General features: G+C 40.9%; 1 protein-coding gene and 1 non-coding gene across 4 annotated transcripts; one reads left to right on the top strand and one right to left on the bottom strand.

Annotated features, from left to right (window-relative positions):
* Window positions 1-27,087: 27,087 nt before the first annotated feature.
* trnak-cuu (transfer RNA lysine (anticodon CUU)) lies at window positions 27,088-27,160 on the bottom strand. Its single transcript has one exon. It is a non-coding gene; the product is annotated as a tRNA-Lys (tRNA).
* A 9,734-nt stretch (window positions 27,161-36,894) lies between these two features.
* On the top strand, window positions 36,895-111,033 carry LOC122551766 (RAS like proto-oncogene Ba). 3 transcript variants are annotated; one of them, XM_043694221.2, is made up of 5 exons: window positions 36,895-36,993; window positions 87,907-88,073; window positions 95,960-96,168; window positions 108,602-108,779; window positions 109,117-111,033. In XM_043694221.2, exons 2-5 carry the CDS (start codon window positions 87,960-87,962, stop codon window positions 109,234-109,236), a joined length of 621 nt encoding a protein of 206 aa, XP_043550156.1. In that variant the 5' UTR covers window positions 36,895-36,993; window positions 87,907-87,959; the 3' UTR covers window positions 109,237-111,033. The 3 variants fall into 3 exon arrangements, with proteins under 3 accessions (XP_043550156.1, XP_043550158.1, XP_043550157.1); XM_043694223.2 differs by having other exon boundaries at window positions 36,916-36,993; window positions 87,912-88,073; XM_043694222.2 differs by lacking the exon at window positions 36,895-36,993 and adding an exon at window positions 37,960-38,224.
* Window positions 111,034-144,179: the final 33,146 nt, after the last annotated feature.

Raw genomic sequence — 144,179 nt, 5'->3', positions numbered from 1 at the left:
CTATTACTAGTATCCTTACCTACAGAAGAGGAAGGATACCCCTTTGATTGGGATAACACATCCATCCTAGGACAAGCCAAATAGAGACATACACGAGAATTCCTAGAAACATGGCATTCCAACCGGCACTCTATCAACAAACACATCTACTTATACCCCATTTACCACCCTCTGATAAAAAGACATCACCAACACAGGAAATGACATTATTATCCCAAAGAAACCTGAGCACATAAATAGAAAGTGGGACATAACACCAGCGCTTCACCGAGGCTCAATGATGATGTTAGGAGATAGTGAGGACTGCAGATACTAGAGACCAGAGTCGAGAGTGTGGTGCTGGAAAAGCACAGCAGGTCAGGTTGCATCCGAGGAGCAGGAGAATCAATGTTTCGGACAAAAGCCCTGATGAAGGGCTTTTTCCCAAAATGTCAATTCTCCTGTTCCTTGGATGCTGCTTGACTTGCTGTGCTTTTCCAGCACCACACTCTTGTCACTGATGATGTTACCTAGTATGGTGAGGAAAGGTCTGAAAATGAACCTTCCAGCTCAGCAAGCAAATATACATCCAGAACCTCAACCTGAGCTACAAAACTTCTCAAAACTCACTACATATTTGTAATAATTTCTCTACTTTTTACTTCTCACTTTCTGGAAAAAGGGCCAAAAATGCCTTGTGCTTGGTTTTCCTTTTATGATGGAGTGTTGTCATCTTTTAGTTTAGTGTACATTTGTACTTTTCAGTCCTGGAGCTCAATTATATTCTTCTTTTCCAAGTAATATATGACCTCCCTGTTTATCTTACCAAAATATAATACCTCACATTTATCAATACTGAAATGCAATTGCCAATTATTGACCTATTCTGAAAATTTATTAATGTCTTTTCACAATTCTTTACAGCATCCTTCAGTATTGACCATCAGCCATCAGTTCCCCTGACACAAATGTGGCATCCATAAATTTAGAAAGTAAGGGCTATATTTTCCTGGATCCTTTGGTGTCGTGCTGGGAGAAGGTGCCGTGAGTAGTGTCAGCTAATCTCTCACCACCGTGCCATGTTGCCATCTGTGACGAAGTTGGCTATTTGGCTCCCTGCTACAAGGTCAATCGAGACACTTAAATAGTTACTTAATAGTGGCTTCCCATCTTTGCTGGCATTTTGCCCATGTCTGGAGGATTGCTGTCATGCAGCGAGATAGCCCAGAGAAACCTGGTGTGGCGCTCCAAATAGGGACCCTGTATGACAATAGCTTCACCCCACATCTAAGTCCAAATCATTAGCCCAGGACATCCTCCTCCTAACCACCAGCCTGTGGGAAATCTCTTCCTCTCTGTTGGTTCCTGCCCATTCAGGCATGCTACCCCTGGAGTTGCAGCCTCACCACTGCTGACCTGTTGGCCACTCTCAAGGTTCTTTGGTTCTTTCAAAATCTGATTTTGTTTCAAAGACTCATTCATTTTCATTAAAATGTGTTGGCACAATTTCAAGGAAAGCCATAGTATTAAGAAACATCTAGTCATTGTAACTGACATACAGTGGAAGGTAATGTATCTTCAGTTCACAATAACACCATGGCTAACTAAAATGTACTTGCAATCTAATAAACTCAGTGAAACTAATGTGAGTGTTTGAACAGCAGTACATAATTTAATATATTGGCCAGCTGATACAATAAATGGTTATGTCTATAATGGCCACTTATTGTCTTTATCTTTCTGTGACCTCAGACTGCCTTTCTCTTACAGTTTCTTCAATGATATATTTGTTAATTCAGAATTAAAAGGAATCAATCTTTTTTTCCCAGTAATATTCTTTGCAGACAATGAAGTACCACTCCTTTTTAAACTTTAACATTTTTTACTCAACATATACTATTGCAAGTATTTCTTTTCAGAAAATTATTACACATTCACCATTTCTTCATTAATGTCTCTTTCCAAAAAACTCAGACAGAGACTAACTGGTTGATTTTTCCTCACTGAACTCAAATCAAATTTCATGGTATTTTCCAGCTACTTGACTACTTTTAGATTGCTTATTTGATGCTCTGGATCAGTCTTTTTGATCTAGACCTGCTTTTGATTTCTAACATTTCTTTTTTGGAGACTTAAAAGCTGAAAGACAGTCAGCAGTTATCTTATCTCGTCATTTAGCTTTGGTCACATGGTTTCCTGGAAATACTCTTCTGACCCACTGCTAAATAAAATCAGTTTCTCATCCTTAAAAAAGACACCTTTACAGGATTAATATCAAAAAACAATTTACCTCTCCCTTAGAATGAATTAATTAACTTTATTGTCACATATACTCAACGAGTATAGTGAAAAGTTTATACATCGCCACTTACAGTCCATCTGAGGTACAAAGGTATCTAAGTACAGCTTCTTTAGTAATAAGACCTTGGGAAATAGAGAAAACACAAGTTCCCAAATAATATTATAAACTTTCATCTAAAAAAGGCCATTTGGATTAGTTTTAATGGAGAAAAGACAATTTAAGTTTCGGGATTTATGAATGCAAAAGTAGTAAGATCAAGCGAGGCTTTACCTTTGATGAACAGTGAAGATGTGGAACATATTCCAAACAAGTAGAATTAAGGTGGTATTCAGTATTATATTTTGAAAGCTACAAGAAAAAAGATTAGCATAAGATACTCAAATATTCAATGGAACACAATAGTTCATTTAATTAATACTGGATGTGAGATGAGAAGTCTGATAATTTAGCAACACTGGACAAATCAAGAGAGGTGGTGGTGAGGTAATATAACCATTAAGTTGTCACCATGTGAAAAGCAAGTAGTCAAGAATGAATGATGCACGTATTCTGGAGTTTCATTTTATGACCTCAGGGATAGGGAGACATATTGTGGAATCAGTCCTCAAGAGATTAAATAACATGGTGTGAAACCCATGAGAAGATAATTTGCTTCTGGTGAGAAAAAGGACCAGAATGATTGGGCTCTTCCAATATCCTTTGGTCCTTACAGAATCTGCTTCTCAATCAGAAGCAGATTCTTTTATCAGAAGTGCTGCCGCAATTACAAATTAAGTCATAGGATTAAGAAACATCTTGTTATTGTAATTGGCATGAAAAAGGAGGTAATCTATCTTCAGTTCACAATAACACCATGGCCAAGTGAGATGTACCTGGAATTTTCAACACAGTAAAACTGATATGAATGAATGAACAGCAGTAACATAACCTGCTACATTGGCCAGCTGAGACAATGAACTTCAATGCTGAGAATTGTCACTTATTGTTTTTACCTTTCTGTAATCTCAGGCTACCTTCATCTCACAGACCCTTTGACAGCGTATTTATTAAATCAGAATCCAGATCACACTACACTGGAGAATTTCCGAAGCCATAATTCTGACCTTGAATGGAATCATTTGGGGCAGCCATGTTTCCTGTTGTTTTAAGTGGATGCCTTCAACTGAAAGAAATCAAAGTGGAACAGGAAACCTCAGTAGCATTTGAAAGAAGGATTACATGGATGATGAATGACCCATTAACCTGTGACCCTGCCATATGCAAGAACTATTAATCTTGTCAGTAAATACTTAGGGTACTTTTGCTAGGCAATGATTTACAGACCCTAAACATATCCTCTGATTTATTTCTTCTCCACCCCTATCCTCTCTTTTTCTTTGTCCCTGCTGTTGCAAAAGTGTCAAATAAATAAGGATTCAGGTCAGACACTGGCTGTACTTCTTCACAGCAACACTGAAAAACATGGCCTTAAAAGCATAGCTACAGGTGAGAAACAGATATGCATCAATCTATCATTTCTGTACTCTACTTGGCATCTATTTCCTAATCTCTCAGTTTTCTCTTAAAGCTGCAGTTGTGATAATTCATCACAATGGAAACAAAATACACAAACTGCAAATCTGAACTTAAAACTGAAAATTCTAGGAATGCACCAGGAGGCAGATCACCATCTGAAAATGGAACAGAAACGTAACTGTTTTATGGGTAGATTCAATTTGGAGATGAAGATCCAAAAGGGAGTGCAAAGATTAGCGGGTGTGAGCACACTGACACATGGTTCTAAAATCTGCTGTGTTTTCATCAGAGTTTACAACACACAAATGGACCACTTAGCTGCCTGTAACACAGAAAATAGAGAGGAGTAAAGGTAGGGTGGCAGAAGTAGGATCTTAGAAAGGTAAGTGATATTGTCATTCACAATTTATATCAGTCACTTAAACAATAGACTCATGAATGTAAGGCTGATTCTGTGGAAATGGTCATTGTCCAATGCCATTGCCAAAAGCAGATGGCGACACTGCTTTGAAAGGTAGAGGTAGCCAGGACAGCACCCTGCCAACAGCAAACAGCCAATTAAATGTCTGCTTCTGGAGCTGTTGACAAATTAAAGATGATGTCCTGCCTGCTATTCATTTTGCTGTTTATCACTGCTTTCGGTAAAGACTATCTTTGACCTTTTTTGACTGTGAACTAAAGAATGCCAAAGCATATTGCTTTCGACCAAAGAAACTGTGGAAGATGTTTGCAGTTTTAAAACCAGGTTGCTGAAATATATTGTGAGCTGTATATACAACGTTGCCTTATTTGAGCACTGGGAGACAATGCTAGATATATTGTGTGTTCAGAACAATTCAGCACAGAGACTGTCACTTGATTAATTTGTCAATTGGCCAGTTGTGGGATTCACAACAGTTCAGCATAAAAAAATTCTTGATTGGCTCCTGGCCAAGAAGCTACAGCCTTGTATCACGTAGAATTTTACAGTACAGAAGGAGGCCATTCAACCCATCGCATCTGTGTCAACTTCTGAAAGAGCTCCCCAGATAGTCCCATTTCCCAGCCCTATCTGTGTAGCCATTTAAGTTAATCACTTTCAAATATATAGTCAGCTCTCTTTTGAAACCACCTATGGAATCCAGTCTACCACTATCCCAGGCTATGCACTGCAAATCATAACAACTCTCTGTCTGAAGAGGTTTCTCCTCATCTCACTCCCAGCTCTCTTGCTGACAATCTTGAAATTTTGAACCCTAGTTCCTGACATACCAACTAGAGGAAACAGAATATCCTTCTTTACCCTGTCAAAACTGTTCATAATTTTGAACACCTCAGTAAGGTCACCTCTTAATCTTCTCTGCGCCAAGGAGAATACATCCAATTTCTCTAATCTTTCCTTCAGTACAAAGTCACTCATTCCTGGTATCACTCTGGTAAATCTCATTTGAACTCTCACTAGGGCTTTCAGATCCTTCCTTAAATAAGGTGTCCAGATTTGAACACAATACTCCAAATTTGGTTAATCAGGAAGTTTCTAGCCTGCAAAGAAAAAACACCAAATTTTTTGCTCTGCCTCCTGTGCAGAGGAAGTAACAGAATAATTCCTGGTAGCTGTTGTCACTGTTTGTCTCCCTGTAAATTTCTCTCTGTGAAATGCCCTTGTTGAAATGAAAAGGAGAAAACCACCCACAGAGGCACTGAAAGGGTGAATCCTCAATCGGTGAATTAAAAGCTAAGATGTGATGTATTCACAACATTGTATCATTAGTAAGGAATCAGAAGGAGTTGAATGAAAGCCAAAATGAATCAACTAAATGACATCTATGATCTGGACTGGTGCCAAAATAGTGTTTCCCTGTCTTTATTCCCTTCCCCATTCATAATACTTGCATTTTGTCTTGTCTCTTTGTAGGTATATGGAAGCTTTTGATTACAAAGAGTTATTTTCTCGTTAATGAAAAAAAGACATGAAGAGATCCTTTTAGCATAAATAAGACAGGTAAAATTAGACCATTTAATGGTTAATCACTTTTAACTTTTGTGATGACTTTCAGAGTGGTGCAGCATGACTTCCAATGCATTACCCCAGTGAACTGTAACATCTCCAAATTATTTAATGCATAGCTTTTTTTTCCTATTCTTTTGTACAATAAATTACATACCTTTCTTAAAAGTACATTGGCAGACTCTGGTGAATGTCTTCAATATCTGTTCACCATGTAACCAAATTGCAAAATTGTGAAATTGAGCAAGCAAGGAGTAATTCTGGGATTTGACTTGTCAGATTACCACCAGTTGGCAAATATTTTCCAAGCTAGAGTCCATACCTAGAATTATTCAAATTCAATTATGATCTTTGTCAGATTAGAATTGCTTGTTTATTGAATAATTCAAAGCTTTACATGATTTCATGGTCACTAGTGAACGATCATTCATCATACCATATCCATGCATATATTTGTTTATGGACATCCTTTCATTGAGCACGTACAGGTTTAAAGTCCCAAGATACATTTACTTTTCAATTATATTCAGATTAACAAGCGATGCTATGCCTGAGTTCATATATTTAATTAGTCTGGACCAATTGCAGTCAAGAAAAACAAAAATCATAAATAATGTAAGCGGACTTGATCATTTTATACTGTTGTACAAAACCATCTTGTGCAAAACTACAGGAGACTGACTACAAACAATACCTAATTTCATGCATATTTCATATAAATTGTTCCAATTCTAAATTTATATAGTCACATTTGCAATGGTCAACTCGACATCAACACAAATTTCTAAATATTACATGATCTTAAATTTAATGCATGCAGTAAAGGCTCAAGATAAAGTTTGACTTGTAAATTTAATAAAGTATATAAATTAAGGAGATACTGATTCCTGCTGCATCTTATTCTAATTATCATGATTATTTGCTGTATTAATCAAATCCATAGAGTGCAAAGACAATATTGTATTCTTCCTACTAATTAATTCAATTTAGACTGCATTTTTGAGAATTTGTAAAGTAAGCAAAAAATACTGAGAGCCAAATGTGAAAAAAGTCATATTTTCTTGAAAAGAGCTTGTTGACGATGAGGCCTAACAACTTTCATTAAAGAAGATTCTGAAATCAATGGTTTTTGACTCTCTGCCAAATAACTGATAAGTTGTGTGAAAGACTTGATTTGTAGCTTTGAATATTCATGAGTTTCAGTTTTAATTAGTATATGAATCACCAAATAAAATCTTTGTGGTAACATCTAAGAAAACAGTAAATGAATGAATGGAAATACATGCATATTTACAAATTAAACCACTAAAAACTCACTTTCTGGATCAGTGGTGCTGGAAGAGCACAGCAATTCAGGCAGCATCCGAGGAGCTTCGAAATCGACGTTTCGGGCAAAAGCCCTTCATCAGGAATAAAGGCAGAGAGCCTGAAGCTTGGAGAGATAAGCTAGAGGAGGGTGGGGGTGGGGATAGATAGCATAGAGTACAATAGGTCAGTGGGGGAGGAGATGAAGGTGATAGGTCAGGGAGGAGAGGGTGGAGTGGATAGGAGGAAAAGGAGCTGGGCAGGTAGGACAAGTCCGGACAAGTCAAGGGGACAGTTTTGCTGGAGGTTAGAAACTAGGATGAGGTGGGGGAAGGGGAAATGAGGAAGCTGTTGAAGTCCATATTGATGCCCTGGGGTTGAAGTGTTCCGAGGCGGAAGATGAGGCGTTCTTCTTCCATGCGTCTGGTGGTGAGGGAGCGGCGGTGGAGGAGGCCCAGCACCTCCATATCCTCGGCAGAGTGGGAGGGGGAGTTGAAATGTTGAGCCATGGGGCGGTTTGGTTGATTGGTGCGGGTGTCTCGGAGATGTTCCCTAAAGCGCTCTGCTAGGAGGCGCCCAGTCTCCCCAATGTAGAGGAGGCCGCATCGGGAGCAACGGATACAATAAATGATATTAGTGGATGTGCAGGTAAAACTTTGATGGATGTGGAAGGTTCCTTTATGGCCTTGGATGGAGGTGAGGGAGGAGGTGTGGGCACAGGTTTTACAGTTCCTGCGGTGGCAGGGGAAAGTGCCAGGATGGGAGGGTGGGTCATAGGGGGGCATGGACCTGACCAGGTAGTCACAGAGGGAACGGTCTTTGCGGAAGGCGGAGAGGGGTGGGGAGGGAAATATATCCCTGGTGGTGGGGTCTGTTTGGAGGTGGCGGAAATGTCGGCGGATGATTTGGTTTATGGGAAGGTTGGTAGGGTGGAAGGTGAACACCAGGGGCGTTCTGCCCTTGTTGTGGTTGGAGGGGTTGGGTCTGAGGGCGGAGGTGCGGGATGTGGACGAGATGCGTTGGAGGGCATCTTTAACCACGTGGGAAGGGAAATTGCGGTCTCTAAAGAAGGAGGCCATCTGGTGTGTTCTATGGTGGAACTGCTCCTTCTGGGAGCAGATACGGCAGAGGCGGAGGAATTGGGAATACGGGATGGCATTTTTGCAAGAGGTAGGGTGGGAAGAGGTGTAATCCAGGTAGCTGTGGGAGTCGGTGGGTTTGTAAAAAATATCAGTGTCAAGTCGGTCGTCACTGATGGAGATGGAGAGGTCCAGGAAGGGGAGGGAGGTGTCAGAGGTGGTCCAGGTAAATTTAAGGTCAGGGTGGAATGTGTTGGTGAAGTTGATGAATTGCTCAACCTCCTCGCGGGAGGTGGCGCCAATGCAGTCATCAATGTAGCGGAGGAAGAGGTGGGGAGTAGTGCCGGTGTAATTACGGAAGATCAACTGTTCTACGTAGCCAACAAAGAGACAGGCATAGCTGCAGCCCATACGTGTGCCCATGGCTACCCCTTTGGTCTGGAGGAAGTGGGAGGATTCAAAGGAGAAATTGTTAAGGGTGAGGACCAGTTCGGCCAAACGAATGAGAGTGTCGGTGGAGGGATACTGTTGGGAACGTCTCTCCCACTAAAAACTCACAGTCATTTCCATTGATTTTAATTAATTCATGTATACAATATTAAATGAAAAAAGGCAGTACTGTACAACAAATGAGTTTGAATCGTGAAAAGACAAGTAATACCACTTTAAACATTAATCAATATGCCTGAATCAATATGCCTGAAAGATTATGACCCAAAAGGTCAATAGTCTTTTTTCCTTTCTATAGAAGTACAAGAAGCTGCTGTGCAATTTCAGATCTTATATTTTGTTTCAGTTGATTAAAATGTTTTTAGACCCTTTCCTACATGCACATCAGGCAACATTTTGATTCCAACCCTGAAGTTTAGTTGGCGCTTAGAACAGCAGGATACAATCCTAAATTGAACTACAATTTTAGTTTTCAGGAATGATGTTTGGTGTTATCCAGTACTCCATATCTTTACTGCCAATCAGGTCTAAAACTCTAGTGAAGTACGGAGTGCAGCATTGTTGGAAAAGTGGGTCCTTCAGATGAGAATTACAGTAAATTGTTTCTCTGTTTGAAGGGATCTAAGAGATTCTGTGTCTTGTGTGAAGAAGAGCAGCATAAGGGTAATTATTTCTGGTGTCTCTGTCAATGTTTATCCTTGTATCAAAATCACAAAAACAGATTATATGATAGTTCTCACTCTGCTAATTGTGGGTGTTTGCTATGCACAAATTAACTGTTGCTTTCATACAATAATGAGCATTCTTTAACATTACTTCTTTGGCTGTAAAACTTTTTTAACATGGCTGCTGCCTGTCCAAAATGTGCCGTATAAATATGTCTGTTGTTTTAAAGACAGTTTTTTTGGCAATCTTCTTCTTGAGTTTCAGAATTATGGCACCAGAAAAAAAGAACATAAGCAATTAACTCCATAGTTTGGGATGTAAAAGCTAAGAGAAACACTTACCCTGGACTAATTAGCTGGGAAATAAACTGGGAGATTGACCTTTTGCTGACTCCATGAGCTTCCTTCTGCTGTGAATTTTATCTTTTACGCACTTCACTTCTTTCCTTTACAATCTGAAGAAAATAACAGACCCCCACTCCAAAATAAATTCTGCAAATGTACTTTCTGTATATTTTACTGCATTCCAAAACCTGTTGCCATCCAATGATATCTAAACGATAATTGAAAAAAGGAAGTTTGTTAACAGTTGATATAGCAGCACAAGGGGAAACAGGAATGGAGCTGCTTCATGGCCATCAACAGTTAGCTTCCTGCACAGGACATAATATTAACAACTGTATATTACCCAATTAACTTGCATAAGTTAATGTTTAATGAATGTGCTCTTGGGGATACACTGTTTTAAAATTATAAAGAATTGTTTTATGAAAATGTCCCACATGGTTTCCCACTTCAGGCAAATTTATGTTGCATTAAACAATATACAATATTAATGCAACCGAGTATTGTTAGAATCAGCCCTTGGACAAGGTTCCCCAATTTATTATTTGGATACCCCAAATTGACAAGCTCTCAGATGAGGTGGGGTGAATCGATTCCTCTTATTTATTTACCCACCTCACTCATTTGGTGGCAAGATTATACATATGTACAATTGCATCCACACAGATTAGAAATAAGTGGCTAGTTCAAAAAAATTAAGTTAAAACTTAACTAATAAGTCAGTCTCTGAGTTCCATGAAAAGTTGATAATGGGACATTATGTTTGTTACCTTGTGTGACACAATAGCTTTGGTATTGATAGGCAACTGTTGATTTTGAGATTTGGCTTTGCAGGTCAGTTGAAAGGTCTTTTGTCATATTTCCTTTTGACTGTGTTTTCATTTCCTTCCTGGCTTCAAACAAAGACACAGAGAGAGAGAGAGAGAGAGCTTGTAGTCATAGGAGATCACAGTCCAGTTTGTTTTAACTTGCCTCTGCCTTTGAATGGTTGGAATGTTCAGGTGTGACATTCCAGCGTTCCTCTCCCCATAGCCACTTGATTACATCTGAGTCAACCTTTGAGAATATGCCCATTTTTTACAAAAAGGTAAGTTGTAATTAAAAGTTCAATATATATGTAAGTACAATGAGGTTAAAGCCTGTCATAATGACAGTATTTCATTGTTGTTACAAATGCAAGGTTTTTAAGATTTCAGTTTGATCCTGCTGTACATTAATATATGGTACAAGAATGAGTGAAAGGGGTCATATGCTTTGTTTTGAATTCTCCTGACAAGAAACCTGCATGGTATGCAAATATACAAAGGTGAAACATGAGTAGGCTGTTTGGCCCCTTAGGACTGCTCCATTTTTGATAAGATCATGGCTGATTGTGATCACTCCTTTTCTGTTTGTCCCTTTGCGACCATTGTCAGTCATAAATCTATCTAAATCAGCCTTAAAAATATTCAATAATTTTATTGAATATTGAATATGCAATATTCAATATTCAATAAATTGAATGGGCAAGGGGGTTCCGCAGACTAACAATCTGCAGAGAAAGAAAAAAAGTTCTCCTCATCTCCATCTTAAATAGGAGATCTCTTATCTTTCAACTAATTCTGGTCTCTCCCATAAGAGGAAATGCCCTTTTGATATCCTCCCTATCAAATCTTCTTAGGATAAGATCAGTTCTACTTATTCTAGAGCTGAAAATGTGTTGCTGGAGAAGTGCAGCAGGTCAGGCAGCATCCAGGGAACAGAAGAATCGATGTTTCGGGCATAAGCCCTTCTTCAGGAAAGAAGAAGGTTCCTGAAGAAGGGCTTATGCCCGAAACGTCGATTCTCCTGTGCCTGACCTGCTGCGCTTCTCCAGCAACACATTTTCAGCTCTGATCTCCAGCATCTGCAAACCTCACTTTCTCCTCTACTTATTCTAGACTCCAATGAATACAGGTTGAACCTGCCAAACATGTTCATATAGCACAACACTTTCATCCCAAAGAATTAGCCAAGATTACCCTCTTTGACTATAAGACATAGGAGTAGGAATAGGTCATTCAGCCATGGAGTCTACTCCATCATTCAGTGAGATCAAGGCTGATCCGCTAATTCTCAACTCTACTTTCCTGGATTTTCCCATAACCGTTGATTCTCTTACTGATTAAAAATCTGTCTGTGTTAGCGTTGAATATACTTAATGATCAAATCTTATCAGCAAAGAATTCCACAGATTCATTATCATAGAACCCCTACAGCGTGAAAACATACTACCCACTCCAAAGAGCAACCCATCCCCCTACCCTATCCCTGTAACCCTGCATTTCCCATGGCCAATCCACCTATTTGCACATCCCTGGCCACTATGGGCAATTTAGCATGGCCAATACACCATTTTACGATCTAACTTGCACATCTTTGCACTATGGGAGGAAACCAGAGCACCCAGAGAAACCCTCGCAAACATGGGGAGAATGTGCAAACTCCAAACACAGTCATGTGAGGGTGGAATCAAACCCGGATCCCTGGTGTTTTGAGGCCACAATGCTAACCACTAGTCACCATACCACCCTATTCTCTAAGAGCAAAAAAATCCTTCTTATCTCTATAATATTTGACCCCTTATTCTGAGATTATGCCCTTTGCTCCTAGACTGTCCCACAAGGACAAGCTTCCAATGCAATTATGTCCTTTCTTAAATAAGGAGACCAAAACATAGGGTCCAAATATGGTCTCACCAATATCCTATACAACTGTAGCAAAACTTTCCTAATTTTGTATTTCATTGGTTAGGCCACTATACTATTCCATTCTTGTCCATATGCCTATCTAATTACCATTTAAATGCCCGTAAAGTTGGCAAGTCTACAACTGTTACAGGCAGTGCGTTCCACACTCCTACTATTCTCTGATATCTGTCCTATATCTATCACCCCTCAATTTGAAGCTATGCCCCTTGTGCAAGCCACCACCAAGCTCGGAAAATGGCTCTCACTGTCCACTGTCTGAATATCTTATATCTCTCAATTAAGTCACCTCTCAACCTTCTTCTCTCTAACGAAAACAGCCTTAAGTCCCTCAACCTTTCCTTGTAAGACCTTCCCTCCATACCAGGCAACACCCTAGTAAATCTCCTCCGAAGCATTTCCAAACCTTCCTCATCCTTCCTATAATGCGGTGACCAGAACTGCACGCAATACTCAAGTGAGGCTGCACCAGAGTTTTGTACAGCTGCAGCATGACCTCTTGGTTCTGAAACTTGCTCCCTCTATTACAAACGCTAACACACCGTATTCTTTCTTAACAGCCCTATCAACCTGGGTGGCAACTTTGAGGGATCTGTGTACATGGATACCAAGATCCCTCTGCTCACCTACATTATCAAGAATCTTACCATTTGCCCAGTACTCTGCATTCCTGTTACTCCTTCCAAAGTGAATCACCTCACACTTTTCTACATTAAATTCCATTTGCCACCTCTCAGCCCAGCTCTGCAGCATATCTATGTCCCTCTGTAACCTGCAACATTCTTCAGCACTATCCTCAAATGTACCGACCTTTGTGTCGTCCACATATTTACTAACCCATCCTTCTACGCCCTCATCCAGATCCAGCAGTGAACCTAAAAATAGACCTTTGCAGTACACCCTTAGTAACTGAACTCCAGGATGAACATTTCCCATCAACCACCACCTTCTTTCAGCTAGCTAATTTCTGATCCAAACTATTAAATCACCCTCAATCCTATGCCTCTGTACTTTGTACAGTGGACTACCACGGGGGACCTTATCAAACACCTTACTGAAATCCATAAACACAACAACGGCTTTACCCTCATCCACCTGTTTGGTCACCTTCTCAAAGAACTGGACAACCAGCTGATGAAGGAGCAGTGCTCCGAAAGCTAGTGCTTTAACATAAACCTGCTGGAATATAACCTTGTGTTGTATGATTTTTAACTTTTTAACCCCAGTCTAACACTAGCACCTCCAAATCATAAATTGGCCTAGAATGAGCCAGAAGTAGGATCTCTCAGAAATCCCTCATCATGAAAGAATGTTCTGAGTTTGAAAGTATCATAGCTTGGGGAAACAAAACAATGGATATACAGTAAACTAAAACAAAACAAAGAACTGTGAAAGCTGGAAATCTGAAGCAAAAACAGAGATTGCTGGAAAAACTCAGCAGATCTGGCAGCATCTGTGGAGAGAGAGTAGAGTTAGCTTTTTGAATCCAGTGACCCTTCTTCAGATGGATATAAACTATTGGGAACTAAGAATCACTTTGGACTCATTCAAGGAAAATTGAATATCAAAGTGACTGAGTGAAGTATAACTGTGATTGAGATTTTTAGTCATATTAAAAATTAGAAGACAGTTCTATTCTGTAGTTGAAAGTATAAGTTGCCTAAAAAAAAGTGTCCAGGCTATGTTGCTTTTAGTTTGTTTATTGCAGAAGAAATTGATAAATCTTATCAGAATCATATAGCATGGAAACAGGCCCTTGGGCCCAACTCGTCCATGCTGACCTCGTTTCCTCAACTGAACTAGTCCCATTTGTCTGCATTTGACTCATATCCCTCTGAACCTTTCCTGGACATGTACTTGTCCAAATGTCTTTTAAATGTTGTAATTGGACCCACCTCCAGCACTTCCTCTTTAACTTGTTCCACAGACACACCCATCCTCTGTGTGAAAAAGTTGCCCTTCAGGTGCCTTTTAAATCTTTCCCCTCTTACTCTAAACTTATGCCCTCTAGTTTTGAACTCCCTAACCTAGGGAAAAGATTTTGGCTGGATAGACTGGGAATGTTTTCCTTGGAATATAGATGGCTGAGGGGTGACCTTATGGAGGTTTATAAAACCATGAGGGGCATAGATAAGGTAAACAGCCAAGGTCTTTTCCCTCGGGTAGGGGAACCCAAAACTAGAGGGTATATTTTTTAAAGAAGGTCACAGTATTATACAGTTCCATTTGTATCATAAAGTACAGTATATATCCTTATGCCAATTTTTCTTATTGAAAATATTTTAGCTAATATCAATTGTTAAACTGCCTCGCCTTCATCATTTCACAGATAAGTTATTGGTTTTGCTGTTGAATAAATGCAATTTCGCTACATGATTTTCTCAATAGGATAAAGATATCTAGCTGTAATTAGATGATTTTGCACTTTTTATGTTCAATGTATTTTTGGACTCTGTCTTCCAGAGTGCCCTTTTTGCATGTCCTTGCAGGCATTCACATTTATCTTTGAAGCCTGAGATCAATGGACTTTTGTTAGGTCAGGGCTTTAAGAGCTATGGAGCAAAGGCAGATAAATGGAGTTGAGATACAGATCATTCATAATCGAATTGAATAGTAGAATTAAACAGTCTTAGAAGGTTGAATTGCTTATTTCCACTCTGATGTTGATATCTAAGAGAATTATTAACATGCCCAAGACTATGAACAGAAAACTCCTTTTTTAATTGCAACTTTCTGCTGGTTATAACCCATGCATTCATAAGATCTTCATTGCCTTTGAAAAGTGGCAGATAGTAGACGAAATTTTTAATTTTAAACTCCTAATCAAATGCAATAGAAATGAACAGACAAATAAATACCAGAAACTTAATATATATTTTCATAGTAATAGACAAAAAGAATTAATCAATTAGTCCATTATCTATCTATTACATTTTTCTGCATGCCAGAGCTGAATTTGAAAAATTGAACATGTCATACAGTGATTCAAAGGGTGAAAGGGATAAAGTTGACAACTGCAGGCCAATCAGTTTTGCATTAGCAATAGGAACGTATTAGAGACATTTGTGAAGAACAAAATTATTTCTGTCTTAGAGTAACATGGTTATATATTGCATTAAACTAATTTGATTGAGTTGTATGATAAATAGTGAGAGTTGAAAAAGAAATGTAGTCGATGTGATCTACATGGAAATTCAAAAGGTATTTCATAAAGCACCACAGCACATGGTTTAGTTGGAAATAGAGGATCATGAAATTAAAGGGATGGTTGTAACTTGTGTACTTCATCAGACAATGAATAGACCATAGACAATAGGTGCTGGAGTAGGCCATTCGACCCTTCGAGCCAGCACCACCATTCATTATGATTATGGCTGATCATCCTCAATCAGTATCTTGTTCCTGCCTTATCCCCATAACCCTTGATTCCACTATCTTTAAGAGCTCTCTCCATCTCTTTCTTGAAAGTATCCAGAGACTTGGCCTCTGCTGTCTTCTAGGGCAGAGCATTCCACACACCCACCACTCTCTGGGTGAAGAAGTTTCTCCTCAACTCTGTTCTAAATGGCCTACCCCTTATTTTTAAACTGTGTCCTCTGGTTCTGGACTCACCCATCAGCGGAAACATGCTTCCTGCCTCCAGAGTGTGCAATCCTTTAATAATCTTATACGTCTCAATCAGATCCCCTTTCATCCTTCTAAACTCAAGTGTGTACAAGCCCAGTCGCTCCAATCTTTCAACATATGATAGTCCCGCCATTCTGGGAACTGACCTCGTGAACCTACAGTGCACTCTCTCAATAACCAGAATGTCCTTCCTCAAATTTAGAGACCAAAACTGCACACAATACTCCAGGTGTGGTCTCACCAGGGCCCTGTACAGCTGCAGAAGGACCTCTTTGCTCCTAAACTCAATTCCTCTTGTTATGAATGCCAGAATGCCATTAGCTTTCTTCACTGCCTGCTGTACCTAATGCTTGCTTTCATTGACTGATGCACAAGAACACCTAGAACTCGTTGTACTTCCCCTTTATCTAACTTGACTTCATTTACATAGTAATCTGCCTTCCTGTTCTTGCCACCAAAGTGGATAACCACGCATTTATCCACATTAAACTGCATCTGCCATGCATCTGTCCACTCACCTAGCCTGTCCAAGTCACCCTGTATTCTCATAACATTCTCCTCACATTTCACCCTGCCACCCAGCTTTGTATCATCAGTAAATTTGCTGATATTGTTTTTAATGCCTTCACCTATATCAAAAATGCAGTTTGTAAACAGCTGCGGTCCCAGCACCGAACCTTGTAGTACCTCACTGGTCACCGCCTGCCATTCCAAAAGGACCTGTTTATCACTACTGTTTGCTTCCTGTCAGTCAGCCAATTTTCAATCCAAGTCAGTATTTTGCCCTCAATACCATATGCCCTAATTTTGCTCACTAATCTTCTATGTGAGACTTTATCAAAGGCTTTCTGAAAGTCCAGATACACTACATCCACTGGCTCTCCCTTTTCCATCTTCATAGCTACATCCTCAAAAAATTCCAGAAGATTAGTCAAGCACAATTTCCCCTTTGTAGATCCATGCTGACTCTGACCTATCCTGTTACTGCTATCCAAATGAGTCATAATTTCATCTTTTATAATTGACTCCAGCATCTTTCCCACCACTGACATCAGACTAACTGGTCTATAATTCCCTGCTTTCTCTCTCCCTCCTTTCTTGAAAAGTGGGACAACATTAGCTACCCTCCAATCCACAGGTACTGATCCTGAATCTATAGAACGTTGGAAAATAATCACCAATGCATCCATGATTTCTAGAGCCACCTCCTTAAATACCCTGGGATGCAGACCATCAGGCCCCGGGGACTTATCAGCCTTCAGACCTAACAGTCGATCCAACACCATTTCCTGCCTAATGTAAATTCCCTTCAGTTCATCCATTACCCTAGGTCCTTCAGCCCTATTACATCTGGGAGATTTCTTGTATCTTCCCCAGTGAAGACAGATCCAGAATACCTATTCAGCTCTTCTGCTTTTTCCCTGTTCCCCATAAAATTCCCCAATTTTAGTCTTCACCATTTTTTTTCCTGCTCACATACCTAAAAAATCCTCCTTTATATTTTTGGCTAGTTTGCCTCCGTGTATTGCCTTTTTGGATATTCTCTGTTGCTCTCTAAAGGTTTCCCAGTCCTCCGGCTGCCCGCTCATCTTTGCTATGTTATACGTCTTCTCTTTTATCTTTCTACAGTCCCTAACTATCCTTGTCAGCCATGGCCGCCCCTGCCTCCCCTTAGGATCTTTCTTCCTCTTTGGAATAAACCGATCCTGCACCTTCTACATTATATCCAGAAATACCGCCATTGTTGTTCCACTGCCATCCCTGCTAGGGTATTGAACTATTGAACGTTGGCCAGCCCCTCCCTCATAGCTCCATAGTTCCCTTTGTTCAACTGTAATACTGACACTTCTGATTCTCCCTCTCAAATTGTAGATTGAAACTAATCATATTATGGTCACTACCTCCTAATGGCTCCTTGACTTCGAGGTCTCTGATCAAATCCGGTTCATTGCACAACACCAGATCCAGAATTGCCTTCTCCCTGGTAGGCTCCAGTACAAGCTGTTCTAAGAATCCATCTCGGAGGCACTCCACAAACTCCCTTTCTTGGTGTCCAGTACCATCCTGATTCTCCCAGTCTACCTGCATGTTAAAATCCCCCATAACAACTGTAGTAATACCTTTGCAAATAGGAGACAAAGGAAAGTGAACTGAAGTTTTTCTAATAGGACAGCATGTGCAATATTGTGTGGGTAGTAGCATCAGATGGACACCAGTTGTTAAAGAGGTGTCTCAGCACCTCCTCTGCCATAATAGTTTTGGATTACTGAGTCATAGTCTCTGTTGCTTGGCTAATACTCTGTACTGGTTTGACATTTTGTCTTTAGGGCTTTTATAACTTAAGAACTGAATGGATTCCATTGATCTTCTGTAATAAGATTGATCCTTTCCTCCTTGGGTTTCCCCTACTTCCACATCTCAGTTTCACTCACCATCTGAATGGCTTTCTCCAACATAAAAGCAACTTTGACTGTAATAATTCTGACAAAGACTCATGAATTAGTCTGTGAGAAAGTGAGGACTGCAGATGCTGGAGATCAGAGTCGAGAGTGTGGTGCTGGAAAATCACAGCAGGTCAGGCAGCATCCGAGAAGCAGGAGAATCGACGTTTCAGGCATAGGCCCTTCATCAGGAATGAGGTTTGTGGACCGGGGTGCATGAGAGATAAATGGGAGGGGGTGTCTGACGGGGGGGGGAATGGTAGCTGAGAATGCAATAGATAGTTGAAGGTCCATCTTCTGCAGCTACACCGGCACCATCCCCCACCTTTTCCAATGCTACATCGATGACTGTATCAGCGCTACCTTGTGCTCCAACAAGGATATTGAACAGTTCATCAACTTCACTAACACCTTTCACCCAGACCTCAAATTCACCTGGACCATCTTGGGCACTTCCCTCCCCCTTCCTGGATCTCTGCATCTCATCTCCAGTAACCAACTAACCATGAACAAACACTACAAACCCACAGACTCCCAAAGCTACATGGACTACACCTCCTCTCACCCTGCCTCTTGTAAAATCACCATTCCTTACTCCCAATTCCTCCACGACTGCCATATCTGTTCCCAGGATGACTAATTCCACCATAGAAAATCCCAGATGGCCTCCTTTTTCAAAGACTGCAATTTCCCCTCCCACGTTATCGACGATGCCCTCCAGCGCATCTCATCCACTTCCCACACCTCTGCCCTTGAACCCCCCCCTCCCACCGCAACAAGGACAGAACTCCCCTGGTCCTCACCTTCCACCCAACCAACCTCTGTAGACATCACATCATCCTCCACCACATGCAAACTGACCCCACCACTGGGGATATATTTCCCTCACCACCCCTATCAGTGTTCTGGAAAGACCATTCCCTCTACGACTTCCTTGTCGGATCCACACCCCTTCCACCCACCCCCCCCCCCCCCACCCCCCCCCCCCCCCCCCAACACGGCACCTCCCTCTTGACCTGTCCATTGTCTTTCCCATCTATCCATTCCACCTTCCTCTCCCTATCACCTTCTCCCCCACCTTCATCTACCTATTGCATTCTCAACTACCTTCCCCCCAGCCCCACACCCCCTCCCATTTATCTCTCAGACCCTGCCCACCCCAGCCCTCAAGCCTCATTCCCGATGAAGGGCACATGCCTGAAACATTGATCCTCCTGCTCCTCGAATGCTCCCTGACCTGCTGTGCTTTTTCAGCACCACCCTCTTGACTCATAAATTATTCCAACAATAATGCTGTCTCTTATGAAATATGATTTCAAAGGCTCCATTGTCATAATTTTCCACAAGTCTGTCGAGATGATTAATGAAATTATCTGTGGGTTCCTCTGGATGCTGAACTTTTCCATTAAATCTTACACGTGCAATTATTTTATTTATTCTAAAATTAAGTTAATTGTTAAAGGTTTGTAGAACTTCAACAAAAACATTCATTGCTTTTTCTATGGGTACATGAACATTAAGTCATTAGCTATAGTTCAGAATACAAAAATGTATTTGAATTGTTCAGCTTCTAACATCTATGTTGAAAGCACTGCTATATTTTAAGAAATGTTTTCTCTAAGGTGTCCAATTATGTGTTCAATGTGGACCATCTCTGAAAACATCCTAATGTGATTTTTTTCATCTTTCTTTAAAGGCTTTCAATTCTGCATATGATATAAACTGTTGAGAGATTTATATGTACAGGGGATCACCAGCTTACAAACATCTGACAAATGAACAGTTGTACTAATGAACGTGATCCCATACAGAGGTGTAAGTGTAAACATACAACCTTTTCCTGCATTTGTGAACAGCTGTTTTACAGCTGTTTAGACATAAATCGGCTTGCCAACAACTCCAGAACGGAATCCTTCACGATCTGGGGACTGCCTGTACAACTTTCAAACATGTTTGGGATAAGTTTTGTTCTAATCTTTGCGTTAGTAACTGGTACATTTTTCTGTGTTTAAAATTAATAGTTAGCTTGTCAGGATTTCTGTAACCATGGCAATTTATTTTGAAAACAGTTTTTGAAATCTGGCTGAAGACTGTATCTGAAAATGTGGACATATGTTTATTTTAGATTTCTTGTAACTCAGCTTGGTAAATATTGGAGCCTGAAAAGGTTTGTTAGAATGTTTTAAAATCTCTCTTCTTAAGCTTAAGGGAGATATCCATAAGTGAGAAACTCTTAATTTCATTTTTAACTTTGAGTACTATAAAAAGATGCTTTACTTCTTTTCAATTCATTAGGAGTGTTCGGGAATTGATAAGGTTATACTTTTACCGTGTATTTAAAATATTGAAATTTGAAATTTAAATAGATAGTTTGCATTATTCTATTTGGTTGTTGTTTCTTTTGTAACAATTCTTTTTACAGTCATAGAGTCATAGAGATGTACAGCACGGAAACAGACCCTTTGGTCCAACTCGTTCATGCCGATCAGATTGTCTAACCTAATCTAGTCCCATTTGCCAGCACTTGGCCCATATCTCTCTAAACCTTTCAAATTCATACACCTATCCAGATGCCTTTTAAATGTTGTAATTGTACCAGCCTCCACCTCTTCTCTGGCAGGTAATTCCATGCATGCACCACCCTCTGTGTGAAAAAGTTGCCACTTGGGTCCCTTTCAAATCTTTCCCCACTTGCCTTAAACCAATGCCCTCTACTGGGCATAGTTCTGGGCTCCCTCACCCCAGGGAAAATACTTTGTATATTTACCCTATCCATGCCCCTCACAATTTTATAAACCTCTATAAGGTCATCACTCAGCCTCCGACGCTCCAGGGAAAACAGGCCCAGCCTAGTCAGCCTCTCCCTATAGCTCAACCTCTCCAACTCTGGCAACATCCTTGTAAATCTTTTTTAAACCCTTTCAAGTTTCATAACATCATTCCTATTGGAAGGAGACCAGAATTGCACACAATATTCCGAATTGGCCTAACCAATGTCCTGTACAACTACAACGTGACCTTTCAACTCCTATACTCAATAAAGAAATTACTAGAAATTTCAGAACTATTTTGTAATTTATGAAGACAATGGCAAGACATCAACCCCAGAGCATCAATGTAGACTTCACCAGTTTCCTCATTTTCACTCCCCCCCACCTTACCCCAGTTACGATCTTCCAGCTCAACACCCCCCTCATGACCTGTCCCACCTGTCAATCTTCCTTCCCACCGATCTGCTCCACCCTCCTCTCTGACCTATCACCTTTATCCCAACCTCCATCCAGCTACCTTCTCCAAGCCCCACCCCCCTCCCATTTATCTCTCCACCCGGAGGCTCCCAGCCTCATTCCTGGTGAAGGGTACTGGCCCGGAAAGTCAATTTTCCTGGTTCTCAGATGCTGCCTGACCTGCTGTGCGTTTCCAGCAACATACTTCAACACAAATAAGAACATAAGAACCAGGAGCAGGAGTAGGCCATCTGGCCCTTCAAACCTGCTCCACCATTCAATAAGATCATGGCTGATATTTTTGTGGCCTCAGCTCCACTTACCCACACTCTCATCATAACCCTTAATTCCTTTACTATTCAAAATGTTACCCATCTTAGCTTTAAAAACATTCAATGAGGAAGCCTCAACTACTTCACTGAGCAGGGAATTCCACAGATTCACAAACCTTAAAGGAGTTTCTTCTCAATTCAGTCCTAAATTACTCCCCTTAATTTTGAGGCTGTGGCCTCTTGTTCTACTTTCACCCACCAGTGGAAACATGCTCTCTATTTCTATCTTATCTATTCCCTTCATAATTTTATATGTTTCTATAAGATCCCCCCTCAATATTCTAAATTCCAATTAATATTATCCTTGTCTACTCAGTCTCTCCTCATAAGCCAACCCCTTCAATCTCAGAATCAACCTAGTGAACCTTCTCAGCACTCCCTCCAATGCCAGTACATCTTTTCTCAAGTAAAAGAGACTAAAACAGCATGCAGTATTCCAGGTGTAGCCTCACCAACGCTCTACACAGCTGCAACATAAACTCCCTGCTTTTCAACTCAATCCCTTTCACAATGGAGGACAAATTTCCATTTGTCTTCCTAATTACCTGCTGCGCCTGCAAACCAACCACAGGTCCCTGTGTACAGCAGAATGCTGCAGCTTTTTTTAATCATTCAAATAATAGTCTCTTTTACTGTTATTCCAATCAAAATGGATGACTTAATATTTATTAACATTGTCCTCCATCTGCCAGACCTTTGCACATGCTGCCTGACCTGCTGTGCTTTCCCAGGACCACTCTAATCTTGACAATACACGTGATCCCCAACTTCAAATCATCCACGTAAATTGCGAATAATTGCAGTCCCAACACTGATTCCTGAGGGACAACAGTGGTCACTGTTTGCGAAACAGAAAAGCACTCATTTGCCCCTACTCTTTGCTTGCCATTGGTTAACCAACCCTCCATCCATGCTAATACATTGCTCATAATACCATGCATCTTTATCTTAAGAATTAGCCTTTTGTGCAGCAGCTTGTCGAATGCATTTTGGAAATCTACATACAGACATCTGCTTGGTTCCCGTTGTACACTGTGCTCGTAATGTCTTAATAGATTTCCAGTAAATTAGTTAAGGATGACCTGCCTTTTATGAACCCTTGCTGCATCTGTACAATGGGACAATTTCTATCTAGATGTCTTGCTATTTCTCCCTTGATAGATTCAAACATTTTCCCCACTACAGAAGTTAAGCTAACCAGCCTATAATTCCCCATCTTTTGTCGACCTTTTTTAAACAGTGGCATCACATTTGCTGTTTTCCAATCTGCTGGAACTGCCCCGGAAACCAGCAAATTTTGGAAAATTACCACAAGTACATTTGCTATTTCTCCTGCTAACTCTTTTAATACCCTGGAATGCATTTCATTGGGGCCAGAAGACTTGTCTATCTTTAGCTCCAGTACCTTGCCCAATACAATTTCTTTCATGACAGTTGTTGACAGTGAGGAAGGATGTGGCAGGTTACAGCAGGATATAGAGAAGCTGCAGAGCTGGGCAGAAAGGTGGCAAATGGAATTCAATGTAGCTAAGTGTGAGGTGATTCACTTTGGGAAGAATAACAAAAAGATGGGGTACTGGTCGGATACTTGGTAGTGTGGATGAGCAGAGGGATCTTGGTGTCCATGTACACAGATCTCTGAAAGTTGCCACCCAGGTAAATAGTGCGGTGAGGAAGGCATATGGCGTACTGGCTTTTATTGGTAGAGGAATTGAGTTCCGGAGTCCTGAGGTCATGATGCAGTTGTATAAGACTCTGGTGCGGCCGCATCTGGAATATTGTGTGCAGTTTTGGTCGCCATACTATAGGAAGGATGTGGAGGCACTGGAACGGGTGCAGAGGAGGTTTACCAGGATGTTGCCTGGTATGGAAGGAAGATCGTATGAGGAAAGACTGAGACACTTGGGGCTGTTTTCATTAGAGAAAAGAAGGTTTAGGGGTGACTTGATTGAGGTGTACAAGATGATTAGGGGGTTAGATAGGGTTGACAGTGTGAACCTTTTCCCGCGTATGGAGTCGGGAATTACAAGGGGGCATAGCTTTAAATTAAGGGGGGGTAGATATAGGACTGAAGTTAGGGGTAGGTTCTTCACTCAGCGAGTCGTAAGTTCATGGAATGCCCTGCCAGTAGCAGTGGTGGACTCTCCCTCTTTATGGGCATTTAAGCGGGCATTGGATAGGTATATGGAGGATAGTGGGTTAGTATAGGTTAGGTGGGCTTGGATCGGCGCAACATCGAGGGCCAAAGGGCCTGTACTGCGCTGTATTCTTCTATGTTCTATGTTCTATGATAATGATCATTTCTAGGTCCTCACCTATCTTAATCTCCTTGTCAATTACTAGTTTGTTATTGCTGTCCTTCACTGTGAAATCTAACACAAAATGCCTGTGCAATGTCTTGGCCATTTCCTCATATCCCATTACTAGAGACTAGAATTTGATACATTGTTGATCACTGAAGTACAAAAATTACAAATAATATTCAAATTTATAAAAACTAAAATTCAAAACGTAACTTCAAGTGGAATAAAAACTAAAATTACTTTCCATAAATTTATTTTCAATTTGGATAACAGAGTAAATACCTAAAGTTGGGACAGCTCCTGATTTTCAAATAAAGTGACCTAATTTTTCCTCTAGTTCTTTTGCCAATTATTTCTCATCTGTCATCCTAGATGCTGACCCATTTGCCAGAGGAGTCGTGTTTTGCCTACTTAGTCTATTGCAATCCCTCACAATTTACCTCTATTCAGTCTTCCCTTGATCTCCTCTGCTTCAAGGAGAACAAATCCAGCAAATCTCATTGTTTTCAAATCATTGAATTGTCTCATCCCTGGCAGTACTACTGCTCCTCGGATGCTGCCTGAACTGCTGTGCTTTTCCAGCACCACTCTAATCTAGACTCTGATTTCCAGCATCTGCAGTCATTGTTTTTACCTAGTACCTTAATAAAGCTCCTTAGTAAACCTCTCCAGGTTTTTGACATTTTTCCTGAAGTGCGATGCAAAGTTGAACACAAACTTCCAGCTAAGCCTTAAGCAAGGATTTTAGTTTAACATTGCTTCCCTGTTTTTGTATTTCATGCCCCAATTTAAAAAGCCAAGTATCCCAAACACTTTCTCACCTGCTTTGTAATGTGCCCTGCCATGTTCAAGGATTAAGAATATGTAGCAGAGTATTTTTGTACCCCAATAAAATGCAACCATTTAAGTTATACTGCCTATACTTGTCATTTCTCCCAAAGCTTATCAATTCATACTCATCCACATCATATTGCATCTGCCATGCATCTACTCATTGTCCCCACCTTTTTTACAACATAACTTTGTGTTCCTTGCTCTGTTCAAACACTCTATGATTTTTATGTGTTGTGAACCTGCAGTCCATTGTCTCTTTATTCAGCAACACTCCTTAGGACATTATCCTTATGTGTATAAGTCCTGCCCTGATTTACCTTTCCAAAATGCAGCACCTCACATTTATCTAAATTAAACTCCACCTGCCACTCCTCAACCCATTGGCCCATCTGATCAAGATCCCATTGCATTCTGTGGAAAGCTTTCTCGCAGTCCACTACAGCTCCAATTTTAGTGTTTTCTGCAAACTTATTAACTATACCTCCTATGTTCACATCCAAGTTATTTATATAAATGACAAAAAGCAGTGGATCCAGCACCGATCCCTGTGATCATTGGTCACAGGTCTCCTGTCTGAGAAACAACCACCACCATCATCTTCTGTCTTCTACCTTTGAGCCAGTTCTGTATTGAAATGGCTCGTTCTCCCTGTATTGTATGTAATCTAACCTTGCTTACCAGTCTACCATGAAGAACCTTCTCGAAGATCTTACTGAAGTCCATATAGATCATGGAAAAACACAGCAGGTCAGGCAGCATCCGATGAGCAGGAGAATCGAAGTTTCAGGCCAGAGCCCTTCATCAGGAATGAATGTTGTGCTTTTCCAGCAACACACTCTCGACTCTGATCTCCAGCATCTGCAGACCTCACTTTCTCCAGATAGATCATGTCCACCGCTCTTCCCTCATCAATCCTCTTTGTTACTACTTCAAAAAATTCAATCAAGTTAATGAGACATGATTTCCATTGCACAAAGCATTAAAGGAAAATCTGCAGAATTGTGTGCTTATGCTTCAGCAAAAGCCCACTTTGTTAAAACCAAAAGAAATAAAATTTTGATCTATCAAGTCAGGTTCTTGTTTGGAAACCGACTAGTCTTGAATCTGAACATGCAGTACAAAAATACTGGCTGATTCTCTTTGCTTTCAATGTTCTTAATTCTATGATATAAGAATACCGGTTTATTCTCATTGCTTTAAATTCTACAGCAAATTAATGCTGCTTTATTTTCCTCACTTCAATCACTTTTAATTCTGCACTTTAGCAATGCTGCTGCTTTCTGCTACTGAACTGGAAGTTTTCCTAAGTTAAAGCAGAGAAAATGAAGGGTTCTCAATTTTTGAATGCAAACAGAGAATTTCTATCTTTTGTAAGTGAAATGCATGGTTCCCTCCTTCTGCAAGCAAGGAGGACGATTCATGTCTGTTGTGACCTAAAAGATTAGTCATCTTTAACAATTTTATAGAAAATAATCTTGCTCTCTGTGGATAAAGCTGAACAGCTTTACTGAATGTCTTCCTCTTTTTGTGGCTGTGTAAGACGAAGCCTCATTCCTGCATTCTCCAGATAATTTGCTCTATCTGTGGTGCTGTTCATGCCCATGTGTTTACCACCTATTCTCTAGTATAGCCCCTGCTGTTTAGATTAGATTAGATTACTTACAGTGTGGAAACAGGCCCTTCGGCCCAACAAGTATACACCGACCCGCTGAAGCGCAACCCACCCAGACCCATTCCTCTACATTTACCCCTTGACCTAACACTACGGGCAATTTAGCATGGCCAATTCACCTAACCTGCACATTTTGGGACTGTGGGAGAAAACCGGAGTACCCGGAGGAAACCCATGCAGACACGAGGAAATGTGCAAACTCCACACAGTCACCTGAGCTGGGAATTGAACCCAGGTCTCTGGCACTGTGAGGCAGCAGTGCTAACCACTGTGCCACCGTGCCGCTCACTAAAGCCGACGCCCGAGCAGGGACTCGAACCCAGGACCCTGAGATTAAGAGTCTGATGCTCTACTGACAGAGCTACCCGGGCTTACTGTCTTAATTTAATTCTTCCTGCTTTTACTATGGTTTAAATACCTTCTCAAGGGCAAATAGGGAAGGGCAATTTATGCTGGCCAACCAGCGATGCCCACACCGGGCTGAATTAAAAAATGTCATTCATTGCACAATAGCAAGCAGGTACAATTTAGATTGGTATGATAGATAATGTTATAAAAACAATGGGGAAACTTGGTTTGTCAATCTGCTTTAAAATCCAGAGCTCTTCTCCCATCCAACTCCAAATGACATGATCATATTAGACAGTGCTTAATGGACTACTCTTTCGGTTTAATTTGTTGTTGTCACATGTACCTAAGAATAGTGAAAAGTTTTGTTTTGCGTGCAGTACAGGCAAATCAGAACATATCAAGATCAGAGGGTGTTTGAACAGAGCAAGGAATACAAAGTTATGGTTGTAAAAAAAATGCACAAAAAGCAATATCAACAGTAGATTTGAAATTTAAGAGGTCCCTTCAGAAGTTTAATAATAATAGAAAAGAAGCTGTACTTGAACCTGTTGGTATATGCGTTTAAGCTTTTGTATCTTTTGCCTGACAGAAGAGATTGGAAAAGATTATAACTGGGGTGGAAGGAATCTTTGATAATGTTGGCTGCCTTTCCGAAGTATTGAGAAGTGTAGATGGAGTCAATGGATGGAGCTTTGGCTTGCGTGATGGTCTGGGCTGTGTTTACAACTTTCTGTAGTTTCTTATGGTTTTGAGCAGAGCAGTTCTATCAGGATGTATCCAGATAGAATGCTTTCTGTAGCGCACTATGAAAGTTGGACACCGCATTTTCTTAGATTACCAAGGAAGAAGAGGTTGTGCCTTCTTGACAATAGACAATAGACAAAAGGTGCAGGAGTAGGCCATTCAGCCCTTCGAGCCTGCACTGCCATTCAACATGATCATGGCTGATCATTCCTAATCAGTATCCTCTTCCTGCCTTATCTCCATAACCCTTGATTCCACTATCTTTAGAGCTCTATCCAACTCTTTCTTAAATGAATCCACAGACTGGGCCTCCACTGCCCTCTGGGGCAGAGCATTCCACACACTCTCTGGGTGAAGATGTTTCTCCTCATCTCTGTCCTAAATGGTCTACCCCGTATTTTTAAGCTATGTCCTCTGGTTCAGCACTCACCCATCAGTGGAAACATGTTTCCTGCTGCCAGAGTGTCCAATCCTTTCATCATCTTATACGTCTCAATCAGATCCCCTCTCAGTCTTCTAAACTCAAGGGTATACAAGCCCAGTCGCTTCAGTCTTTCAGTGTAAGGTAATCCCGCCATTCCAGGAATTGACCTCGTGAACCTACGCTGCACTCCTTCAATAGCCAGGATGTCTTTCCTCAAATTTGGAGACCAGAACTGCATGCAGTACTCCAGATGTGGTCTCACCAGGGCCCTGTCCAGCTGCAGAAGAACCTCTTTGCTTCTATACTCAATCCCTATTGTTATGAAGGCCAGCCTTCTTCACAACCTGCTGTACCTGCATGCTTGCCTTCATTGACTGGTGTACAAGAACACCCAGATCTCTCTGTACTGCCCCTTTACCTAAATTGATTCCATTGAGGTAGTAATCTGCCTTCCTGTTCTTGCCACCAAAGTGGATAACCATACATTTATCCACATTAAACTGCATCTGCCATGCATCTGCCCACTCACCTAACTTGTCCAGGTCATCCTGTAATCTCCTAACATCCTCCTCACATTTCACCCTGCCACCCAGCTTTGTATCATCAGCAAATTTGCTAATGTTATTGCTGATACCATCTTCTATATCATTAACATATATTGTAAAAAGCTGCGGTCCCAGCACGGATCCCTGCGGTACCCCACTGGTCACTGCCTGCCATTCCAAAATGGAGCCGTTTATCACTACCTATCAGCCTTTCCTATCAGCCAACCAATTTTCAATCCAATCTAGTACTTTGCCCCCAATACCATGCGCCCTAATTTTACTCACTAACCTCCTGTGTGGGACTTTATCAAAAGCTTTCTGAAAGTCCAGGTACACTACATATACTGGATCTCCCTCGTCCATCTTCAGAGTTACATCCTCAAAAAATTCAAGAAGATTACTTAAGCATGATTTCCCCTTCATAAATCCATGCTGACTCTGTCCTATCCTGTTACTACTATCCAGATGTGCCGTAATTTCATCCTTTATAATAGACTCCAGCATCTTTCCCACCACTGAGGTCAGACTAACTGGTCTATAATTCCCTGCTTTCTCTCTCCCACCTTTCTTAAAAAGTGGTATAACATTAGCCACCCTCCAATCCTCAGGAACCGACCCCGAATCTATCGAACTCTGGAAAATAATCACCAGTGCATCCACGATTTCCCGAGCCTCCTTCAGTACCCTGGGATGCAGACCATCAGGTCCCGGAGACTTATCAACCTTCAGACCTAACATTGCATCAACACGGATGGTCTCAGACAAATTGTTGCTGTACATTACTCTGAGGAACTTTACGCTCTTGAACATCTCCACCTCAGCTCCATTGATGTAGATAGGGGCATGTCTTCCTCTTTGCTTCCTGAAGTTGATGATCAGCTGTTTAGTTTTGCTGAAGTTGAGGGAGAGATTGTTATCACCAAGCACTCTGGTATATCTTTCAGAGATTAATACCTTTTACAACAACTATTAGGGCAATTGCTTTTTGTTTGTTGTATATAAATGAGGGTTTGGAGGGATATGGGCCAGGTGCTGGCAGGTGGGACTAGATTGGGTTGGGATATCTGGTCGGTATGGACAGATTGGACGGAAGGGTCTGTTTCCATGCTGTACATCTCTATGAGTCTATCTAGAATTGGTTTAAGGAAGTACAATGACAAAGTATGCACCTCAAATAAAATTCAGCAACACTGGGAATAGTGAGCACAATAGTAGCAGTCGTCAAGAGGACATAGATTGGGGACAATGAGTAGATGCATGGCAGATGCAATATGATGAGTATGAATTGATAGGCTTTGGGAGAAACTACAAGTATAGGCAGTATAACTTAAATGGTTGCATTTTATTGGGGTACAAAAATACTCTGCTACATATTCTTAATCCTTGAACGTGGCAGGGTACATTATAAAGCAGGTGAGAAAGTGTTTGGGATACTTGGCTTTTTAAATTGGGGCATGGTATACAAAAACAACGAGGCAATGTTAAACTAAAATCCTTGCTTAAGGCTCAGCTGGAATTTTCTCATGATTTGGAGACACCGGTGTTGGACTGGGGTCTACAAAGTTAAAAATCACACAACACCAGGTTATAGTCCAACAGGTTTAATTGGAAGCATTAGCTTTTGGACTGCTGCTCCTTCATGAGGTGATTGTGGAGAATAAGACTGTAAGATACAGAATTTATAGCAAAAGTTTACAGTGTGTTGTAACTGAAATTTTGTGTACAGCTTTGCATCGCACTTTAGGAAAAATGTCAAAAACCTGGAGAGGTTTACCAAGGAGCTTTATTAAGGTACTGCCAGGGATGAGACAATTCATTGATTTGAAAACAATGAGATTTGCTGGATTTGTTCTCCTTGGAGCAGAGGGGATCAAGGGAAGAATGAATAGAGGTAAATCGTGAGGGATTGCAATAGACTAAGTAGGCAAAACACAACTCCTCTGGCAAAGCTGTAAGTATCTAGGGATGACTGATGAGAATTAATTGGCAAAATAACGAGAGAAAAAATTAGGTCTTTTTTTCACACAGAAGTTATTAAGTAATGGAAGCAATAAGCTTAACGATTGATGATAAATCAGCTTCATATGAATTTTGAAAAGATAATTGGATATGCATTTGAAGAGATAATTTACAGGATAAAACATTGGTAACTTACTCAGCTTTTTCAAAGAGTCATTAAAGGTTGAATGACTCCCTTCTGTGCTATATTATCTTAAACCATATTCAGGAGATAGTTTTTACTTTCAGTGACAGTGTAAAGCACACAACATTGGCCTGCTCAACCATTAAACACTTCTCCTGGTTGATTATCCAAGATTATTTGAAAATCAGGAGGCTGTCCCAACTCTAGGTATTTACTCTGTTATCCAAATTTAAAATAAATTTATTGAAAGTAATTTTAATTTTTATTCCATTTGAAGTTTTGAATTTTAGTTTTTATAAATTTGAATATTATTTGTAATCTTTGTTTTCAGTGATCAGTAATGTATCAAATTCTCGTCTTTAGTAATGGGATATGAGGATATGGCCAAGGCATTGAACAGATATTTTGTGTTAGATTTCACAGTGGAGGACACTAATTACAAGTCAGTAATTGACAAGGAGACTAAGATAGGTGAGGACCTAGAAACGATCATTATCATGAAAGAAGTAGTATTGGGCAAGGTACTGGAGCTAAAGTTAGACAAGTCTCCTGGCTCCGATGGAATGCATTCCAGGGTATTAAAAGAGACAACAGGAGAAATAGCAAATGTACTTGTGGTAATTTTCCAAAATTCACTCGTCTCTGGGGCAGTTCCAGCAGATTGGAAAACAGCAAATGTGACGACACTGTTTAAAAATGGAGGTAGACAAAAGATGGGGAATTATAGGCTGGTTAGCTTAACTTCTGTTGTTGGGAAAAATGCTTGAATTTATCAAGGGAGAAATAGCAAGACATCTAGATAGAAATTGTCCCATTGTACAGATACAGCAAGGGTTCATAAAAGGCAGGTCATCGTTAACTAATTTACTGGAATTCTATGACGACATTACGAGCACAATGTACAACGGGAACCAAGCAGATGTCTGTATGTAGATTTCCAAAATGCATTCGACAAGGCGCTGCACAAAAGGCTAATTCTTAAGATAAAGATGCATGGCATTATGGGCAATGTATTAGCATGGATGGAGGGTTGGTTAACCAATGGCAAGCAAAAAGTAAGGGTAAATGAGAGCTTTTTTGGTTGGCAAACAATGACCAGTGGTGTCCCTCAGGGATCAGTTTTGGGACTACAATTATTCACAATTTACATAGATGATTTGAAGTTGGCGATCACATGTATTGTGTCAAAGTTTGCAGATGACACTAAGGTGAGTGCTGGAGCAAAGTCTGCAGAAGACTGTGAAAGTTTGCAGAGGAACACAGATACTTTAAGTGAGTGGTCAAAGGGCTGGCAAATGGAGTACAATGTTAATAAATGTGAAGTCATCCATTTTGGTAGGAATAACAGTAAAAAGAGGACCATTATTTGAAAGGTTGAAAAAACTGCAGCATTCAGCTGTACACCTGTTCGTCCTTGTGCATGATTCACAGAATGTTGGTTTGCAGGTGCAGGAGGTAATTAGGAAGGCAAATGGAAATTTGTTCTTCAATGCTAAAGGGATTGAGTTGAAAAGCAGGGAGGTTATGTTGCAGCTGTGTCGGGTGTTAGTGAGGCCACATCTGGAGTACTGTGTGCAGCTTTAGTCTCCTTACTTGAGAAAGGATGTACTGGCATTGGAGGATGTGCAGAGGAGGTTCACTAGGTTGATTCTGGAATTGAGGGGGTTGGCTTACGAGGAGACACTGAGTAGACTGGGATTATATTCAAGATTAGAGTGGTGCTGGAAAAAGCACAGCAGGTGAGGCAGCATCCGAGGAGCAGGAAAATTGAAAGCACAATTTTCCTGCTCCTCAGATGCTGCCTGACCTGCTGTGTTTTTCCACCACCACTCAAATCTTGACTCTAATCACCAGCATCTTCAGTACCCACTTCCACCTGGGATTATATTCATTGGAATTTAGAAGGTTGAGGGGGCATCTTATAGAAACATAAAAAATTATGTAGAGAATAGATACGATAGAAGAAGAGAAGATGTTTCCATTGGCAGGTGAAAGTAGAACAAGAGGGCCCAGCCTTAAAATTAGGGGGAGCAAATTTAGGACTGAATTGAGAATGAACTTCTTCACCCAGAGGAATCTGTGGAATTCCCTGCTCAATGAAGTAGTTGAGGCTTCCTCATTGAATGTTTTTAAAGCTAAGATGGATAACGTTTTGAACAGTAAAGGAATTAAGGGTTATGATAAGAGGGTGGGTAAGTGGAGGTGAGGCCATGAAAATATCAGCCAAGATCTTATTGAATGGCAGAGCAGGCTCGAAGAGCCAGATGGCCTACTCCTGGTTCTTATATTCTTATGTCTTGCCATTGTCTTCACAAATTAAAAAAGTATTTCTGAAATTTCTAGTGATGCTCAACACAATACCAGTTGTTAATGTGAATAAGTCACAGGTAAGTAGTCTGAATGTAAATAAGTTTGACCCCGAAGTTGAATATCATCCAACAAATCAGAAAACTGGCAATATAGCCTAATTTTCAGGTTTGATGAAAGATTTCTACTTTTTTCCTCATTTTCTGACTAGACATTTTACAGTCATGAGGACTCAACATTGAGTTCAACAATTTTGGACCATGAAATCTGTCCTCCATTTAGATTAACCACCTTAGTCCTCTTTGTATAGGCTATTTGTTTCTGCTATTAACATCCATACATCATTTATACCACATTAGAACTCTTTTTTTACCTTTTCCTCTGGGTTGAAAATATTTTCTACTCAATTAATCTGTTGAGAGATGTTTGAATACACCTTGAAAGCAGGTGGGACTTGAACCCATGCCTTCTCGTCTAGATCTAGGGACATTACTACTACACCTTATACTGGGGTTCTATTACCATTTGTTCCACTTGCATCTTTCACCTTTCCCCCTCTCCAGTATTAAAATCCATCATCTTTTCCAGCTCCTTCAGATTTCACAAAGGAATTAAGATTAGATTACTTACAGTGTGGAAACAAGCCCTTCGGCCCAACAAGTCCACACCGACCCTCCGAAGAGCAATCCACCCAGACCCATTCCCCTACATCTACAACTACGGGCAATTTAGCATGGCCAATTCACCTAACCTGCACGTTTTTGGACTGTGGGAGGAAACCGGAGCACCTGGAGGAAACCCACGCAGACACGGGGAGAATGTGCAAACTCCACACAGACAGTTGTCCGAAGCGGGAATTGAACCCGAGTCTCTGATGCTGTGCAGCAGTGCTAACCACTGTGCCACCGTGCCGCCCTAGAGTGAATCTAAAGAGGTTCTTCCAAGTATATTAAAGGAAAAAGAATAACACAGGCATAAAGTTCACCAAGGAGGAAGAAACCGACAACAAATTCGCATTCCTGGACGTCACAGTCGAAAGAACAGACAAAGGAGAACTACAAACCTGCGTATACAGAAAACCGCCAAACACTGACCAAATACTTAACTACACCAGCAACCATCCCAACACACACAAACGGAGCTGTATCAGAACACTATTCCAATGAGCCACCTCACACTGCAGCACAGATGAACTTCAGAAAACAGAGGAGAACCACCTATACAACTTATTCAAGAAGAACGGATACTCAAAAAATACAGTCCGCAGATTCCTCAAGAACAAACTACGACAAGCAGACCAAACACAGCCAGAAACCCTAACCACCTTACCATACATCAAAGAAGTTTCAGAAATGACAGCCAGACTACTAAGACCCCTCGGACTCCTAGTAGCACACAAACCCACCAACACTCTCAAACAAAAAACTAACAAACCTAAAAGACCCAGTACAACCCATGGACAAAACCAACGTTGTCTACAAAATTCCATGCAAGGACTGCCACAAACACTACGTAGGACTAACAGAAAGAAAGTTAGCCACCAGGATACACAAACACCAGCAGCCACAAAAAGATACGACCCTCTCTCCCTCGTAGCCCTACACACAGAGGAAAAAAACCAACATTTCGACTGGGACAACATATCTATCCTGGGACAGGCTAAGCAACGACATGCCAGAGAATTTCTAGAGGCCTGGCCCTCCAACCACAACGCCATAAACAAACACATAGATCTAGATACCATCTATCAACCCCCCAGAAAACGACCAGGAAATTACATCACCACAAACCCCAGGAACCCCATCCAGGACAAACATATAAATAGAAAGCAGGAGACAACAGCTTCATTTCACTTGGAGGTCGACACTGATGATGTTACCTAGCCAGGTAATGAAACGTCTAGATATCAAATCTACAGCTCAGCGAGCAAACCTCCACCCTAAACCTCAACCTGAGCTACAAACTTTCACAAACCTTGCAAACAAAAATAACTAGAGAGAGAATAGGGCCTCTCAAGGACCAAGGTGAGGGCATGAATGTGTAGAACCCAGAGATGGTTGAGGTCTGCAATGAATTTCTTTTGTTAACCATGGAGAAAGACATGAAGACATAGGAACTTGGGGGAGGTTTGTCGTCAATTCTCGGGGACAGTCCATATCACAGAGGTGATGTTGGATGTATTAGTATGTATGAAGGTGGCTAAATCTCCTGGTCCTGACAAGATGTTAAGTCAATTTCAGATGCCTCCAGACTAGCCAAGTTCCTTCAGCACTTTTTAAAAAAAAGTCTATTTCCAGATTCTCAGGACTTCTCACAGTTAGTTGGATGACTGGTTTGCGATGCAGATTGTTGCCAAAAGCACAGGTTCAATTCCCATACTGGCTGACATTCCATCGAAACAGGAGTAGGTTATTCAGCTTCTTAAGCTTGTTCTGTCACTTAATGAGATTGTGGTCGATCTGTGTCCTAACTTCATATAGCAGCCCTTGGACTACATCCCCTTAATACATTTGCTGACTAGGAAAGACGCTTCTTCTCACCCTCTCCTCTTGCCTGTTGCATGGTGATACTCTCTCTAACGAGACAATGGGACTATGGAGGCTTTACCTTTCTAAAACCATTGAGACCTACAGCAGCGAAAAGGCCCTTTGTCCCATCTAAACAGCCAGAAGTGTGAACTGCAGATGCTGGAGATTGGAGTGGTGCTGGTAAAGCACAGCAAGTCAGGCAGCATCTGAGGAGCAGGAAAATCAATGTTAATGGGCAATCAAAAGCAATCACCTACTATTTTAAATAAAAACTAAAGGATGCATCTGTGGAGAGAAATCAGAGTTAACGTTTTTAGTCCAGTGACGTTCTGAAGGTGTGGAGGTGCTGGTGTAGGTCTGGGCTGGACAAGGTTAAAAATCACACAACACCAGGTTATAGTCCAACGGGGATAAAGGAGCAGCGTTCCGAAAACTTGTACCTCCAAATAAACCTGTTGGACCAAAATCTGGTGTTGTGTGATTTTTAACATTCTGAAGGAGGATCACTGGGCCCCAAATGTTAACTCTGATTTCTCTCCACAGAAGCTACCAGATCTGCTGAGCTTTTTCAGCAATTTCTGTTTCTGTACCTACTAATCCAATCCCATTTTCCAGTGCTTAATCCATAGCCATTGGCTAGACTTTGCTTTTATTAAACTTGACCTTCCCCGGTTATTAAAGAAGTGACTGTCTGACCTATAACCTGTCATTCTAAAAGATGAGACTTAAACAATCCAGGTCTTTTTCACTATATAATTTCAGTTACATCACACTGTAAACTTTTGCTATAAGTTCTGTGTCTTGCAATCTTATTCTCCACAACCACCTGATGAAGGAGCAGCGCTCAGAAAGCTAGCGCTTCCAAATAAACCTGTTGGACGATAAGCTGGTGTTGTGTGATTTTTATCTTTGTGACCTATTACAGTATTTGCAAGCTCTGCCTTCCCCCTGAGGAGCTGCCGGAACATTCATGGGAGCAGTGGGGTGGAGGGGGAACACCTTGGTTAGGCCCCGCCCACAGGCGGGAGGACACTTTTCGGAGGCGGGGCACGCTCCGTCACTTCCTGTCTACTCCGGTGGCGGAGAATAGCAGCCCATGGAGTGAGTGAGCGAGCGAGCGAACTGGCGCCTTGCTGTATTCATGTCCGTCCGTTTATAGCTTGTAAGTAGCCGCACCTTTTCTTGTTTTGTCCGGCGTTGCTGCTGTTCCTCTCCCCTCCACGAGTTCATTCAGAAAACAATTACTTTAGAGAGAGAGAGAGAGAGAGAGTAGAGAAAACCGTGACCGCTCAACCAAACACAGGTGGAGGGGAAGATTGATTGACGAACAGGTGGGCCAATAGGATCTGCGTTCGCTCACCGATTAACCAATGGACGTGATGGCGGGGCGGAGCAGGGCCGACTGAGCAAGTTTGGTTGCTGGTCTTGTCAGGGTTTCTCCTGCTCCAGACTCCAATCCCTGGCAGCAATGAACCGCCTGTCCATTAGGAGCTGCTGGGCTGGTAACTCAGCACCGTGTCCCACTTCTCCTCCCCCGCCCCGTTTAGTTCTGCGTTTGTGTGTGTGTGTGTGTTTGCTGTACGCAAATCTTCAGCACACGAAAGGGACCGAAGAAATCGGGAAGTTTTTATTCTTGTAGCTCCACCACACCCCACTCTGATCGTTTTTATTTCCAAACAGGCGTCTCCACTTTTTTTTTGGAAAAAGAAACAAGGTTCTTAATTTTTCTTCCCCCCCCCAACCCCACCCACTTCCCTTGAATCAATTAGAACTCAACCAACGTTTTACTCTTAAATGAGTAAACAGTTGTTTAAGATCTGGTACCAAACAGCGATGATTGGCTGACTGTTTTGCAAAATGTGAAATGTCACTAGGAGATCAGTGAAAACCTGCCATCGTGCTAAAAGCTGTTGGTATTTAAGCTTTTTTCAGTAGTCTTTTAAAAGATAGAACTAATGACATTGCTGCTGTTTGGAGGACTGATAATTATTGACCATCCCTGGTTTCCTTTGAGAAGGTGGTGGTGATCTGCCTGCTACCTTGAACTGCTGCAGTCTGTTATGTAGTGGATTTCAGAAATTTTATCTGTTAATTGTACAGAAATGACAAATATCTCCAGGTAGGAAGGTGTGACCTGGATAAGATGATGATCCTATTTATCTGTTAATGTTGTCATATATATTGTTGGTTAGGTAGGTGCTGTCGAAGAAACATTACATTTGCTGCAGTGCATCCTGTAGGTAAAACATACTGCAGCAGCAGGGAGATAGTGGTAGAGTGAATGGATATTTGATGTGATGCATGGGCTCCTGATTCACTTAAACAGGAACTTGACCAGAACTTTATTTTGGATTTTCTGGTGTAGATCACACCACACGCTCTCTTATAGAAAGGTGAGTTTCAACTTTTAAGTATTTTGAATGTATGTTTTAACTTCATTCTGGCATTTTACATTTTTGTTTCACTCCTGTCATTGCTTCTAAAACTTTGAATTTGTAGAAATTCAAATAAAACTTCTCAAACATCCTAGAGGACAGTAATATTGATTGAATTCATCTGGTATTTTATTTTCTTGGGCTACTTCACTTTGAGAAGCACGAGAGAGGAGTAATTCTTTGCTAATCATTTAATTTGTTCAAGAGGACTGCACCACTGGTTAGGCTGGAATTTATTGCTCTTGTTATTGTGCTTGAGAAATTAGCAGTGAACTGTTGTCTTGAACAGTTGTCCATGTGGTTTAAATATACCAACAATGTCATTAGGGAGAGTGTTCCAAGATTTAACTGTGACAATACAGGATTGGTAATGCCATTCCAAGTTAAAATGGTGTGTGGCTTGAAGGGGGTTTTCAGCTGATGGTGTCCTCATGCATCTGTTATGTTTGTGTTTCTAAGTGGGAAAAGTCATTGTTTTCAATGATTTTAAATGAACTTTGAGTTTCTGTACTGCCTCGGTGCACTATACTGAAGGGAGTGAATGTTCAAGCTATTGGCTGGATAGTTGGCTGCCTTGAATGGGATGGTTTAAGCTGCTTGTGCTGGAGCTGCTTTCAGGCACAGGAGTAAGCCATTCGAGTTTGATGCACCATTCAGTGAGATTATGGCTGATCTATGGCCTAACTCCATATATTTGCCTTTGGCCTGTATCCCTTTAAGTTTTTATTAAGCAAAGGTATTAATCTCAAAACTAATGACCGATCCACCATTCACTGCATGTCAGCTATATTCCTTCACTTCTGACTTATGCATTTAAAAGGTAGATTGGCTTTAATGAGATCGGGAGGTCAGGGTGTGCTGCTTAATTTCCAGACTCTAATAGTTTCTTGTAGAAATTATGATATCTAGTTTAAATTCTGGGAAATGGATGTTGCCAGTCGATTGTAATAGTAATGCCATTAGTGTCAAAGGTTGATGGTTAGATTCTGAGATGGTCATTGCCCAATATTTCTCCCTCGCTATTTATTAGTCCAAGCCTCAATTTGTCGAGGTCTTACTGCAGATTGACATGCACTCTTTCCAGATTTAAGGAATCCAATTTGGTGCTGAGTATTGTAAAATCATCAGTGAACATTCCCATGTTTCACCATTTATAATGGTGAGAGAGGCCATTGAAACAGCTGGAGATCATTGGGCATATAAGGACACTACCCTGAAGAACACCTGCAGTGATATCATGGGATTGAGTTGATTGACTTCCAACCACAGCTATCTATCCTTTGTGCTAAGTAGAGCTCCAACTAGAAGCGTTTTTCTGATTCCTATTGACATTAGTTTTGGTTAGGTTCTTTGCTACACTCAGTTAAATGCTGCACTAATTTTAGTTAGTGAATGCAAATCCTTGGAGCCAAATATTGGGTTTGTTTGGGTTGATGGTCTACTTTGTAGAGGTGACACCACTCTATTGTGCTGTGTTGTTTTTTTTTGTGACTGCACGTGCATTTGAACTGAGGCCCTAGTGATGGAATTTGTCTGCACCAGGCTTATCCTGAACCTGTTTAGCAAGGATCATTCTTGGTCTTGATAGCTTTTCCCATGGGCGGCACGGTGGCACAGCGCCAGAGACCCGGGTTCAATTCCCACCTCAGGCGACTGACTGAGTTTGCACATTCTCCCCGTGTCTGCGTGGGTTTCCTCCGGGTGCTCCGGTTTCCTCCCACAGTCCAAAGATGTGCAGGTTAGGTGAATTGGCCATGCTAAATTGTCCGTAGTGTGAGGTAAGGGGTAAATGTAGGGGTATGGCTGGGTTGCGCTTTGGCGGGTCGGTGTGGACTTGTTGGGCCGAAGGGCCAGTTTCCACACTGTAAAGTAATCTAATCTAAAAAATTTCTTGATCCAAACAATGGTTAGATGGTGAATCTTGATTGGAAAGATTGCTCCACTTGAGGCACCTAGATTGACGGTGGGTAGTAGGGTTATTAAATGATTATCGTGAAGAGGTAATTGAGGTGTAATAGATGGTTTCAACCACCTTTTGAGTTTTCATCAGTTGGGTGTGTGGAGGAGGTTTTGCAAGGACAGCAGCCAAAGGTGTGTGGAGCATTTTGTTATGTAATCTTCAGTTCATTTGCATGTGTGTGTAGTGCTAATAATAGTCATTCTTCTCTCCATGTTGAGCTTTTTTAATCCAATCTAAACCAAGCAAGCTAAATTTGTTTTTAAATTTTAAATTTATTCACAGGATTCACAGGGTGTTGCTGGCTAGACCAGTATTTATTGCTTATTCTGGATTAGTGGTGCTGGAAGAGCACAGCAGTTCAGGCAGCATCCAACGAGCAGCGAAATCGACGTTTCGGGCAAAAGCCCTTCATCAGGAATAAAGGCAGTGAGCCTGAAACGTGGAGAGATAAGCTAGAGGAGGGTGGGGGTGGGGAGAAAGTAGCATAGAGTACAATGGGTGAGTGGTCTCTCTACAAGAAGCACAGAGTCCCTCTCCCACTGCAACTCCGAGGTCACTTCCTCCACCTATCCACTCCACCCTCTCCTCCCTGACCTATCACCTTCATCCCCCTACCCCACTCACCCATTGTAATTTATTGCTTATCCCTAGTTGCCTAGAGGGCATTCAGTCAATGGAGTCTCTGGAATAATAGCTGAGTGACATACCATTAGGCCATTGCTTCCCACAGTATAGGTATCTATTTAATATCTTTAACACTAACGTGACAATTACTGACCTTGGTGTAATTCCTGTGACTGCAGTATCCCTTACTGCTCCTTGATTATTTTTGTCCTTCTGTCATAGTTTTATTTGAAATGTTTGCTAGTTGTGTTGAACTTATTGCTCCTGAGTAATAGAGCTACACTTGGTGAATCTACTTGTGTGTGACGAAGAAAAACACAGCTCTTACTCTTGATTTCTTTTCATTAACTTGGCATTGAATGCATGCAGATAAGGGGGGAAACTTTGCTTGGATGTGATACTCTCTAATTCATTAGCTTGCGAGTGTCCATTCAATTCTTCATCTTCCAAAGATCATAGAATTGCTACAGTGTAGATTTTGGCCCATCGAGTCCACACCAACCCTCCAAAGAGCCTCCTGCCTAGACCCAGACTCCCCACCTTATCCCTGTAACTCCATTTTTACCATGGACTGTCCACCTGACCTGTGCATCTTTGATTGATTTGTGGCAAGAAACCAGAGCACCCAGAGGAAACTCCTGCAGATACAGGGCAAATATGCAAACTCCACACAGTCACTGAAGGTTGGGTTTGAACCTGACTCCCTGGTGCTGAGAGGCAGCAGTGCTAACCACTGAATCACAAAGATGCTTGATAAAACTGAAACCGTACTTTAGCAAACAGTCAACATTGGAGGGAAGTAAATTTCATGTAGTAACTTTTTTGGTGAAGGTGAAATGGAAAGAGAATTGGGAATGATGGTCATTCATGTCCTGCCTGTAAAACAAACAGGATGCAGGTTTACAAAAAAATCCAGAGACTGGTCGCACTCAGGTCAAATAACATCTGCAGAGAAAAGGAAGTTAAAACTCCATTTCGGGTCTGTCAGCTAGATACTGGGTTAATCACTAAATCATCTGACATGAAATCTTTGGCTTTTTAAAGTGTTTGAGTCTGTACAATTTTTCCTGTAGAAAGGGCAGGAGGAAGCAATGTCGGGTAATTATGGATAATACGTTTAGTCTGAAAGGATCTTGTCAATTAATCCTGTATGTATTGAGGTAATGACGATGATCCCAAAAAGATCAATTCATGTATGCCAAAGCAGCAAGATGAGTTTGCAAGATCAGGTTTGAGGATAATGTTCAGAAATATTTTATTAGTCATATATTATGGGCTGTAAGTAGACATTTTGGTGCAAAAAAACTTGGTCATTGTGATCTACAATATAGAATTCCCATTTGACTTTGCGTCAGTCAAAAACATCCTTCTAACTATTCTAATTCTGTTTTTCAGCACTTGGCCCATGGTCTTGAATGGGAGAAAGTGAGGACTGCAGAAGCTGGACAGTCAGTTGAAAAGTGTGGTGCTGGAAAAGCTCAGCAGATTAAGCAGCGTCTTCATGAAGGGCTTATGCCTGAAACATCGACTCTCCTGCTCCTCGGATGCTGCTTGACCGCTGTGCTTTTCCAGTGTCACACTTTTCAACCCATAGTCTTGCATGCCTTGGCATTTCAAGTGCGCTTAAATGTTGAGGGTTTCTACCTCAACCACACTTAAGTTAGATTCTTACCTTGTGGGTGAAATTAAATTTCATTCCCTCTGCATTTTCCCCTCCTTGTCTGAAATCTAGTACTCTGGTCATAGTTCCCTCTGCCAAGCGGGAAAAATTTAATGTCCATCCTGGTTATGTCCTTTATTTTATATATCCCAATCATGTCGTTCTCCACCTCCTCTGCTCTAAGGAAAACAACTCCAGTATTCCAATCTCTCTTCATAACTGAAACTCTCCAGCAAAAGCAACGTCCTAGTAAATGTACTCTGCGCCTTTCATTGCAATTACTCTGCTCCAGTAATAAGGATTCCAGAACTGGGCACAATATTCTAGCCTAACCAACTCTTTAAATATAGTTCCAATGTAACTTCTGTACTCTTAAAGTCTGTGCCTCATCTGATGGAGCCAAGCATCCCATATGCCACCTTGGTCACTTTATCTACCTGTCTTGCTATCTTAAGGGACTGCTGGGTATGCATTCCAGCATCCTTCTGATTCTTGGAGCCTCCCAGAATCCTAACACTTGTATTCCCTTTCCTTATTTGTCTTGCCCAAATCATCTTAGACTTATATGGTTTGAAGTCCATTTGCCACTGATCAGCCCATCTGACTAGCCAACTCCATCCTGTAATCTAAAAGGGTCCTCTTTACTATATGCATCCACTAATTTCTGTATAGTGTGCAAATTTTCTGATCAAGTTTGTCTAAATTGTTTGTTAATCACAATTGGCAGGGTCCCCCAACCCTGATTCCTGTGGAACCCCACTGGACACAAGCTTTCAGTCACAAGCATCCTCAATCAAGGCTTCCTGCCACTCGGCCAATTCTGGATCGAATTAGCCAAATTTCCTTGTATCCGATAGCAAAGATAACAGCCTATCAGTTTCCCATGCGGAACCTTCTGAAAAGGGTTGCTGAAATCCAAGTAGATCACATTGAATGTATTGTTCGATGTTTCAGGCATTAAGCCCTTCTGATGAAAGGATTATGCCTGAAAAAACTATTCTCCTGCTCCTCGGATGCTGCCTGACCTGCTGTGCCTTTCCAGCACCACACTCTTGACTCTGATCTTCAGCATCTACAGTCCTCCCTTTCTCCTCTGTTCACCCATATCGTGCCTCTCTAAGTCCCATAGCAACACTAAGTATTCATTTAGAACCCCATCTGCATCCTATAGCTCTAAGCAGAAAATACTGCTGTGGTTCTGTTGGGTGCTAATCTTCCTGAAGAAGGGCTTATGCCCGAAACGTCGATTCTCCTGTTCCCTGGATGCTGCCTGACCTGCTGCGCTTTTCCAGCAACACATTTTCAGCTCTGGGTGCTAATCTTTCCTAGTTGTTTTATTCTTAGTGCACTTGTGAAATAAGTTGGGATTTTTCATTATTTTAACTACCATTATTGTTTTATGGTGCCACCTTCATGCCCACAGTTGGTTTCCTAATATCCTTTTCAAGTTTCCCCTGAACATTCTGTAGGGCTTTTGTTTTGAACCTTGCTTTCTGCCTACTTTTTCTTCATCCAGTCTTGGATATCCCTTCCTATCCTGTCTTTGCAGATTTTGTTGGTCCCATCATTTGTCTTTGGTACACACTTGCCCTTTTACTTTCTGTATTTCCTTCTTGAATGTATCCTACTACTCTGACACAGATTCACCTAAAAGTACCTTGCTCCCAGTGCACTCTGGCCAAGTCATATCTGATCTTATTAAAATCAGCCATCACCCCTACCTCTGTTGGAACTGTGATTTCAGGCCTATCCATGTTTGCAAAATGGTCCCTTACTGATACTTCAAATACTTGGCTACATTCCCTAAAATTAAGTCCAGAGCTGCCCCCTCTCCCTCTGAGTCTTTCACATTATGATTTCACTAGCTCTTATTGAGGAGCTTGAAATCCTTTTACTATCGTTATTCATAACATTTACATTTTTGCCTACGTATCTGCTCTTTGATTTCTGTTGGACGGTTAGGGTAGGGGACTTGTGCTGAATGTGCACTACCAGCGACATTTGCTCATCCTTGATATTTTAAGTTTTCCTCAGTGACTTCATTTGCGGAGCTTTCTAAGATGTGAACCCCCTTTACTATGGGTCATTCTGCTACAATGCTTGTTTTGTTAATTCACTAACACGATTGAATTGGGGGCATTGTTTCTAAAGCATGAACTTATAAAATGTGTTGGCTTTAACGTGATTTTTCTTTAACATCGGGTTGCACAAGAATGCAACCATCACATTATAGAAGAGCTACCTATATTGTAATTAATTCCCTCTTTTACCACCATCTTTGTCTTGCGTGAAAACCTATATCCTGGAATATTCAGCTGCCAAATGTCTTGGCAATGTCTCAATGATTCGAAATAACAGCATACACCCCATATTTTTAAATTTAAACCCTCAATTTATCTATTTCTCAAACTCCTTGTGTTAAAGATTTAGATTGCCTATTGTGTGGAATCAGGCCCTCTAGCCCAGCCAGTCCACACCGACCTCCAAAGAGTAATCCAACCAGACCCATTTCCCTCTGACTAATGCACCTAAATCTATGGGTAATTTAGCATGGCCAATTCAATGACCCGCACATCTTTGGACTGTGGGAGGAAACCCACACAGACATGGGGAGAACTCCTGACAGACAGTCACCTGAGGCTGGAATCGAACCTGGGACCCTGATGTTGTGAGGCAGCAGTGCTAACCACTGAGCCACCATGCCACCCTAGCCATGTTAGCCATTTTCTATTAAGTCAGTCACTGCAATGTTGGCAATATCTTTGAAATATGCGGCTCTTTTATTTCAATACATTAGTGATAGATGCGTGGCAATTTTGCAATGGCAATATCTTTCACTTTTTTTTTCTATAACTGCATTGTTATTAAGGCAGTGAAATCTTTCTAGGAAATTGGTAGATTGCTTTTGAGTGGCTGCTAGTTAACCAATTGAGTAGATTTATGTCAGAAACATTGCATTTGGATTTGGGCTTCTAAGTATGTAGGGACATACTGAAGCTGTTTAGTTTGATAATGAAATAAAATTCTGCTGTTACCAAAATCTGGAATAACATAATGAAAATACTTAAGTCTGACATCATTTTAGAGAAAGTTTTGTTGTTTTTAGATCAATGACTTTGCATCAGACTTCCTCTTCTGATGCAAGTACTGTTGATTGGAAGCAACCCCCCTTCTTCCCACACCCCTCTTTTTCCCTCCCAGGTGTTGCCAATGTTGCTGCATATTACCAACCTTTTCCATTCATTTTTCTTATGCTAGCTTAACTTCTAGCATAGTAGGTTTCATGGGCTTGAATTCAAGGTTTTGCAATGTTTGTGTATCTGTGTATCATGTCATTACTATAAATTTTTATTCCATATGAAGGTCTGATTACTGAAGCCCAATATTATACCTATTTGCAAATTAGGTCTACTTGCAACTGTGCTGAATCTTCTGTTTTAAATATCTGACTTTGAATTTGCTCCATCAAATAATTTATAATTCAGTTTTGAATTATCTGACTGCCTCTTTAGAACAGATTGGCCTCTTGCTGCACATTTTATATAACTTCTTTGCTTGTAAAAGATAAAAAAATTGTCCTGTTTTCCACTCCTGCCATCTTCCCATTCTTAAGATATGACCAAATGACATGATTAGATTTGATTTGCTACAGTATGGAAACCACCCCTTTGGTCTAACAAGTCCATGCTGACCCATTTCTCTACATTTACCCCTGACTAATGCAGTAGACCTTTTGTAGATGCAGCATAGTAACTAACTTCTAGGAATTGTGTGGGAGCAGTGTAGCTGTGACCAGGTTCTGTGTGACAGCTGCACAGCTCTGATGCTAGCTTCTAGTCTGGTTTAGCTAAATTATTCTTAGCTTTAACTGCTTCTACTTGAGGCCACTTTTTAAAATAAAACTTAATCACATTATGAAAGCTACTATGAGCCCTAGCAAACGTGGAATCAATGGATATCAGGAGGCAGACTCTTTGGTTGGAGTCAAACTTGGCAAATGGGGAGATAGGTTTTGTTTAGTCAGTTATTTCATTCATGAAATCTCTGCAGGAGTTCCTCAGCCGAGTGACCTCGACCCAATTATCTTCAACGGTTTCATCAATAACCTTTGCTCCATTGTGCAATCACCTCCCCTTCCGACATTACAAAGTTCAGCACCATTCGCAGCTTGTCAGATACCAAAGTAGGAGAAAGTGAGGACTGCAGATGCTGGAGATTAGAACTGAAAATATTGCTGGAAAAGCGCAGCAGGTCAGGCAGCATCCAAGGAACAGGAGAATCGACGTTTCGGGCATAAGTGATTCCTGAAGAAGGGCTTATGCCCGAAACGTCGATTCTCCTGTTCCTTGGATGCTGCCTGACCTGCGCTTTTCCAGCAACACATTTTCAGCGCAGATACCAAAGTAGTCCATGTTCAAATGCAGCAAGAGTCTTTGTGTATAATTGAAGGCTGAGAGATTCTTGGGTCAGTCGGGATCAAGGGTTATGGGGGGGAAAGGGAGGAAAGTGGATGAGGAAGCAGTCTGAAGTGGCCTTACAACCTATTCCCTGTTGTGTTTTTCTTCCAGGTTTCTGTAGGCATGTAAAAGATGCTGGCTTGGGATATACCTAATAGCTTAAGAAAATGGAGGGTAGCCTTTATTTTCAGATCTGGCACTCATGGAATTTCATAGAATAACTAGTTTTTTTTGTGAAAGCTACCCCTCTTATTGGTGTAGTTTACAAAATAGCTTTTCATGCTTTGCAATTTCCTGTTTTGTTTTCTATTGACAAGTGTTAGGCAATCACATTTTTTATCAATTTTCTTTCTATCACTTGTTTTCTGAATTTTACTTTGTTATTCAAGTGATTACTGTTTGTATTATTTGTCTGACAAAAGAAATGTAGTTCCTTAACAATAGTTCCTTAAATAGTGGTATTGCATTTCCAGCAACTTAGTGCTTCAGAGGTTGTATTGAAGATTGGCTTATTTACCACATTGTGGAATTCGTTGGTAGACTACTTTTACTAACCACTGAAAAATATATAATTAGGCATGTTGCTATTGTGGTCATACTGCTGGTATAGTGATCCAAAGGAGTGCACAAATGATCAAAACTAGAGTTCAAATCCTATCTAGAAGAAAGTGAGGTCTGCAGATGCTGGAGATCAGAGTGGAGAGTGTGATGCTCTAAGAGGAACAGGAGAGTCAATGTTTCAGGCTAAAGCCCTTCATCAGGAATGAGGCTTGTGGGCCAAAATGGGCTGAGATAAATGGGAGAGGGTTGGGGCTGGGGGCGGAAGGTAGATGAAGGTGGGGTGGAGGTGATAGGTCAGAGAGGAAGGAAAGAAGATGGGTAGTTTGAGAGATTGGTGCTGAGTTGGAAGATTTGGATCTGGGATGGGGGGAGGGGTGGTGGTGATAGTGGAAGATGAGGAAACTGGTGAAATCTGCATTGACCCCATATGGTTGGAGGTCTCAAAGCAAAAAATGAGATGTTCTTCCTCCAGGCAGCAGGTGGTTAGGGTTTGGCGATGGAGGTGGCCCAAGACCTGCATGTCCTTAGGGAGTGGTAGGGGAAGTTGTTTGGGGGGGGGCAGCAGGGTTGCGTTGTGGAAGTCCCCTGGAGTTCTCTGAAACGTTCACAAGTAGGCATCCTGTCTCCCCACCGTAGAGGAGATTCCATCAGAAGCAACGGATTCAGTAGATGACGCGTGGAAGTGCAGGTAAATCTGACAGATGTGGAAGGCTCCTTTTTGGGGCCCCACCTTCATCCAGGCTTCCAAAGGAGGCATCTGCTGTATCTGTTGCTCCTGATGCGGTGGTCTCTACGTTGGGGAGAGACAGGATGCCTACTTGTAGAATGAGTTTCAGAACAACTGCAAGGGACGCTCATGAAACAACCCTACTGCCTGGTGGTCAAGCACTAACTCTCCCTCCCACTTCCTCCAAAGACATGGAGGTCCTGTGCTGCCTCCATCACCAAACCCTAACCACCTGCTGCCTGGAGGAAGAACGCCTCATTTTCTGCCTTTGATCCCATGTGTTTGTAGGGTTCCATGCATATTCCACCAGTTTCCTCCTCTTACTTTTTCCCTGCCCCCCCCCCCCCAACCTTGTACCAGATCCAACCTTCCAACTCAGCACTGTCCATCTTCCTTCCCATCTTTACACTCCACCCTCCTCTCCAACCCATCATCTCCTCCCCCACCTTCATCTACCTATCCCCCTCAACTATCTTGCTCCCTCACCCCACCCCTCTCATTTATATCTCAGCCCCTTTTGGCCCACAGGCCCCATTCCCGATGAAGGGCTTTTGTCCAAAACATCGATTCTCCTCCTCTGATGCTGCCTGACCGGCTGTACTTTCCTAGCACTGCACTCTTCAAATCCTACCATGTCAGTTGAGGAATTTGAAGTAATGATGACCAAGAAATTCTCTATAGCTCACTGTCCTTGAGGAAAGGAAGTCTTTGCCAATACTATACGTTACTATGTGATTGACTCTAAACGGCACTCCAAAGTAGCCTGACCAATCGATGCATTAGAAAATGTCTCGCCACGTTTATCAAAGATGATAAAATCTGCCCCATTTCATGAATTTCAAACGTAAATTACTGTGAACAGCTTCTTATTTTTAAATGTTACTCGTGTAAAGTAGGAGTAGGCCATTCAACTCATTGAGCCTGCTGCATCTTTGAATTGGATTATGGCTGATCCATCTTTCAATGCTATTTTGCCAATCTCCATCTTCCACAATGTTGTTGATATCCAAAACTCTATTGATTTCCATTTTGAAAATGTCCAATGATTTGAACTTTCACAATCCTCCAGGTTAGAGAATTCTAAAGAATCCACCACCACCTAAATGAAGACCTTTTCGTCTCCATCTTTAAATGGTTTCCCCTTTACCTGACATTGCCCTTTAGTTTTTAGAGTCATCAGCTGGGGAAGCATCTTGACTCCCTCTGCTGTGACACCCTGGAAGGATTTTAAGTTTCAGTGAGGTCACCTCTAATTTTTCCAAACTTGAGAATAAAGCCCAGATTCCTTGATGTCTCAGTGCAAATCAATCTGGCCATTCTAGGATTAATGTAATAAGCCTCTGCTGCACGCTGCCTATGATAAGTGTTTGGCTGAAGACTGCAAATGTACACAACTCGATATGGCCTCACTAAGGCTCTATTGCCATTGCAGCAAGATATCTTTACTCCTTGACTTTCGCAATAAGGCCAACATTCCAATTGCCTTCCTAATTGCTTGCTGTAGCTTAGATTTCATTGATTCATTAACTAGGGCACCCACGTGTCTCAGATGTCTTCCCAACCTCTTGTTGTTTAAGAAATGTTTTGCCATTTTTTTAACTGCCAAAGTGGAAACATTTTGATGTGCAAAGTTGTTTTCTCCATGTTCTTGCTCGCTTGGCCTAAGGGCACCTGGACAGGTTTTTTGCAAGCTCCTGAACAATATGTGCTCAGCAGATGTAGAAAAAATAAATATTGTCCATATCCAATTATTTTCTAATCAGCCTGCAAAGCTTATTGTGACACTGCTGTGAAGCAGGTAAGACTTGAAACTGGGTCACCTGGCTCAGGTGTGGGCACGACCTTTGCACTGAGAACCTTTCTTTCGCCCATATCCAAATTTATATTGATTTGTAAACAGCTGTGTACCGCACCAAATGTTGGGTATCCCACTAGTAACAGTCATCCTGAGAATGGCCTGTTTATTCCGATTCTCAAATTTGTCTTAACGTTCTCAATCTCAAGTTCACTTGATTTGGAAGCAGAAGTAGGCCATTCAGCCCATCGAGTTTGCTATACCAATGTGATCATGGCTGATCTGAGTATCCTTGATTCCAATTTCTTCCCTTTTCCCCAAAACACTTTTTTCCTTATTGACTAACAATCTGTTTCTTCAGCCCTCTGTGCTGAAGATTTTTCCCATTTCTGTATTAAATGTAAGACTCCTTATTCTGAGATTCTGCCAACTGTTCCTTGACTCTCCCACAAAGGGATGTAATCTTTTCTCATCTACCATGTCAAGTCTCCTAAGAATCTAGTATGTTTCAATAATGTCACCTCTTGCTCTTCTAAATTCAGATAAATACAAGCCCTGTCTAGGTAAAAACAATGACTGCAGATGCTTGATCCAGAATCTGGTTTCTATGGTGCTGGAAGAGCACAGCAGTTCAGGCAGCATCCGAGGAGCTTCAGCAAAATCGACATTTCGGACAAAAGCCCTTCATCAGGAATAAAGGCAGAGAGTCTGAAGCATGGAGAGATAAGCTAGAGGAGGGTGGGGGTGGGGAGAGAGTAGCATAGAGTACAATAGGTCAGTGGGGGAGGAGATGAAGGTGATAGGTCAGGGAGGAGAGGGTGGAGTGGATAGGTGGAAAAGGAGCTGGGCAGGTCGGACAAGTCCGGACAAGACAAGGGGACAGTGTTGAGCTGGAGGTTTGAAACTAGGATGAGGTGGGGGAAGGGGAAATGAGGAAGCTGTTGAAGTCCACATTGATGCCCTGAGGTTGAAGTGTTCCGAGGCGGAAGATGAGGCGTTCTTCCTCCATGCGTCTGGTGGTGAGGGAGCGGCGGTGGAGGAGGCCCAGCACCTCCATATCCTCGGCAGAGTGGGAGAGGGAGTTGAAATGTTGGACCACGAGGCGGTTTGGTTGATTGGTGCGGGTGTCTCAGATGTTCCCTAAAGCGCTCTGCTAGGAGGCGCCCAGTCTCCCCAATGTAGAGGAGACCGCATCGGGAGCAACGGATACAATAAATGATATTAGTGGATGTCCAGGTAAAATTTTGATGGATATGGAAGGCTCCTTTATGGCCTTGGATAGAGGTGAGGGAGGAGGTGTGGGCACAGGTTTTACAGTTCCTGCGGTGGCAGGGGAAAATGCCAGGATAGGAGGGTGGGTCGTAGGAGGGCGTGGACCTGACTAGGTAGTCACGGAGGGAACAGTCTTTGCGGAAAGCGGAGAGGGGTGGGGAGGGAAATATATCCCTGGTGGTGGGGTCTTTTTGGAGGTGGCGGAAATGTCGGCGGATGATTTGGTTTATGTGGAGGTTTGTAGGGTGGAAGGTGAGCACCAGGGGCGTTCTGTCCTTGTTACGTTGGAAGGGTGGGGTCTGAGGGCGGAGGTGCGGGAGGGCATCTTTAACCACGTGGGAAGGGAAATTGTGGTCTCTAAAGAAGGAGGCCATCTGGTGTGTTCTGTGGTGGAACTGGTCCTCCTGGGAGCAGATGAGGTGGAGGAATTGGGAATACGGGATGGCATTTTTGCAAGAGATAGGGTGGGAAGAGGTGTAATCCAGGTAGCTGTGGGAGTCGGTGGGTTTGTAAAAAAAAATGTCAGTGTCAAGTCGGTCGTCACTAATGGTGATGGAGAGGTCCAGGAAGGGGAGGGAGGTGTCAGAGATGGTCCAGGTAAATTTAAGGTCAGGGTGGAATGTGTTAGTGAAGTTGATGAATCGCTCAACCTCCTTGCGGGAGCACGAGGTGGCGCCAATGCAGTCATCAATGTAGCGGAGGAAGAGGTGGGGAGTGGTGCCGGTGTAATTACGGAAGATCAACTGTTCTACGTAGCCAACAAAGAGACAGGCATAGCTGGGGCCCATACGTGTGCACATGGCTACCCCTTTGGTCGGGAGGAAGTGGGAGGATTCAAAGGAGAAATTGAGGGTGAGGACCAGTTCAGCCAAATGAATGAGTGTTGGTGGAAGGGTACTGTTGGGGACGTCTCGAGAGGAAAAAAACTGAGGGCTTGGAGGCCCTGGTCATGGCGGATGGAGGTGTAGAGGGATTGGATATCCACGGTGAAGATGAGGCGTTGGGGGCCGGGGAAATGGAAGTCTTGGAGGAGGTGGAGGGCGTGGGTGGTGTCTCGAACGTATGTGGGGAGTTCCTGGACTAGGGGGGATAGGACAGTGTCGAGGTAGGTAGAGATGAGTTCAGTGGGGCAGGAGCATGCTGAGACAATGGGTCGGCCAGGGTGGTCAGGCTTGTGGATCTTGGGAAGGAGGTAGAACCGGGCAGTGCGGGGTTCCCGACTGAGGTTGGAAGCTGTGGGTGGGAGATCTCCTGAGGTGATGAGGTTCTGTATGGTCTGGGAGATGATGGTTTGGTGATGGGGGGTGGGGTCATGGTCGAGTGGGCAGTAGGAAGAGGTATCCTCGAGTTGGCGTTTGGCTTCAGCGGTGTAGAGGTCAGTGCGCCAGACTACAACTGCGCCCCCTTTATCCGCTGGCTTGATGGTGAGGTTGGGATTAGAGCAGAGGGATTGGAGGGCTGCGCGTTGAGGGTGAGGTTGGAGTGGGGGAGGGGGGTAGACAGGTTGAGGCGGTTAATGTCCCGGCGGCAGTTGGAAATGAAGAGGTCGAGGGCAGGTAATAGGCCAGCGTGGGGTGTCCAGGTGGATGCAGTGTGTTGGAGGTGGGCGAAGGGGTCCTCGGAAGGTGGGCGGGGGTCCTGATTGTGAAAGTAAGCTCGGAGGCAGAGGCGACGGAAGAAGTGCTCGATGTCACGGCGTGTATTAAATTCATTGATGCGTGGACGGAGGGGGATGAATGTGAGTCCTTTGCTGAGGACTGATTGTTCGTCCTCAGTGAGTGGGAGGTCCGGGGGGGATGGTGAAAACTCGGCAGGGCTGGGAGCTGGGATCTGGTGTGGGTGTGGAGCTGGGAGTGGGGTCGGAGCCAGTACCTGGAGTGGGTGTGATGGTGGGGGGAATGGGGGTGGAGGCATGAACAGGGGTAGTGCTCCCCTCGGGGTTCTGGGGGGTGGGGATAGTGACAGTGGGGTCTGTGGGGGGCATGTCAGCAGAATGCAGGTGAGTGGCGCTGGTGGGGGCGGAAGTGGTGGCAGACACGGCAGTAGGGGTGGCGGAAGTCACTGAGCATGTGTCATCGGCAATGATGTGAGGGCCGGAAGTGGCTGTGGGAGTGGCCATGATGGGGGCGGAAGTGACATCAACAATCAGCGTGGGGGTGGTAGCTGCATCAGCCGCATGGCTAATGGTATTTCCGAGGCCAGGGGAATCTTCCACAAGCCCTATCTAGTCAACTTCTCATGACAGCCCCATCATATCTGGTGTAGGGCGAGTGAACTTGCTCTGGGCTGTATCCAATGCTAGTATATATTTCCTTAGAGCCAAAACTTCAGTATTCCAGCTGTGGTATGACTAGTGCTTTGCTTTTTCAACAAAGGCCAAGCATTCCACTTGCCTGTCTTATTACAAACTGAATTGGATGCTTTCTTTCTTTAATGGAGAAAAACTCCCAAGTCCCCCTCACACTCAAATAGAAATTGCTGGAAAAAGTCAGCAAATCTAGCAGCATCTTTGGAGAGAAATCCATTAACTTTTCAGGTCAAGTCGCCCTTAAACTCTAAATCCCTCTGCGGCTTTCATTCATTTATGATACATTCATGTTTTTCCTCATTGATTTATATATTGTAAATAAGTAGTCCCAGCATTGATCGCTATAGCATACTACTAATTACAGGTTGCCATTCTGAAAATGTTCAACTTATCACAGTTCTGTCTTCTATTAGTAAGCTAATCCTCTATCCATGCTAACATACTACCACCAACGTTGAGTTATCTTAAAAAGCCTAATGTCTGGCTCCTTATCAAATGCCTTCAGAACGTCCAAATCAGCTGCTTCCTCTTTTATCTACACTGTTTTGCATCCTGAGATTTTGTAAATTTGTCAGGCATGTTTTTTGCTTCATGAAGCCATGGTAACTGTTTAATTATATTACCTATTTTAAAATACTTTCCTACTGCATTAGTTGAGTAGATTCTCTTTTATATTCCTAATAAGATATTAAACTAACTGGCTTATTGTTACCTTTTCTTGTCTCCATGCCTTTTTAAAAGTAAAGGTGTTTTCCTAAACTCTGGGACTTTTCCAGAATCTAAGAATTCCTGAAAGATTACTACCAGTGTATCCGCTATGTCTGTAGCTACTTCCAATTAATATTCTAGGATGAATCCTTTCAGGTTCATGGGATTTATTGGTCTTTAGCTCCATTCATTGCCTTCTCAATTTTTCTCCAGTGAGTTGTGTTTACTTGTCTATTTGCCCCATAATTATGTAACTTTGGAATACTAATGTCTTCTATGAAGGAGCAAGTCTACTGTGAAGATTGATGCAAAATATTTATTCAACTCTGCCATTTCCTGGTTCCCCACTAGTACAAGTTGTAAGTTTGCTCACTGATCTGGAAGGTTTGTTTTCAGACTCTTCGTCACCATGCTAGGTACTATCAGTGAGCCTCTGGTGAGGCACTGGTGTTATGTCCTGCTTTCTATTTGTCTTGGTCTGTTAAGGTGATATTTCCAAATCTTCTCTGATTGCAATTCTCACCATTATCTCTTATTCTAAGGGACTGATGTTTACTTTTGGCTTCTCTTATCCTTAAAGCTCTTGCTTTGTCTTGACGTCACTTGCAAGTTACCCTCCAGTTTTTCTCCCACCTATTATTCTTTTTGCTGCCTTCTGTTGGTTGCTTCTCTGGTTAACCATGGTCTGCTCATCTCCTTTCCTAGTCCACCCCAGTGAGCTCTGCCTTCATTCTTCAGTAATTCCCCTATTTGAGTTTAGTACAGTTATTTCCAACTGAAGTTCACCTCTTCTCCTCTTCCCCCTCCCCTCCACCTCCAAAGAAGCTGAATGCTAAATTCTGCCATGATATGGTCACTCCTCCCTGGAGGAGTCTTTTACTCTGACAGTTTATTATAACCCTTTTCACTTTTGCTGTCTTGCTCTTATTCCTACATTTCTGTGCAGTTGAGCCAGCTGTACTGCCAAAGAACAGGCTCTGACTGAACTCCTGAGAGACGATTGCCCTCATTCTTTTCCAAGATGAAAAACTGGGTAGTGAGTAAATTTGCCTTGAGGGACTCTTGCCTGGCTTGCTTGGTCCTCTTTAGTCTCTTGGTATTCACTATACCTCTTTATCTGTATGTTCCTTTGATTTGTGTGTGACCACCTTACGAAGTCAGTTACGAAGCAGAAATAGAAAATTCTGCAAATAATTAGGTCAGGTGATATCTGATTGAAGGTATCATCAATAGTGCTATCAAAGAGCTCTTGCTTGTCCCAATAACTTGTTTTTTTTTTGTCATTTATATAAATGATTTGGATACGAGCATAAGAGGTATAGTTAGTAAGTTTGCTGATGACACCAAAATTGGAGATGTAGTGGATAGCCAAGAATATTTCCTCAGATTGCAATGGGATCTTGATCAGATGGCTCAATGGGCTGAGAAGTGGCAGGTGGAATTTAGTTTAGATAAATGAGGTGCTGCATTTTGGGAAAGCAAACCTTGACAGGACCTGGACACTTTTAATGGTAAGGTCCTAGGGAGTGTTGCTGTCCAAATAGACCTTGGAGTGCAGGTTCATAGCTCCTTGAAAGTGGAGTCACAGGTAGATAGGATAGTGAAGTAGGCATTTGGTATACTTTATTGGTCTGAGTACAGGAGTTGGGAGGTCATGTTGCTGCTATACAGGACATTTGTTAGGCCACTGTTGGAATATTGCATGCAATTCTGGTCTCCTTCCTATCGGAAAGATGTTGTGAAACTTGAAAGGGTTCAGAAAAGATTTACAAGGATGAGCTATAGGGAGAGGTTGAAAAGGCTTGGGGTTGTTTTCTCTGGAGCGTGGAGACTGAGGGTGACCTTTTATAGAGATTTATAAAATCATGCGGCACATGGATAGGATAAATATGCAAAGTCTTTTCCCTGGGTTGGGGGAGTCCAGAATTAGAAGGCATAGGTTTAGGGTGAGGGGAAAGATGAGACCTACGGGGCAACTTTTTCCACAGAGGGTGGTACATGTATGGAATGAGCTGCCAGAGGAAGTGGTGGAGGCTGGTACAATTGCAACATTGAAAAGGCATTTGGATGAGTATATGAATAGGAAGGGTTTGGAGGGATATGGACCGGGTGCTGGCAGGTGGGACTACATTGGATTGAGATATGTGGTCGGCATGGACAAGTTGGACTGAAGGGGCTGTTTCCATGCTATACATCTGACTCTAATTAGAGTTCTGCTTGGGCCACCTGGCTTCTGACCTCATCAGCATGGGCAACAGAGCTGAATTTCGTAGATGAGAGTGACTGTCCTTTATTGTCAAGGCTACATTTGACAATGTAACATCAAGGAACCTTAGTCGGTGGCTTTTGTTTTCGTGGAATGGCGATGGACTTTGGAATCTTGCACACAGGAAAATGGCTGTGGCAGTTGGAGCACGCCATTTCAGCCCCAGGACATCTGCAGGAGTTCCTCAGAATAGTGGCTCCAGACCAACTCTTTTTCAATGACCTGCCTTCATTCATAAGGCCCTTCAAGCACTGAGTGCTAGACAATGACCAGCTCCAACAAGAGATAATCTAAACACCACCTATTTGACATTTGATCTCATTACCATCATTGAATTCCCTCAATTTCAACATTCTGGAGGTTGTCATTTACTGAAAATTGAGCTGCATTTAGCCAAATAAAAAGCTGTTGGTACAAAATCAGGTTGGAGCATAGGAATTCTGCAGCGAATAATTCACCTAAATCCTAAACCCCTCCATCTACAACACGCAATTCAGAATTATAATATAATATTAGTCACTTGCTTGGATGACTGCAACTCTAATAGTCGAAGCTTGACAACATCCAAGACAAAGCAGCCTGCTTAATAAGCATCAGATCCTTCTCTGTTGATGTACGTATTAGCAGCAGTGTACGCTAGCAACCAGATGCATTGCTGAAATTCATGAAGGTTCCTTGACAGCTACCAAATCCACAACTACTACCATCTAGGATAGGTATGGACCACTACCACTTGCAAGCTTCCCTCGAAGTCTCTCATTGCCTTGACTTGAAAATATATTGTAATTCCTTCAGCATCATAGGATCAAAATCCTGGACATCCCTATTGTGGATATACCTACATCAAATGGATAGCTGTGGGTCAAGAAGGCAGCTTTTGAAGGGCAACTGGGATGGGCAGTAGATGGTAGCCCAGCCAGTAATGCCCACATCTATAAGTGAATAAGAAAATTGAAGAGTTAGATTTGTCAGAACAATGACCTTCCATTAGAACCGGGAATAATTAGAAAGATATAGTAGCTTTTTTATCAGCATGGAGTGGATAGGCGAGGACAGAATGTCTGAGTTGGAGGTTAGAGATTGAATGACAGTTTCTCTTCCAACAAATCGTGATGGATCTGTGTCTAATGCAGTTGTCTTGGATGCTGTCTGAAAACCATGAAATGTGAACAAAGAGAAGCAAACTGGTTGGGGGAGGGGGAGTAGGGATGGGTGGTGTAAGAGGGAAATGTGGAGGTGACTCACCAGTCCCTTGGTGCTGTAACTACAGCTGTTCTGTCATTTAGTCCCTCCTGTCTTCCACTCTATCTTATACCTTCTATTGTTCTTGTACCTCCCATCCCTCACTTAACATCAGATGTATTGTAATAGATTTTTTCTATTTGACAAAAAGGTCATTGGATTGAAGTATTAACTGTTTCTCCTTAGATTTTTAGACCTACTGAGGTGAGTAGTTCCAGCGTTTCCAGTTTTAAGATTTACAGCATCTGCTTTTATGCCGCAATAATGTTGGACCTGCAGTTAGAGTGCAACATAATACTTCAGTATTGTCTTGCTTTTAGTTAAATACACCAGCTCAATCTTTCATGATCCACTTCAGTAGCTTCTATGTATTTTTAGTACACAGTCACAAATTATGTATTGTTGCAGTTCTCTATCCATTTTGTACCCTTGTTGCTTGATGTTACAAATCAGGGCTTCTTGCTGTGGCAGAAGACATTTCAGCCCCTAGAACATCAGCCAACAGAAGATTTGAACTTGTGCTGTTGATGTTATTCTGTACAATATTTTAGCAATTCAGCCAACTGAACTAACCAACCTTTATTTTACGGGAAGTAGAATACAATGTTTCCAAATCATCTGATCTGTGTGTAAGATATATCTTATTCCAGTTTTAAAACTTATTTTCATTCTTAATGACAGGTGCTATGAGAATTTAAAATTTGGTTATTCATTGTCAGCCTTTTATTCTGAAGTGGGTTATGCCATTGATATTTCTGAACCATGTTTGTAATGCATCCCTTGGGAACTGCTATCATCTGTCTTTTTTTTTAAACAACTTGCAATTGCACATTCTAAAATTTGCTTAACTTTAATGTCGTCTTATTTTATGTAGAGGTTTTCTGTGAAGTGATTCACCCAGACAATCAGTCTCGTTTTGTAAACTCTATTCTCAATGGGTGGTCTTTCCTACTGGAGCAAATTCTTGTTTCATAACAAGTCCATGTTGCTTTTGTTTTCGAGAGAAATAATCATTTTGATATCGACGATAGGCATCCACTCACTATTGTTTCCCTACTATACTTCACAGGCACAAAGGAGTTGGTGAGGTGGTGTCATAGTTGTCATTGGAGTAGTCATCTAAAACTTCAGTTAATTGTTCTGGGGACATGGTTTTGAATGTGATCACGTATTGAAATTTGAATGCAATTTAAAAAATTAAAAAGCTAGTCTAATTGCCACCATATAACTGTTTTCAATTGTGAAGATTCATCTGATTCACTAATGCCCCTTTTTAAGGGAAGGAAATCTGTCCCCACCTTGTCTGCATGTGACTTGAGACCTACAGCAACGTGGTTGACCCTTAACTGCCCTCTGTAGTTAGGCATGGATAATAAATGCTGGTCAAGCCTGTGACACTTTCATCTTGTGTATAAATCTTTTTTTTAAAAAAGCAATAGGTAGAAGTTGTTAGTCTATCTCATTCTTTGTCAAACTTGATTCAAAATTAGCTTTCAAGTCACTTTTTCAGTCAACTTTTCAGTCACTATTTGCAATATTGTCTCCCTCCAGAAACCATTTCATTCCTTTTTTTGGAAAAAGTGATAAATGGAACATGCATTTTGGATCTTGAGCCATCAGACTTTTGTATTTTTTTCCACTGGAATGACTTAGCAATGCAAAGCTCAGTATGTCCACTTGATTTCCTGGGTTTAATGTAGATTGCCAAGAGTTGCATAACTGATTCCACTGTGTATTAGATGATAAGACCATAAGAAATAGAAACAGGAGTAAACCCAACCTGCTCCACCATTCAATAGGATCATAGCTAATCTGAAATTATGTCCATTTTCCTGTTTTCCCCATAATTCTGGTTTGTTTTTTTCCCCTGTTGGTCAAAAATTTATCTAACTCAGCTTTTAAATATCATACACAAGGACTCTGCCCCATAGCTTTGTAGCAAGGAGTTCCAAAGATGCCTAACCTTCTTAGAAGAAATTCCTCCTCCTCTTAGTCTTAAATTGCTACTCTCTTTTTTGAGATTAAGCCCTCTGCTTCAAAATTCAACCATGAGGGAAAACATCCTCTCAGCATTTACCCTGTTAAGTCCATTAAAAATTTTCAATTAGATCACAAATCATTCTTCTAAACTCCAGTGAGTAGAGTCCTAATCTGTTTAAATTTTGATCGAGACAATCCCTCCATACTGGGAATTATCGTAGTGAACCTTTTTCTGAATTTGAGATGACATATTTTCTTCAATAATGGGACCAAAACTGCGCTCAATACTAGCTGTCATCTCACCACCACTTTATATACAGTTGCTTTTACTCTAACTCTTTTTGAAAAAAGGGCCAACATTTCATTAGCCTTCCTAAATATCTGTTGCATCTGTCTGCTAGATTTGTTTTGTGCACAAGTATCCCCCAGTCCCTTTATTAGTTTTCTGCAGTATTTCTCTAATTGTCTGATCCTTGTACTCCCTTCCAAAATGAGCAACTTCATATTTTCTTTCATTATACTCTATTTGCCAACTTTTTGCCCTGCTTATCCTATAAGATCTTTCTGTAAGCTGTCTGTATCCCTTTTGCAATTTGCCTTTCTACCTATTTTTGTCAGCTGCAAATTTGGCTACAGTACAATTGCTTCCTTCTTCCAAATCATCAGTGTATATATTGCAGACAGTTGCTGACCCACCACTGATCTGTTTGGAACCCTACTGTTCACAGGTTCGAACTCCTTTATCCCCACTTGTTGTTTCCTGCCAGTGAGCCAATTCTGTATTGATCTGTGCTCTTGACCATGTTTCTGAAGAGAAATGCCAGGCAGAAATCTCAGCTTTGAAATGAGGGGAAAGAAATGAAAGGAAGTTCTCAATGATTGAGAGAAGGGTAGATCACTTTCCTGTATACATATGCACACACCCTACACAACCTAATGCATTTGAGTCCTACTACATAGAAATAGGCCCTTTGGCCCTTCAAACTTATGCCTACCATGCCTACACCAAGCTACACTGATCCCATTTACCTGCACTTGGTCTATTGTCTACTATGCTCTGGCATTTTTGGTACTCATCCAGATACTTAAATGTTGGGAGAGTAATGCCTCCACCGCCCCCGAGGCAGCACATTTCTACTGCCCTGTGGAAAAAATTATTTCTGATTGCCTCTAAACCACCTTGAACTTATGCCCTCTGGTCTTGTAAACATCTGCCATGGGGAACAGATTTTCACAATCTACTGTCTATGCCTCCATTTTCTGTACAAATAGTTCTTCGATAACGTGATGTTGTGTTCTTGCACAACCCTGTATTATAGATTTGTTTTAGAAACATCACTTTGTTTTGGCGATGTAATCGCATTACAGCCAACATGTTTTAAAAGTTCCTGGTTTAGGAAGTGTCCTCAATTTGTCAATAGCATGTCAGTGAATTCATATGCACAATGTGCATTAAGCAGAACGACTTGTACTTCAGAACCCCTTCCGCCTCCCATATTCAAAGGAAAGCAAACCCAAAACCTAAACAGTCTCTCCTCTTAACTGAGACTTTTCATCCCAGGCAATATCCAGGTGAATCTCTGCTGAACCTCCAGTAAAAATGTCCTTCTGATAGTGGTGCTGAGAACTGCACACAATATTCCATCACGCCAAATCAATGTTTATAAAGTTGTAACAAGACTGCTCCTATTTTGAGCCTTGGCTAATGAAGGCAAATATCCTGTATGCTGCTTTCACCACTCTGTCTACCTGTGCTGTTACCTTTTTAGGGATCTAGAATTTGTATTCCAAGGTTCCTTTGCTCCTCAGTACTCGGGGGCCTACCATTCCTTGTGTCCTTTCCTTATTAGACCTCCTAAAATGCATACTTCATACTTACCAGGATTAAATTCCATCTGCCATTGCTCTGCCCAATTTACTAGCTGACCAATGAGAGGTCCTCCTTAGTATCAATTTTCATGTCCTCTTTAAACTTGCTAATTATACCTCGACATTTTACATTCACATCCAAGTTGCTAATAACAAACTACCAAAGTTCCAACACTGAATCCTATGGTACACAACTGGTCTCTGGCTTCTGATTTCAATACAATCCTCAACCATTACAATTTGCCTCTGAAATGTAAGTCTGTTTTGGATCCAGTTTGCCAACTTGGATCCCATTGGATCTTAGCTTTTTTGGGGCACCCTTCCATTTAGGACCTTGTCAAAGGTGAAATCCATGTAAATCATGCTAAGTGCACTACCCTTAAGAATATATTTTGTCGCCTTTTCAAAAAATTCAGGATGTCTCTCTAACAAATCTGTGCTGATTTACAAGGATGTTGCCTGGTTTGGACGATTTGAGCTGTAGGGAGATGGTGAAAAGTCTGGGGCTGTTTTTTCCTGGAGTGACAGAGGCTGAGGGGTGACTGTGTAGAAGTTTATAAAATCATGAGGGGCATGGATAAGATAAATAGACAAAGTCTTTTCCCTGGGGTTGGCGAGTCCGGAACTAGAGGGCATAGGTTTAGGGTGAGAGGGAAAAGATATGAGACCTAAGGGGCAACCTTTTCAAACAGGATGGTATGTCTATGGAATGGGCTGCCAGAGGATGTGGTGGAGGCTGGTACAATTGCAACATTTAAAAGGCATCTGGATGGGTATATGAATAGGTAGGGTTTGGAGGGATATGGGTCAGGTGCTGGCAGGTTGGACCAGATTGGGTTGGGATATCTGGTCAGCATGGACAGGTTGGACCGAAGGGTCTGTTTCTGTGCTGTACATCTGACTCTATCCCTGCCTTTTCAAGTCTTGATTAATCAGGATCCCTACAGTGAACAAAGATGCTATTTGGCCCATTTGAGTCCTTCACTGACCCTTCAAAGAGCATTCTGCCTAGACCTAGCCCCCTACTGTATTTCCCATAATCCTGCATTTTTCATGGCTAATCCATCTAGCCTGCATATCCCTGGCCATAATGCTGCAATTTAGCAAGGCCAAACTACCTAATCTGCATATCTTTGGACTGTGGGAGGAAGCTGGAACACCCATTGGAAACACACCAAGATATGGGGTGAATGTGGAGTTTGCACATTAACAGTTACTCAAACTTGGATCCCTGGCACTGAGGCAGTAGTGCTAACCACTGAGCCACCACACCATTCGGTAATCCTGTCTTTCAGAATTTTCCAATTTCCCTCCTATTGACATCAAACTAACTAATTTCTAATTGCACAGCCTATTCCAGCTGTCTGTCTTGAATAAAGAAACCACATTGGCTATTCTTCAGTCATCTGGCACTTTATCTATGTTGAACAGAGTATTAAATATCTTTGCCAGGGTCCTAGCAATCTCCTTCCTTGCCTCCTATACCAGCTTGGGATCGACCTCATTGGGCCTGTTTAAAAAGTCTAATTCCTCCTCATGTATCTTGTTCTAGAACGTCAGCATTCCAACTGAAATCTCTGGCTAGTGTTTTTCTCTGAATACAGATCAAGCATTCAATTAAAACCTCCCTCACAGCCTCTGGCTCCACTCACAGATTACCCCTGCCCATTCTTTATCTGGTAATCCTTATTCTTAGGATCAAGAAAAATCAGCTTTTGGCAGATAGAAACAAATCTTATTTCTTGGTGCCTCTTGCCCTCCTAATTTCCTCTTTAAGCAACCTCCTATACTCTACTCGTTGAAGGGCCTCTCCTATTTTTAATGAGTTGTACCTGATACATCCTGCTTTTTCTTCACCAAATTCTATCCCTTGACCTGCTGACCTTGCCCTTCACTCTTGGAGGGACACACAGGCTCTGAATTAGCATGATACTGCTTTTAAGAGTTTTCCACTTTCTAAATATGGACTTAGCTGCAAATAGCTGCTCCCAGTCCATTTGACAGATCCTGTCTGATGTTGGAATTCCCCCCCCAATTTAGACACTTGCTTCTGCATTCTTTATCCCTTGCAATAATGACTTTTGTGCTTAGTTTCCCACCTGTTCCCACCTATAGACACCTATGCTCACCCACTGAAACTTCAAATGACTGGCTTCGTTTACCAGGTCTAGATCTAGCACTGTCCCATGTCTAGTGGGGCTGCCTATGTACTGGCAGTAAAAGCTCTCATGGATGCATTTTAAAAATTCTATCCTGCCCAACCCTTTCATGGCTAAGATGATCACGGTTCATGTTAGGAAGGTTCAAGTTCCCCCATAATTATAACCCTGTTTTGCTTGTATATCTGCTCCTCTTATCTCCTTTTGACTGTTGGGAGACCTGTAGTATAATCCCAGCAAGGTAATCACCCCTTTGTTTCCAAACCCAGATGGCCTCATTTAAGACCCTTCTAAGATGTTCTGTCTAGTTTTACTACAGTCGTCTCCTTTTTATCATTAGTGCAATGTCCCAACTCTCTCTCATTCACCTTCTAATCCTTCCTTCCATCCCCATCCCATCTGAGAATTCTATACCCTGGAATGTTGAGCTACTGGTGCTGTCTGTCGTTAACCATGTTTTAGCAATTGCAAAAAAAATTATTCCCATGTTCTGATCAATGTTTGAAGTTCATCCCCCCTACCTGTCAAACTCCTTGCATTAATATAGATAAAATTTAGCTTTCCAGACCTCCCATGTTTTCTCCACTTACTGAACTATCCTGGCATTCTTTCTACATCTGGACCTTGCTCCCAACTTTACGTTTTACTGTGCCCAACCCCCCTGCCAAATTAGTTTATTAAATCCCCACCAGCATGAACAAACATCCTAGCAAGGATATTGGATCCATTCCAATTAAGGTGCAACCTCTCTATTGTAAAAGTTCCACCTACCCTAGGGTTGTCAGTGATCCAAAAATCTAAAGCCCTCTCTCCAACATTATCCCTTTAACCATGTGTTCAGTGACCTATCTTGCTGTTTCAATACTCAGCAGTGTTGTAGTGGAACTAGTCTAGAAGTTGCAACCTTCATGACTTTCTGAACTTCGGCTCCAGATCACCACTTTTTTTTTAAAGCCATGATGTTGGTAGTGAAATGTATTGCAACTCTCAGCTGTTGACCCTACCTCCCCCTTCAGAATGCCCTCCAGCTGTTCCTGTTCCGAGCATCAGGGAGGCACCATGGAATCTTGTTTGCTGTCACAACAGCATGTCCGTTCCCCTTGGAATTGCATCCCCTATCACTAAGCTATTCCAGTCTCATTCCTCCTTTTGCTGTACAGCAGAACTAACTGTGATGCCACTAACTTGGCTGTGACTGCATTTTCTCCTGAAAGGCCTTCCTCACCCCCTGCAGTCCTAGTTAGATCCAACAGTGTCTGTTAACATCGAACAGCAGAGTACAGCAACAGGTTCTACTGTCATGCCATTTCCCTATCCCTGTATCAGTCAAAGCAAATACTCAGTATGGTTTTACCTCCGTCTTTAATTCCGGGCCCTGGCGAGAGAGAACGATTGCCCATGAGCATAGAGACAGTTCTTGGTCTTCTCTCGAATAACAGATTAAGGAATTATATAGGCACTTAGAGGGAGCAGCATCCAAATAAAGCAACATCTATATTGATTACATTACAATCACCGAGCATAAACAGGAAAGACTAAGCCATCTGGCATTACACAATCGATGCTTTTTACCTCGTTAACGCACTACCCCTGCCTCCAGCACTTCATGCCTTACTGCAAGTTCTTATCTGCTCAGCCGTGCTGGCTAAGCCTTTGTAACAACCCTTAACTTGATTCTTTCCCTACCTGCCCACATCTTATACATGTTCTCACTATCTCTCTCCATGTTTGACGGGGTATGGTCACAGGGAACTCCTGTACCTGCTGCCCATAATTACTAGTCTTGTGGACACCTAATGCTTTTCTGCTTGTATAGCCCTTACTTGAAATGTGGGACCTTGCTAAATGTGCTATCCATGATGGCCAGAATATCATGGATGTTCCATAGTGAGTCCATCTGCAGGTCCAGCCACTCCATGCAGTTCATCAACTGCAGCTGAATGTGTTTTTCCTGCACACATGGTCACCATGAACACTGGAAATGTCCCTGATTGCTCCACATTGCAGCAGGAGCATTCCACAGGGCTGAATTTCCTGTGATTGTTTATAGTTAAGGTTCACAATAAACTAGGAACGAATTCCTCAACCTTGCCCACCATTTGTCAAATCAAATTTCTCTATTACGAACAAACTGGGTGTGTTTGTGCATGTCGGTGTCTGAGTGTGTGGGTGTACTCTATCAATCTTCAAAACTAGTCCCTTGCAAATAAATCACTTGTCCTGTGTAACGTTTTCACTTGTGTTGTCACCTCTGGATGCTGCTGTCCTTCTGTTGCTCCAAGTGAGCTCAAACCAGACCCCACTCCATAGACTCTTAATCTAGAAGCTCTGCTTTTTACCTCCAGCTTTGCTCTGAGCTCTATTTGGCACCTGTTTTCTGGTAGTTCAAGAAAATTTTAAAAAGCTGCAGTGAAAATCATGTGGGCTTATTGTACTTTTGAAAAACTGCATTAATTGCAAGTTTAAAACCTCTGAGGTGAAACATTGCTCTGTGCTAAATTCACTCTTTAAAGGACTTAAAAGTGGAGTGTATAGAACTGAAAAAAGAAAGTGCCCAGAGGTGCTTTCTGAAACTGTTTCATGGGGCAATAATGCAATTCTGGATGATAGTTCAAAATAATCCCATAGCAGAAGTGAAAAATAAAGCCATTCGTAGTCACAGGTAGAGCTGAAACTTGCACTAATTAACTTCACTGACAGGTTTTTCCTATTTCTTGCTCTGCTCTTTGTGGGGTAAGATTCTACTGAAAAGGTTGACCTGTTTTTTTTGAAAAAAACATTTTGCCAACTGTCTGCTAGTACAGAATCCTGGCAAGCACAGCATTTTATTAGAAACGTATGAGGTACCTTATGTCAACTTTTCTTGATTTGAAAAGCAGATTTTTATTTTTGGAATTTTCCAAAACTCAAATATACATTATGGCTTTTTAATGAACTAATTGTTATGAGTCACAGCCCTGCTGACAGTGCTTTTAAATTATCCACATCCTGTCGCTAATATTTTTGTTCTACAGCATCTGGAATGTAACAATCTGTCACCTTTATTGAATAGAATTTAATACTCAACAAATTATTTTAAGTTGGAACAACAAAGCATAAAGCAGAAAATAAGTTTCAATGTAAGTAGCATCTTATTTAACCCCTCAAACTTGAGATTAATGAGGATTTTGAGGCAGATTGTATCACAGGTCCCAGTTATCAGGCAAAATCAGTTCTGTAAATGGGTATGGATCAGAATGTCACATTCTACAAAGACGTCTGAAGTCTGAATTTTATGATCTGCAACAGAGTTTAATTGTAGTTAGACATGATATCACCAGATGGTTGCCTGCCATTATTGTTTTTCAGCATCTTTGCTGTAAAAGGAAAATTAACATTTCCCTTTTTATTCTTCTGCTTTGTAATGATTTTGATTACTAGAATAGGCATTAAGTTTCACATTCAGTCACTAGTTTTTCACTCCATTTTGAGTCACCAGTTGGATCATGACACTCTTTTAAGACTGGCCGTTTCAGATAAAATGTGGTGGTGCTGGCATTGGATGGGGGATGAACAAAGTTGAAACACTCAACCGGTTATAGTCCAACAGGTTGATTTGGAAGTACAAGCTTCTGGAGCACTGCTCCTTTGCCAGGTAACTAGTGCAGCAGGATCATAACGTACAAAATTTGTAGCAAAAGATCAAAGTGTCATACAACTGATGTGATGTATTGAATAAACCTAGACTGCTGTTTAAGACTTAATGGGTTACAGGTTCCAATTGATATGTAAATCCCAGAATGACTTTCATGTCAAAGTCCTGAGAAAACTTAACGTTTTCACAAAAAAAACTCATCTCCGTTCATTAAAGGTGTGAGGTTAGTCTGTTTGTTTGTATTCCAACCTCGAGTCAGATGGTTCTATTTCCAAAGTAGGAATTGCTAAAATGTCACATGGAGGGACTGCCTGTGGATTGTGCTTTTTCTTGAACAAAATTAGAATGTACCTACATTTACAAATCTGCAAATGCACTCGTGTGCCCACACAATCTCTTCCCCCAGTAAATTTCTGGTTTCTATTGAAGACTTTTAGCAAAAGGCTTCTTTTCAAACTTTGTCGCCACACCAGGTAACTTCAGTGAGCCCCTGGATGATGCACTGGTGACTTAGCCTGTTTTCTTTTATGTTTGGATCTCCTTGGGTTGATGTCATTTGCTGTAGTGACATCATTTCCTATGAGTTTATGAACTTGAAAGACCCTACACAGATGACAAGTTAAACTAATGTCACTTACAAATTGTAGCATTTTTGTAATTTTAATACCAAACTCTCTAAAGAGCTTGTTTGCAGCAATAAGGGGAGTAGCCAGAGCTCTGAAGGATAGGAGCTGACACTGCTACTCTAATGGTTGTAGAACCTTAGCTCAAGCCTGTTATAGTGTAACATTTGATGCCATTGGTAAATAACAGTAATTTAAACTGTGTAAGTGTTTTATATTCCAGACTGCCACAGACTACGATCTCTGAGACTAACAGAGAGGCTTACAAGTAGAGTGCCTCTCCAGATAGCTTAAATCCTCAACCTGGCAACATCCTTGTAAATCTTTTCTGAACCCTTTCAAGTTTAACAACATTCTTCTGATAGGAAGGACACCAGAATTGCACGCAATATTCCAATAGTGACCTAACCAATGTCCTGTATAGCCGCAACATGACCTCCAACTCCTGTACTCAGTATTCTGACCAAGAAAGGAAAGCATACCAAACGCAGCTTTCACAATCCTATCTACCTGCGACTCCACTTTCAAGGAGCTATAAACCTGCACTCCAAGGTCTCTTTGTTTAGCTGCACTCCCCAGGACCTTACCATAAAGTGTATAAGTCCTGCTAAGATTTGCTTTCCCAAAAATGCAGCTCCTCGCATTTATCTGAATTAAACTCCATCTGCCACTTCTCAGTCCATTGGCCCATCTGATCTAGATCCTGTTGTAATCGGAGGTAACCTTTGCTAGGAGAAAGGTGAGGGGATGCTGGGGATCAGAGCTTAAAAATGTGTCGCTGGAAAAGCGCAGCAGGTCAGGCAGCATCAAAGGAGGAGGAGATTTGACGTTTCGGGCGTAAGCCCTTCTTCAGGAATGAGGAGGGTGTGCCAAGCAGGCTAAGATAAAAGGTAGGGAGGAGGGACTTGGGGGAGGGGCGTTGGGAATGCCATAGGTGGAAGGAGGTCAAGGTGAGGGTGATCGGCCGGAGAGGGGGTGGGGGCGGAGAGGTCGGGAAGAAGATTGCAGGTCAAGAAGGCGGTGCTGAGTCTGAGGGTTGGGACTGAGAAAAGGTAGGGGGAGGGGAAATGAGGAAGCTGGAGAAATCTGTATTCATCGCTTGTGGTTGGAGGGTTCCTAGGCAGAAGATGAGGCGCTCTTCCTCCAGGCGTCGTGTTGCCATGGTCTGGCAATGGAGGAGGCCAAGGACCTGCATGTCCTTGGCAGAGTGGGAAGGGGAGTTGTTGTTCAGCCATGGGGCGGTTGGGTTGGTTGGTGTGGGTGTCCTAGAGGTGTTCTCTGAAATGTTCCGCAAGTAGGCAGCCTGTCTCCCCAATGTATAGGAGGCCACGCCCCTCCCCCAAGTCCCTCCTCCCTACCTTTTATCTTAGCCTGCTTGGCACACCCTCCTCATTCCTGAAGAAGGGCTTATGCCCGAAACGTCGATTCTCCTTCTCCTTTGCTGCCTGACCTGCGCTTTTCCAGCAACACATTTTTAACCTTCTTTGCTGTCCACTACACCTACAATTTTGGTGCCATCAGCAAACTTAACTATACCTCTTATGCTCACATCCAAATTATTCATATAAATGACAAAGTAGAGGGCCGAGCACCAATTCTTGTGGCACTCCACTGATCAGAGGCCTCCAATCTGAAAAACAACCCTCTGCCACCACCCTCTGTCTTCTACCTTTTGAGCCAGTTCTGTATCCGAATGGCTAGTTCTCCCTGTATTCCATGAGATCTAACCTTGCTAACCAGTCTTCCATGGGGTGCCTTACTGAAGTCCATAGATCACGTCCACTGCTCTGCCCTCATCAATCCTCTTTGTTACTTCAAAAAATTCAATCAAGTTTGAGAGACATGATTTTCCATGCACAAAACCATGTTGACAATCCCTAATCAGTCCTAGCCTTTCCAAATGCATGTACATCCTGTCCCTCAGGATTCCCTCCAACAACTTGCCCACCACTATCAAGCTCACTAGTCTATAGTTCCCTGGCATGTCCTTACCACCTTTATTAAATAGTGGCACTACGTTAGCTGCCCTCCAGTCTTCCAGCACCTCACCTGTGACTATCGATGATACACATATCTCAGCAAGAGGCCCAGCAATCACTTCTCTAGCTTCCTACAGAGTTCTAGGGTACACCTGATCAGGTCCTGGGGATTGATCCACCTTTACCTGTTTCAAGAATTCCTCCTATGTAATATGGACATTTTGCAAGATGTCACCATCTATTTCCCTTCAGTCCATATTATCCATGTCCTTTTCCACAGTAAATACTGATGCAAAATACTAGTTTAGCATCTCCTCCATTTTCTGCAGCTCCACACAAAGGCTGCCTTTCTGATCTTTGAAGGATCCTATTATCTTCCTAGTTAACCCTTTTGTCCTAAATGCATTTGTAAAAATCCTTTTGGATTCTCCTTAACTCTATTTGCAAAAGCTATCTCTCGCCCTCTTTTCACACTCCTGATTTCCTTAAGTATACTCTTACTCTTCTAAGGATTCACTCGATCTATCCTATCTATACCTGACATATGCTTCCTTCTCTTTCATAACCAAACCCTCAGTTTCTTTAGTCATCCAGCATTCCCTATACCTACCAGCCTTTCCTTTCACCCTAACCGGAGTATACTTTCTCTGGATTCTTGTTATCTCACTTCTGAAGGCTTCCCATTTTCCAGCCATCCCTTTACCTGCGAACATCTGCCCCCAATCAGCTTTTGAAAATTCTTGCCTAATGCCATCAAAATTGGCCTTTTTCCAATTTAGAACTTCAACTTTTCGATATGGTCTTTTCTTTTCTGTCACTATCTTAAATCTAATAGAATTATGATTGGGCTCAGTGCTTCCCCCACTGACACCTCCATCACCTGCCCTGCCTTCTTTTTTAAGAGTAGGTCAAGTTTTGCACCTTCTCTAGTAGGTACATCCACACACTGAATCAGAAAATTGTCTTGTACACACTTAACAAATTCCTCTCCATCTAAACCCTTAACACTATGGCAGTCCCAGTCTATATTTGGGAAGTTAAAATCCCCGACCATAACCACCGTATTATTCTTACAGATAGCTGAGTTCTCCTTACAAGTTTGTTTCTCAATTTTTTCCCTCTGACTATTCATGGTCTCTAATACAATTCCAATGAGATGATCATCCCTTTCTTATTTCTCAGATCCACCCAAATAACTTCCCTGGATGTATTTCCAAGAATTTCCTCTCTTCGTATAGCTGTAACGCTATCCCTTATCAAAAACTGCACTCCCCCTCCTCTTTTGCCTCGCTTTCTATCCTACCTGTAGCATTTGTATCCTGGAACATGGAGCTGCCAGTCCTGCCCATCCCTGAGCCATGTTTCTGTAATTGCTATGATATCCCAGTCCCATGTTCCCTAATACAATTGATCTTTTGGAACCTGATGTACCTCTTGTTGCATTAGAGCCAGTCTCAATATCAGAAACTTGGCTGTTCTTGCTACGTTTCCCTGTGAATCGATCATCCCCTACATTTTCCAAAACAGCATACTTGTTTGAAATGGGGATAGCCACAGAAGGCTCTTGCACTAACTGCCTACCTCTCTTATCTTTCTTGGAGTTAACCCATCTATGTGACTGTATCTGAGCTCCCTCTTTCCCCCCCCCCCGATAACTGCCTTCCATTACATACCATTGCTGTTGCAAATTCCTCATTCCCTCTAACTGTCTCTCCAACCGATCCATTTGATCTGTTAGGATTTGCAACCAATGGCATTTATGGCAGATATAATCCGCAGTAACCCTTAAACTCTCTTTAAACTCCCACATCTGACAAGAAACACACATCCCTCTACTAAAGGCTATTTTTGCTCCTTCGCAATCTACAAACCCAGAAAATAAGTCTTATTCCTCTACAAAACACCGCCCCAGATTAAATTAATAGTTATGGCTTATATTTTAAGTTTAATGAAGAGACTCATCTCAAACAATCAAGAAAGAATCCACTCTACTCACTACTCTTTCTGTAGGCCACACTTAAAACAATTCATTTATCTGTTTCTGTGCTGTGAACCTTGCCCAAACAGTTTCTCCAAGATCAGTTGTGAATTTCACTGTTTAATTTTCCCAGACGCACTCAGATTGAGAGAGATTTGGGGTTTACATGTAAAGCAATTGAAACCTGCAACCCATTCTAAGTGACTAAACATTTAATAGCAATCTACGTTTATTCAGTACATCGCATAAGTTATCTGACAATATGATATTTTACTATAAATTGTGTCCTCTGGTCCTGCTCCATTAGCTACCTGATGAAGGAGCAGTGCTCTGAAAGTTTGTGCTTCCAAACAAACTTGTTGGGCTATAACATGGTGTTGTGATTTTTAACCTTTTCAGATAGTAGAATTAACTTGTTCCTTCTTGAGGAATAGAAAGAGCTTCTCTTAGTCGCAACAATGTTTTAACCAAAAGTTCCTTTTTGTATGGAAATACATTGTTTACTCTTTGTATATTTATTTTGACAGTGAAGTGTTTTGAAGCTGAAATTGCTGATGTCAAGTTCTGTTTGGGAAGTCAAACTTTTTTAATATGCAAGTAGATGCATATTTAAAACTTTTATAAAATGAATGTCAAAGGAAATAACATTGATTTGTGGAATGTTTGTATGTGAATGCTTCCAAGTGTTGCTTGGTTAGATATTTAGGATTCCTGATCTGCTATTGTAATGTGTATAGATTTTAAAATTTAAGTTTAAATGAAATTAAGGTTTATGAATTTTTCAGAAGTTATTCAAAATTGCACTGCAATTAATGTTTCATGAATACTTTTGGAAAACAAGATTCTGCAGATGCTAGAGGTCAATCCAGCAAATGTATTCTGCCTTCCACCTGCTCCCTTCCCTTCCTCTACCTGATCAGTGTTTCATTCCTATCTGTCTTCTCTTTCCAAGATTTGCTATTTTTTTATTTCCATAACATTGAACACCTGGCCTCCCCTTCCCTGGAATGAGTTCTGCTTTTTTAATCTCTCTAATATATTTTGTGAATTCCAATGCTGTCTGGCTTTCCTCTTGCACTTTTTTTATAAGTTTGAGCTGCTCAGAAATGGGGTTAACATTGTCCCAACTTGCATCATGTTCTGATGAAGGGTCATCAATCTGATGGGTTAACTTTGATCCTCTCCACGGGTAAACCTGAACTCTTGAATGTTTCCATCAATGTTTTTATTTCAGATTTTCATATCGGCAGGATTTCGCTTTTGTCACACCAAGTCCTGTTCATCTATCGCCCCTATGTTTTGACTTGGGGCTTTTGCCCGAAATGTCAATTTTCCTGCTCCTTGGATGCTGCCTGACCGACTGTGCTTTTCCAGCGCCACTCTAATCTAGACTGTTTTGACTTGCCCAGGCGCTCTTTTTCTTCATCCTTGTTTCAAGTCCCTTGATGACCTCACTCATCCCTATTGTGTTCATCTTCTCCTGCCCTGCAATCTATCTTTATGCTGCTTTAGTTTTGTGCTCTTTGAATTCATCGTTACATGAACCTTCAAGCTTGCTCTGGAATTTGTGTATTATTAATGGAGAAAGACATCAGGAAGCCACTCCATGCAGGATTTGGGAGTCTGCTTGCATAAATCACTAAAAGCCAGAATGCAAGTTCAGCGGATAACAAGGAAGGCAAATGGAATGTTGCCTATTATTCCAAATGGAATAGAGTATAATAGGCAAATGTTGCTAAAACTATACAAGGCATTAGTTAGACCACAGCTGAATACTGAACTATTTTGGTCCCCTTATCCAAGGAAGGACTACTGCCTTATCCAGGCAGTCCAGGTGCAAAGAGGTTGTTTCCCCTTCTGGAAGAGTCTAAAACCAGAAGGCAGAATTTGAATAAGGGGTTGCTCAGTTAGAACACAGATGTGGAGGTATTTCTGCCCAGAGGATAATGAATCTGTAAATGTCTTTGCCACAGGGCTGTGGGCAGTGGGTTATCAACTATATTCAAGGTTGAGATGGGCTGGTCATAGGGAAAAGGCAGGAAAATAGAATTGAGGATTATCAGTTCAGGCAGATATCATTGAATGGTGAGCAGATTTGATGGGCTGAATGGTCACCACCTTCAACTACATCCTTTAGTGTAATGGACCAAGCCCTTATCCTACTGCATCAAATGCTTTTTGCTTGCTTTTGTGAAGTATGATATTTGTTTTACTATAAAGCATCAAATCCATGCAAGTAACTATTTAATGCTTTCTTGAAAATTACAGAAGAAACACTTACTAGTGAAGTCTCTTGTACAGATGTACTTGGTTAATAGTTACAGAGCCATACAGCATGGGAACATCCGTTTTATAATGGAGTATGTGACAATGCAAGTGAGAGAGCAGGATGACTGCTACATTGCTGAATTAAGTGTGCTTGCTTCAACTAGAGAATATTTTTTGTTTTAGTAGGTTTCAGGGTTTGTTTGACAGAGTGGTCACATTCCCATTTATTGCCAAGGTTTACTTTTGACATTTGATCTTTTCCTGCTCACTCTCCACTTCAGACAAAGCCTTATCCACACTTTTATTGCCCTTTTACAATTGAATGAATTTTTATTAATATTGTGTATTAACCTGTTTTCAGGGCATCTTCAATGCATTGAACCATTGAATTGTTTTGAAGAGAGATCATTATTTTCTGCAAATGTGGCAGCTAATTTACACAACTGCAAAATAAGTAGGAATCAGTCAATTTTCTGAAAATGAACAATTTTTGGACTCTTAATTCTGTTCCTTCCTCCACAGATGCTGTCAAACATGCTGAATTTTTCCAATACTTATTTTTTGTGTACTAGGCGAGGAAAGATTATTCACAAGGGCAGTAGATAATTTGCTACTTGTATCCCCTTCCAAATTCACGAGCACTTCCATAGAGAAGGACAAGGGCAGCAAATATATGGAACAACCAGCTGCAAGTTCCCCTTTAAGCCAATTATCCTGACTTAGTGACAGTGAAGGAACGGCAATATATCTGAGTCAAAATCCAGAAATTCCCTCCCTAAAAATACTGTGGGTCAACCTATGGCACACAGACTGCTGTGGTTCAAGAAGACAGCTCACTATCACATTCCCAAAGGCAACAATGAGTGGGCAACAAATACTGGCTAGCCAGCAATGCTGATGTCCCGCAAGTGCTTAAAGTGCTGTGGTCCATTTTACATCCTACTTAAATGGACAGCCAGACCTTTGTTTTAAATATCACTTGAAATATGGTGTCTTTGACACTCAATGTTCTTTAGTAATGCACTGAAAGAACAAATCAGTATCTCTTGAACAGGCCCACATTCTGGAGGTTAGTGTCTAATTCCATCGGTTTATCTGTCTCAAATCTGACCAGAGAAATGGTCTTGTATTCACCGATATCCATCTTTCAGATGAAATATTAAATTGAGACTTTGTTCCCTTGATATAAAGATCCCATGATGCTATTTTGTAGAAGAGTAGGGGTACAGTATCCAAGAGTACAATATCCAATGTTTATCTTGAAATCACCATCACAAAATGGACAAAACGTTATTAGGTCATTATCACTAGCATTTGTAGGACCTTGCTGTGTATAAACTGGCTGCTGTTGTTGACATTTACATGATTGCCTTTCAGAAATGTTTCACTGGTTTCAAAGCTGATCCTGTGAAGTTACTCTGCATTGTGAGAACTCTGTACAAATGTACAGAACTATTATTAATGCACTATATCTATGGTATAAATGGCTGTTAAGAAAACTGCACTGCGTAGATGATCAGGTTTTGTTGTACTCACTTGGCAAACTTCCATCAGTTGTGCTGTGTAGCCTGTCAATGTTCCATATTCAGTCACTGGATTTGGGCTGTGGTTCTGGTTGACAAACTGTTTGAAGGGTGTGTTTGAAACTGCGCATCATGAAAGGAATACGTTATGACTATTTAGTCTAAAGATTGGAAGGGTTCAGGTTTGCTTGCATAGAACATTGGCCTCCTCCTGATTCTATCTGGCCCTTTGTCATTCAATAAGATCATGGCTGATCTTATGACCTCAGCTTGAATTACCCACTCTCACCATAGTCCTTTTACTGTTCAAAAAATTATCTATCTTAGATTTTAAAAGCATTTAGTGAGGAACCCTCAACCACTTCAATGGGCAGGGAATTCCACAGATTCACAACCCTTTGAGTGTAGAATTAGGTGTGTTTTGTTTTCTTGAAGAACCATATCCTGTTTGCTTATATTTTCAGGATAATTGGAAACTTTAAGCTGCATTGGGATCAAACTTGGGTACAAAAACATTGCCATCAAGTAGTTATACAAAAAACGTAATGCTCAAATATTGATTTAATGTTAAAGCATATTTAGGTAGGATTTACATTTGAGTCAGCCATAGCTATTGGCTCACTGGAGTGCAATATCTGGCTGACACTTCAATGCAGTGCTGTTAGAGATGCCATCTTTTGCATGTGATTGGACCCTGCTTTCTAAGTAGACAAATATCCCATTGCATGCCTTTAAAAATACAACTGGGGAGTCTCCCTGGTATCCTTCATCCCCAAACAACATTCCTTTTCAAAAAGGAACAGGTTATTGGATCATTATGTCAATGTTTGCTGGATTTCTAGAATCTGCTGTGCATAATTATGCGGATGTTTCCAACATCCTAACAGTGAATACCCTTCAAATAACGACCACATCTTAAATTGACTTAGTGCTTTGGGATATCCTGATGGCATGAAACGCACAGTATATACATGTAAGTCTTTCCCTCCTTGATGTTTTCAGCAAATTTGCTTTCAGTTTTCATCCTTTCCTCAGTTCTTGCAATGCCACTGCAACTCTTCCCTTTCTGAACTTCTGTCTCCTTCTATTGATCTGCTATTGACTAATATGTAGTCCAAACATATTGTCTCCATTGAACATGCTGAAGTGTTGTAGCTATCGCCAGCATGTATGTTGCCATTCTCCTAGTTCCTCCAGGTCCCCTTCCATAATCTTTCTTTTGACCTGTCTTTTTCCCCTCAACTGATCATTCCCATCCATTGTGTTTGGATACTGGCAAGGACAATACCATTCTATTTGGTGTATTTATCGTGTCTCACACTCACATGCTACCCCCTCTGCCCTGCCCCTACCCCATTGAAATGTCAAGGATATCCTTGTTCTTGTTGTTCTTCCTCTGAAATCCCTCCCACTTCCTGGCTCCCTTCTCAATCACCTGCCATGCCTTCCCATGCAATTTTAGCAGTTCCAACACCACCACTCCTAGTTATCTAGACTGCCAAACACGTTTGCTCAGATCAAATAGCAATTTATTTTTTCCAATTTGGTAGATCTTGTTAACAGCTAACAATTTAGTGTCCCTTACTTTGTAAAGACAAGTTCAGACTGAGTGTGACTTTACAGGATACCTTTGTCCACCCTGCAAATGTAACCCAAGCCTCTAGTCACATCACTTTAAGTCTGTGCCTTATTCCTATTCTGGCCTCCTTCCTTCCAGGTTTAACCATAATGTTGGGTGGCAGAATGGAGTTCATAAGTAGATAACGCTTTTCTTGTTTTGTATATTTCCATGTATAACTCTAGATCTGAATGACATGGTCAAGAGGAATTAGTGACAAACAATCAAACAAAACATCTGTATCCTGTGAATGAATAAGAAAACAAAGTGGCAATATCAAAGTTTCTAGATTGCTGAACTTGAGTAATACCTGAGCACAATCAATGCTCCCATCTTGTACAGACTGTCTATTGTTTGTTACTCTTCTATTGTCATTTGCCTCTTATGTAAACTCGACTTGTCTCATTATCATCACTTTTCACTTGGTGTAGTTGTGCCTTTTCATTTAACTTCTGCCTTTAAAACCTGTTCTCCTAATATGCTGTTCTATTTCTGATGAAATGTCATCAACTCAGTGTAAATTTTCTTTCTGCACAGATCTTCTCTGAGCTGCTTAGTAATTCTAGAATTCTGTATATGTCAAACCTTACTGCAAGTTCCTTGAAATGTAAAGGAGAAATCTACAGATCCAGAAGAGTAACCCTTTTCAAGTAATTTATGAATCTAAGTGGCCCTAAAATTTGCCATCTCTTTGCTGATTTCTCAACATAGTAATTTGGGAAGATTGATAATCATTTCCCAAAGCAGCATGGTAAACCTGTGAACCAAGCACTTGTTTCCATCTCATTTGTTCTGTGACTGAGCTGTTTAATGGGAGTATGATAATGGGAGTTTAATGGGAGTATGTCAGATCTAGTAGCAAGAACAGTTACAAGCAAAGTGGAATGGAATGTCTGCTCACTGGCTGAGTACAGCCACCTAATATGTAACACTATCTAGGACATTTGCTTGATTTGTTATATACCTTTCCACTATTGTTGCACAATAGTTTGGGCTATGCCAACAGTAGGATGTGTTATAATTATTGCAATAATTAGCCATGGTTATGCAGAACTCAATTCAACCAGCAACCTTGTCCATGAGAATGATGGGCAGTAATATTGTAATTGCTTGTCATTTCAAGGTCATGCATCAGACTTTGTCTATTTATCTTAGCCATGCCCTTCATGATTTTATAAACCTCTATAAGGTCACCCCTCAGCCTCTGGTCCAGGGAAAATAGCCCTGGCCTATTCAACCTTTTCCTATAGCTCAAATCCTCCAACCCTGGCAACATCCTTAAATCTTTATTGAACCCTTTCAAGTTTCACATCTTTCCGATAGGAAGGAGATCAGAATTGCGCACAGTATTCCAACAGTGGCCTAACCAATGTCCTGTACAGCCACAACATAACCTCCCAATTCCTGTACTCAATACTCTGACCAAGAAAAGAAAGCATACCAAACGCAGCCTTCGCTATCCTATCTACCTGTGACTCCACTTTCAAGGAGCTATGAACCTGCTCTCCAAGGTCTTTGTTCAGCTACACTCCCTAGGACCTTACCATTAAGTGTATAAGTCTTGCTAAGATTTGCTTTCCCAAAATGCAGCACTTTGCATTTATCTAAATTAAACCCCATCTGCCACTTATTAGCTCATTGGCCCATCTGATCAAGATCCTGTTGTAATCGGAGGTAACCTTCTTTGCTGTCCGCGACACCTCCAATTTTGGTGCCATCAGCAAACTTAACTATACCTGTTACGCTCACATCCAAATCATTTGTGTAAATGATGAAAAGTAGTGAATCCAGCACCAATCCTTGTGACACTCCACTGGTCACAGGCCTCCAATCTGAAAAACCACCCTCCACCACCATCCTGTCTTCTACCTTTTGAGCCAGTTTTGTTTACAAATGGCTAGTTCTCCCTGTATTCCGAGATCTAATCCTGCTCACCAGTCTCCCGTGGGGAACCCTGTTGAATGCCTCACTGAAGTCCATATAGATCACATCTACTGCTCTGCCCTCATCAATCCTTTGTTAATTCAAAAAACCTGATCAAGTTTGTGAGACATGATTTGCCATGCACAAATCCATGTTAACTGTCCCTAATCAGACCTAAAATGTGTTGCTGGAAAAGCGCAGCAGGTCAGGCAGCATCCAGGGAACAGGAGAATCGACGTTTCGGGCATAAGCCCTTCTTCAGGCTTATGCCCGAAACGTCGATTCTCCTGTTCCCTGGATGCTGCCTGACCTGCGCTTTTCCAGCAACACATTTTCAGCTCTGATCTCCAGCATCTGCAGACCTCACTTTCTCCCTAATCAGACCTAGCCTTTTCAAATACATGTACATCCTGTCGCTTAGGATTCCCTCCAACTTGCATGCCACTGACATCAGACTCGCTGGTCTATAGTTCCCTGGATTCTCCTTACCACCCTTCTTAAACAGTGGCGCCATGTTAGCCAACCTCCAGTCTTCTGGCACCTCACCTGTGACTATCGATCCAAATATCTCAGCAAGAGGCTCAGCAATCACTGTATAAAGACTAAATTTTCCTAAACATTCTCTTTAGCACTGTCCACCTGCACCCCAATGTTTCATCTTTTAAGCCATTTTGTAACTTTTTTAAACTTGCATTGTGCCTGTTCTCTAAAGTTAGATTCAAACATGATTTGTGTTTACACAAACCACCCCACCCACCTGAGTTTACTAGGACCTGCTTTGGATGGCAGGTAGAAACCATGTTAGAGAATAATCTCATGAAATCAGATCATGCAGTGTAGAAGATGCCGTTTGGTCCATTTGAGTCTGCACTGACATGAGAAACACCTGACCTTCAACCTAATCCCACTTCTGAGCACGTGGACCATAGCGTTTAATGTTAAGACGTGCTAACTGCGCATCCAGGTGTTTCTTAAAGAATAAGGCATTTCACCTCTACCATTCTCCTAAGTAGCACATTTCAGAATGTCATTATACTCTGGATTTAAAACAAAAACAACATTTTAACCTCCTTCCCCTAAATGTCATGGCCCTCAGTGAACCTGTTTTCCCTTGTGACTGACCCTTCAACTTGGGGGAGTAGCTGCTCCTCATCCACTTTGTCCATACCCCTCAATCTTACACACCTCAGTCAGAGTGCCCTCTGTTTTCTCTGCTCCAATGAAAATAGCCCAAGTCAATTTTCCTCAACTTAAAGTTTTCATCCTAAGCAGCATCCTGGTCAATCTCCTCTGCACCCTCTCCAGTACAATCTCACTTTGTAACGTGGCGACCAGAAATGTGCACAGTACTGTAGCTGTGGCCGCACCAATGTTCTATACAACTCCAAAATGATTTCTCTGCTTGTAATTTGTTCCTTTTGTTGATAAAGTCAAGTGAACCAAATGCCTTTTTCACCACCCTACTAACATGCCCTTTCACCTTCAGAGAACTATGGATAAACAAAAGTGAGTGAGTTTGTGAATTGATTATTGCTTTTCTGCAGTCATTTGTGTGGCAAGAAATTAATTCACATTTCCAATTCTGTATGCTACTGAGTTTGTGTGGGATCTTGCTGTGCATTAACTAGTTGCAATGTTAACCTAAAAAGCAGCAGCAGCAGCATATGCTTGAAATTCCATAATCTCTTTGTGCTGGCTTTGTTGCTTTTTGCTGCATTGCACTGAAATAAGAAGGAAGTTTTACCCTTAAATGAGATTCACTGGCAAGCTCCTGCCACTGGCTGCCTTTTAAGAGTTATATACTTGGTTGTCACTGGCTCACTTTTCCATGAGGTATGTAAACAACAGTGGTTAAGGTCAATACTATGAGCAAAAAACTACTCCAACTTTTTAAATGCTCCATTTGTCCATTTGAATACAATGAATTTTTAATTGCCTATAGCGTTTGGTAAAATAACAGTTGTCGTTTATTGTAATTGAAAAGTTTTGGTGACAAAGTCAACCAATGTAGAGTTTGAGACGGTCACTGGAGCTTTTGAAGGGAATCTAATTTGCAGAATGCTGTGGCATTGGCAGCATTTAGTCTTTTAGAAAAAGATTTTCCCCTCAGATGGTAGGTGTGTAAAGTGGGCTGAATGAACACTGATATTAAGCAAACTTCTACTGAGGCAAAAGTGATTAATACTTATGTGCATGTTAAATTGAAAGTTAGGATTGATCCATTTTCTGGGCAAAACACGTTTCCACTGCTGCTTCAGCAGAAAGAAGCATCATAAAAAAAAAAAAATTTTCAGGGTTGAATACTGTTAGAAATTTGTTTGATTACCTTCTGAAGGTCATGAAATAAGTCTCTGATCTGGATGAACAGTCCATCCAAGCAATGGGAAGACCTGAAGCCACCTTGTTTGTTCTCCACCACAAACTTCATTAACTTGACACTGTTCTCATTGCTTCTCCATAGATGAGCCAGATTACTAGCAACTTTGCTATCCTATTTGACCCCTGAATCCTTTTTAATTCCTTTTATTGTGAAACTGCCTACCTTCACATCTACATACTAGCCTTTCCCTGTCTTGGTACATCCCTTCTGCTAAGCACCTCATCTAGTCAGCCCCCTCATTCATCTGTAAAATTTCAGATCTTTACCCAAATCCAGTCCAGCATTAACTATGATGACCATTTAGCCCTGTGCTTGTTGACCTGCTCTATCTTGTTCTCCAATGCCTCATTTGAAATATCTAAACCTAGAGTGATTGTCTTATCCCTCTCTCTAACTTTTTCTGACCATGCAAGGAGACTGACAGCTATCTTTTTGTTTTCCCACTTCATTCTCCTCCTATACTCATGTGCAATGATTTGTCCTTCTTTTGAAATAGAGAAATGTATAAAAGGCTATCTCCACAGCACCACATCTTGATTACTAACACTTGCACTTTGGGACTTCTGATCACTCTCTGCTATTCCTGACTCATTAAGATTGACAATGTGTGCGCTTCTGTGAGGAGTTTAGCAGACTTTGCTCCGACCTTTGAGTATAGGAATTGGGGCATCATGTTGACGTTCCACAGGCCAGTGAGTCCTCTTCTAGAATACGGTGTCCAGTTCTGGTCACACTTACAGCAAGGGTATTATGAAGCTGATAATATTTACAGGCAGTCTAAAGAAGGTTCACCAGTTGGTATTTTGTCTCTCTCTCCTACTCCTCCTCTTGTCCCATCCCACGCAAACGTGCACATTAGAATTAGAAATAGACTGTTCAGCTGCTCTAACCTGCTCTGCCATTCAATAAGATGGCAATTCATCTGGTTGTAGCTTCAACTCTGCGCACTCACCTCTTTCACCACACACACACACACACACACACACACACACACACACACACCCCTTCCAGCCCCTTATGAATGAAAAGTCTATCTGCCTGCACTTAAGGTATTGAATTAGTGTCCACTGCTGTCTGCAAAAGGGAATTCTGAAGATTCATGACCCTCTGAAAATTGGTATTATCTGCAGAGAGCATTTTAGCCAGCATTGAAACTTCATGTATATCATTTACAGTCACAACAAAGTGCCCTATCTGGGGACAAGTTGAAGCAATAGCAGGCTGAATATGCATTGCTACTATTGGCATATGTAAATTCTGTTCCCTATGTTTATTGTGAAAATATGTTGAGCACTGAAATTGATTTTCATTTTAACTTCGTACCTGTAATTGGGACAAATTTGAAGAGTTGCTCAGAGCTTGAAATTTAATGCCTGTAAAGCTGTGAAAGAAACTTTGTAATAGCTGATCATTTGAGACTGTCTCAAACTGTTTGAAGATTCAAGTTTGGAAATTTACTCCTTTTCACTGTCATGTGAAAAGCTTCCTTAATCTCAATTAGAGTGGGGGAGGGAGATAGTGAGGAAAGTGCTCAATATGAGACTGGTACAGTTGAGAAGAGTCAAACAGGCAGGGAAAAGCAACAAACCAGGTAGGACTGATAAATTAAACTGCATTAATTTCAATATAAGAGGCCTAACAGGGAAGGCAGATGATCTCTAGGCATGGTTAGGAAGATAGGACTGGGATATAGCAATTACAGAAATGTGGCTCAGGGATGGGCAGGGCTGGCAGCTTAATGTTTTTGGATACAAATGCTATAGGAAGTTCAGAAAGGCAGGCGGGGGAGGGGGGTGGGGTGCAGGGTGCAGGGGGGAAATGGCCTTTTTGATGAGGGATAGCATTACAGCTGTAATGCTATCCAAGTAACTTCCAGGAGGATATTCCTGGAAGTTACTTGGGTTGAACTGAGAAATAAGAGTTGATCGCCACCTTATTGGGATTACATTATAGGCCCCCAAATACAGAGGAATCTCTATCAATTATCCGAATATCAGATTATCCGAAGGGATCTCAAAGTCCTGATAGAAACGTTACATCAAAGAGCTGTTTCAACCCTGATCGTGTATTTTGTTTACAGGTGCAATGATTAAAAACAAACTCCACTCACTGAAAGGCTGCCGAGAGCAGTCCTGGACGGTCCAGGCACTCTCTAAATGGCTGACCTCCCGCCCTTTCTCTCCCCACTTCCCTTGGAGATCTACACAGGGGTGAAAACCCAACCCAACCCAACCCAAACCCCCCCAGAATCTCTCCAACATTATCCTTGACAGGGCAAAGGTAGAACCGGTCAAAAGGTTGTAGTAAAATGTTGTGTGGCTCGGAGTGTGTGCTATTTGCAGACTTACCCCACAAAGGCAGCAGCAGTCTTACTGTTGGTGTCCTGTCTGGCTGCCCAGGTTGCAGGTGGGCAAGGTTGGGCGGTGGGTGGGGGGGCTCGCGTGTGGTGTGCTGCTGCCTAGTCTAGTCTCCTGAACGGGGAGCAGAATTCACAGAAAACTCCAAGCCCCACAGGAAATCAATTATCCAAACGAAATAGTGCTCGACCATCTCGTTTGGATAATCAAAGTTCCTCTGTAGTTGGAGGGAAATTGAGAAACAAATTTGCAAGGAGATCAGTGTTATCTGTAAGAATAATAGGGTGGTTATGGTAGGGGATTTTAACTTTCCAAACATAGACTGGGACTGCTATAGTGTTAAGGGTTTAGATGAAGAGGAAATTCTTGATTTTGGTATGTGGATCTACCTACTGGAGAAGGGGCAAAACTTGACCACTCTTGGGGAAATAAAGCAGGGCAGGTGACTGAGTTGTCAGTGTCTAAAAGTTGAAGTTCTAAATTGAAGAAGGCTAATTTTGATGGTATTAGGCAAGAACTTCCAAAACCTGATTGACGGCAGATTTTTACAGTAAAGGGACAGCTGGAAAATGGAAAGCCTTCAGAAATGAGATAAGAGAGTCCAGAGACTGACACCTGTTAAGGTGAAAGGAAAGGCTGGTAGGTATGGGGAATGCTGGGTGACTAAAGAAATTGAGGGTTTGGTTAAGAAACCCTATCTTGTCAGGTATAGACAAGATAGTGAATCTTAAGAATATAAAGGCAGTAGGAGTATACTTAAATCAGGAGGGCAATGAGATAATTTGATAAATAGGGTGAAGGTGAATCCAAAGGGTTTTTACAATACCTTAAGGACAAAAGGGTAGCTAGGGAGAGAAGGCCCCTCAAAGATCAACAAGGCAGCCTTTGTGTGGAGCCACAGGAGATACTAAATGAGTATTTTGCATTAGTGCTTACTGTGGGGGGGGAAAAAGACCTGGAAGATATAGAATGCGGGGAAATAATGTTGACATCTTGAAAAGTGTCCATATTACAGAGGTGGTGGTGCTGGATGTCTTGAAACGCATAAGTGCATAAATCCCTGAACTCTGAGAAGCTAGGGAAGTGATTCCTGGGCCTCTTGCTGAGATATTTGTATGATTGATAGTCACAGGTGAGGTGCTGGAAGACTGGAGGTTGGCTAATGTGGTGTCACTATTTAAGAAAGGTGGTAAGGCCAAGCCAGGGAACTGTAGACCAGTGAGCCTGATGTCTGTGGTGGGCAAGTTGGAGGGAATGCTGAGGGGCCGGATGTACATATTTGGAAAGGCAACGACTGATTAGGTATAGTCAACATAGCTTCGTGCATGGGGAATCATGTCTCAAACTTGATTGAGTTTTTTGAAATAAGAGGGCAGAGCAGTAGATGTGATCTAAATGGACTTCAATAAGGCATTTGACAAGGTCCCCCATGGGAGACTGGCGAGCAAGGTTAGATCTCACTGAATACAGGGAGAACTAGCCATTTGGTGCAGAACTGGCTCAACGGTAGAAGACAGAGGGTGGTGTTGGAGGGATGTTTTTCAGACTGGAGGCCTGTGACCAGTGGTGTGCCACAAGGATCGGCACTGGGTCCACTACTTTCTGTCACTTAAATGATTTGGATGTGAGCAGAAGAGGTATAGTTAGTAAGTTGCAGATGACACCAAAATTGGAGGTGTAGTGAACAGTGAAAATAGTTACCTCAGTACAACGGGATCTAGATCAGTTGGGCCATTGGGCTGAGAAGTGGCAGATGGAGTTTAATTTAGATAAATGCAAGGTGCTGCTTTTTGGGAAAGCAAATCTTCGCAGGACTTATACAATTAATGGTAAGGTCCTAGGGAGTGTTGCTGAACAAAGAGATCTTGGAGTGCAGGTTCATAGCTCCTTGAAAGTGGAGTTGCAGTTAGATAGGATAGTGAAGGTGGTGTTTGGTATGCTTTCCTTTATTGGTCAGAGTATTGAGTTCAGGAGTTGAGGTCATGTTGCAGTTGTATAGGATGTTGGTTAGACCACTGTTGAAATGTTGTGTGCAATTCTGGTCTCCTTCCCATCAAAAGGATGTTGTGAAACTTGAAAGGGTTCAGAAAAGTTTTACGATGTTGCCAGAGTTGGAGGATTTGAGCTCTGGGGAAAGGTTGAATCGGCTGGGGGTGTTTTCCTTAGTGTGTCGAAGGCTGAGGTTTATAAAAACATGAGGGGCATGGATAGGATAAAAACAGTATTTGTCCCTGGAGTGGAGGTGTCCAGAACTAGAGGGCATAGGTTTAGGGTGAGAGGGGAAAAGTGTCCTAAGGGGCAACTTTTTCAGAGGGTGGTACGTGTAAGGAATGAGCTGCCAGAGGAAGTGGTGGAGGCTAGTATAATTGCAGCGTTTTTAAAGACATCTGGATGGGTATATGAATTTGAAGAGTTTGGAAGGATATGGGCTGGGTGCTCGCAGATGGGACTAGATCAGATTGGGATATCTGGTCGGCATGGATAAGTTGGACCGAAGGGTCTGTTTCCATGCTGTATATCTCTGACCCTATGACTCTGGAGACTTAATCCAATGAAGGATTAACTGGAAAGTGTGGGAAGACTGGAGAAATTGGGTTTCTTATCCTTAAACTAGCGAAGGACAAGAGAAGATTTTGACTCGAGCTGCCCGAAGTACCAGGAGAAGGTGGGACATATAGATTTAAATAGTAATCTTTGGAAGGCAATTAAATACTTTGGGGGTGGCAGGGCTTAATATGGACTCTTGAAAAGAATGAGTGGAGCCAGTCAGTTTCATTTTCAAACACACTAGTGCAGACTTGAGTTGAAAGTCCTCTTTCTGTGCTCAGCTATTCTATGACTTAGCATTTCTTGTATATCAAAAACACCTTCAAACTTCATAATCCAGAGAAGGAACCAGTGTTCCTTCTGACTTGCTGTTTCTTTCAACTTGAATTTCAGGTGGTTTGCAATCATTTTATCCTTGAAATTATCAGAAATGATCTTGATTTTTAAGCACTGTTTTTTTCCCTGGTCACTACTGTGGCAGTTTCATGGATTTTGATACTAAAGAGCAATATTGAGTTACCATTTTTTTTTTTTGCAGTAAGAATATTCTATTGTGATCAACATAAGCATTTCAATTACTTATTCTAATAAGTTGCATTACCAAGGAAAATGTCCTCTATCATTATGTACTATAACTGAATAATTGTAAAAATTAATGCACTGGTTAGTGCGTAGTGGACTTATGCACATTGTCATTTAATCAGACATTAAAAATATCTCCAAAATCTGTCTTTGAATTGCTTTGGCTGTAATGCTAAGAATTTTTAAATCTTAGAATATTTTCCTAGCTGAATCAAGTGGGAAGTTCTGGTTCAGTTCTTTGATACACATGAACAAGTTAAATTTGCAACCCTACTTTAACTTGCATTGTAATTTGTTAGAAAAATTCATATCTTTCTAAAACTTCATCTACGTTTTTGTGTAATAAAATGACTGACTGACTAGCAGGGTAGACTGATTCCTTCTGTTTCCTGATCAGCATAATTTGGATGTTTAGTCCAAGTTGACTGGAACAAGCAATTTTCTTGTTTCTGTTCTATAATAACGTTCAACTGTATTTTTTAAAACGTCCTGAGGAAATATCTAATCTGTACTGCTTCAGTACTTCAAATGCTGTCAGATCTGCCATGTTACTACCCTTTCCTGTTTGTTTTAGAAAAGCTGTAGCTAGAGTTCTGCAGTTTTTTTGTCAAAACTGATCAAAATATTTGTTTTTGTACAGAGCAGAACTTGCCAATCAAGTACTACGTATCCATTTTGACAATCTGGTCTAAAATGGCAGCTAACAAGAACAAGAATCAGAGCTCGTTGGCACTACACAAAGTGATAATGGTGGGCAGTGGAGGTGTAGGCAAGTCAGCACTAACATTGCAGTTCATGTATGATGAGGTAAGAGATTATTTTCATTGAGTTTATATTAAAAGATAGGATTTTTTGTACTCTGGGGTTTCTCTTAAAATATTGTGCTAGTTATTACAGATTGAAATGCCATGTACTATATAGGCCCAATATTTTCATATTAAATCCTTTTTATAAATGAGCAGTGTTTGTTCTAGTTTCACCAGTTTCCTTATTTCTACCCCCACCGCCCCAAAACAAAACCCACCTTCTCCCAATCCAACTTTCTACCTCGGCAGTGCCCTCATGACCTATCCTACCTGTCCCTCTTCCTTCCCACCTATCCACTCACCCTCCACTCCAACCTGTCAGCATTGCCCCTATTTTCATCTGCCTATTGCATTCTCAGCTACCCCCCCACCCCCACCCCCACCCCCTACTTCCAATTTATCTCTCAACCCCCTCGCTCACAAGCCTCATTCCTGATGAAAGGCATTTGCCTTTGCCTGAAACATTGATTCTCCTCCTCTTCGGGTGCTGCCTGACCTGTGCTTTTCCAGCACCATACTCTTGACTCTGATCTCTGGCATCTGCAGTCGCCACTTTCTCCTAGTGTTTTTTCTAATTTCAATTTATAGGTTAGGAAACTCCAAGGCAGGCCTGAAAAATAAATCTTCAAATCATGTAAACGGTTTTCCTCAATGAGGATAATTTTACATTTTGTTATAAAGGGAGCAAGTATCACTGGTAATTTGGGTTCATATCCTGCTTTACATATACTTTCTCTGGAATTGCATAGCTAAGTACAGGCATGTATGTGAAATACTGCTGTAATTTTAAAATAAGCTGGTTTGCTGTGGATATAATTGAGTCCATCACAACACATCAAGCTTTGTAATCCAAAACTACTTTGGTAAAGTGTACCCCAACAGAAACCTCAGGGAACAATGTCATATTAGTTTTAACCTACTCGAAGTACTGTTTGGGTTGGTATTTTCTCATTGCAACCGGTCATTTCTATATAGAACATTACAGCACAGTACAGGCCCTTCGGCCCTCAATGTTGCGCTGGCCTGTCTGAAGTCCATCTAACCTAAACTAATCCACGTGCATTCATATGCTTGTCCAATGACGACTTAAATGTACTTTAAGTTGGCGAATCTACTACCGTTGCAGGCAAAGCATTCCATACCATTACTACTGAGTAAAGAAACTACCTCTGATATGTCTTATATCTATCATTCCTCAATTTAAAGCCATGTCCCCTCGTGCTCGCCGTCACCATACTTGGAAAAGACTTTCCCTGTCCACCCTATCTAACCCTCTGATTATCTTATATGTTTCAATTAAGTCACCTCTCAACCTTCTCTCTAACAAACACAGCCTCGGGTCCCTCAGCCTTTCCTCGTAAGACCTTCCCTCCATACCAGGCAACATCCTAGTAAATTTCCTCTGCATCCTTTCCAAAGCTTCCACATCCTCCTTATAATGCGGTGACCAGAACTGTACACAATACTCCAAGTGCGGCTGCACCAGAGTTTTTACAGCTGCAGCATAACCTCATGGTTTCGGAACTCGATCCCTATATTAATAAAAGCTGAAACACTGTATGCCTTCTTAACAACCCTGTCAACATGGCTGGCAACTTTCAAGGATCTGTGTACCTGGACACCGAGATCTCTCTGCTCATCTACACTACCAAGAATCTTACCATTAGCCCAGTACTTTGCATTCTGGTTATTCCGACCAGAGTGAATCACCTCACACTTGTCCGCATTAAACTCCATTTGTCACCTCTCAGCCCAGCTCTGCAGCTTATCTGTCTCTCTGTAACCTACAACATCCTTTGTCACTATTCACAACTCCATCGACCTTAGTGTCGTCTGCAAATTCGCTAACCCACCCTTCTACGCCCTCATCCAGGTAGTTTATAAAAATGACGAACAGCGGTGGACCCAACACCGACCCTTGCGGTACACCACTAGTGACTGGACTCCAGGATGAACACTTCCCATCAACCACCACCCTCTGTCTTCTTTCAGCAAGCCAATTACTGATCCAAACTGCTATATCTCCCACAATCCCATTCCTCTGCATTTTGTACAATAGCCTACTTATCGAATGCCTTGCTGAAATCCATATACACCACATCAACTGGCTTACTCTCATCTACCTGTTTGGTCACCTTCTCAAAGAACTCAATAAGGTTTGTGAGGCATGGCCTACCCTTCACAAAACCGTGCTGACTATCCCTAATCAAATTTCATCTTTTCTAGATGATAAATCCTATCTCAAACTTTTTCCAACACTTTACCAACTACTAAAGTAAGGCTCGCTGGTCTATAATTACCAGGGTTGTCTCTACTCCCCTTCTTGAACAGGGGGACCACATTTGCTATCCTCCAGTCGTTTGGCACTATTCCTGTAGACAATGACGATTTAAAGATCAATGCCAAAGGCTCGGCATCCGGCCCTGGGGACTTATCTATTTTCACAGTCTGCAGGATTTCTAATACCTCTTCCTTGTGAACCTCAATCCCACCTAGTCTAGTAGCCTGTATCTCCGTAATCTCCTCGACAACATTGTCATTTTCTAGAATGAATACTGTTGAAAAATATTCATTTAGTGCTTCCCCTATCTCCTCCTGACTCCACACACAACTTCCCACTACTATCCTTGATTGGCCCTAAACTTACACTCGTCATTCTTTTATTCCTTAAATACCTATAGAAAGCCTTAGGGTTTACCCTGATCCTATCCACCAACAACTTCTCATGTCGTCTCCTGGCTCTTCTGAGCTCTCTCTTTAGGTCTCTCCTGGCTACCTTGTAACCCTCAAGCGCCCTAACTGAGCCTTCACATCTCATCCTAACATAAGCCGCATCCTTTCTCTTGACCAGAGATTCCACTTCCTTAAACTACTGCTCCCGTGCTCTACAGCTTCCTCCCTGCCTGACAGGTACATACTTATCTAGGACAGTCGGAGCTTTTCCTTGAATAAGCTCCACATTTCTAATATGCCCATCCCCTGCAGTTTCCTTCTCCATCCTATGCTTCCTAAGTCTTGCCTAATCACATCGTAATTGCCTTTTTCCCTCAGCAGTAACTCTTGCCCAGTGGTATACACCTATCCCTTTCTATCACTAAAGTAAACATAACAGAAATTGTGATCGCTATCACCAAAGTGCTCACCTACTTCCAAGTCTAACACCTGGCCGGGCTCATTACTCCGTACCAAATCAAATGTGGCTTCGCCTCTTGTTGGCCTGTCTACGTACTGTCAGGAAGCCCTCCTGCACACACTGGATAAAAAAACTGACCCATCTATAGTACTTGTAGTATAGTGTTTCCAGTCAATATTTGGAAAGTTGAAGTCCCCCATGACAACTACCCTGTCTCTGTCACTCCTATCGAGAATCATCTTTGCTATTCTTTCCTCTGCATCTCTGGAACTATTGAGACTTATAGAAAACTCCCAATAGGGTGACCTCTCCTTTCCTGTTTCTAACCTCAGCCCATACTACCTCAGTTGGCTAATCCCCAAACATCCTTTCTGCAACTGTAATACTATCCTTGACCAACAATGCCACACCTCTCCCTCTTTTACCATCTTCTCTATTCTTACTGAAACATCTAAATTCTGGAACCTGCAACAACCATTCCTGTCCCCTGCTTTATCCATGTCTCCAAAATTGCCACAACATCGAAGTCCCAGGTACCAACCCATGCTGCAAGTTCACCCACTTTATTCCAGATGCTCCTGGCGTTGAAGTAGACACACTTCAAACCAACTATTCTGAACATTTGTGAGAAGCATGTTGTTAAACCTGAGAGGTTGCAGAAAGGATTTACAAAGATGTTCCTGCAACTGGAGGATTCGATTAGAGGCTGAATCGACTGGGCCTTTTTATCCGTGGAGTGTAGGAGGCTGAGGGGTGACCTTTATGGAGGTTTACAAAATTTGAGGGACTTGGGGTGAATAGCCAAGGTCTTTTCTGTATATTGGGGAGTCCAATTCTAGAGGGCATAGGTTTAAGGAGAGAGGGGAAAGAGTTTAAAGGGGCTCTGAGGGGCAATGGTTTCATGCATAGGGTGGTGAGTGTATGGAATGATTTGCCAGGGGAAATGGTGGAGGCAGATACAACTATATTTAAAAGCCATCTATTGGTGTATGAATAGGAAGGGTTTAGAGAGGGTAAATGTGGCTAGGTCAGATTGGGATGTCTGGCATGTATGAGTTGGACCGAGGGGTCTGTTTCTGCGCTATTTGACTTTATTCTTCCACTCCCATTTGAAGAGCAAATTGTAGTGACCTTGAATAACTCCTGTCTTCTACATCATGGTCTTAGAGCATCCTACTGTCTCAACTGGTGGTAGCTACTGTTTGCACAAGTGCCAAAATGTTTGTTTAGAATTGATTTTCAATTTTAATATCCCTATTTGCAGTTAACATTTGATTTTATTTCTTACATTTTGTAATCTAAATACAAAGTATTCCTACCTGATTAGAAGTTTTGCTTGTATTGTTTTAAACAGCTTTATACTCTTGCATCAAACATTCTGGTTGGTGGTTTTTGAGACGGCTATTCACTTTTGAGTTTATGGAAGGCACTGATGATGTCTTACGGAATACTTCATCCAGTGTCAGTGTTGGGCACCACACCCCTCAAAGTGAAGAGAGAAAGCTTTTACTTCTCTTCTGTTTCAGAACAGCACCCTCTGCTGTATCAGTGTAACACTTTATAATTTAGGAAATTACATTTTAATTTGCCTGATATGTGTGAAATCGAACAGCCAGTATTTGATATACATGCACCTGGAATGAGGCCATTCAGTTTCTTTCACTTAGGATCCTTTGGAGATTGAGTGTACTGATAATTTATTGTATTTTTAAAAAATGCATGTCCTTGCCTATAATTCTGATGAATTGTATCACTGTCACTATTAATATGTGTATAATTCATAGGTTTCCAAACGTTTCTCCAACTGTCAATTTAGTATTTTTTGTTTAAAAAGACATGGCCTTTCCAGATCTTCACTATTTTGAGAATGCTATTTGCTGTGTCATTTCTGCTATAGCATCTACTGAATTTCTTTACTATATAAGAAAGGAGGTTTGCTCTACTGTTTTAATGAAATTGTCACAGTGCAGAAGGAAGCCATTCAGCCCATTGTGTCTGCATGGGTTCTGAGTGTTTTACTTAATGTCAAACACACACAATGACCCAGCACACACTTTAAATAAGTCATCCAGTATTCTTCTGCCTCAGTTGACAATATCTCTATTGCACTTCTAGATAGTACATTCCATTTTGAATCATGTGTGGGGGGAGAAATAAAGGTTCTCACCTCAAACATTTTTCAAAACTCTTTAATATTGAGTCTTCTTGTTCCTAACCCTACTATGAGTGATAACTGTTGCTCTCCATCTACTCTGTCCAGATCCCTCATTACTTGGAAAACTTCTGTCAAATCGCCCCTTATACTTTTCTCTCCAAGGAAATCAGTCCTAACTCATCTACTTTTCATAATTGAAGCTTCTCGTTCCTGGAATCACTTTTGTAAGCATCACCTGCACTATCTGAAACCTTCATCTACTTTCTAAAGTTTGGCACCCAGAGCTCTACACAGTACTCCAGCTTCGGTTAACTAACATTCCATTTAAGTTCAGCATAACCTCCCTGCACTGGTATTCCATTTCCCTGTTAATGAACCTTAAGATCCAGACAGTATTCTTTGTCTCAGGCTTCTGATTGCTCATTATCCCTAAACACACTGACCTATATTGATTCTCTGGATTATATTTAAAACATCACCTCTTCAAATCCTGCAGGATCTCTGTTCTTGTACTAGTTTGACATCCTGTCACTTTAAGGAATAGAAGCAGGAATAGTCCATTTGATCCATTGAACCTGTTCCAACATTTAAGGCTATGACCCATTGGATTGTGTCCTTAATTTTCCTGTCTGTCCCCTTTGACTCTTTTGTCGATCAAAAATCTGTCTAACTGGGCCCTAAATATATTCAGTGATCTAACTTCCACCACTCTATATGGAATAAATTCAAAGACAAATGACTGAGAACAGTGCCTTCTCAGTTCCATCTTGAATAGATGACTACTTATTTTTAAGCACTTCCTTTAGTCCTAGATATCCCCATGAGAGGAAGTATCCTTTCAGAATCTACATTCAGTTGAATTTTATGTTTCAAGAAGATTACCTCCCGTTCTTTGAAATTCCAATATGTGTAGACTGAACATGTTTAGCCTTTCCTCAAGTCAACCCTTTCACTGAGGAAGCAGCAAAGTGAAACTCCTCTGAATAGCTTCCAGTGTAATCACATTCCTCAAGGGGTCCAAAATCGTATACAGTATTTGAAGTGTGGTCTCAGCAATGCTCTCTACATTTGTAGCAAACTTTCCTACATTTATATTCCATTCTCCTTGCAACAAAAGTCAATATTTCATTGTAATTGTTGCTGGACCTACATACTGATTTTGTGAATTACGTACAAGGACATCCAGATCCCTTTTGTATGCATGAATCTACCTTCTCTCTTGCCTATTCCCATGCCGCGCCTGCCCGCACCCCACCCCACCCACCATCCTCATAGGATTAGGATTTAATAGTTTTCCAAGCTTTTCCAAAGGAAAAGCATTATGTGAAAGGTGCTGTATAAATGCAAGCTATTATGGCTCAGGCCAGACCCCATAAAAATATTTTAAGGTAGCCTAGATCCTAAATCTTAAAAGCCGGTGTGGAGTGCATGCTCTAGATGTGATGCAACTGGTCAGCTTGGCTTTAAGCAAAACAGAACTTTGTGCATGTTCAACTGTGGTGTTTAAACAAAAGAAAACAATTTAGGATAACTATTGGAAAACTTAACTGACCTAATACAGCAACTTAACCAATTAACTGTTGCAATATGATAAAGAAGGGCTTATGCCCGAAACGTCGATTCTCCTGTTCCCTGGATGCTGCCTGACCTGCTGCGCTTTTCCAGCAACACATTTCCAGCTCTGATCTCCAGCATCTGCAGACCTCACTTTCTCCGCAATATGATAAAGTCCTATTAAACACACACCTTGGCAAAAAGGTAAATTCAAATACAGATTCTTACAGGTTGGAGGGAACAACATTCAGATTTCAGGTCAGGAGTTCTTTACTGAAGCGTGCAACTCCTCCGGACACTCCCACCTTGTGACTGCTATAGCAAAACAAACTAGAAAAATCCTGAAGTGGGAGAACTGGCCACTCTCCTTCCATTATTAAACTAGACACTTCCTAGATTTCTGGGCACCTTTGCCTTTACAACCTCTTAAAGTAACACACAGGACCAAATAACATTTTTAAAGTGACAGCGTAGTCAAAGTTTTTAAATTTTGACAATTGGTATAGCACTACCGTCTTCAAGCAATGAAGTGTTTCAACCCTATTATTAACCTGTTGGTTGATATGCATTGCAATGTGCTCTGTAAAAAGAAATAAAGAATGCTATTAAAGGAGATTGAATACTCTCCTCCTACTTAGAGTAAAATTAAGACAATTAATTAGTACATAAAATCCAGGAGTGTTGGCTTTGATTCTCATCTGCAGTGCCTGCTGGCAAACCCCCACCTGTCCAAAGGAAAATTAAGCAATGCCATTTTTGAGCAGTATGTAAGGTATTATTAATCTGGTATCTCTGACAAGGCAATTCATAAGTATGACTCCTGGTATGGAAGATCTGCATTAGACAAAGGGTAAAAATACATTGTGCCTACAGCTGGCATTTCCTTGTAATGATGGCCATTGCTGTGAGGTACTCATGAAATTGTACTTCAGTAACAATCCTTTCCTTCAGGTAAGAGAATGGAAATATTGAACCTGGAAAGGGAAAAAATCTCAGTTGCAAGCTTCAGATTAATTGCTTGTGCTTTTTAAATATTTCCTTTCAGTTTGTTGAAGACTATGAGCCTACTAAAGCTGACAGTTACAGGAAAAAAGTTGTTCTGGATGGTGAGGAAGTCCAAATAGATATCTTGGACACTGCTGGACAGGAGGACTATGCAGCCATTCGGGATAATTACTTCCGCAGTGGGGAGGGTTTTCTCTGCGTCTTTTCAATAACTGAGCAGGAATCATTTACAGCTACTGTAGAATTTAGGTAAGTCATTGGTAACTGACTTTATAAAAATGCTACCAAAATGAAATGTATAGTTGTATTTTCAGTAATGGAGTTCTAATGAATTGCAAGTATATTGCAAATATATTGTATGCTAGCATTTTGCAAGAAGGAGCAATATGAAGCTACTATTTCACTATTTTGAGGTTTGGAGCATGGCAATAATCGTACTTCAAGAACAATTAAAGTTGAAGGAGATCTGGTCGTGTTTTTGGAGTGCAAATTTTGAAATGATCTGTACGTGATTCAGGGTAGGGGAAATTAATAAATGGAGAATCCTTAATGGACATTAGTGTTTTGTCAAGTTTTGTATGTGTGCAGTAATTGAATGTCTCTGCAGGAACAGTTAGGCTATGCATTAGTAGTACAAGGTGTGCATGTGTTAAAGGCACTATGTAGTTTAAAAAAAAAACCCATCCCAGTAGAACTAATATGGAATGGTGGCTGGGGGTATAATGCCACCTCTTCTTCCAGACCTATTTCCTTTCTGTTAAATTCTGCAAAGGGCAACAATGCAGAATTAAAGCTCCTTTTAAATATAGTCTGCAGCTGTCATTTGCTGTCAAATGTTTGATAATGGACTTCAGTATTTTGAGTGCTAACGTCAGGCTGGCCTATAATTCCTGATGTTTGCTTTCTTTCCCCTGTTTCCTCCCCACCCTCCATAAGTGATATATGCTGTAAATTAGGTGTAAGTGTGTATACCCCCTGCATTGTTTCTATTACTTGTGGACCTCTTAGAGTCATAGAGATGTACAGCATGGAAACAGACCCTTTGGTCCAACCCGTCCATGCTGACCAGATATCCCAACCCAAACGAGTCCCACCTGACAGCACCTGGCCCATATCCCTCCAAACCCTTCCTATTCATATACCCACCCAAATGCCTCTTAAATGTTGCAATTGTACCAGCCTCCACCTCATCCTCTGGCAGCTTATTCCATATATGTACCACCCTCTGTCTGCCTGAAAAAGTTGTCCCATAGGTCTCTTTTATATCTTTTCCCCTCACCCTAAACCTATGCCCTCTAGTTCTGGTCTCCTTGACCCCAGGGAAAAGACTTTGCCTATTTATCCTATCCATGCCCCTCATAATTTTGTAAACCTCTATCAGGACATCCCTCAGCCTCCGACACTCCAGGGAAAACAGCCCCAGCCTGTTCAGCCTCTCCCTATAGCTCAGATCCTCCAAACCTGGCAACATCCTTGTAAATCTTTTCTGAACCCTTTTAAGCTTCACAACAATCTGGAATATTTGATCCACTGGCCCAATAGGTGCTGGTTAATAAAAGATTTGCTGTGTTTAGTTGGTCAGCCATTATAAATTGTTCCACATTATAAATTCTCCTGTTTCTGATTGATTAGTCTTCACCAATCTTTATCTGTTCACCTACCTATAGAAACTGTTGCAGTCATTTTTTATATTCCCTGCAAGCTTACTCTGATTCTCAATTTTCCTTATTTAATCTGTCCTTGTGTTTTTCTGATCATTTTATTTTTGCCTCTTCCTTGGATCTTGCGTTACTTCATTTTAATAATAAGCTATGGTTTGCCAACTTTCATGTGTTTTTTTTTTGCACTGTACAGAAATTGTTGCTGTTCACCCATATGCTCTTTGAAAGTTTGCCATTGCCTTACCACCATTTGTCAATCTATCAGAACCAACTTGTGTCTCATACCATTATACTTCTATTTAGATTCAGGACCCTAGTCACAGAATCCACTATATCACTATCTTAAAAGGCATTTGATGAAATACCAAAAAAGAGACTTAAGCAAGCTTGAAGCTTATGGAGTTAAAGGAACAGTTTCTGCATGGATATGAAATTTTCTAAGGGAAAGAAAACAAATAACTAAATGAAAGCTTTTCTGGTTTTGGAGGGACATGTGCAGTTGCAATGTTGTCTCTCTTTGTTTGGATGAGCTGAGAAGGCTTTTGAGGCAGATGGGATTCAAGGCTTTGCAAATAATAAACCGTACAAAATCAAGGAATATTCTCAACCTTTTTATAATCAGTAACCCATTTAGATCACAGTTGGAGGATATCATCTAATTCTGGGTAATGTGATTTAGAAAGAATATGAAGTCTTTTGAGATGAGATCATGTCTGAAGTTACATGGCATAAACTAAGTTTGGATCCGTGAAGGCTATGGTAAGATTTGATCAAGGTTTTGAAATACACAAATGGTTTGTTGAGGTAAACTAGAATGAACCTTTTCCAGTTGTGAAAGGATCAATAACGAGAGGGAACGTGAGGATGGTGGGGAAGAAGCATACCATACTGTTGTAACAGAAGATGCACTGCCTGAAAAGATGTGGAAATTAATTTGGTAGGGAATGGACCAATAAATGAGACAAACACCTAATAGGTCAATGGGAAAAGTGTAGTGGAGTGGGACTGATTTGAATATCTTTTTCAAAGAAGCTGGGACACATGATGGGTTGAGAAGTCTTCTGAACTGCGTTTTGATTCTCTAATTTCCTGCAGGATCTCCGCACTGCTCCATTTCTGGCTTTTTTGGGTGCAGTGAAAATCATAGATACCCAATGGGTTAGCTGTCTTGAATTGCCTTGGGACTTGTATTTATGCTTTGCCTTTGATATCAGAGATGATTGTGGGGTGCATCCAAAGCCTTCTAGCTTTGATAAATAAGAGGTTGGGGAAATGTATTTTTAGATTACTTTTCGATTAGATTACTTAGTGTGGAAACAGGCCCTTCGGCCCAACAAGTCCACACTGACACACCAAAGCACAACCCACCCAGACCCATTCCCCTACATTTACCCCTTCATTTAACACTACAGGCAATTTAGCATGGCCAATTCACCTAACCTGCACATCTTTGGACTGTGGGAGGAAACCGGCGCACCCGGAGGAAACCCACGCAGACACTAGGAGAATGTGCAAACTCCACACAGTAGTCATCTGAGGTGGGAATTGAACCCGGGTCTCTGGCGCTGTGAGGCAGCAGTACTAATCACTGTACCACCCAGATGCCTTATCTCCATGTTTTGTGCTGTCTGAGGATTGCTAAGTCTCTACTTGCTACATGTCCCTTGTGCTTTGCCAAGAGGGTGATCACTTACTCTTTACAAGTACTCCCTCCTTCCCTCCCATGATAAAGGTTATAATGACAATTCTGAAACCCAAGTTGTCTTTCTTTGCTGTCCTTGTTGCCCCAGTTTTTAATTTAAAATGACTTGCACCAATTATACTTTAAGGTACTAAACAGTCATTTTTGTCTTGGCAGTGGACTCCTTTTGAGAGATTTCAACTTCATTGAAATTTGAGCTGTATTGCATCCCTGTGTGAGATTTGCATATGCCCAAACCATTTGGGAATCAAGATTATGGCTAAACCTATAATGTTATAACTCAGTGCTCTGCTATCAAGCCAGCTAAAACTGCCACCAGAAAGCCTGGCAGTTTTTTTTTCTTTGCTGCCCTGTATTTGTTGAGCTACCTTTTGGACAGCACCCAGGGCCAGCACTGCCTTAGATTCGCAACCCAAAACTGCTAAATATTCCAAATGGAGTTTAAGAATCTTTTTTTTTAAATGGTGAAATAGCTATAATCAGAAAACTAATGATGGTCAAAGTTAAGCTTCAAAGAAGCTTGGAAATGTGAAATTAAGTGACTAAACAATCACTGCACCTGGAAGCCAGCTAACAAGAGGAAAATGGTGACATCAGTTGTAGGATGGGTTGTGCTTCCATAACAATCAGTGACTACTGAAAACCCACAACATTTGATAACCACTTCCCATGCAGCACTTGTAGCAACACTGGCCTCTTGTGGTTTGGGCTTCAGTCATCAGTATAAGTGAATCATATGGAGCTCCCCATTCCAATGCATATCACGTCCTACATGTTCATCTTGTGATAGAATAATACTACACAACATTGACGCTACCGACAAATTGGAGCTATAGTTCTTTAAGATGTTAGCAGTCTGTAAATTATCAGAAGGTGCATATTTGTGGGTAAATGAGGCTACCTGAATGTCTAGTTGATGTAAAGAATTAGTATATTTTTGCAAAATTTTAGCAGGATATTAAAATCACATCTCATGCTTTTAACACAAATATGCCACTGTCTTTTTCTCCTACAGTTCTTTCTCTCTCCTCCACCCCCCCCCCCCCCGTCCTTTTTTTTTTATTTTACTCTCTTCCCAAAATATAATTCCTATTTTCCCCCCATAGTAACTAACTATTTCTCTGCCCCTCAACAGGCAACGCTGTCAGCAGTCTTCCCTTCTAGGGCACATGTTGATGGTGCAGTGAGCTATTACTCTGACCGGGCAGCCAAGCTTGGCGATTTGCTTCCTGCAAAAAAACTGAATGAAAATAATCTGAATTGAATGGGTTTTCCAAGAGCTACAATTAGTCTTTGATTTACCATGTTCTGTTAATTGAAGGTTCAAAAGCTTTTTTAAGATCAGGCTCCAGGCTAAAGATAGATGTGTGAAAACATTTATGTAGATTTGAAGATCAAATACTGTTCTTCTCACCAGTCTTTATTCCGAGCTGCAACTCTTGCTGCCTGTGTTTTTTTTCCCTAGTACCTGTCTTTTGTAATCATCTGTTTACCAGATTGCACCCTTATTAGCTTAATTTATCATACATTAAGCTATATTTCTGGTACTTGAATCTTTAGAGTAAAGCTGCTTTCATATGGATTTATACTGTATAAATGACATTAGTTCCTAACAAGCATGACTTGGATTACTTTTGTCAGTTGCAAAGCAGACAGGCTGGATTTCTATTGCCTTGTAACTTGTGAAATTATTGTTACAGCTTTTGTGTTTAGTGGAAATTTACATTCAAAGCTTGCCAGTGAGCTTAATGATCAGTTTATCAATCTTTGGACAAGAGGTGGGTGCTGACCAGAAAAGTTTCCCTGCTCTTTGAAGGTTAGAATATTGGGAAGACATTGGCCTAGTGCTATTAAAGCTGGACTGTTAATGCAGAGACCTAGGTAATGTTATGGGTATTTTGGTTTGAATCCTGCCACAGCAGATGGTGAGATTTGAATTCAGTAAAAATCTGGAATTGAGTCTAATGGCCATGATTCATTGTTGACTGGTGGACAAACCCATTCATTTCATGAATGTCCTTTTCGGGAAGGAAACTGCTATCCTTACCTGGTCAGGCCTACATGTGACTCCTGATCCACAGCAATGCGGTTGACTCTAAATTGCCCTCTGGGCAATTAGGGATAGGCAATGCCTGCATCCTAAGAATGAATCTTTAATAAATCTTTCACATCCACCTAAACATCGGTTGGTTGCACTTCACAATGAAATAGTTCTCCATATATACTGCAATTTCTCGTATGTGTTGTGCTCAAGTCCCTGGAGTGTGGCCTGGACCCACAGGAGTACTATAAATATTCAAACTGAATCTTGTACAGAACTGCAGCACTCTTTTTTTTAACAAAAACTTTGGTTATTCATTCTGTTAATTTCATCCTGTTATAATTCCTTCTTTTCCTGAACTTTTTACTGTCTGGGAATGTGTTCCAGAGCCAGATTGTTGCAACAGCTTATGTTTGTCTTCCATTTACTGAAAAGTACTAGTCATAACACTAGAACTAAAACTTGAAAGTTCCAATTACTCTTTGAAGCAATAAAAATTAAGACAGCACCATTTGATTTACTACAGCCTTTACTATTCCTGCTCGGAATTGATAAATCAAAAGTGATTAGCATATAGGTGAAAAAATGATTAATGCAAACATATATGTGACTTGTGTACATTTTAGATGGGTGCTATAACATTGAAATGAATTTTAAGCTTTTTAGTTTGCTTGGGATATGAAAGATTGTCTTGGGAGCAGAAAATAGATTTCAGTATTGATCTTTGCTCCAAACTAAAATCAGTGTTAATTTGAGATGCATGCATCTCACACTGTTTTACAGATTCCATTGCTTTCTCTAACCATCTTTTCAGGCTGAAAGAAACTGCTTGTAATCTCAGCATCTTTTTGACTTCAAATTGATCTTTGACCACATCCTTTACATCTGAATGACTTTACTCCTATGTAGCATCACATGTTATTTCAGCCATCTGAAACTTGCTGTTAACATCTTCATCCTGTTGTTACTATAGACCATTGCTGTGTTCTCTTGATCAACCTCTCATCCTGCATGCTCAAATTAACTAATCCAAAACTGTGACCCCATGTCATGGCCTACTTTATATCCTGTGAGCCTGTTACACTGTCCTTTTTGATTTTCCACAATATTTCCAGTGTTATTTTTGCACAGTTCTTGCTCTGTCCATCCTACACCAGCTTTATCCCCTCTATCCTCCCAGATTGGAAATGAATTTTAGTTTAAATATAAAGGCATATTTCTTAGGTTGGGAAGTGAAGTGTCCATACAAATCTGGGTACCCTCGTTCATAAGACATTAAAAGCAGCATGCAGTTGCAGCAAGCAATTGGAAAGGCAAGTAGTATGTTTAGTCCTCAATACAATAAACCACAAGTAGCGAAGTGCATGGAAATCCAACTTAATGTTCATTCCTTTTAAGAGTAAATATTTATCATCTGTTCTGCATTTTCTGAAAGTTAGGCCCTTAGGCAAGCAAGCTATTGATTTTTTTTTTAAAAAATATCTTTTTAAAAACAAAATTGCATTCAGCTTTTTCTGTGGTTTGGAATGCTCTTGTCTCTAAGTTTATTGGAATGTGTTTTATTTTTCAAATGGGTATAAAATATTGTAACTTGAAACTATTCTGAGCTTTAGCGCACTGCTGGGGAATATGTACAAGCTATTCACATTAAGCAGTTTTGGGCTTGGTAAGACATGCTGTTTTGACCTCATGAGCAATTTGATTTGTACTGAGGTACAACTTGTTAACAAGGTTGGTAACCTTGTAGGGTGGAAGTAAGTGTTTTTTTTTTTTTGAAGCATCACCAGGACTGCAACTACAAATATATTAGTGATTTATGATTGTCTGATGTCCACTCAGCAGATGTTGCCTACCAAACAAGTTACAGCTAGTTAAGAATAGATTATTCCAGTCTTGTAATCCTGGTGACTGTTCACAACTTGTTTGTGGCTCGATTTTTAGTTATTTCAAGGTGTCAACTGCAGAAATGGAAAAGATAACTCAGCTTTTGGGAATTGCCTCTTTACAATTTGTTCGTCCCCATGGTAACTATAAATCAAATGCAAATTTTTAATCATTCTCCAATTTTCCTATCTTCCTACCCCCCCAAAGCAGAATGGTTATACAACTCCTGAAAGGTTCTGCTCTGTGTACTAAAGAAGCTTTTAAGAATCTTGTTTTAATGCTACCCAATACTATTGCTATTTGTTTGGCCGAGTGATTTTTAACTGCATTTAAATATCTTTCCCTCTGGCAAGTGTATTTCAACTTCCAATATCCTCAAACTGATCATAACAAATGCATGTATTTCTCAATTTTAAATAAAAAATGAAATTGCATGATGGGCTAAGTTTCCATCCTCAATTACTTGAACATGTGATGCAACATCTAGTTTGTGAAGGCAACAGGAGAAGGGGACATCACATTTTGAGCTCAGTCAAGACAGTTGGAGAAGGACATTTTGGTTTGTAATAGCAACACCAGCATGGGTACATTTGTATGCTGCAAAGGGTCATGAAGTGACTGGAGCAAGATCGCTTTTATATGAATGGAGCACTTTTTTTTCTTCTAACCACCACCCTCGCTCACTCACCATCTGCTATTTTTGATAACTTAGTATTAAGTCTTTACACTGGAGACTGATGTTTCACATGCTTTTTTTCTCTACAGCTCCTCCAGTGTCATTTGTCACAAGAATTGCTCCAATTTTTAACAAATAGGACTCTAATCTTTTGCTCTGGAGGCTGACCCAGAATTTCCTGACTCCAGTAAGCCCTCTGCTGGTTAATTCACAGCAGTACTGCATAGAAAGGCCATCCAAATTTCATGCCTGGGATAAGTAGTCATAGAATCATACAATACAAAAGAGGCCCTTTGACCTATTGAGTCCTTCCCATTAAAAATATATTACTACTAACACTATACCACTTTGTATTAGACCCACAGTCTTGAATGTTCTGACACTTCAGGTGCTCATCTAAGTACTGATGTCCCTAATGGATAATGGCAACTTTGGATAGAAGTAGAGTTGCATAATCGTGGGTTCGATGACAGCAAAAAAAACCCCAGCAAATCAAGAGTGCATAACTTCTATTAGCAAATGTCTTCCAAAATCTGGAAGATCAGAAATGTGCTACCCTTACTCTCTTATTAATCAAGTACATCCTAGCCAAATACAATTCTGCTGGTTTATATTCAGTTCTTCTTAGTAAGTATGAGTATGAACTGCTGGAATGCCATTTTTCTAACTATGTTGCAATTGTATCACTTTAGTACCTAGCAGATATGCCTTGAACTGTAATACAATATGAACACTTGGTTAAATTCTTTCCCCTTTCACCACTATGTATGCTTCAGCTTCTGTGAAACTGTCCTTTCATACTAATTCCAGATATGGTGTTGGTGTTGGTGACCAATGTATTTTAACTGTGAAGTTGTGATACATTAAAGTTCCTGTGCCTTCAAACGGGAAAAGATTAATAAATCGAGGACCATTTATGTAGTATGTCCTCAGACATTTAATTGTTCTGTAATCATTGAATTAAGTTTGACATGCAAATTACCAGTTGGGTATATGGGCAAATATGGTAGCTAACTTTGAACAAACTGCGATTGACAAGTTGATCTGTTTCTAGTAGTGTTGATTAGAGAACTTGGGGTGAATTCACAGCATTTGTTTAAATTGTCTTGGGAATTTTTGTTTTTAATGTGTCCTCCAGTTTAAATATCTTTTTTGCGTGCTCTTTTTCTCTTGCTAGTGCTCTTGCTCTATTCTACTTGCTCTTTTTATGCCTTCAAATAATCTAGATTTCATTCTGACCAGTTTTCTTCAACTATAGTCTGTCTGAGTGGTGTACTTTACAACACAGCACCCTGTAGTGTGTAATTGCAAGCCAAGGTTCTCTGATCTCAAAGTCAGCAAGTGGAAAATGAACCACACCCATTGTTATTCAATGAATTGCAACTTGTTAATAAGTGGTTTACTATGCTGTGAACCTCATAACAGACCAAATGTTTGAAAACTAAAGTTTATTTCTGGACTGACTTGCTCAACCACTGAACAATAGGGTGCACATTTTGTAGTTCAGTCGTAAAGATTTCAGAACACTTCGCCTGCAAAGTAGGTGATCCTTGGGAGTTGAGAGCAAGATTTATAATTATATTTTAACTTAATGTACATTTTGGGGTGATTTTTTTTTTTGATTTGGAATCCATTTTTGGAAAACAAACTCTACCTCTTCAGGAATGCGTGTGCAATGATCTCAGGGCATCAGGAATGAGCTTTTTGGATTTTATAACTGTTCCAGTAGGGAATTGTGCATCAAGAGCTGGGGATTCTTATAGTATGGTGGTAGTGTCCCTACTGATGGTCCAGAAGGTCTAGCTTTAATTTCCATCTGCGCTAGAGGTGGGTCATAACATGTATGTACAGATGTTTTGAACAGTGGGATTAGATTGGGAAACAAATGGTTGTCCATGTTTATATGCTACGAATTCAGTATTTGCTGTAAGTACAAAGTGTATAGAATCTAGTAAAATGCTACATTTTATAATGTATTAACTTTAACATTTTTCTATTAACTGATGTGGTCCAAAGATGTTCAGATTGGGTGGATTGGCCATGCTAAAATTGCCCATGGCGTCCAGGGACATGTAGGCTAGGCAGATTAAATATAAAGTTACTGTAATAGGTAGAGGTTTGGGTCTAGGTAAAATGCTCTTCAGAGGATTGGTGCAGATTTGATGGGCCAAATGGCCTCTTTGCACACTGTAGGGATTCAATGATTCTGTATATTGTATTTGCTTTGACCTAATTCTTCCCCAAAATAAGTTTACTGGTAAGGGTGACTAATCAGAAGGATATTCGTAGAGGTGATTACGGGGTGAAAAGCTGTGACCTATTGAAGTAGAGTTCAAATGGAAGGGGCTTTTGACTTAAAATATTTTGGTGAAATTTAAAGTGTAAACTGTAGGGTATATGGTGATCTCTACTTTCAACAATCATTACTCTTACTTCAGGCGTCAGTAACACTTGCTGTGACATGTACTACTGTTGCTTAGGTGTAAAACTCTGTATTCCAATTGCACTGATTGCTATCTGCACTAGTTGAAGATATTTTGTCACATCAGTACACTTTTAAAAATTTCATTCCTTCATAGGATAAGGGTGTCACTGGCTAGAGACAAAAAAAATCTCCAGATGCTGAATTCCAAAGTAGATAGGAGGCTGGAAGAACGCAGTAAGAGGTGAAGTCAAAGTTTTGGGTATAATTCTTTAGTGCTATATGTGGGAATGGTGGGGGGGCGGGGGGGGGAAAAAAAGAGTGCAGGAATAGCAGAATGCTGAGGTAGTGATAGGTAAACACTGGTTGTAGGTACGACTTAGTTGGGAGGGATGAATCTGGTTGGTTGCTGGAAGGAAGGGTTGGTAGGTGGAATGGAAGGGAGGAGGCAGAGCTAGAAAGGGAGCCGATGGGAAGGTTATTTGAAATTAAACTCTAAGTCCTCCAATCTGTAGGCTGCCCAGGTGGAATATACGGTGATGTTCCTCCAGCTTGTGGTCTGAATGACGTGGTGATGGCGGTGGAGGGGGAATTGAAATGGGTGGTGATTGGGAGGTCAGGTTGGCTGTTTTGGACCTGGCGCAGGTGTCTGGCAAAATGGTTACCTAGTCTGTTGGGTCTCACTGATGTGGAGAAGATCACATTGGGAGCACCAGATGCAGGTAAACTTCTGTCTGATCTGGAATGACTGTTTAGAGCCCAGAATGGAGGTGAGGGAAGTGATATATTGGCAAGTGTTGCATCTTTTTTGCTTACAGGGCAAGGTGAGGGTTGTGTTGGGGTGGGGGAGTGTGGGCCAAGGAGTGGTGAAAGGCAGATGGGTGGGAAAGGAAAGATGTTCTTGACGGTGGGTCCAATTGGGGTTGGCAGAAGTGTTGAAGATGAATTGGATGCGGAGGCTGGTGGGGTTGGGAGGGGGGGGGGATGCAGTTTAGAGCAGTAATGGTGAGTGGAGGGGTCTGGGTGACTGGGAAGAAAATCTTGTTTGAAATAAGGCTACCTGAGTATCTTCGGCCCTGAAACAGTCAGCCTAACCTCCCCAGTCACTGTCAATTTCAATTCTCCCTCCAATATGTCCATCTTCAGCCTCTTCCATTGCTGTCGTCAATCAGACTGCAAGTTGAAGGAACAGCATCTTTCTGCCTGGGCAGCCTACAGGCTGGAGGACTTAACATTGAGTTCTCAAATTTCAAATACCCTTCCCAGCTGTGTGCTTCTATCTTTCCAACGATTGACCGACCCTTCCAGCTACAGACCAGATACATCCCTCCCATCTGCCACCCAGGTCATATCCGCTGCCTGTGTTTACCTATCGCTACTTTAATTATTCTGCTACTCTCCCCACCCCACCTCCCTCCCTTTATCTGTAGTTCCTCCTATCCCCACATCTAGCCCTGAAGAAAGGTTATACCCTAAACATTGACTTCTCCACCACCTGATGCTGGCCAGGCCAGCATTTATTGTCCATCCCTAATTGCCCAGAGGGCATTTAAAGGTCAACCACAATACTATGGCTAGAGTCACATGTAGGCCAGACCAGGTAAGGAGAGAAGTTTTTCCCTAAAAGACATTAGTGAACCAGATGGGTTATGAACTGTAAATTGCATTTGTCATTGCCCTACCTACTTTATCTAAGGAGGGTTAACTCCTTTATTTGAAGTTTGTTTGGAAATATTAACATTATAATTTGACATTATGAATCCAAGTTGTGAATGAATGAAAAATAGTTCCTATGCTAAAAATTGAGCACCCCAAGCTTTTAAACTTAAAATCCCCACCCCCATCCTACCAATTGAGTTTTCCTTTTTTTAAAGGTCAAGTCTTGGGTTTTGTGATCAGAATGTCACTCTATTTTTTTTTTAAAAAAAGCTAAAGTCACTTGTGCAGAGTTTTATCTTCACTGAATCTATATTAATTACAGTTTAATAAATGATTATGTATAATTACATTTACTTATCGCTTCTCTTACAGGTTTTGTGTTCCCTCTTGAACTGATTCCACATTTAGGCCCAGTTAACTGATTAGAGAATTGTGCTCACGATTTCATGCACAAATTCTATGACTTGCCTGATGCTACTAGGTTGTGTTTTTCTCAATTTCAAATGTTGTAGGTACTCTACCAGGGCCATTTTATTATGTGGTGTCGTATGATACTCTTGTTCCGTCTGCATGCTGCTGATTTAGAGAAAATATTTAGATTTTCTAGTTTGGCATTCAAAGAATGACTTACTTTTAGGGAACAAATTCTCCGTGTGAAAGCAGAGGAAGATAAAATCCCATTGCTTTTAGTTGGCAACAAGTCTGATTTGGAAGATCGGAGGCAAGTGTCTGTTGAAGAAGCAAGGAGCAAAGCGGAAGAATGGGGTGTTCAGTACGTTGAGACTTCAGCTAAAACACGAGCCAATGTAGATAAGGTAATTTTTTTGTATAATTTCTCATAGAAATATATAACAATCCATAATAGATACCAAGACTGGTTAATACTCAATCAGGATCTGAAGGAGTGGTATAATGTTTCCACAGGAATTTCAACTGAATCATTTTGCAGAGGGGTTATTGCATGATCTGAAAAATGTGTGCTTTCAGCACTCTAATTCCTGAACTAATATACCTATCAGGACAAACTAAGTCCGTTGAAGATTTTGCTTATGCAAGTTGTCTCTTCCTTGAAGAGCAATGGATATTTTCAAATGAAGTCTGTAATATTTTTGTTTTTAGTTTGTATAAATGATTTTTTTAAATCTCCTTTAGGTATTTTTTGACCTGATGAGAGAAGTGAGAGCAAAGAAAATGTCAGAAAACAAAGACAAAAATGGGAAAAAAAGCAGCCGGAACAAAAAGAGCCTCCGAGAGCGATGCTGCATACTGTGATTTTTTTTTTGGGGGATCAATTGACAGCAATTTGAACTTGGGCACTTAACATTCATTTAGCCACTCAATTTGTTTATGATTAATCACTTTATAGCAAAATGGTGTTTTATTTGAAATATTGAGTGGGTTCATTGTCAATACAATGCTCTTTGATTTAAGTGAGTTGTATTCTTTAGACCTACTTGTAGGATTTGTATTTCTTTGCCTTTTTTCTTACAGGAGCATTTTGGTTTTGAGCGAACTTATCAAGCAGTAACATGCTCCACCTTCCATGTAGATCTTTAGATCCCCTTGTCCAGTTAACTGCTAACTATTCATAACCTCTCCTTTCAAAATCAATTTGGGAAGTAATTAAAGGGCAGATTTCTAATACATCAAAAGAAAACTGCAGACTTATAAAAGGCAGCATGCATAAGCTGTTGTATTACAGCTTGTGTTCAAAGTTTAATTTGTCTTTTAATGTGAAGACCTTATGTTTAAAATGGCATTTGATAAAGTAGTTTGAACACTCTGATCCTCTTTTACACAGCACCACACGTGGGCTTGCAGTACAACTAAATTCTCAATTTGTGCTATTGTTGCACCGAAGGGCAAATGATTAAAACCTAGCTTTCTGATGTAGTGCAATCGAAGCCAGATTTATTAAAGCTACTCCTGGCTTTAACAAGTCCAGAGGTAAAATTTCCCAAGTGTAATATGTTATTTTCTGCTGTTTTAATTATGTAGAAATCTTTTTGGAGGTGTTTTCTCTCCATAAAATTAAACCATAAGTCTAATTACCTTGATAAAGAAAATCTTGGTTTATTTTTAGTCCTAGGCTTTTCACGAGCACAACTACTACTCTGTTCCAAGAACACAATTTTGGTATTTTGCACCCAATATAATTAGTAGTTTTGTAGGTGGAGGGACTTACTCTACTGTCTCTAAGACTGTCATGTTGCATTCTCTACCTCCATGAGTCGTATTAAAAGTACTCGAGATTAAGATCTTCAGACAGATCATTGGCACTAAACAGTATTCCAAGTCTGTTCACCTGAGCAGCCCATGCATTAGGGTATTGGATTGTGTGTCTGTCTGTTTTTATGGTAAAGCATTGGTGTGAAAAAAAGTTTGAATATTTGAGCTAATTTTGCAAATGACTGAGCACGTGAATTACGGTGGCTATTGTAGGTTTAGCATTCATACTTTTTAAAAACGTATGTAGTCCTGTATGGTCTTGTGGTAAAAGGTGATGAATAAAGAAGAATTCTTTCAGATGTTTTTAAGAACACAAAGTTGACCTGTGTGGAATGGACCAATATCTCGCACTGATTTTTAACATTTGTAAAGAAACAAGATTGGATTGTTTGTTTTTATGTAAATCTTGTGAATGACTTGTATAAACCTTGGGCTATTCTGACATGTGTTTTTAACAACAATTTCTGGATGGAAGTGGGTTATTACTGCATTAAAACACTAGAATATTGGGACAGTACAGCAATTGATTTTCCTACATTTGCCTTAACACACATTGCATGTAAATTGAACTTGCCCCCTTTTTTGTTTGTTTGATTTGTAGATAACATGACTGAATTTGTGATTTAATGCAATGTTTATGTTGAGCTGAATAGGTTGGAGTTCCATGCCAATAATAAACTGGTATTGTATTTGCCAAAAAATAATAGCTACTCGGATTGTTTACATTGCCTAACAAATTGAATAATTGAGATGGAAATTTCCTGATTGAGACAAACCTAATATCATGAAAATGTGAAATATTTCAACATGAATTATGAATAAAACCAGTAACATGACTAATCCCTGTCTCCAATGTTCCTTGAAAAAAGCTGATTTTTGATTTGTGGATATTTTACAGAAAAGTGTTAAATTACTTTTCAGTGACTAAGATCATCGTTAACATACGATGCAGTCAGATTCCTCAGCACCAAAAAAAACGCTCTCCAGGGAAGGGAGCTTGGACATGTTGCATATCCTAAGTGCAAGTGTGTAGTGTACTATTCAATGCTGCTTTAAAACCTCTGGCCTTAAGGGTAGCTGGAGTGTGAAGTGGAAGTATTACTCTGGTGTAATTCTGGTCTGAAGTGACTAAGGTTCACCTGTGTATCAAGACTGAAGAATTCAGCCTTTTATCTTGTGCTTTGTGAAATGGAATTGTTTGACATGGTGCAAAAGGACAAAAATTTGATTCTGGAATTCATAATTAAAATCAATAAGAGTCATGCTGCCTTTTCTGCATGCATGCTGTTTTTTACCTTGTCACTGCAGCTGTTGCCTCAAGGAGGAAAGCTGTTGATCAAGACAACCTAATGACTTTTCTGACTTCACTATCAGTACATGTAGACTTTCCCTCTATCTGTGAGCCTTTCCATATCAAGATAACTATGATTTGGAGATGCCGGTGTTGGACTTGGGTGTACAAAGTGCTTCCAATTAAACCTGTTGGACTAAACCTGGTGTTGTGATTTTTAATCAAGGTAACTAGGTCTGTTTTAACTTTTGTGTAGAAGTATAGACCATTTTCATATGCAGTTGTCAGCCTAAGTTTGATAAACAATCAATTAGTGCTTGAGATCCTATTGATAAACTTCCCAAATGTTTACATTGTTCTGTCATGATAAATAACTTCTGAAGTCTGTGCTTTTGATAAAGACTACAGCCTTGCAATGTTTTAGTTGAAGTGAAATTTCAATTGCCCCCTCTGCCTCCAAACAATTAGGGTAATCCAACATTTTACCAGAAAATGTTCATTTTGTGTACTTAACACTGTCAGGCATTCTTTCATCTTTTGCTTTTCCTCTACATCATCTTTCAAACAATTGCCTCACCAAAAGCATGTGTAAAAATAAAATTAAAGCATTAGGTTAATGCTCAATGCACTAACCATCTAAATCTGTTTGTTTGGGTAACTTGGTCTCTTTTTTGAACAGAAATGAAGCTTCCTTTTTAGGATGTTTTCTTGTACACACAGTTTTGCTGATTTTCATTATTGGCTGTCTGTTTTTAATTTCTATTTAGCAGGTGTTGTGGATCCATAAACAAGGAAGAGTTGGATCATTGATATTTTAAATCTCCAATGTCTCTCCGAGTTTGCCTTTTAAATGGTTTGTGCTGGTCAAAATCTAGTCTGGACAAGCTTGTAGGAATAACGCGATAAAGTATTTGCTTGCAGCACATTCCAGAAACATTTTGGCTTTGCAAACTTGTATTAAAAGCTATCGACGATCCTGTAATGTTCAATCATAATCCAGAGGATCGGTCGGATAACTTCTAATTCTTCTGCATGGCAAGGAAGAAATGTGTATTGCGGTGTTAGATTGTTACGACTCCATAAATCTGAAAGCCAACTGACAAAGTAATATTTTAAGGGATGGTTTCCTAAAGTAGGTTTATTATGGTAAGTCTATCTGGCTATGTATGCTTAACTTGCTCTTATCTAGATCATTTGTTTAAATTTTTAAAATCCTTGCAATAAATCAAATGCTTGCTGTTCCTATGTGCATTGGCAAAATCATGAATGCTAACTTTAAGGGACCGGCCACAGTTTGTAGATTGTAGGAAATTCTATTTGGAAGCTATAACTTTGGATCATGAACTGTCTCATTTATGATGTGAATTTTTTCCTTTGTAAAATAGTAAAATACTGATAATTGAAACAACCTGAGCCAAAAAAAAGATTTTCCCAACCTTGGTAATCTCAAAGAACATTTGCACATTTTATACTGTGGTAGCATGTTAATGAGGTTTATAAACTAATGTTTTTTCCAAATTCTTTGATTCATCTCATTGCATAATTTATTAACCATGACATTTCACTGTATTCCTTGCAAATTCTATTGGTATTTTAGGGGCTATTAATTGTAAATATTAAATATGTACTACCCTTTTGATGCAGAACATTCATTTGATTTATTAATTGCTAAACTGTACAACTTTTTATAACTTCATTACATGAGTTGTTAATAGAAATATTTTCTTACCTGTATATCAATTCAATGGTTTGTGTATTTTTTCAAAACCTGTTTAGTTAATTTTACAATGTCATAACTCTGTATAATTTATAAATAGTAAATGCAATAAACTTTTCTAATGCTATTCTAATTTTCATTCATTTTTATAACAATGTACAAAGTTGTGATCCTGTTTGATTGTGGTGAAATAATTCTGTAAACAGCCTGATCACTCATCCCAATTCAAGTTGTAAGATCTATTTTACAAGTCTTCCTTTTCCAGGAATGCAGTTTTGAAATGAAAGTTTTAAATACTTGAATATAGACTTTTTAAATTTAAATTTTGAACCCTTATTATTCTCCTTGCCTCTTTTTTTTTCCCTATACATTTACCATCCATTCAAGTTTTCAAGTTTTAAGTGTAGCAACTTAAGGTTGGTGACCATCTGATGCCCCCCCCCCCCCCCCCCCCCAAGTGGTAATTCTTTTCTCAACTCTAGACATTGTGCAACTTTGCTTTCTGGTCTATACCACATTAGCCATTACAAGCTCATCGATAAAGTACAAGCATTGTATCATTAAATCATATTGCACAGAAGATGGCTGTTCATGCCAATGAATCTGGAGCCTTGCCCAAAGAAATTTAGTTGTTATCATACTCCTGCCCTCTTCTTCAAATCCTGCAGGGTTTCTTTTTTTTTTAAAAGTATTATCCTATTACCTTTCAAATCTCTTGACTACCCTATCTCAGGCACTGCCTTACAAATCTCTCGTCTCTAGAGGGCAGGTAACATCTAGCCTGTGATTTCATCAAAGGAAAATGGATTTCTTGGATGGTTATAGGAATTTATCGAAACCCAAATCATTAAATGTTTTGAGAGAGGGGTTTAGGGAAAAATTCAAAAATATTTTGATTCCCCTCTCTTTCATGAGATGGTGAATTTAAATTTTCACTAGACCAGCAAGGGAAGATGGGGACAGCCATCTTGCTGAGGCTTGAACAATGATTTAAATCAACTAGCTTTGTTTGCATTCTAATTGCATTCCAACCAAGAGTGGAGTGGCTGACAATCCAAATCTGAGGGAGAGTGGTCTTGAGACAAGGACAAGAACATCAGAGGCTTCAGGTAAGGGATTTGTTAGGGACTGGGTATGAACAACATAGAACAGTACAACACAGAAGCAGGCCCTTTGACACACCATATCTACATCTATGATACCATTCTAAACTAATGTCATGTGCTTGTACATATTCCAAATCTCTCTACTCCCTACCTGTTTATGTCTGCTTAAATATTGCCATCATATCTGTTTCTACCACTTCCCTTGGCAGTGCATTCAGGGCACCCACCACCCTCTGCATCAAAACAAAAACTTGCCTTGCACATCTTTTGACTTTCCCTCTCTCTTTAAACTAGTGCTGCTTAGAATTTGACATTTCCATCCTGGGCAAAAGACTCCAGATATCTGCCCTGTCCATGGTTCTCATAATTTTCTACTTCTATCAGGTCATCCCTTTTCTTCTGTTGCTCTAAAGGAAACAAAGTTTTTCCAACTCTCACTTTGTAGCTAATCTACTTCAATCCAGCTAACATCCTGGTAAGCCTCCATCCTTCCTACAGTATAGTGACCAAAACTGTACAATATCCCTGAACATGAACCTAAGTAAAGTTTTATGACTGCACAGTGACTGGCCAACTTTTATATCAGCCTGACTGAAGGCAAGCAAGCTGTATGCTGTATTTTAACACCTTTATCCACTTATGTTGCTATTTTCAGGGAACTATAGACTTGCACCCGAAGATCTCTAGGAGAAAGTGAGGACTGCAGATGCTGGAGATCAGTGTGGTACTGGAAAAGCACAGCAGGTCAGGCAGTATCCAAGGAGCAGGAAAATTGATGTTCCAGGCATAAGCCCTTCATCAGGAATGAGGCTGAGTGCCAAGGGGATAGAGATAAAAGGTGGAGTGGGGGGCTTGGGACCCTCCAATCACACTGGAGTAATGTTGTCTTCACCAGTTTCATCTTCCCCTGCCTCCACCTTATTCCAGATCCAATCTTCTAACTCTGCACTGCTCTCATGACCTGTCCTACCTGTCCATCTTTCTTCCTTCCCACCTCTCTGCTTCAGTCTCTTCAACCTATCACCATTATCCTACCTTAATCTACCTATCACACTCTTCAGCTACCTTCTCTTCCCCCACTCCCCCCAGGCCCCACCCTCTACCATTTATCTCTATCCCCTTGGCTCAAGCCCTTCATCAGGAGTGAAACTTGTATGCCCAAAAAGTCTATTCTCCTGCTCATAGGATGCTGCCTGACCTGTGCTTTTCCAGCAACACACTCTTCTCTCTGATCTCCAGCATCTGCAGACCTCAGTCTCCTAGAAAATCATTTCTTGTTAACAGCCCTCTGTCTTCTAGCACTATGGCAATTTTGTAACCAAGTTATTGACTCTCTATTGATCCCATGTGACTTAGGCTGACCCAGAAGATTATCATGAGGGGCCTTTTCAAGTGCCTCAGTAAAGTTCATGTAAACAGCGTCCACTCCCTCAAACTCTATCAAATTTGAGATAAGACCATCCCTGCACAAAGCCATGCTGGCTATCCCTAATAACTACATTCTTTTCCAGATGAAAATAAATCTTTTCCCTTAGAATCTTGACAAATCTTCAATGGCCTATAATTTACTGTTATATCCCTTTGCCTTTTATCTTTTGCCTTTTCTTATAGGAACAACACTGGCTGTTTTCCAGTCTCTGGGAGCTTGCCTATGCCTAAAGAAGATATCAAGATATCTGCCAAGGTGCCAGCAATCTCTTCCTTACTGCCTCAGTATCCTGGGGATGATCCCATCAGGCTCTGGTAACTTATCTACCTAAATGTTTTTCAATACACCCAACATTACCACCATTTTGATATCAACATGGACTAGAGTACCAACAGACTCCTCCCTAATCTTAATGTAATTGTCTTTCTCCTTGATGAATACCAATGCAAAGTAGTCATTAAGGACCGCACTCACTTTGTCCAGCTCTATACATAAACTCCCTCCTTTGTTTGAGTGGACCAGTTCTTTCCCAGCTGCCCTTTTTGTTCCTAACATGTATAAAATGCCTTGGGATTCTCCTTTAATCCTTCATGTCAAAGATAATTTCCTGGCCCATTTTAGCCAACCTAACTTGTTTAATTTCTTTCCAGTTTCCTTTGTTATTCAAGGGCTTGGTCTGACATCATATGCTTCCTTTTTCTTTTTAGTCAAAACTTTTAATTTCTCTCGTCATCCAGGGTTCTTGAATCTTGTAATAATCTTTCATCTTCCAAGAATGTGCTGGTCCTGAACTCTTGTCAATTGGCCTTTAAGAGACTCCACGTGTCAGGTGTCAAACTTTTATTACCCCCCCCCCCCCCCCCCCTGGCCTCCAAACAAAATTCAACATTTTCATCCAAGGTCTTATCCTTATCTTTCCTCATCTTAAAACTTGAGTTCTGATCATTTGAAGATGGACCCCATTTGAAGCTTGGTTTGCCTGGCCAGGCACATTTTCCCCCAATACAAGATCTAGAAAGGAATCTTCTCTCGTCAGACTGTCTACATATTGGTTCAAGAAACCCTCCTGGAAGTACCTGACAAATCCTGCCCCATCTCGGAGTTCCAGTCAATACCAGTAAACATCCATAATCACAGTAAGCTTTGTACAGGAAGGGGAGATCCCGTCCAGAGTGAGATGCAGCCCGAATGCCACCAAATTATGCACCAATGTGGGAATTCAGTGTAGAGGGGAACAAGATATGTTTTGCATTTTTTGGCTTATTTTGAGATTTTCTAACAGGGATAACTGAAGCCCAGGATCAGGTCAAACACAAGAGTAACATTGCAGGTAACCTCCTAAGTGACATTTGCAAACATCTTTCTTTAACAGGTCCCTCTGGAAGAGATCCCATTGATCCTGATCCAGAGTAGATCACTTAAGTCCAGATGAGCTGAGAGGAGAATTTTCTCCTTCGGTCCCACAGAGAAAATAGTGCGTAGTTTCACATTTATAGGGACTTTTCTTGTTCCAGGCACAATTCTCAATATCTCTAGTCATCGTGCTTCCTTTACTATGGTCAAAGTCGCTGTTACGTCTTGGGTGACACTGACTTACAATAACAACTATTTGAAGAATCCTGTTAATTTTGGGTAAATATCCTTTTCTGCAATTTGATTAGTCAGCCAGATCAGGATAGGAATAGATCAGTAAATGCTGCACCAGAAGTTCAAAAGCAATCCCAAAGTAACAAAGTACTGCATTTGTTCTAGCTCTATTGTGCTTTTATCCAGAAATGACAATTTAACATAGAAATTTAACAATTTAACTCTTGGCAAAGGGTTGTGAGCTGAAGACAATATGCCATGTTTACAGAATACTTCCTTTATCTGTTTTTACTTTTTAAAATCCTATATTGTTGCTTAAACACATGGTCATAGTACTAATACCATAACATTCTCATCATTGACCTTCAATTTCCATTTGTTTATCACAATTTTTCTTGTAATTTTTTCTTTCAACTGGCAAATGTTCTTTAAACTTTTGTGACTCTGTCTAAATGTGTTTTCCTGTGTGCTTGTAATTCTCTCCCTATTCTGTTTTAAAATCAAACGGTTTGCGGGACCATGCCTTTGAATTTTCCCCTTTCCTCTGGGAAAACCAATATTCTCACTTGACTTAAAAGCCTGGATATTGGAGAAATATTAACGTTCAGGAAAATCTCCCCTTAATGTTTCAAAAGAAAGATAACAGTTACTGTTACTACAGCTTTCTGCACCTGTTGTGTTGTAGTGGCTGACTGCCAGGGAGATGAAACTAAATATTCTAATGGGTGTAAGTACCTGTCAAGCCATATAGTTTAATTTCAGTAATGAATTTGGCACTCATTGAACAGATGGAGAATCTCTGCTTACCCACTATCACTGAGAGTATAATATGTGACTGGAAATGAAAATGACTACTTTGAATAAATTGTACCCATGTGGAAAGAAGCAAATTGTTACAAATTTTCATTGTCATCCTGATAATATAGGTTTCATGTGACAGTTGTCCTAAGGCTCTTTACTTTGTACTTGCACATAAAAGTCATTCACAGCTCAAACAGAGCATTCTGATAACTGACTTGTTTCACATTAAGCCTATCAGTAACAAAAAAATGAAATAAGATGCATAAATATAAAAATGATCCTTTTGTACAGATCTGTCTGATGCAATAACCTTCCACTTAACTGCAAGTTCTCAAAGTCTGATCTTGCAGCAATGCCTCATGGGCAGCTTCTCAAGAGCCTGTCAGGGCTTCAGCTTGATCAACAGCCTGAAGAAGACCAAAGTATTAGGTCAAGGCATTGAGTATCCTCCTCCCATTACCATCCAAAACTACAAGCTGGAGGTAGTCCACAAGTTTACATACCTTGGCTCCACCATCACAGAGTCTCTCCTTAGACTCTGAGGTCGGCAGTCGGATCGGACAAGCGGCCTCAACGTTTGTCAGGCTGACAGAGTCTGGGAGAATAGAAAGCTAACAACGCACACCAAGGTTGCAGTCTAAAAGGCCTGCGTCCTCAGCATACTGCTTTATGGCAGTGAGACCTGGAGCCTCTACTCCAGACAAGAGCGGTGTCTCAATGCCTTCCACCTTCGCAGCCTGAGACGCATCCTGGATATCAAGTGGACTGACAGAGTCACCAACAATGAGGTCCCGGCCGTGCCCAGATACCCAGCTTCATCACCCTGCTCCAACAACACAGCCTCTGCTGGCTGGGCCATGTGCAACACATGTCGGGATCCCGAAATACCTGCTGTACGGGGAACTGACCTCCGGCAAGAGAGCACAAGGACAGCCCTATCTTCGTTTCAAAGATGTCTGCAAGAGAGACATGAAGTTGCTGAGCACAAACGTCGAGAGGAGGGAAGATGTTGCCAGCAATCGCTCTCACTGGAGGCTGGAATTACGCAAAGCTCTAAAATGAGAAGAGAAGCAGAGGCTTGCTGCTGAAGAAAAGTGCACTTGCTGGAAAATAAAAGCACCAAATGGCACGGTGGCTCAGTGGTTAGTTCTGCAGCCTCACAGCACCAGGGTCCCAGGTTCGATTCCAGCCTCGGGCGACTGTCGGTGTGGACTTTGGACATTCTCCCTGGTCTGTGTGGGTTTCCTCCGGGTGCTTCGGTTTCCTCCCACAGTCCAACGATGTGCAGGTCAGGTGAATTGGCCATGCTAAATTGCCCATAGTGTTAGGTGCATTAGTCAGAGGGAAATGGGTCTAGGTGGGTTACTCTTCGGAGGTCGGTGTGGACTTGGTGGGCCGAAGGTCCTGTTTCCACAGTGTAGGGAATCTAATAAAAAGACAACACCGGCGGACAGCGCCTTCAAGTGCAGTCGCTGTAGCCGAGACTGCCACTCCCTCGTGGGCCTCTGCAGTCATAACAGACGCTGCTCTGCCAACAAAGATTAGAACAAGACTTCCTAGGTGCAGATCCAGGGTCTCGTGAGACTAATGGATGCCACCAATTAAAATGCAAGTTCCCACTGCAGTATGGCTGAGTTTTTATTTCTCACCTTGATTTCTCACCCCGCTCAATCACAATAAATCAGGATTCCACAAATTTTTGTCCAACAGTTTGCATTGTATCGATTAGCATGAAAATGCTTCACTAAATCTTGGATGTTGCTTGATTAATCTTTAAACCTGCGAGTCTAACAATGTAGTGAAATGTTTTTAATTTCAGGCAGAGGAATGTGACTGACAACGTGCAATTTAAAGTACTTTTATGTTCAATAAACATATCATTTCTCCTAAATTGGGCACCAATGGCAATTTCCTATACTTGGCTATTCCAAGATGGTACTGGTGGGCCACTTTCTTGAGCCATTATATTGTAATGGGCTGATACAACTTCAGAAGCTTGCTAGGCTGATTTGGAGGATAGTACAAATTCAACAAATTCACATCAGCCAGACCAAGTAGATGGAAAATTCCTTCCACTAATGGACATGATCAACTAGGTAAGGTTTAAGCCATCGCAACAATGATAGTTACTGATATGATTTTCAATTGCCACATTATTCGACACTTAGTGATAGCAGCCTTTTAGTTTGTTTTAAAACTAAATGCAAATTCTCAAACTGACAGTGATTTTAAATGTGTTTGGGTGGTCTACTAGTCCAATGATGACATGATTAGGAATCCTGCAGTAATTCTCTGCTTCATTCCCCAAAGCCCACCCATTATTGGGACCATACTCAAGTCAGATATGTGGTGGAATGCCCCCATTTGCCTAGGTGCATTCAGCTCCAACAATACTTGAAGGCTGACCCCATCCACCACACAACAGCGCACTTGCTTAGTACCACATCCCCAAGCATTCACTCTTATAGATGGCACACACATTGCAGAAATACACCAATGCCACTTCTAAACCACTACCTTGATCCCTTGAAGAGCAAGGTCAATCGAATATCTGGCAACACCACAATCTGCAAGTTCCACGTTATCCTACTGCCCATTCTAACTTAGAAATATGTTGCCATTACTTTAATGTTGCTGAGTTAAAGTCCTATAGCTCTAATCCTGTCAATATTGTGGGCATATTTCCACCAAATGGACTGCAATAGTTTAAAGCAGCAATTCAACACCACCTTTTTCAGGGCAACTAGGGATGGCTGCAGACAATATCCCATGAATGAATTTTAATGCAGTAAGCCCCATTGCTCCTTAGAAAGGGGTAAACGTATCAAGTTCTAGTTGCCCAGTTATGGGAATGATATTATTAAGTGGGACAGGGTTCAGAAGAGGTCTGCCAGGATATTGTCGGGTATGGAAAGTTTGAGTTATAAAGAAAGGCTGGAAGGGCTGGCACTTATTTCACTGGAGCTTAGGAGGTTGAGAGAGAACCTTTTCGAAGTTTATAAAATAATGATGGATATAGATGGAGTTAATGATCTTTTCCCTCGGATGGGGCTTTGAAGATTAGGGTGCACATTTTTGAGGTGAGAGGAGAGAGATTTAAAAAAGACGCGAGTGACAAATTCTTTACACAGAGGGTAGTTTCTATGTGATGAAGTGGTGGATGTGGTACAGTTATGTTTAAAAGAAATTTGGAGAAGTACATGAATACGAGTCATAGAGATGCACAGGACAGAAACAGACCCTTCAGTCCAACTCGTCCACGCCAACCAGATGTTCGTCTGGGCTACGGTCGAGTGGTCTAAACCACTGTGTTTAGGTTTGCAACCTCCGTAGAGTCGTGGGTTCAGCTACCTGTTGTTACTGTGCTGCATGTTAAAAAGGGCGGCACGGTGGCACAGTAGTTAGCACTGCTGCTTCACAGCACCAGAGACCCGGATTCAATTCCCGCCTCGGGCACCTGTGTGTGTGGAGTTTGCACATTCTCCCCGTGTGTGTGGATTTCCTCCGGGTGCTCCAGTTTCCTCCCATAGTCCGAAGATGTGCCGGTTAGGTGAATTGGCCATGCTAAATTGTCCGTAGTGTTAAGTGAAGGGGTAAATGTAGGGAAATGGGTCTGGGTGGGTTACTCTTCGTACGGTCAGTGTGTACTTTTTCGGCCGAAGGGCTTGTTTCCACACTGTAAGCAATCTAATCTAATCCAATCTAATGTTCCAACACAATCTGGTTCCATTTGCCAGTACCCGGCTCATACACCCATCCAGATGCCTTTTAAATGTTGCAATTGTACTAGCCTTCACCACTTCTGGCAGCTCATTCCATTCCATGCACCACCTTTGTGTGAAAACGTTGCCTCCTTAGGTCTCTTTTATATCTTTCCCCTCTCACCCTAAACCTATGCCCTCTAGTTCTGCACTCCCCCACTGCAGGGAAAAGACCCTGTCTATTTACCCTATCCATGCCCCTCATGATTTTGTAAACCTTTATAAGGTCATTCCTCAGCCTCTGACGCTCCAGGGAAAACAGCCCTAGTCTATTCAACCTCTCCTTGTAGCTGAAATCCTCCAACTCTGGTGACGTCCTGGTAGATCTTTCCGGACCCTTTCAAGTTTCACAGCATCCTTCCAATAGGAAGGAGACCAGAATTGCAAGCAATATTCCAAAAGTGGCCAAGCCGGTGTACTGTACAGCCGCAACATGACCTCCCAACTCCTGTACTCAATACTCTGACCAATAAAGAGTATACCAAATGCCTTCTTCTATCCTATCTACCTGCGACTCTACTTTTAAGGAGCTATGAACCTGCACTCTCTTTGTTCAGCCTCCCTAGGACATTACCATTAAGTTCATAAGTCTGCTAAAATTTGCTTTCCCAAAATGCAGCACCTCACATTTATCGAAATTAAACTCCATCAGCTACTCCTCAGCCCATTGGCCCAGCTGATCTAGATCCCATTGTACTCAGAGGTAACGATCTTCGCTGTTCATTAAACCTCCAATTTTGGTGTCATCTGCAAACTTACTAACAATACCTTTTGTGCTCATATCCAAATACTGTACCTCATATGCTCGCATCCAAATCATTTATGTAAATGACAAAAAGTAGAGGACCCAGCACCGATCCTTGTGGCACTCCACTGGTCACAGGCCTCCAGTCTGAAAAACAACCCTCCATCACTACCCTCTTTCTTCTACCTTTGAGCCAGTTCTGTATGCATGAGATCCAACCTTGCTAACCAGTTTCCCATGAGGAACCTTGTTGAATGCCTTACTGAAGTCCATATAGATCATGTCCACCACTCTGTCCTCATCAATCCTCTTTGTTACGTATCCAAAAAACTCAATCAAGTTTGTGAGACATGATTTCTCACACGCAAATCCATGTTGACTACCCGTAATCAGTCCTTGCCTTTCCAAATACATGTACATCCTGCCCCTCAGGATTCCCTCCAACAACTTACCCACCATCGACATCAGGCACACTGGTCTATAGTTCCCTGGTTTGTCCTTACCACCTTTCTTAAACAGTGGCACCATGTTAACCAATCCCCAGTCTTCTGGCACCTCACCCGTGACTATTGATGATATGACTATCTCAGCAAGAGGCCCAGTAATTACTTCCCTACCTTCCCAGTGTTCTAGGGTACACCTGATCAGGTCCTGGGGATTTTTCCACTTTTATGCATTTCAAGACATCCAGCACTTCCTCCTCTGTAATATGGACATTTTTCAAGATGTTACCATCTATTTCCCTACATTTTGATGCAAAATACTCGTTTAGTATCTCCCCTTATCTCCTGCAGCTCCGGAGGGATGTGGACCAGGAGTAGGCAGGTGAGACTATTTTAGTTTGGGATTAGGTTCAACATGGACTGGTTGGACCAAAGGATCTTTTTCCATGACTCTATACGAATGAAATACAGAAGGTAATATGAGGAGTAGATTAGAGCAAAAGTTCTTCTGAGATACAAAATAAGGATCTGTAATTAGTTTGGAATGCATTGGAGAAAATGCCAGGGAGTAGTTTAGAATACTATAAATGTCTATCAAAGATCACAAAGTATATGTAGAATATTCAGTAAGCTTTAAGAAGCAATGATTCATACCTCATGGTTCTGTTGGAATTCTTTAGTCAGGTAATTAAACGGATGGGTAGAATTTATTTTGCTTTTTTTTTAAAAGCAATGACTGAAATTCCAAAAAGCGCAATGAAATTCGAGATGTCAGATTATTGGGGAGGTTATGATTTACTGAATAGATTGAGGATTAGCCTGGCAATATGTAGTGGATAAATGAAAGTAATTACTCAAAAATTGCTAGGTCGGGCACTGTGACTGGAAGAGTTCTGTTGCCCTGTCATTTGTTTTGTTCACAAATAAACTGGGTTATGTTGTTCTTCGTAAAGCTATAATTGTCGATGGGACTAAGTTATGAACACGATAGCAAATATATGGGAAAGACTTATCATTTAATGTGCTTTGAAGCAGGTCATGAATAATAGATTGATTTTGGTATTGCTTAATTTCAAATAACATGTTGAATGCTTCTCCAGCCAATTTTGGGCAGGGTAGAGAAAGATGTAAAATCTGACAAAGGCCTATCATTGCCTCCTTGCCTAAACTGCAATCTCTTCCTCCTCCTCTCTTGAGATTTATTTTAGGTACCCATTCCCTGCCCATTGCTTGCAAATGGAAACAGAACCCTTGTTTTCTCAATCAATTTTCTTTTCACCTGTGACTGTCACTGTATGGAGGTTGATACGATAATGGTGTAATGTAATAACGAATTCTGGTTGTGAATTTCATCACAACATCACTGGCAGCTGCATCTTCATTTTAATGAAAATAAATTCCCTGAAGCTTTCTGCGTCTTCACCTCTCCTCTTTTACGCGTCTCCTTAACACCTACCTGAAGCCACAATTTGTGTATTATATGTAATTCTGTGTTCTCATTGCAGAAAAGATATAATAGCAGGAGAGAGGATACAAAAAGATGTTGCCAAAACTAGAAACTTGCAAGCTGTGAGGGGCAGTTTGGATAGATGGAGTTTGTTCTCCTTTGACCAGAGCAGCCTGATAGGAAATTTGATAGCAAACCCTCGGTATCTGCGAAACCACGAATTGCAGTCACCTGTCAAAAAATAAATGTCAATAAAATTCAATACCCGCAGTTAAAACTCACATATCTGCAATTTTAGCCTATTTTTGACTTACCTTTGAATGAGCTCCACACTTACAAATGTCAACATTTGTGAGGTTTCTTAGGAATGGAACCCTTGCAGATACAGAGGAATGACTGTACAAAATTGTGGGAGACCCAGATAAAGTCGATGGGAAACACTAATTTGCCTTAACAGAGAAATCAATTATAAAAATGTGTGGATTTTGATTTTGCTCAGAGGGTGGTAGGGATTGGAACTTATTTTCTGAGAGACTTAGAAAGGCAGATACCCTCAAGTTATTTAAAAAACATTTGAATCTGCAGCATGAGTCGTAGAGTTGTACAGCATGGAAACAGACCCTTCGGTCCAACTTGTCCATGCAGAACAGATATCCTAAACTAATCTAGTCCCATTTGCCAGCATTTGGCTCATATCCATCTAAACTCTTCCTATTCATGTACCCATCCAGATGCCTTTTAAATGATGTAATTGTACTAGCCACCACCATTTCCTCTGGCAGCTTATTCCATACACACACTATCCTCTGCCTGAAATGTTGCTCCCTAGGTCTCTCTTCAATCTTTCCTCTCTCACCTTAAACCTATGCCTGCTGGTTTTGGTCTCCCCTACCCTGTGAAAAAGACATTGTCTATTCACTCTATCCATGTCCCTCATGATTTTGCAAACATCTATAAGGTCACCCCTCAGTATCTGATGCTCCAGGGAAAATAGTCTCAGCCTATTCAGCCTCTCCCTATAGCTCAAACCCTCCAACCATGGCAACAAGTTTGGAGCAGAGAGGCCAGAATTGAATGAAGCATTCTAAAAGTGACCGAGCCAATGTCCTGTACACTGCAATATGATTACTATGCTCAATGCATTGACCAATAAAGGCAAGCGTACCAAACGCCTTCTTCACGAGGCTACCTACTTGCGACTTCGCCTTCAAGAGCTATGAACCTGCACTCCAAGGTCTCTATGTTTGTGTATAATTCTGCCCTGATTTGCCTTACCAAAATGCAGCTCCTCACACTTATCTAAATTAACTCCATCTGCCACTCCTCGGCCCATCGGCTTATCTGATCAAGGTCCCATTATACTCTGAGATAACCTTTTTCACAGTCGAATACACCACCAATTTTGGTGTCATCTGCAAACTTACTAACCATTCCTCCTATATTCACATCCAAATCATTTATGTAAATGACAAAAGGCAGTGGACCCAGCACCAATCCTTGTTCAAAGTTTGTGAGAAGATTTGTAGCTCGGGTGCTCGTTGTTGTGGTTCTGTTCGCCGAGCTGGGAATTTGTGTTGCAGACATTTCGTCCCCTGTCTAGGTGACATCCTCAGTGCTTGGAAGCCTCCTGTGAAGCGCTTCTGTGATCTTTCCTCCGGCATTTGCAGTGGTTTGAATCTGCCGCTTCCAGTTGTCAGTTCCAGCTGTCCGTTGCAGTGGTCGGTATATTGGGTCCAGGTCGATGTGCTTATTGATTGAATCTGTGGATGAGTGCAATGCCTCTAGGAATTCCGGCTGTAATCTGTTTGGCTTGTCCTATAATAGTAGTGTTGTCTCAGTCGAATTCATGTTGCTTGTCATCTGCGTGTGTAGCTACTAAGGATAGCTGGTCGTGTCGTTTCGTGGCTAGTTGGTGTTCATGGATGCTGTCTTCCTGTTTGACCTATGTAGTGTTTTGTGCAGTCCTTGCATGGGATTTTGTACACTACATTGATTTTGCTCATGCTGGGTATCGGGTCCTTCGTTCTGGTGAGTTGTTGTCTGAGAGTGGCTGTTGGTTTGTGTGCTGTTATGAGTCCTAGTGGTCGCAGTAGTCTGGCTGTCAGTTTGGAAATGCTCTTGATGTATGGCAGTGTGGCTAGTCCTTTGGGTTTGCAGCATGTCCTCATTCCGTTGTCTTTCTCTTAGGCATCTGTTGATGAAATTGCGCGGGTATCCGTTTTTGGCGAATACATTGTATAGGTGTTCTTCTTCTTCTTTTTGCAGTTCTGGTGTACTGCAGTGTGTTGTGGCCCTTTTGAATAGTGTCTTGATGCAACTTCTTTTGTGTGTGTTGGGGTGGTTGCTTTCGTAGTTCAGGACTTGGTTTGTGTGTATGGCTTTCCTGTACACCTTTGTGGTGAATTCTCCGTTAGGCGTTCTCTGTACCATCACGTCTAGGAATGGGAGTTGGTTGTCCTTTTCTTCCTCTCTAGTGAATCGGATTCCTGTGAGTGTGGCGATTCACTAGAGAGGTGATAGGTTAGAGAGGAGGGTGGGGGAAGGTAGCTAGGAGTACAATAGGTGAATGGGGGTGGGAATGGAGGTGATCGGTCAGAGGGGAGGGTGAATTGTATAGGTGGGAAGGGAGATTGGCAGGTGGGACAGGTCATGAGGACAGTACTGGACTGGAAGATTGGAACTAGGGTAAGGTGGGGGGAGGGGAAATGAGGAAACTGGTGAAGTCCACATTGATGCCCTGGGGTTGAAGTGTTCCGAGGCGGAAGATGAGGCGTTCTTCCTCCAGGCGTTGGGTGGTGAGGGAGTGGCGGTGGAGGAGGCCCAGGAGCTGCATGTCCTCAGCAGAGTAGGAGGGGGAGTTGAAATGCTGGGCCACAAGGCGGTCGGGTTGATTGGTGCGGGTGTGCCGGAGATGTTCCCTGAAGCACTCTGCGATGAGGCGTCCAATCTCCCCAATGTAGAGGAGACTGCATCGGGAGCAACAGATACAATAAATGACATTGGTGGATGTGCAAGTGTACAATAAATGACATTGGTGGATGTGCAAGTGTACAATAAATGACACTGGGGAGACTGGACGCCTCCTCGCAGAGGAGTTCCGAGAACATCGGGACACCCGCACCAATCAATCCCACCGCCCCTTGGTCCAACATTTCAACTCCCCCTCCTACTCTGCCGAGGACATGCAGCTCCTGGGCCTCCTCCACCGCCGCTCCCTCACCACCCGATGCCTGGAGGAAGAACGCCTCATCTTCCACCTCGGAACACTTCAACCCCAGGGCATCAATGTGGACTTCACCAGTTTCCTCATTTCCCCTCCCCCCATCTTACCCCAGTTCCAACCTTCCAGCTCAGCACCGTCCTCATGACCTGTTCTACTGCCAATCTCCCTTCCCATCTATCCGCTCCACCCTCCTCTCTGATCTATCACTTCCATCCCCACCCCCACCCCCCCACCATTTATCTCTCCACTCTGCAGGCTCCCTGCCTCTATTCCTGATGAAGGGCTTTTGCCCGAAACGTCGATTTTCCAGCTCCTCAGATGCTGCCTGACCTGCTGTGCTTTTCCAGCACCACTCTGATCTAAACTCTGGTTTCCAGCATCTACAGTCCTCCTTTTGCCCTTTTGGAAGTTCTTGCCTAATACCATCAAAATTGGCTTTACTCAATTTAGAATTTTAACTTCTAGATTAGGTCTATCCTTTTCCATTACTATTACTGTAACAAGCAAGGCTACAGACTAAATGCTAGGGAATTGGGTTGGGCTATGTGGCTCATTTCTTGGCTTTGCAAACATGATGAGCCAAGTGACCATTTCATGTGCTCTAAACTTTAGATTCTGTGATTCTCCCTCTTTGAGGATGTTTTGAGGAACCTGTCCTAATTAATCCTTTTGAAATGTGATGTTGTAGTTTAATCTCATGTTGAAGGACCTTGTGATCTCTATACATAACTGTTACTGGATAGAGACAGAGTCATCTTATTCCATGCCCTTACCTATGTAAGCCCCAGTTTCTGCTGAGAACCACCAACCTATTTTGGGGCTTTTCCACTCCTTTTAAGTGCCTCAGCTATTGCTGGCAATGAGCAGACCACCTCTCTTGGCTACAGGAATCTTACTGCAAACATATAAGGTATCTTCAAAGACTCTGACAACGGAAAATGGGTCAGGGCAGAGACAGAATGACCAAGGAAAACTTGACCCACTGTTTGCTGGAGCAGGATGTATCAAGCAATAAACAATGTCAGTCTGTCCATTAGCAAAGGTGGTAAAGGAAAAAGATCTGGGTATGATTATTGATAAAGATTCCACCTATTATTTTAAAAGGTACTGTAAATATAAACAGATGTATATAACCAAAACATTAGTCAAAACAAGTTAATTCAACCTTTCATAAGTCACTTTTGGAATATAGTATATAATTCTGGACAACTTGCCTTTAAAGCAAAAGCCAAAGTACTGCGTATGCTGGAGTTCTGAAATACAAACAGAAAATGCAGGAAAATCTCAACAGGTCTGGCAGTATTTGTGGAGAGAAAACATTTAATATTTTCAGCCGGGGAGCCTTCCTTAGAACCCCTGATCAAAGCCTATTGATACCTTGGTGAGATTGCAGGGCAGAATAAAGGAGGTGATTCAGAGACACTGATCTAAACCATGAGGTAATGTAGAAGTGAGCTGATTTTTTTTACTGGAGAGATAGAAATCTGGAGATAATGGACTGACAAAATTCATTTATAGGGTTGAAGGCACCAAAAATGCAGATGTGCATGAACTATGACATTGGACTATGGCACAACCACATTTGAGGAAGAAAGTCAAGAAGCTGAAGATATGTTATAGGATAAATTGGATAAGGCACTTACTGGTAAGGCAAATATAAATGAACATTTCACACCAGTGTTCACGATCCAGTATAGGGAAATTTTGGTTATAGTAAACATGGCTGCCGAAGGATCTGTTTCCATGCTGTACGTCTCTATGACTCTATGGCTAGCTGACTTACAACATGTACACGAGTTAGCGATTAATGTTAGAAGTGGAAAGGATGATGATTAAAAATTCCTGGCCAAAGTGTAACACAGTCAAGGATCTTGGTGGTATCATTAGAACAGATGCAATGGAAACTTGGAAACTAGAAAGATGGAATTTTGAGGAAGCACAGTGTGAGAAAATGTAATGAGGTTAGAATGTAGAACAGTACAGCACAGGAATGCCCCTTTGGCCCACAGTATTGTGCCGAACATGATGCCAAATGAAACGGATCCCTTCTGCCTGCCTTTGGTCCTTTTCCCTCCATTCCTTGCATATTCATGTGCTTATCTAAAAGTCCCTTAAACGCCCCTATCGTATCTGTCTCCACCACCACCCTGGCAGTGCATTTAAGACTCCTACCACTCTCTGTGTAAAAAACATACCCCTCACATCTCCTTTGAACTTTTCCCCTCTCACCTTAAATGCATGCTTCTAGTATTAGACATTTCAACTCTGGGAAAAAGATTCTGACTGTCAACCCAATCGCTGCATGTCATAATTTTATAGACTTCTATCAAGTCTCCCCTCAGCTTTTGCCTCTCCAGAGAAAGCAGCATGAGTTTTTCCAGCCTCTCCTTATAACTCGTAGCCTCTAATCCAGACAGCGTCCTAGTAACCCTCTTCTGCACCCTCTCCTAAGCAAGGTTACTATGGGAGTGAGTCTGTAGTGGATATTGGTGGACAGACTATCCTCAGAAAAGGAAACATTGAAGTCAAAGAAGGGAAGTGAAGAGTCACCGATTTACCAGGTAAGTGTGAGGGAAGATTTGAAAGTTTCCAATTATATTTACTTCTCTGGTTCCTACTTAGCCTTGATCAACAGTGTTGTCCAAATAAGTCAGTTTTCTTTGGACAATTCACTTTTACCTAAATTTATGACCAACTTGGCTCTTTGTAACCAATCAAACAAATCATTCACACAGTGTATATGTTCTTCCATGTTTGGCAGGACACAACCAAAGCATTAATATTCACAACACAGTTTTATAATCCTTCTATGACTTTGTTAATTAATTATTGAAAACTTTTCCATTCCCTTTACATGGATAAAGCCTGTCTGATGTTTCAAAATCTGATATTTCTTTGGCTGTATCAGTCAATGGAGTTTTCTCATATTCTTTGAAAAATTAATTTTTTTGTAACCGATCATACTTGTCCAATCCTTTCAATACCATTTTCCAAGTGGGGAATCAGGTTTCAACTTTATTACTGTATTGAATTGGCAGTAATCAACGCAGAGTCTCTGTGATGTATATGGTTTCAGCATCATCTTGATTGGTGAGTTCAATCTATTGTGACTCAGATAAATAATGTCATTGTCCGTCATGAACTTAATCTCTATCCTAACTTGAAATAACTTCTCTAGATTGAGTCTGTTAAGATGTCGTTTTACGGGTAACACATCCCTACATTACAGAGTCATAGAGATGCACAGCATGGAAATAGACCCTTCAGTTCAACTTGACCATGCTGACCAGATATCCTAAACTTATCTGGTCTCATTTGCCAGCATTTGGCTCATATCCCTGAAAAACCGATCTATTCATGTACTTATCCGGATGCTTTCTAAATGTTGTAAAATTGTACCAGCCTCCACAATCTCCTCTGGCAGCTCGTTCCATACATGCATCACCCTCTGCATGAAAATGTTGCCCCTTCAGACCCTTTTAAATCTTTCCCCTCTCACATTAAATCTATGCCTTCTAGTTTTGGACTTCCTTACCCTGGGGATGTCAATATACATTATATATTTAGATTTTCTTTGGTGTGTAGCCAAAGATATTTGCATAAATTGATTTATGAGTCCATAATAACCTTTGAAAGTCACTTTGATTATCTTCTGGAAGATAGCATAATATTCCATCTAATATTTTAAGTATCTCTGTATTATCTACTCTAAGATCCAAGTTTTGAAATTTCAATTTCTTATTCCTGAATCATTCTGATATTTTCATTTTACTCCTTATTTCTTCCACCAGTATAAATATTTTCTAGTCTTCTATCTTCATATAACTATCCTCCCAGTCATAGTAATCCTTTACCATTTAGCATGACAATGGTCACCTGATTTTGCTCCTGCCTGGAGGAGTCACTATATAATTCACATCATTGAGTTTGTTTTGACTTAATTAAGTCCGGTATACCTTGCTTTTAATGGCTCCGCAAAGACAGGTCACAATGTTAATGCAGTGTCTCCAGCAACAAAATTTCAAGCTTTGCCCTTTTTACCGGTTTTTTATTATTTAAAATGCTTTTTGGCCAATGCACATGCTTTGGCCATTTTCTTTCTGAAGCTTGAACCTTAAGCAGAAAGATTAGTCTCTGAGCTTTAGTTAATAAATTTTGTTTTAATCAGTTTAGGGGGTCCGCTTATCTAGTGTCCTTTTGTCAGTTCAAAAGACTGAATCCTCTGGATTCACTGAAGGCATTTATAATGGCAAACAGTAATAAGGAAATCACAATCATTTAGGAAATTCTTGGCAACCGCTTTAATCATTACCTTTAAAGTTCAATGCCATCTTTTCCATGCTCCTTCATCACATTCCTGATGAACAGCTTATACCCAAGATGTCAACTCTCCTGTTCCTTGAATGCTGCCTGACCAGCTCTGCTTTAACAGCACCACACTTTTTGACTCATGTTCGTTGAGATCACACGCCTGAAAAGAAAGTGAGAACTGGACAAAGAGAAGTGTACGTTTGAAAAAAAGGTAGTGCACAAAATAGCTAATTGCAGGGTACATCCAACTGGCCTGTAATTTGTGTTCTAAATCTTTTTTAATATTGAGAGTATATTAATTTGAGAGACTTCAAAAACTGAGGCTGTTTTCAATAGAACAAAGGGGATAGAAATGTTTGAAACTACATGGTGAGAGTATTTAGAACAGACCATTTCCAGACATTTGAGGAATATAAAATATGAGGCTACGTTGCTAAGATTTTGCATGTAAGAGATTTAGGACAGAGAGTAGAATAAACAATTGAAATGCAACACCAGAGTTAATAATTGATGCAGAGCCCATGTCTATATTCATCAATAGCCTCAATAATATACTGAAAGAAATTTGTGAGAGAAAAATATGAGGAAAAACTGATGGAATCAGAACTTTTTGGTGAATAATCACCAAGATCAGGCTGAATGGTCTGCTTCTGTCTTGTAATTTTACATGACCCATATTGGGGAAAGTGTAAGTGTTCCACAGATTATAATAATCAGCTGTTTAAAAATATCTATCACGTAAATCAGTCAGCTAAACTTTATTTTTTTGATAGGATGTGGGTATCACCAGTAAAACCAGCATTTGTTGCCTATTCCTAATTGCCCTTGCACTGCGTTGCTTGCTATCAGAGGGCGGTTAAGAGTCAATCACACTGCTGTGGGTCTGGAGTCACATGAAAGTCAAATCAGATAAGGTTGGCAGATTTCCTTCCTTGAAGGATAACGGTGAAGCCAATTAGTTTTTAAACAATAATTGATGGCAGGTGGCATGATCACTATCACTGAGTATTAGCTTTATAGTCTGGATCTGTTAATTGAATTCAAATTTAAATCAGCTGCTGTGGTAGGATTCAAACCACTGTCCAGTACTAGGTTACCAGTCTAGTGACATTACCACTATGCCACCATCATTACCAACAATGACAATGTTTCATATCTTATGAACAGGACTAAAATTCTTTGATGATAACTAAACTGATGGATAATGATAATCCTGTAATCCTGGATGCTGTGATCTCCAGCATTTGCAGTTTGCAGTAATTTGCTCCTATATCCTGTACATTGTGTTCATCTGGAGTTCCTAAAGTTGTGTAATGGTTCCTTGCATGAGGCTGTTAAATGAAGTTTAGGTTTGTGAGAAAATTCATGTATTATTTCAATAGATTGAGGACAACAAAATGTAAGTCAGTGGCAAAGAGGTAATATTCTACCTAAAATGTAATTTGTGGATTTCAACAGGAATCTATTCTGGGACAGCTGGCTTCTTAAAATATTTGTGAATTACATAGAGCAGGGCAACTGTGGTATTCAATTTACTGACGACACAGAGATTTGTGGGCAAGTCAAAAGTATACTAACTTTCTTCAGAGAGGCTTGTTCCAATTACAGTACTGAGATGAGAGTGAGATTTGGCAGATAGAATTTAATATGGATAAATGTAGGATAATGCATTCAGGATCAAGTAACAGCAAGCATGTACAACTTGAAAGGATTTCCATTGGCGTGATAGAAGTCTTTGAAATAGAAGAAATAGAATTTGCGAGTGATCATGCTCTGAGAGCATCTGGTTGGTGTCAGGCAGTTATTAAAAAGGTAATTGGGTGAACAGGGGTGCACTGGAAGTTCATGAAAAGTTATATTGACATAATACATATCAATAAGTGTGACCAGTTCTAGAGTATGGATGCTGTTTTATATTGCCTTCTTTCCGTATATTGAGTTAAAACAATGTTTGGAAGATACCAGTATGATTCCTGCCTTAGGGGATGGTAATCTCATGTCAAAACGTATTTTTACTGGAGAAATTGCTTGAAAGAACATGCTATATTTCTTCAAAATAACAAAAATCATTGAATTTATTACTCAACAGAGAGCAAGTCGAAGGTAAGAAAATAGGAAAATCCTTTAGATTTAGAACTGTCACTTTAATAATGTCAATTAAAATCCTTCCGTGAAAATCCACAGTAGAAGATATATTGTTTGGAAAGTTTTGAAGATACTTAGTCATTTTTAAATAAGTAATTAAAAAGTTTTTTTTTCAAATTGCAAACGATAGTGCTAAGGTAGCAAGCCCCTTCACATGCCTCCATTTGTTGAGAGAGTCAGCCCATTGATAATGATAATAAGAATGATAATAAAAGTCAAATGCAAAAAGGATGCAAATAAAGGGAAATAAAATCAGCTGAGGAAGACAAATATACAAAAGCAAACAAATAAAGGCTAAAATTAGAGCCCAAGTACTATCATTTCTGCTTCTATGCATTATTTCTTTAATTGTGCGTGTACCTTTCTTTTATTTCATGTAAAAGAAAACTTGTGAAGAATAATTTGTTAAATAATACAGATTGAACAAGTGAATTGAATGATAAGTACTCTCACAAACGCATCTCAGCAATAGTGTCACTGTATCTTCCCCAGAAGGAAAATAAGGCCATTAACTGACCAAATATTTAGGATATACAAAACAAAATTATATGCACTAAGTTGCCTGAGTTAAATACCTGACTTTAGTCTGAGGATTCAAGAGATGTGAGGAAAATTAAAGATTCCCTTTGCAATGCTTTTCCATCAACAAACAATTGGACCAAGACTGAAATGAAAGCAATTACTTATGTTATTTAATTGTCCCAGCAATTCAGATGAACAAGCAAATTGAATTAGTGGCCTGTAGTTCTCCTAACTAAATATTGTTTTATGAATAAAAATGGAGAAATTAATTTCTGGACTTGTATGAACTGTAGATGCAAAAAAAAAATCCACAGAGATTTGTGGCAACCAGTGTAGAATAGTTGTTCCAGAAATTGATCATAATCTCTAGTGGTTTGAAGAAAGAGAGTATTGGGATTGACGCTCCGCTGACTGAGTAATTATGGAGGGCTACAAAGACATGATAAGCAGTCGTTAGCAATTATCTTGAATTGGAGGAGAGATGTATAATAATTTAATTGACATATTGATTGTTTCTCAATGCAGCATAAGGTCCTTTGTTGGATCAATTACCCAGATTGTAACCAGAAACTGGGTTATGCTCTGGAGATGGCAGGTAATTTATTATCTTAATTTGAACAAAATCTAGATTCTCATTGGAAAACAAAAATGATCAGGAAATGGGAGACATTATGGACTCTATTCAAATAGAAACATTGCTGAGAGAATTTTTGAAGTGCAAAGAATAAAATGCATTTACTTAATATTTTGAGATCTGAATTGCTAGGCTAATGGTAGAATAAAGTATTTTCATTCAATTTAGACTCGGGCCAGATGTTTGTGTGGGGTGGGGGGAAGGCATTAGAAAGGAAATCTTAATTTGTAATGAGTGTAGTTATTGGCACATTAAAGGGGAAAGGATTGTCACGTAGGAGTAAAACTAATTTCGACAGGGAGATTTTGAGTAGTATGGAATAGGCTACAGAAATGGTATGAGGTTCAAGGCCGAGTGAAAGGCAGCAGACATTTGAGATACCACTGAATATGAGGAGCAAGGTAGCAGGTTATAGTCACTTTTGGAGATAAATCAAGAGGGCAAAATTATACCATGACGAACAAGGCAATGCAAGGAAATAAGGGACATAGAGTGATAGAGATATGTAGCACAGAAACAGACACTTCGGTCCAACTCGTCCATGTTGACCAGATATTCTACATTAATCTAGTCGCATTGGCTGGCATTTGGTCCAAATCCCTCGTGGGCCTTTCTATGATCCGTAAGGATTCCCTATTTGATGGTGCCTAGTGGCTAACGTCTCATGAATAAATAAATATTCCACTAGGTAAGGAGATATAAAAAGCTGACAGTGCAGGACACATAAGAGGGTAGTATTGCTTTCTGCTGCCTTTTAATTAAAACAAATCAAAATAATTTAAATAGTGTGCAAAAAACCCACACAAAATACGTTAATTATAGCAGCTGTCTTCTTTACATGATGGCCTGTAATAACACAGCAGCAGTTTTGTGATCTCTAACACGCATAGGATCTGTATCTGATCTGATCTGATCCGCTGTTGTTTTATCCTGTTATGCTACACCCCGGAATGTGAGCTATTAATACCCTAAAGCCCATTTGTTTCCGATGCAGGTCACAACATTATCTCGTCTTCTCCTTCACAAGACTGAAAATTGTTTTCAATGCTCGGTGCAAAAGGAATAAATTCACAAATGTAAAGAGTCTCCTTGTTTTAATTCTCTGAGTAATAACACAAAGGTTCTCATTACAAGTTGTTTGTTATGATGGACCAAAACCTAGGGGCACCATGGGGTTTTAATGTAATGCTATTATTGTATGTTTACATCTGAAACAATGGGATCTGGATCATATTGGAAACTTGGAAAAAGTACTATCAGTTTTTATGGTCTCAAGCTAAGCAGAACAGTCGTCTTAGCACAACACTGTGCAATACCTATATTAACCCTACCGCCAAAGCATGTCTTTAAATGATGCAACATGCAATGCAAATCCCTGGGGGAAGTGCTTTTACAGAATCCTGACTGTTTTAAAATTTATTGAAACAATGAACCAACTCATCTCGTCACTTCCAAAACCTGAAATGTCCAAAGTAATATCAGCAGGTTTATGATAAATAAAGCAACAGCGACCTACGTTTCCTTAACAGAAAAGGAGATGCACATGAAAATGGATTCACATTGACAGATCAGACAAAATAGTTATCTTTTTCCATATGGTAACAAAACGAATGTCGTTTACCATATGGAATGTCGTATCTGGGCCAGATACGACATTCGTGGTCCTGAAAGTTTTACTATTATTAATCATGAAAAGGAGGACTGTATTAATCTATTTGAAATTTCCTTTAGCTCAATGTGAACATTGGTCTTTTAAAATGTTGACCACTACCTAAATAAATCTAACAGTTTTCCAGCTCTTCTTGGTCAAAAGGAAGTATTTCATTTGATTTTAAAACAAAGAGGTGTCAAGCTTAGCCAGATGCAGTTTGTTCAGATAGATGCAGTGGATGTTGTCAGCTCAAAATCCAGTTTATAATCAATTGCCTATAGCTAACACAGCTGCAACTCCATAATGTCTCAATACAAATACTGGACCGTGTCTCCATACTCTTGGGGAAGCTTCAAACCATCTCCTGTATGCGATGGTGGTATTTAGCCACAGAAACCTGACAATTTACAGACCTCATCTGCAGCACACCAAATTCAGGTATCAAACTCCTGGCTTCACACTCTCAAAGCTGTAGATCGGCAGAGCAGCAAAGCGTAGAATTACTTGTGGAAGTCAAAAAGTGTTTTGCTGCTAGTTTAGCAGATTATCTTAGATCCAGATGCTGGTATTGATTCTATCTTGGTAGGCACATTAAAACTTATATTTCATCATTCTCAGTAGAAGTTAGAAATACTATAATTAAAGAGGATTACCCTTTTTAATCTAATTATCACTCTTAAGGGAGGAGTCAAAGGACATTCTGGCGACAGCTACTCAGCACTATGGTTTCTATAAATCTATGTCTAGAGCCCTGGAAATTACAAATAAGCATGACTTGTCCCTAAGCGCCAACAAATTTCAACATCATACGGTCGTAGTATGTCCAGAGGGATTTGTTTCTTGGTGCTACGGTGGCACAGTGGTTAGCACTGCTGCCTCACAGCGCCAGATACCTGGGTTCAGTTCCCACCTCGAGCAACTGTCTGTGTGGAGTTTGCACATTCTCCCTGTGTCTGTATGGATTTCCTTCAGCTACTCCGGTTTCCTCCCACAGTCCAAAGATGTGCAGGTTAGGTGAATTGGCCAAGCTAAATTGCCTGTTGTGTTAGCTGAAGGGGTAAATGTAGAGGAATAGGTCTGGGTGGGTTACTCTTCGGAGGATCAGTGTGGACTTGTTGGGCCGAAGGGCCTGTTTCCACACTGTAAGTAATCTAATCTAATCTAATCTAACCATAGAAATAGAATCACGTAAAGGGGCATGGAAACAGACCCTTCAATTCAACTTGTCCATGCTGACCAGATATCCCAACCTAATCTAGTCCCATTTGCCAACATTTGGCCCATATCCCTTTAAACCCTTCCTATTCATATACCCACCCAGATGCCTTTTAAATGCTGTAATTGAACCCATTTCCACCACTTCCTCTGGCGGGTCATTCCACAGACGCAACACTCTCTGTGTGAAAAGTTTTGCCCGTTAGATCCCTTTTAAATCTTTTCTGTTTCACCTTAAACCTATGCCCTCCAGTTTTGGACTCTCCCACCCTGGGAAAATACTTTGTCTATTTACCTTATCCATGCTCCTCATAATTTTATAAATTTCTATAAGCCAGTTTATAATCAATTGCCTATAGCTAACACAGCTGCAACTCCATAATGTCTCTGATGCTGTAGGGAAAACAGCCCCAGCCTGTTCAGCCTCTGCCTATAGCTCAAACACTCCATCTCTGGCAACATCCTTGTAAATCTTTTCTGAACCCTTTCAAGTTTCACAACATCTTTCCTACAGCAGGGAAACCAGGAATGTGCACAGTATTCCAAAAGTGGCCTGAACAAATGGTGAAGGAATCCTGATCCTTAATCAAGGAGCTTGCTTGCCTGGCATCTTCAACTCCCTCCCTAATAGCATTGTGGATGTGCCTACACTAAATGGACTGCAGCAGTTTAAGAAGGCAGCTCACCACCATCTTCTCAAGGGCAACTATCGATAGCCAATTAATCCTGGCCCAGCCAGTGATGCCAACAACCCACGAGTGAATGTAAAAAAGACATATTTGGGTAAACTAATCAAGAATTTGCCGATTATTTTGGCACTTAGTGTGTTGCAGACCATGAAACAATGGGACATAACAGTAAGTGCCAGTTCCATCGTAATATTTAGCACAATGTCACCATGTTGCTGCAGTCTAGAATTAGACATAATGTTCCTGGGGAACGCTGAAGAAATCAGTGACTTAACTGCAGAATCTAGTTCTAAACATTTCAGTCACTACCATGAACTCTGATTGTAGACAGATAATACATTATGAATGTTTTTTAAGTAGAATTATGAGACACTTGCAGCCAAGAGCAGTGGCTGAGCAAGTTACTTACGGAGGTAATCCTGATATAAACAGAGTTGTTTTAGTCTTCTTGGGATTGCAGAAGCCTTAAATGTGGAATTACATCTTGAAGAATTTTTGATGATTCCCTAATATTTAACTAATACATACCTAATATGTTCTTCTTTACAATGTGAAATGCTGCAGTATGACGATGCCCGTGTCTTTAGAGCCTTTGAAGGGGTGCATTCACTGAGTTCCCTTGGCAGCGGGTGCAAACTTGAGGCGGTGACTCTAATAAAAATTCAGTGTTGAGGTTTGGTTTGAAAAGATTGATAGATGCTGGATTTGATCATTCCTTGATAGGCTTCCAGGAAAATGATATGTCACTCATTGGCATCCTAAACAAGTTACTTCATTCAGCATAGATCACAGTGGTGTGTACTCAACATCCAGTTACTTTTTTTTATTTTTAGATTATCAGTTTTGGTCAAATTATAGAATGCTAATGGACGGAGATTTTACCAACATGCAATGCTTAACATGTTTGTTTGAAATTAATTCAATCCTTATTTTTTTAAAGGACTCTAGGATATAATAGAGGTATTAAATTGTTTTAACTGAATATGTTATTAAAATTGCACCCTTATAAAGAGGTTAGGTGCTCAGCAATTTATAAGGCAGATTTAATGTGGAGATGTGCCAAAGAGACTTCATGGAAGCATAAATAAGGCAGATGACAATGCCAAGGAAGCAGATATTAGATAAAATATCCAAAAGGATCATCAGAATGGTAGATTTTACGGAGAATCTTGAATAAGATGAAGAACTGGAGGTTTTAGAGATAAGGTTCCAAAAGCATCTGAACACAGTTACTAATTTTAAGGGATGAGAAGGGATTGTATTCCATGCAAATTATCAGAGAGGAATTAGTTGTTTGATTTGAATCTATTAACATTTGTTAAATGGGGGGATAGTGGAATCACAGCCATTCCTGATTCTGTGCTCATCTGACATTCAGCAGTGAGCAGTAGACAATGAGCTAAAAACAATGACTGCAGATGCTGGAAACCAGATTCTGGATCAGTGGTGCTGGAAGAGCACAGCAATTCAGGCAGCATCCGAAAAGCTTTTCGAAGCTTTTCGGATGCTGCCTGAATTGCTGTGCTCTTCCAGCACCACTGATCCAGTAGACAATGAGCAACAATAAAAGCCCCAATTGATATTTACCCTTCCTGACCTGGGGTCTATGACCAGTTGTCACTGCACCTCCCCCAATGTAGCTAAGAACAATTGTGTAGCTTTGAAATCATATCAATAGGAGGTTCAATTAGATAAGATAAGAAATGAAAAATTAAATGCAGATTTTTAATTTGCATTTTCAACACTTTCATAACTTTGAAACCAACTGTTCAATATGATTCTCGTATACAATGTCACGGGCAAAGTTATAGCCAGACAGCAAGGAATCCATGCAATAATTGTTACATAGAATTACATGGAATTTACATCACAGAACAGGTCATGTGACCCAATTAGTCTGTCAGTGTTTATACTCCACATATGCCTCCACCCATCCTAATTCACCTAACCATATCTGCAGAGCTTACTATTCCATTATCCATCCTGTACTTAGCTAGCTTCTCCCAAAAGGTATCTGGTACTATTCAACAATCTTGCAATTGTCTTTTGTTTTGTGTTTTGATCTACAGCAGGTTGAAGATTTGTGTCTTTCCATCTTATGACAATTTAACCACAGTCAGGTGGTGTCTCCTGAAGAGCCTAATATTTAAAGAGAAATCAGATTAATGTTAGTACTGTTAAAGATTACAGATTATCCTGAAGGTGTAGAACAAAGAAAGGAGCACACTTATATCTTTTAAATCTTTCATATTGATAGCTATGAGCATGCAGAAATAGTTGACAGACTGTAACTCATGGGGACTTGCGTCTGAGATATTTGAAATCCACATGAATGACTTAGTTGTCATTGTTATTGATGTTAACATAGCCAAATTTGTTTATGATACAAAGTTAGGTGGAAACATAAGTTATGAGGAAGATGCAAGGAGATTACAAAGGCTTTAAGCAGGTTAAATTTTGAGGAAGAACACGGAACATGGAGTATAATATACAAAGGTGTGATGTTACTCACTTTGGTAGGAAAAATAGAAAAACATTGAATATTTTTAAATGATGAGAGGATCCTGGGTATGCTTGCATATGAGCCATTAGTATGAAAGTAAACAAGCAGCTAGGAAAATGAATCATATGTTGGTTTTTATTACAAAGGGATTAAAGTATAAAAGTAAAGAAGCCTTACTACAATTATATAAGGTCTAGTGAGACCACACCTGGAGTATTGTATTCAATTTTTGTCTTCTTACCTAAATATATACTTATCTCAGAAAGTGCTATGTAAGTTGGATGGATTCCTGGAATACAAGTAATTATCAGAAAAAGAGACATGGAGTATGCTAAGCCTGCATTCTTTCAAGTTTAGAGGAATGAGAGGAGGCCACTGAAACGTAAAATTCTTCAGGAGCATGGCAGATAGATATTAGGAGCATAGGAATCTAGAAATGATGGGGGGAGCGCTTTCAGAATAATGACAGTGATCCTTAGGAATGAGATAAGGACAAATGTCTCTGTTCAAACAATTGTGAATCTTGGGATAAAACAATGAACCGCAGATGGTGTAAATCAAACAAAAGCAGAAATTGTTGAAAAAACTCAGCAGGTTTGGCAGCATCTGTGGATGGAAAGCAGAGAGTTATGGACCAGGCCAGACCCCCTCAAGACATTTTAAGAAGGTTGCCCAGACCTTAACGTTTCTAGTTGCTTTACGTAGATGTCAGGTGGATATCGCAGGAGTGATGCAGCCGGTCAAACCACTTGGCTTCAAGTAAAACAGAATTTATTTACACACCACCGAATGAAATACAAGCAAAAGAAAACAGAATTTAGAATAACAATGATTTGAAAATTCAACCAACATGATATCCCCTGTAACTTAACAAAGGAGCACTTCCAATTTCCTGCAACATTCTCATAAACACACCCCTTGACAAAAAAACAAGGGTAAATTCGAACACAGATTCTTACAGGAGAGATGTCAGAGAAAGAGAGAGAGAGATAGAGAGAGGATCAGCTAAGGATCAATTGCAAAAGCATGGGACCTCTTTCCACGGCAGCAGTTTCTCAGGGTCCCCAGCTAAAACTAAACCAAACTAGAAAAATCCTTGAACTGGGAGAACTGGCCACTCCCCTTTCATTATACAAGTGTTTAAAAAAAACGTAAAAGTCCTTTTCCCTCATTGTTGCCTTAGGCAGCATTTGTTAGCCATAAACTAAATGGCCTTCCCAGACAAATCAGAACCTCTGCCTCTTATAACCCCTTTTCAAAAATGCAATGTCAACCCAACCTTGTTAAAGGAGCAGCATTGTCACAAGAGTTCATTTTTCAAATCCCATGACCCTTCTTCAAAACTGTGAATCTTTGGAATTCCCTGCCTGAGAGAACTGCGGTGGCTGTGACATTGAGTATATTCAAGGCATAGTTGATAGAAGTTTGGATAATGAGGGAGTCACCAAATATGGGGTAAGACACAAAGGTGGAATTGAGAAAGAACATTATCCATGATCCCATTGCATGCTGGAGCAGGATCAAAGGCAGTTAGTGTACTTCTGTTCCCATTTTGCTGCATTGAGTCCTAATGCTCTCATTCAGTCCTAATGTTATGTTAAATGTAAATATCATTGTGTTGTACTACCATATCAATAATCTGTACAAAATTTCAAGCACAAACTCAACTTGGAACACAAAAGACGTGAAAGGAAATGTCAGGTGGAGTTGAAAAAGGTTGACAAGATATATCTTGAAATCTGCAGCTCACCACGAAGTGTTATGATTTAGTGCCCAAGGCAGGCCTAAGACTGTGAGTTCGAGCTGTGAGGACTTACGTAAATCTTGTAGGCCGACATGTTTGTACAGCACTGAATATTGCATTTCGCAAGCTGTCATTCTTCACGTGACATAAGTTGACTGACCAGCAATTTGCCTGTTTTGAACACATGCCAATATTTGAGGAAGAAATCCCATTTGCAACTCATATTATGAAAACTGACTAACAAGTAATTTAAGATATTGCGGTTAGTAGAATCTTGTTTTATGCAAAATGGTTCCTGCTTACCTAAATGGTAGCTCACTGTATTTGAAAGTAATTGATTTTCTTTTGGAGTGACGTTGTAGATGTGATTGTATTTTTTTGACCATTGAAGGACCTGGATTGAAGAATTCAAATTAAATTTTACTTAATCTGGCTATTGAGGGAGTGCAGTGTAGGTTCACGAGGTCAATTCCTGGAATAGTGGGACTACCTTACGCTGAAAGACTGGAGTGACTGGGCTTGTATACCCTTGCGTTTAGAAGACTGAGAGGGGATCTGATTGAGACATATAAAATTATTAAAGGATTGGATACTCTGGAAGCAGGAAACATGTTTCTGCTGATGGGTGAGTGCCAAACCAGAGGACACAGCTTAAAAATACGGGGTAGACCATTTAGGACAGAGATGAGGAGAAACTTCTTCACCCAGAGAGTGGTGGGTGTGTGGAATGCTCTGCCCCAGAGGGCAGTGGAGGCCCAGTCTCTGGATTCATTTAAGAAAGAGTTGGATAGAGCTCTCAAGGATAGAGGAATCAAGGGTTATGGAGATAAGGCAGGAACACGATACTGATTAAGAATGATCAGCCATGATCATATTGAATGGTGGTGCAGGCTCGAAGGGCAGAATGGCCTACTCCTGCACCTATTGTCTATTGTCTTAATCTTCATGGCTTCCGACTTCCTTTTAGGAAGGATCATTTAAAGAATTTTGAAAGGGTGAATAAATAACCGCCACCTCTTCCC

This window comes from Chiloscyllium plagiosum, unplaced genomic scaffold, assembly GCF_037043375.1.
Source record: "Chiloscyllium plagiosum isolate Xiang-an unplaced genomic scaffold, Cpla_swu_hap1 HiC_scaffold_7, whole genome shotgun sequence".
Taxonomy (NCBI): Eukaryota; Metazoa; Chordata; class Chondrichthyes; order Orectolobiformes; family Hemiscylliidae; genus Chiloscyllium; species Chiloscyllium plagiosum.
This window is presented reverse-complemented; position numbering and strand designations above follow the sequence as displayed.

Coding starts and splice junctions, on each gene's coding strand:
- LOC122551766 (XM_043694221.2), top strand. CDS start 87,960: ATGGCAGCTAACAAGAACAAGAATCAGAGCTCGTTGGCACTACACAAA. Junction 88,074..95,959: donor TGCAGTTCATGTATGATGAG/GTAAGAGATTAT, acceptor ATTTCCTTTCAG/TTTGTTGAAGACTATGAGCC. Junction 108,780..109,116: donor CACGAGCCAATGTAGATAAG/GTAATTTTTTTG, acceptor AATCTCCTTTAG/GTATTTTTTGACCTGATGAG.